Consider the following 144179-nt stretch of genomic DNA (forward strand, 5'->3'; position numbering starts at 1 on the left):
TGTCAATATATGAAACAACATTACTTACGAGTTGTATTTATACCAACCATACGTCTCACGTCGTCATGTAAGAGTTTTACTCTTATGTACCTGTACACAAGATGTAATAAAGTACAACCTTGAACCTTGAACCTCCGGCAATGGGTTCCACAACAGGTACTTTTACATGTTTATGGAAATATATTTCCACTCAGGGTGAAGGAAACAAAGTTTATGCAAAGATGATCATCACGTCAGAGCGTGCCGTTCTATTCCACGGCTATAGCAAGCCCTCTCTCGCCCTCTCTCGCCCTCACCTGACCCCAACAGGGCTAAGGCGCCCAGAGGACATTAATCTAAGACCCTTCTTATATATTAGTTGTCCATTAACACAGAGATGCCAGCCCTGAATAGTCATATTCTCATGTTTGAGTGGTCCTTGTACATGGGGGGGCAGCTGTTGACTGGACTATGGTTAGATGACAGCAGCGTGAGTTATTGGACCCCCGTGCTGTCACTGTGGAGCCATACAGTCTCTATTCAAAGTTTAAATAGAATTAATGGGCGTGTGTGTGTGTGTGTGTGTGTGTGTGTGTGTGTGTGTGTGTGTGTGTGTGTGTGTGTGTGTGTGTGTGTGCGTGCGTGCGTGCGTGCGTGCGTGCGTGCGTGCGTGCGTGCGTGCGTGCGTGCGTGCGTGCGTGCGATTGTTGTGGACCCCGATCTTTTGACTGCGTTGGTGTGATACATTGTTAACCCCAGGCCAAGCAAAGGCCCATAGCATTCTCTTCATTACAATCCAGAAAATGTATCCTGTGAAGTTGGAAGAAGGCTGTGCCACCTACTGTACCCAAACGATGGGTGGAGGTGGTGTTGACATACCTAAAAAGATTTGAAAGGTTCTGACAAATGGTTTTTTTCCTCATTTTTAATTCCGTGAATTATTAATCATGTATGTATGTTTATGTTTTTTTGTGGCTTTTGCCTTTATTTTATATGTTTTATGGAGGGACAGACAGTAGGCTGACAGGAAATGGGGAGAGAGATGGGGGGGGGGGAAGACATGCAGTAAAAGGCCGTCGGGTTCGGGAGTGGAACCCGCGGCACACTGCCAGACTGGATTACCAGCCAAGGTGCCTGGACCATTGAGCCATGGCCCAGGCCATGTTTTGTTTTTTTAATCGGTTTTCTACACCCCTGTTTCTTTTTATACCCCTGGACACAGTTGTTGCCTATGGGTGGTTTGTGTAGCTCTAGGGTGTGGAATTAGGGTGTGTAGGGTAGGAAATAGGAATGGGTTCATGCACTGTCAAAGAAAACTTGGAAAAATTCTATACAAATATTGACAAAACAGAATGAATGGACAGGTCAGAGATTCCAATACTGATCGGGAGCCACCCCGAAGGCTCTACAACAGAACAAATAATATGCACCATTTGGCATTCTGTACATTTCTGCCATGAGTACAACAAGTACAATAACTAAATAAAAGTACTGCAATAAATGGGGAATGCATTCCCAAGTTGCTTCGTTCACCGACATACGTACATCATTCCCGAGTAGACTCTATACATTCTGGATTCAAGAGTCAATCATGTTCGACCACTTCAGTGAAACATATTGATTGAAGTTTGTCTTGTGTGTGCTCGGAATAGACCAGTGGGTCTTATATAGAGTGCAGCAGTGTTGTTTTTGGTTAGGGGTCATATAGTCTCTTGAATAGTTTTCATTTAGTTTTAGTCACATTTTGGTCACCTGGAATGTCTTAGTGTTAGTCTAGTTTTAGTCGACTAAATATCATAGGATTTTAGTTGACTAAAACTACAGTTGATTTAGTCAACAGCATTTTTTGGCGGTTCTTGGTGCCGTCGTAATGACGCGTTGTGAGCATGTAGATTGGCTATTTTCAGCATGCAACCAATTGTAAAATGACTTATTATACTGGATCTCTTTCTCCACTAGTCCCTTCTTAACATTTTTGTCTAGTTTTTATTTGTTTGACGAAATTGTCAGTATATTTAGCCTTAGTTTTAGTCATCATAGCTTAGCTTTCCTTTAGTTTCCATTTAGTTTTCGTCAGTAAAAAAGGTAGTCGACGGACATTTGCTGCCTCAGAACATCCAAACGGGAAGCATGCACATCTCAAAAAATGTTGACGGGTGCAGGACCAAAATATAAATACAGAAAGAAGGTAGGAAGTCCGCACAGCGTTCTTAAGCTCCCCAGTTCAAAACACACCATTGTTTAAGGGATTTATTGACAGTAAAGAAATGGGGGGATGAATGGAATTGGGTGTGTAGGTTCCAGGGGGGGGGGGGGGGGGGGGGTCGCCGACCCTGGGGTCTTTGGGGAGGAGGTCGTATAGCGATCGTCGTAATTGGCGTTCGTCTTACGGTGCGCGAGGACGGTCACCCCCAGCAGGAACCTGAGGAGGAGAGAGAGTTTTGTTTTAATCGTTTGTTCCGCTTTGGTGAAGTGAATGCAGTATTCCTAGTGCCGATAAGCTCCTTTGAGGGGAGCGGGGAAAGGAGCTGCTATGGGGGTGAAGGGGTGGGGGTGGGATGCGAGAAGCCTGTAGGAAGGCGGCTAGTGTGCGACGCAGCGAGGCGGGCGAAACGTGGAGGATTCTGGGTGGTACTGGGCAGGTATATAAATAGGGACAGGTAGATTGGCGTGGAAGGCGGAGAGAGTGGCGTGAAGGGCAGGGTCGATGTGTGTTTCTCCACCTCCTGAACATTTGTTGTTCCAACTCCATTAGTTTATTAGGAATCAATGGTCAGGAATCAACGTTTCGACCCCTTCGGGTCTTCATCAGGAATGGTGAAGACCCTGATCAAAGCCAGCACAAGCAGACTGTTTTTTTGTTGTAGGCCTAATACGGCCTTGTACTGTAGATACGTTTAGTATTGCTATCTATGTACTGTTTGTATTTCTGTGTATTATGGAGCACCCCCAAGCTAGGTTTTGCACAGTGCATACATGTACTTGCATCCTTGTGATAATAAACATCTTGAATCTTGAGAAGCACGGGGTATAGACAAAACAATAAACAAATGCCTCGGGATGTGTGCAGTCATGAAAAAAAAGTAGTTCTGCTCTTTATACTTTGCAACACAAATTGCGCTGGCAGGATGAGAGGGACCCCTGATTATTGTTCTTAGAATTAAACCTCTGTTTAATGCTTAACTAAAAACATGCGCTATTATAGTACGAGGCTCGAGAGTAAAACCTATGGTGAAACGGAAACACTAATTTGATTCAGTAGTCCACTGTGTCAGATTCAGTTGTACAAACAAACATCCCTACATTTTTGTCTTGTCTCGTCTTTTTGATTTTACTTCATATTTTTGTCTATACAGTATCTGTCCATTTTCTTAGCAAGAAAGTCTTGCTTATTGTTGTTGTCATATTGTCTTGATCACTTTCACTTTCTCATGTCCTAAACAATTTCAATAAACCGATTGTGGAAACAAACTAACGGCTGTGTGGGGTGACGCCCTGTACATAGAAACACACACACACACACACACACACACACACACACACACACACACACACACACACACACACACACACACACATTAAAACCTGGGAGCTGACCAGTACAACCACAGTCTTATACTGTTGGCCACTAAGCAGCTCCAGGGGGAGCAGTTGGGGGTTCAGTGCCTTGCTCAAGGGCACTTCAGCCAGATTTTTCCTGCCCGTCCGGGGAATCGAACCGGCAACCTTTCGGCAACAAGGGCGCTCCTCTAACCTTAGGCCACCGCTGCCCCTCAAATAGTGCACATTGTTACCACGTCAAACCGGTGTTTTTTATCCCAACCCGCATCACAGACCAACCAGTTGCCCTGGGTTGATTTATACCTTTTACATGTCCCGCCTGTCATAGAGTATATATAAAAGGATAGAGACTGATCTTGCGCGAAGCTCCGCCCCCCCCCCCCCCGCTATTCATGTCAGTGGAAGTTGCTCAGTGGCGTTTTGAAGCACCCGGAAGGACCGTTTACTTCCGCCTTTTTTCGATTTGGGCACCAAAATTTGGTGCACAAAATGCGGAAGTGCAAACGCGCTCAACGTTAAAGCCCAGCTGCACGGGGTTTCCTCGTCATACTTCCACGGGTCCGCCTGCAGTCCCTCCTCTTACCGCTAGGGCCCAGTGCTTCAACGTTGGAAAGCCTCACTGGCCCCTTGCCCGCCTGTACCTTGGAGAAAGGACCCTTTACAGACGGAGTATAGCAAGTAGCAAAACAAATCACGGGACGCAGCGAATCAGGCTGGACACCAGGCTAATGCTGCAGCTTAACCCATTTAGACCTGACGTCGAAATTAAGAAAAACGTCTTCTGAAAGAATATATATTCAAAGACTTGTGCCACAATTTTTCAAAAATAGCAGACCTACAAGCTTGTAGCGCGCCACTCGGTGGCGCGCTATGAGCTTGTAGATCTGCTATTTTTCAATAGCTAAAGTATAACATAATGCTTAGTTAAAACACCAAATGGGTCTACATATGAGTATTATAAATAGTGATCAAAGTCAATCGTGTGAGCTTGTAACTCAGCTGTTTTTTGCTAAAGAAGTAAAAATCTTCTGATAACCAGCTCGTGGTGTTACAGGTAGGTTGTGTCCGCTCTGAGATCGGGAGGTCGGGGTTAGATTCCTAACTATATAAGAATATATAAGACTATATAAGAATGGGCCCTATTGCCTAACTGCTTGGCATCGATCAGCATTAAAGGGTTGATTGTTAGGTAGTACCTGGCTGTGACACACTAGCGTCATGTCCAGGGGTTGTACTTGTAAAGTTGTACATCATGGCTGGGGGATGTACAGTACTTGTACATTAAGCTGCCTCAGGCTACAGAAACAGGAGATAGGCTCCTACATGGACGGATTAACCCCCACAAGGGCCCCTGGGCCGGTAATTTTTTTGGGGCCCCCATAGCGTGCGTGCGCACGGAATGTTTGAGTTTTTTCGTGTTTTTATCAACTTTTTGACCTACATTTAACAAAATCAATGGCCAATGAAGGTCCCCAGGAGCTTTTTTCAGGGCCTCAAACCCAGTACAGAGCGGTCCAATATCCCCGAAGGGCCCCTGAGAGCCAAGGGCCCCTGGGCCACGGCCCCATTGGCCCAATGACTAATTTGGCCCTGGGCTCCTACCCTATATGGACCACATGGCACACGGCTTGGTAAAGCTTACATATATAATATTACTTCTTCTTCTGATAGCCTGAGTTATGATTAAATACAAACAGACTCTGCTCTTTAACCTCTCGTGGTGTGATATGGACTAACATTAGCCATCTGGGGTGCTACTGTAAGTGGATACGGCTGATTCGCAAGCTGTGCTGCATGCCGACTATAGCTCTCACTCTTCGTTTGTCAGTGACAGTCAAGTCATTTATTTCTACTGTTCCTTTTTGTGCAGTACGTGTCTTGCACAGCAGAGACAGCAAACAGAACGGTGACAGGGCTGCCAACGTGGATCCACCAGGGACGAGTTTGCATTAAACTTCGATCCTTAACCTTCCTTCTGTGATTATTTACTGTATTTCTAGGATTTCTGGCAAGCACCCACTATTGACACAAACGCGCACCTCTGACACAAGCAAGCACACACGCACGCACGCACGCACACACGCACGCAGTATTGATTGAGGAGTGTGTTTGGTTTGTTAGTTTTCCATCAGGCGTGCTCAGACAAGCATTGTACGTGTAAGAAAGGGGGTAATGGACGAAGGGTGAGAATTGCAATGAGAGAAGGAAAGAGCAGACTTGATGGCAAATGGTGCATTTAAAGAGTGAACTTTATCTAAATTGCTTTCCAATGTGCATTACGTACATTCACCCGTACAGATGGCGGAGGCAACCATGCAAGGCACCCAAACCTGCTCTGCTCTTTGCGAGCAGTTGGGTTCAGTGGGGACACTTCGACACTAACACAGAGGCAGGATCAAACCGGGAAGAAAGCGGCTGTACTTTGCTTGAGTATTTTTGACACTAATGACTTCATTTCAAAGACAAATATTGTACTTTTGACTCCACTACATTTCTAGGAAGAGGAGAAGTACCGCTTAACCCCTATTTTGATCCTTTACCTGCCCTAATAGCCTCACTAGTCACTTCTGTGACTGTTTCTTGGATTATTGGCAAACAGCCAAACATGCACTCTGTGACAAACGCTCTCGTCTCCGCCAGCCCAAAAGTGTGGCCGAGACTATGTTTTGCACCCTGTCTGTCCCACTGTTTGTGAACAGCTAATCTCTGGAACCATTGGTCTGATCGACCATCGATTTTTGCAAAACAATTTTTTTGACATTTTGCAAATTTCAAAATTTCAAAAACAAAATAAATTGCAAAAGATTTTTTGATATAGGCTACTCCTACATATTTAGCAAATTTCCAAATTCCAAATTTCCAAACATCACGTAACTATACACTGACACCACGGCGCGTAAACAGCGCCTCAAACTGTGACTCCGCCCACAAACGGGGGAAGTTGTGATTTGCGCTCGTTCACTGCAATGCAATTTGCGGCATTTTCAAAACAATATTGAGCAGAGTAGCGATTATTATGCAATGCCATACGTTAAAAGATCTGTTGCCCGTGGACAAGGCACGCTACCTCCACAAGTTAGATAGCATCGGCATAGATGTTTGTCCGTATGTGATTAAGGATTGGACCAAGTTGCATTGGCAGCCATAGAAAATTCCGGGGTAAATTCTTACCCCGGATGTGACGTTTTTGGGCGTTCCTGTGGTGTCAGTGTATAGCTACACAGTATCTCTATAGTCAGGTGATCTGTCCAATTTTTCATACTCCATCCCAATTGGCTAAGTTTGCAGGAGTGGCTCATTTTGAACAAATAAATAATCATTCCAATTGCCGTGACATTTTTTACACACATTCCCACTAGGCCAAGGGCCCCCCCTTTTCACATTGGCTATTGTCTGTGTACAACTTTGTATGCGCACTCCCTGGCCTAGACTCTAGGCCCTAGAGGACAAGGAAAAACCTTTGCCCTGCATTTTCCACATCTGCTTGTTATAGCGCCATCATGACGCCAATTTTTGCTAAACACATTTGTTTATATTACTCTACATATTTTATCCATACATCATGCAAATCGGTATACACACTATCTCTATAGTGATGTGTTCAACACAGATCTGTTAGATTTTTCATATATTAGCCTATACTCACATTTTGTCCAATGGAGACCTGTGCCCATGTTCAACTGTTTTTATTGTATTTTGACACTTGCTTTGGCAATGTAAACGTCTCATGGCATGCGCCAATAAAGCTCATTTGAATTGAAAATTGTTGAGTGAGTGGGGAAGAGGGAGAGAGAGAGAGAGAGCGAGAGAGAGAGGCAGGCAGAGCAGTCCCCCCCCACCCCTCTCTCTCATAATATGAGAGTAGAATGGCAGTGTGGACCGGCGGGGTCTCAGTCATTCAGTGATGTTGTGCCAGTATAGGACTGACTGAGGCAGAGACGGGCTACTCTGCTCTGCCTGCCCAGCAGCGGTGCTTCATCATCTCTGTCTCCTCCACGTCTCACTCTCTCCGTCCACTTAACACTTCAACCAGCACTTCTCTCCATTCCTCCGTCTGTATCTCTTCTCTTGTACTTTCTTTCCCCTGCCGCCTCCTCCTCCGTCGTCCTCCTCCTCCTCCTCACTATGGACTCTCGCCTGCTGATCGGCCAGCAGGGCACCATCACCACCATCATCCCGACGCCGGATCATCATCCGAGCATCTCTGCCGGCGGGACCGCCGCCGGGGTGGCTGTGAGTGTGGTGACGCCGCGGGAGGCGCCGTGGAACATCAGCGGCTCCGTGACCGGCGCGCATCACCGGCTGATGACCGAGCTGCGGCCACATGTGGCGGGGGCGACATCTGTAAGTGACCTGTCCACGCTTCCATTCATGCTCCGTAGCCTATATACTCTTATAACGAGAGTAGCAGCTCTGCTCGCCGTGCGGCGATCAACATGACGAATTCAGGCTCTCTTTTAGCTGCTGCCGGGGGAACTGTCTCTGGTCTGGACTGGATCAGTCGTCGGGTTGCCTAAACATCAACCATGCGGTGCGTAAAAACGCTGCTAGTTTAGGGAGTTTAGCCGAAACTCACATATGGCAATTAACACTTGCAACAGCACCACATAATAAGATTTTTTTTTAGCAATTGGTGTTGTTGTCCTTTTCCTTTGCGGAATGTGTGTGACGGATCGGGACCCGCCGGGTCATCAGTTCACTTATAGCCTATGTGACTGAATGTTCAGTCCAGTGGCGTATCCATATAATAATTATAGGCTGCCTCCTGTACCAGAGAGAGACTGAACTTCAGTCTCTCTCTGGTACAGGAGGCAGCATATAATTATTATAGGCTACTGTAACTGCAGGACATCTTGCGCTTGTGGGCGTAAATTATGATGCCGGGCCGGGCCGCCGGGGACACGGCATATAGGAAACGGATAAATTATGATAATAGCCTGCTACAACTGTCAGTATATCTGTCCAATTATGGAAGTATTGGCGGAAGAAAAGGACTGTGCGTGCGTCTGTGTGCGCGCACAGACGCAGTTTGTGTGTGTGTGTGTGTGTGTGTGTGTGTGTGTGTGTGTGTGCGTGTGTGTGTGAGTGTGTGTGCGCGCGTGCGTGCACCGTAGGCTAATTCGTCTTCTTCGTACACGTATGGTCGTAGGCTATCCATCATCCAGGGACAACTTTTCCCCATACAGGGCTGTGCACACGCACGCACGCACACGTATACGTGGTGTCACATCCTCCGGCAGGGAACATAATACAGTTTCCGGGGCTATTTAACAGTAGCCAAATTGCAATAATGGAAAGGTCCAATCAGTCACCGCCGGCGAACGGCGACATTAACAAGTCCGTAAGTCCGAGAGAAAAATGTTAATTATCGGAATTGAGCTCTCTCCGGCTTACAGCCCCACCGCCACCCGCCCGCCCCACAGCTTTCTCTTTCTGTCTTTGCGCACACGACACACGCGCGAATGCATGTGTCCTACACACACGTACCTGCGGCCAGATCAGTTTTTATGGATATGGACGTGTGTGTGCGTGCGTGCGTGTGCGTGCGCGTGTGCGTGCGTGCAGCTACACACGCACGCACATGTAGCTATACTACTAAAGCACTGTGCAGTAGGGGGGGCACCAGCACTAGTGCAATTTGAAGCATACATCATTATAGGTATGAATTAAAGGGGCACTCCACCTCACCCCCTATAGAACATTTTATAGGCTACTTAATCCGTCTTGTCACTTTGTTCTTTTTTTTGAGGGCCGCTATAGCCCCTCCAATTGCATGGCTTTTGAAGATTACGGCATGTGTTTATTTAGAGCACTTACAGTGTAAATCGTTTGCCAGCCAAGTCTATGGACTTTATTAAAGCTGCTATATTTTTTTCTTTTTGGTATTCAGGCAGCCAGCAATGGGTAGAATGCTCCCCCAAAAAAGGTAGTCTCTGTGACACATCAAATCGACCAATGACAAAGCTTCCAAGAAAATCTTTGAATGCAGATTGTGGCCCCTAGATGTGGGAGTGTTTTACCAATTACTGGCTGTCTACTCTGAATACAAAATTTAAAAAAAGGTCATTCAAATTGTGACATATTATTGTTTATAGCAGCTTTAATGTTTGTTTAGGGCCCTAAATGACGACGTATACATGCAGTAAGAAGTCGTGTGGCCAATATAAATACATGTTGCGAGTCACTGATTCTGTTTTATAACAGACAGCATAACACACAGCATTCATGTCTCGTGGAGGACGATGACATAATGAGGACGTTGGTGTCAGACTGTTAGCCACACCACTAAAGCACGAGAAGGAAAGTGACTTTTTAGACCGTAATGACAATGGAAAAGATCGGGGACGATGACGAGTTTGAGCAATGGTACGATCCGGTCCGCTCGCTTCCTCTCCCCCGACGTGCCTGCCCCGCGGGGTGTATATATATACCTTCCTCTCCGGAAGTTTGCACTGTTACCTATACCTATACCGCACCGTTGAGCCTGCGGGATCCCCCACTGCTTCGACGCCGTGTGGAGAATCTGTCTCCTGGAACTCCGGGTGAGTGAGCAATCGATGATCTGATCTGTAACAGCCGTGTGCCTGTCATACGTGTGTGTGTGTGTGTGTGTGTACTGGAGGCTGTGTGTAGCCTTAAAGAAGAGGAAAATACTCAAACTAAGAAGACTAAAGAGGCTAAAACTGCAAAAAACTAGAGCGTATACAAACAGCTGCAGCCGTACGCCGGCGCCGCCATGCAGCACTTCCGCATATCCTGTCACACATCTCTCCTACTAAAAGTAGTTAGTTTAGTTAGTTTAGTACTCCTAACTAAAAGACGACAAGCAAATTGACTATTTAGAAGAGATGATGTGGCAGCCACAGCGGGCGCCCCTCACTTCACACAAGTGTGATTGGTTCATTCATTCATTGGTACTCATTGGTTCTCATGTTTTTTTGTTGCTTAGATTCCTTTTTTCTTTTTCTGATGACGACGGCTAAGGGCCGATTCATACTCCTATTTTAGAGCCGAATACAAGTCTGTTTGGCGCTGTAGAGCCTACAATGGGATGTCATTTGAGGTTCGGGGGGGGGGAGGGTACCGTCCTAAAGTCGGCTCTTCGGTGCTACTGAAAATTTCTGACGAGCCGAAATCATTTCGGCACTACAGCGCCGAAACAGCGGGAAAATAGGAGCATGAATCGGCCCTAAGAATGTTGTTTAAAGGTATCATGTTGTATAGAGTATTGGTTCATTGTGTACCTGGAATTATCCTATAGTTTCGTTGAGGCAATACATTGTTCTCTCTGCACGCTACATTACGTGACATATACCTGTCACGTGTATGTATAGGTGAGGTAAGAAGAACCCAAACGCAGGTCAGCTAAGGCATGGGTAGTGTTCAAATGTTCTGATTTGAACACCTTTGTTTGAGTTCCTGCACGCCTTTGTTTGAGTTCCTGCACTATGGGTCCAAACCGTGGGAATACCTATGAACTGGAGTTCACGCTTTATTCCGATATCACCCCTTGTACAGTCACTGTGGATATAAGCGCTCCTGCTAAATGCCAATACGTTGCAACTGTATAACAAAGTAGTAGACCTACATTTGAACCATATAACTCAAGTTCAAATATCACTTACACGTTACTGCACGGCGAGCGACATGAAAGGTGGGTTTAGTTGGCTATACGATGGTTCAGCTATATAGTGTGAACTGTGAGTGGTTCTGATCTCACTCTGGCCCGCTGGCTTTGAGGCTTACGGGGATGAGGAGAGGGCCTGTGCTGTGATGATGTGGTTTCTCCTCTCCTATATACTGCATGGCGGGGTTGTTCAGAAGTGGGGAAAGTTGATACTGATTCAGTGCCTGGCATGGCCCTGGGGGCAGCTTCCGCATGGGAGTCAATGTTCCGCTGCTGCGGTGAGAGTGGTTTTCATTTAGAGGTTCCCCCTGGATCTCTCTCTCTCTCTCTCTCTCTCTCTCTCTCTTTGTGTCAGTTTCTGTCAATCCGTCTGTTTGTCTGTCTCCCTCTCCTTGTGTGGCTCTGTGTGCATGTCTCTCTCTCTGTCTCTCATTCTCTCTTATCTGCTGTGTGCGTGCGTGCGTGCGTGCGTGCGTGCGTGCGTGCGTGCGTGCGTGCGTGCGTGCTTTCCTTATAAAACAAGTAAAATACAAACCATTATAGTACAAGCCATTGTACATCTAGGCCAGGGGTTCCCAAACTGTGGTGCGTGCACCCTCTAGGGGGTGCACGACACGAAAAGGGTATAAATGGCGGTTTTATGGCGTTATCTATAGCAAAACACTGTTGCTGGAGATGAATAGAGAAGCCGTGGGAGTATATACAGCAGCTGCATGTCTCTCAGTGCAGTGACATTCTGTGATTATTTGCCATGATCCTATTAAAAAAAAGTAAAATTTCCGGCCAAATTCAACAAGACTTGGCATTGGGGGATGCATCAGCTATAGCTCGGGAGGTAACAGGGGGGTATACAGTATACACGGCCAAAAAGGTTTGGCCGTGGCTTTTGTTTTCACCTGCCAGGTAGGGCATATGCATACAGTACTGTACTCTGCTTAGGCTATATTTGTTCACAATGAAACCACCACCAGCGTAGAACACCCTGGCTGGCAACAGCGATGCCAAAGCCTATGACGATTATACAAAATATTTCGTCTCTGCCACTGATCTAGGCTATAAGTGTCAGCTCATTGTTTTTATATTTGGCAGCTTGGGCCAATATGTCCACATGCCGGGGGGGTCAGAGGCTTGAGGATTATGTGGTTGGAAAGCAAAGCAGCATTGCAACATATTGTTGTTCAATCTCCTACATTATGTAGGCAGTTGATGCCTCCCCCTGGCCAGCCGGAGCGCCTGATGGAGGGGAAAGGAACTGGTTGGAATAACGTGTTCCTTCCACGCGCTACGTCCAACCAGGGAAACTCCCCCCTGTCAGGTGTAAAGGAGCAACTTGGACACTCAGGCATGAAGGAAGCATGAGTTCAAGTCCGTTGCTCTCCCCATGTCCCCCATATATGGGGACTAGGTTGGCGGAGGGTGTGTAGAGCCCAGGATCACATTAGATAATTGACACAAGTAAAACAAAATATAGGCAGTTGATCTATTTGGAGGAGAAGGTGCTTTCTGTACCCATCATTTGTCTCCTGTGTTGTTGGTAATATGGCAGACTGAAGTGTATGAGCAATGTTGACTGTGAATACGTTCATGTTCATGTGTAGTTTTACACTCTGCACACTCTGGACCTGTTTGGATTCAAGCACTGAGGTACATGTTGTTTCGAGTGTGTGTCTGTGTGTGTGCGCGCACACGTGCGTATCTCCAGGACCTTGTGTGTGAAACCGGAATGCCGCATTTGTTCACCTTTGACATGACATCGGTTTCACATGTACCGTACGATCAGTTTGGAAATTCACTCATCAAACTGAAGCGCAGTCCGCAGTGGGAGTCCCAACCTTGGTCAGAGAGAGAGAGAGAGAGCTCAGAGAGAGAGAGAGAGAGAGAGAGAGAGAGAGAGAGAGAGAGACCTAGGGGGAAACCTAGGGAGGGAGGATGGTGAAAATATGTAGATATTGTTGCTGTCAGATAACAACCTCATATGTGACCACATTTGACTGAGGGACTGCCATTGGATTATTTTGATTTTCTTTGTTTTTTCATGTCATATGAAAGCAGGGAGATAAAGCAGGAAAGGGCGCACACCAGTGTTGGTGAGGTGCTGGCCTAAGGCAGTAAATAAGTAAAAATGAGAAAAGGCCGCACACACGTAGCCACGATGCTGTATATTTATTGAGAAGAATCCAACGTTTGGACCTTTCGGCCTTCTTCAGGGAATGTTCCCTGAAGAAGGCCGACGTTTCGACCAACGTTTCGACCTTTCGGCCTTCTTCAGGGAACATTCCCTGAAGAAGGCCGAAAGGTCGAAACGTTGGATTCTTCTCAATAAATATACAGCATCGTGGCTACGTGTGTGCGGCCTTTTCTCATTTTTACATATGAAAGCAGGGAATCATAGCTTCAAATTGACATAGTGGTTAATCAGATTGACCCACCAGTTTTGGAGATATATGATTTATAGAGTAATGTCTTGCAGAGAAACAGCGAGTTGAGAAAACAGGCTTGAAAGGTTCACTTTTCTGTGGACTCTAACATTACACCTATAGCTACATGTTTAAGCATTTATTTCATATTTACATGTCGATTTCAGTTCTGATATTTATTTCAGACATGTTCTAGTATGTGAAGAGTCCGCCTGTGCTATATTAACCCATTTTGGGCGGGAACCCCTTTTGGTGTTAGCATTATGTTATGCTTTAGCTATTGAAAAATAGCAGATCTACAAGCTCATAGCGCGCCACCGAGTGGCGCGCTATGAACTTGTAGGTCTGCTATTTTTGAAAAATCGAAGAACGACCGAAGAACGAACGATAGAAACATAGCTTTTTCAGAAAACTGTCAGGATGTAGAAGACATTTTTAGAATAAAAAATAAATCAGTTTTTCTCCTCTGGTGAGAAAAGCAGGAGGCTGCTCGATGGCAGCCCCTCAGTCAAATCTGGTCACTTATGTCCAAAAACGGTTTTCAGAAAAAAAAAGCAGATCTACAAGTAGATCTACAAATAGCAGATCTACAAGCCCAAACGTGTTTGTGTGCCATTGTGGTATGACGAAGTAGGATAAACGTTTCTATACTTGACAGCGATGCTATCGTCTCTGTCGGGTAGAAACCACATCCAACACTGTTGCTTTCTGCTATACTTTGTTTTTTTTTAAAGATATTTTGGGGGGCTTTTTTGCCTTTATTGATAGATGTACAGTATAGGTGGACAGGAGATGGGGGAGAGAGATGGGGGGGGAGACACACAGCAAAGGTCGTCGGGATCAGGACTCGAACCCGCGGCGTGCTGTCAGGCTGGATTACCAGCCTATAGGTGCCCGGACCGCTAGGCCAGCCCGGGCCTAGATCTGATACTTTAACCCATTCTGGGCGGGAACCCCTTTTGGTGTTAGCATTATGTTATGCTTTAGCTATTTTTGAAAAATCGAAGAGCGACTGACATAGAAACATGGCTTTTTCAGAAAACTGTCATTATGTAGAAGACATTTTTAGAATCTGATCTCAGGTCAAAATGGGTTAAATGCTTTCACATGACGCTGCAGTATATGATCAAGTATCGGGCGCCAATTTACCAAAAAACACAAAAGGTATGGAGATAAGAGGTTTCTGCCCAACAGTGACGATATGTAGATACTTAGGTGTTACAACAACATCCAGTCAAAGTGTTTGAAATGTTCAACATTTGGTCTCATTTAAGAACTGTCAGGAGACAGCTTGGTCGTATGACGTTGTGTTGAAGCTCTCTCGCAACGTGTGTCGGTACTCCGTAGGTGTGTGTGTGTGTGTGCGTGTGTGCGCGAGTGTGTGCATGCGTGCGTGTGAGCATGCAGATATGTGCAGATTGCAGATAGCTAGATGTTTTGACAGGTCCACACAAACTTGGCTGTGTGTGTGCACTTAAGTGTATGCACTTGAGCGCAGGCGAGAGATCGTATGTGAGATTGCGTGCGTGCATGCGTGCGTGCGTGCGAGAGAGAGAATGCATAAAGGTGTGTATAGGATGACGATGAGTAAACGTATGGTGAGTGACCCTATAGGTCGTGTTGCTGTTGTGATACATGCAAGTGTGTATCCATGCAAATACATGTAGTTTGAGTGCATTTGAGCATGCAGTTGCGCACGCAAAAGGGCCTGCGTGCGTGCGCGTGTATGTGCGTGTGCATGCGCGTGTCCGTTCATCTTCAGGTTCAGATCTAAGTGCGTCACACATTTAACTGATGACCTATAGCTTGCAGAAAAGTCCCATCAGGGAGGTGATTTATAGGCTGAGTAATGACTGGTCCAGCATGGGTGGCAGATCCAGGGGACCTGTAATCCGTTATGTGCTTACCGAGGTGTTCGGTAGCTCCATCCAATGCTACCTATAAGGACCCCTACATTCTGCATTAGACACGCTGTAGCATGGGCTTTGGGTTGGTCACTTGCAGCACTTGGCCATAATGGTATAGTAAGCCTGTTTCAGTCAGGACAACTCATTAATGGATAGAATAGATTTTTTATATTGAATATGAAATGAGAAATATATTTATTGTGATTTTGGCGATGAATTGGATCTGCTTTTACGTACTCCGATAAAGAGCATCTCCCGACCATATAGGCACTCTGAATCAACCCTGTACATAAACAGCAGAACAACAAGTGGTAGCTGGGGTGGTGGAGGATGATCAGCAGTGTTTGAGCAAGACAGCGGTGGCGGGCGCAGCAGCAGCAGCAGCAGCAGCAGCAGCAGCAGCAGCAGCAGCAGCAGCATGACAGCAGCAAATGCAAGCAGGAACGAGCAGTGCAAACTTCCAGATTAAACAGAGCGGTCTGAGAATGAAATGGATTGGTTTCCTGACTGCGCCAGCCGATTCGACTGGTATCACCCCATATAATCGGCGAAATCATCTGTTATCGTTTGAATGGTGCCAAAATGTCCATACTGGCATCCTCACCACATAGCCTGGTCAAGGTTTCCCCCTGGTGGACGTGTCATTTTGGTGCATGGAACTAGGAGCTACTAATATATACTATTCTCTGTCTATCAGGACGTAACTCGAACGGCGCTGAGTCGGGTCTGGTGGCCTTCGCAACGCTCGGCACGGCGACTCGCTCGGCGGTGCCTCACGTAGCTCATGGCCACCAGACACGGCGCGCCTCCGTCAGGACATCAGTGATAATGACAATCGCTACAATCGCTGATAATGACATACTGAACAGTGAGGATGCCAGTATGGACATTTTGGCACCATTCAAACGTGCTGATAACGGATGATTTCGCCGATTATATGGGGTGATACCAGTCGAATGGGGTGACGGCGCATGTCTGTGACAGGCGTGACGATCACCGCGGCTCAGTGACGTCATGTTGTATTCTCCCAACCACGGGGTTGGGGGGGCGAGACCTCAGGTGCCTCAACCCGTCTTGAGGGGATGCAGGCAGTGCCAGATTATACTGTATATTGCTGGCGCCGCATTTCAAGTGAGGTAGACCTTCACCTATGCTTTTTATGGCATAGGCAGCTCCCAGCAGGATCCGCCAAGATGAACTATAGGCACCACTGCTGGACATGAGACTAATTGATTAGAGCGACAGAGAGAGAGAGAGAGAGGAGTGTGTGTGTTTACGTGTGTGTGCGTCAATTTAACAAAGGTGCAGACGATCAGAAATCAGCAGAGAGCGAGCGACGTTTGCGCTACTCTATGCCGAATTGAAGTGGACTCGGCCCCAGACTTTTTTCTCCCTGGAAATAAAAATGTCTGGGTTTCCGAGGCTACTAGTGAGGTGTCTCTGTGTGATTGCCCCCCAACTGTGGCACTAAAGGAAAGGCCATGCTCCTTCATGCTCCAGGAGGCCTGGAGGAACACAGCAAATTCCATGGAAATCCACCCATTACTTTTAAGCTTTTTGAATACATCATTAGAGCCATAGCATCCGTACCATATGTTTCTTGTTCAATATTTGGAAACTTAACCTTTGAACTAAAGTTTGAACTTCATACATTACTTGACATAATTATTCTGAATTAGCATCAACTATAATGAAAAATCCAAAACCTTTATAACCTTCACGGAAAAATCCAAAACCCACTTTGAGAACCCCTTGCCGTGCAGTATTATTGAAGTGGTTAAAGATGCCGTTTATATTGGAGACTTCTTCCAACTTCTCTAATTCCCCCGACAGTAAATGTGAGCCGCTCCACGGATAATTAGTGCCTTAATGTTGTGGTCATTAGGAGAGTATGGAGATGAATTAACGTCACAGCAGTGGGAAAAAAAATAAAATAAACCTATTATAATGAGATCTTTTCCAGTACGCCTCTGGAAAACTCAATTTTTTACCCCGTCAAGAGTTTCAATGAACACTTTTACTGTGTGATAATAATGGGATATTTTCCTCGTTAAAACGCCGTCCCCTTCTCATTCAAAGCAGATCATTTCTTGTTAAAACGATATCCGTTTCTTGCTATAGATAGCAACGCTCCTATATAGACCACGTTATTAATCTAAGTTTCATATAAATGTATCATTATAATGAGATATCTCTCTTTGTTACAGGCCTAATGAGAAAGCACACAAATGGACTTGGTGAATGTGTTCCCCGTGGGGAGGAGGTGAAAATGGGGGGGGGGGGGGGGGGGGGGGGGGGAGTATAGTGTGTGGCGTAAGATTCCCGGGTGTTACTTATGCATAATATGCAGTCCTTACCGTGGGAAAGTGGACAGTAATTCTCTAATAAATTCATTATACATTTATAATTTGTTAAATTGGAAAAAGGGCTTCGTTAAGACCTCCATATTATTATGGTCAATGCCTGTGTGAAAAGTTTGATTGGTGCAGGCAGTGAGGAGCTAAGTACGGCAGTCACAGTGACAGACATTCAGACAGACATTGTCAGAATTATAGTATGATGATGATGATTAAAAACACAAAAAACAAAAACAAATGATAAAGACAACATAGGACAACAAGAACAACGTATAAAAGTTACCTCGGTGCTATACGTCTGTTTCCACTCCCTCATCGGCCCTCCACTTGATCTGCCCAGCTGCACACATAGCCTGACACGTCTATAGAAAGTGTTTGTTTTTTGGAGCGACAGAGTGCTTCTGATATCATGTCCAAAGAGCGCTACACACACACACATGCATTGAGCGAGACACCTCTGCCATGAGGGCAGAGGTGTCTCATGCTTGTGGGCTTATCTCTCCGAGCCGAAGTGAGATTGATGACAAGCGAGGGGTATTTGCTCCCCTCCAAAAAGTTGGAACTGTTTTGTGATTGAGGCGCCTATATATGAGCACAATTCCGAGGTGGATGCCAGGCACACAAAATGCTGGATGCCAATAGCGCTGGCGTGATGCTCGATCAGCACGTCTTTGCCATAGAAACACATGGCAGAAAAGCACTGGCATCGCAAACGAGGCTTCTCGTGGGCTCATTCCCCTCTGCCGGTTCATAAAAGCCTGTCGTGGTGGGGGACAATCTTTGTTAGTTTAAATGTCTTTTTTTTGTTGAACTATCTTGCCTCCAGTTGTATGCATTTGGGTCCTGCACGTTCACCACAACTCGCTTGACAACTGACAATTATAGGCTCTCCATTGTTCATAGCATAATCATGACATTCCTGAATGTATACCAATAGCAGCAAAACATCAACCATCACCCTGGGCCAAAAGGAGTACTTTTCTCTTGTGTACGGAAGTTAAGTTACGAAAGTTTATCTTCATAACACAACCTCTCCCTGTTTAAATCACGCCCTCTCTTTATAATGACTGACATTATGAGAGTGTCTCATTAGTACAACAGCTTGTGGCTTCATGGGATGTGTAATTGATTGATAGAATGTGTGGGAGCCGTAATGTGTTTGCATTCTAATGTGTTCTATTATGATTGACGTAAGGTATGTCACTTTAACCCATTTTAGCATTATGTTATGCTTTAGCTATTGAAAAATAGCAGATCTACAAGCTCATAGCGAGTGGCACGCTACGAGCTTGTAGGTCTGCTATTTTTGAAAAATCGAAGACAGAAAACTGTCAGGATGTAGAAGACATTTTTAGAATCTGATCTCAGGTCAAAATGGGTTAATGGGCACTGCACAGGTAGTGGGCGTGTCACTGGGGCTGGGGGCGCTGCCACTCTAACTATCATGGCGTTTACCTGTCACTCGGGTGAGGGAAGTTGGACAGAGAGAGGAGGTTAGCGTGGGAGAAGACATTTTCTGTTGAACGTATCTAACGCACCTTATCATCTTAACATCCACGTTTAGATATAGCTACAAGCCTGGGAACAGTTGTATCGTTGATGTGTGGTGACTGAATAAATGGTCAAACTGACAGCTGGAATGGACCTGAATTAAAGCGTCTCTTTACTCTCATGTTTAGCTCCTCGCGGCGGCCTTTAAACCGCCGCAACAGAATCTTTTGCCAATGATTTGGGGGCCCACGTGCAATATCCCATCCTCGTGTCCCTCCCAGTGGTCTCCAGCCCATATATAGGTTGCAGATCGCTGAGTGACATCATAAGATGACTAATGGTCCCATGGAGTCACAGATCCTAATGGAGACGTTCCCGAGTGGATCATTCCGAGATCCCCAGATTTCCGTCATTTTATTTGATTGTTATTATCAGCGTAATCGTCTCTGTCGGATGGAAACCGCATATACGTCCAAAACGGTTCACTTTTCAGGATTCTAATTCAAAGACCTCAAAAAGTAGAGCAGCTCTACAAGCTCGAAATGTGGTGGATGTGTCAGTGTGGTTTTCGTCGACTAAAACTATGACGAAAAATGTTCGTCCACTATACCTTTTATCACTGACGAAAACTATATGGAAACTAAATGGAAACTAAATGGAAACTAAGCTACGATGACTAAAACTATGACTAAATATACTGTCGATTCTGTCAACAAATAAAAACTAGACTAAAATGTTAGGAAGGGACTAGTGGACAAGAGATCCAGTACAAGTCATTTTACACTTGGTTGCATGCTGAAAATAGCAGATCTACAAGCTCACAAACAATTTTGAGGTATTCTTACTTTACTGGCATAATACCAACTTTCTGTACTTTTACTTCTACTCCACTACATCTCAGAGGAAAATATTGTACTTTTACTCTACTGCAATTACCGTATTGTGCCAAATATAAGACAACTGATTATAAGACGACCCCCATTTTTCAAGAATAATTTGTGGGAAAATAATATTGAATGTCAAATAGTCTAGTCCCCGGTTATAATACGACCCAGTTTTTTATGCTATTCCTTTTTATAGTCTTATATTCAGTACAATATGGGTATTTGAAAACTTTAGTCAGTTACTTTGTAGATTTTGATTATTATTACAAAACATACATTACTCACTTCAACCCTATATACATTTCGGTTTCAGCCATTTGAAAATATAGCCAATCTACAAGCTCACAATGCGTTGCAATGCAAAGCATTGTGAGCTTGTAGATCGGCTATTTTCAAAAGATTTGTATACGTGAGTACTTTCTACTTTTGGTACTTTAAGTACATTTTGATGCCAATACTTTTGTACTTTTGTACTCAAGTCAAATGCATACAGTTATAGATAGATACTTTTACTCAAGTAAGAAATGTGAGTACTCTTTTCCCCGGGCCACCACCAGTTAAGCGGTTTCTGCCCCGAAAGCAACAATATATCTACCGTATACCCGTCTCGTTATCTTGTTTTTAAACTTTGCAACTCCCTCCTTGCAACTCCCTCCTTACTGGCCTACCGGCATGTGCACTTAAGCCCCTCCAACTGATCCAAAATGCCGCAGCTCGCTTGGTCTTCAACCAGCCAAAATTCTCACACGTCTCCCCCCTTCTCCGCTCCCTCCATTGGCTCCCGGTCGCTGCCCGCACAGAATACAAAACTCTGATGCTGGTATTCAAAGCAACCAAAGGCATGGCTCCCCCATATCTCACAAGTATGATCGTACCATACAAACCCTCCCGCGCACTCAGATCAGCCAACGCAGGGAAGCTGGAGGTACCTTCACTAAAAACGCCGGGACAACGCTCCACACGTCCCAAACTTTTCTCCCTTCTGGCTCCAAAACTATGGAATGCACTTCCCATCACAGTCAGAACTGCAGCCTCACTCCCAATCTTCCGCCGTAGTCTGAAAACCCACCTCTTCAGACTCCACCATGGCCTGTAGCACTTGCCCTAGCCTAGCCCCCTTAGATAGCACTTTATGTATACTTAGTAGTATTTTTAAACAGACGTATAGCTTGTTACGTAGACAGCACTAGAATTGCATTTTTATGTAGTCATAGCACTTTATAGTACACATGTATAATATATAATATAGTATAGTATGTATAGTTTACATAGATACTCCACTGTTACGTTCTTAGTTTACGCTTGAGTCATGATAACTACTTTTTGTCTCCACCAGGCCGAAGGCATGGGGAGAGAGTATGTTTTGCACTCCGTCCGTCCGTCCGTGTGTCCGTCCGTCCGTCCGTCCGTGTGTGTCCGTCCGTCTGTGAACAGCTAATCTCCGGCACCGCTAACCCGGTCGATATCAAATTTTGCACACACACCCCCTGGATGCCAACAATGAACCTCTGCCCCAGAATTTCCAGAACGGCCTGTTATAGCGCCACCAGGAGGCCGCTTTGTGCAAAACAAGTTTTTGGACAGTACACCTACAGATTTTGTCCAAACATCACACAAATTGGTACACAGTCTCTCTAGAGCCATTGAACGAAACGCGTCTTTCAGATTTCTCAGACTCCATCCTGATTGGCTTCCAAAGTTTGCAGGAGTGCTCAGTTTCAAACAAAATGCTGCAAATCATGGACACATCGTGTGATTTCCGTGAAATTGTGCACGCACATTCCCACTAGGCCGAGGAAGAAATGCCACATGAACATTTTCAACTCAGCCTGCTCATCTGCTCTTTATAGCGCCACCAGGAGGCCGACATATGTAAAACACATTTTCTAATATTACTCCTTCAGATTTTATCCAAATTTCACGCAAATCGGTACACATGCTCTCCATGGTCATGTGATTAGGGCTGACCTTCGATCACGCTTTTGATGATCGACGCTTCGAAACGAATAGCGATCGATCGTCGACGCTTCGTCATCCGACGGGGGGGGGGGGGGGGGGGGGGGCTGCGCGGCGAGCAGTGACGCACAATGAATTAACGCCAGGGCTCCACCGGACGCGGTGCGTCTCCGTCGCGTAGGTCAAAAAAGCACCGGTTCAATTGTAATGCACGCGTTAATGTCACGCAACGCGGGCAGTGGAGCCACCCTTCATTGATTAAAAAGGGAACATTCCCTGACGGTGACGGAGACGCGACGCTGACGCGCCCGGTGGAGCCCCGGTGTAAAATAAATAAAACAACGATATAGCAGAGAGAAACGCATGCTTGGATTGGTCTCAATTATTTTATTTAACAATAAGCAACAATTGTTGCTTTGACCCAATAAACATCCGACCGTAACAAGTCAACATTAAATAAAACTGCCTGACACAGGCATTACCTCTCAAATAAAAAATATATAATCCAAAGCAGCACAGGACGAACAGCATTTTGCATTTATAATTGAAATAAACTCAGAGGCTTCGTGGAAACAGCACACGCAAGTGTAAAGGAAAGGCATTTTCCTGATCTTGCCGTAAAATTAAGTGAAATAAAACGTCATTTAATCGAGGCTTTATGACAGCAGCGAGGTGCTGCCAAATGCCACTCAGTTGCGCAAATATAGGTCAGATCAATTAGCCGAGCGGAGCAGCTTCTCACTGACCAGCTCTTCTTAAAGTTTACTTAGCCTACTTTAATAATATGACATAGTGTTGGATCTCCATCCTCCAGACAAACAAACCTTGGATTATAATTGGATTATGCCTATAATTCTTCTTTTTTCAAACCAGCACGAGCCACAACAAGGTAAGAAACTATATAATGATTCACTGTTCGCACAGCACCCAGGCAGGTATTCTTAATCGCGTCGCATTCCCATCAAAGTAGCACACTAACTTTGTGATCAACCTTCTTCATTTGCTTATTGTATTTGTAAAAAGCAACACTGTATTAAGACATGGCAGTATAATATTGGTAGAGAGAGAGAGGAGCCGTTCCTTTTCAACTAATAAAAAAATGCCGTCTGCGACTCCGTGAGGCCCTGTGCGGCCGCAACTAACAAACAAACTTCGGGAGAGAACGCACTTTTCATGGCCACGGACAATAAAACTAACGAGAGCACTCAGCACAGAGCAGCAGTCTACTGCGGAGAGAGGAAAATTACAAAACCAAATGAGAGCTGTTTCGGTTTGTGACATGACGTGCTGCGAGCTCGCAGATCTACGCTTCATGCAACAAATGCACCGTACGTTCGTTCTATTAAAGGGTAGATCGCTACCGTTTAGGGGCTGGGAGCAGCCCCCAAACGGGAGCGGATCTACCGTTTATAGAACGAACGTACCGATATGCTGTGAGCTTAGCCTGTTGCTAACGTGACCCCCCTCCTCTCTCTCTCTCTCTCTCTCTCTCTCTCTCTGCATCTCTCTCTCTCTGCCTCTCTCTCTCTAACGCGACTCTCTCTCTCTCTCTCTCTCTCTCTCTCTCTCTCTCTCTCTCTCTCTCTCTCTCTCCCCCGTTGAAGTTGCAATAGTTGGATCACTGCAGTGCATTTAGCTCCCCTCTTGTATTTTAAAATGTAACCAAACGTTCCACCCACGGCGCAAATTTATGTTAGTCGCAAACTACAGCAAGCCGCCTTTGTTTTAAATTGTCCCCCATTCGCACGTCGGCAAAGCCGTTCACACCTATGGCTGGAGATGCGCGTTTTCAATACCGGCGGCCTCGTCTCACCGTGCTGCGCGCATCACGTGATTAAATAAAATGTGGTATCGGATTGGTGCGGGGCGTACTTGAGTGAGGGGGGAGAGGGGAGGAGGCGTTGCGAGGTCTGCGAGGCGCCAGCATGCAGTATGGCTCGCGGACCAAATGGGGCCGGCTCGCGGACCAAAAGCGGCCGCTTTTTTTTTTTAATGACTATTCGATTTTTTATTTCAAGATCGATTCCCGTGCATATCGATCGATCGTCGATTAATCGATTTTTTTGGGTCAGCCCTACATGTGATCAAGACGCGTTTGTTTGATTTCTCATAATCCACCTTCATTGCCTATGATTGGCTTCTAAACCTTTCAGGAGTAGCCTGCTTTGTACCCGTTTTGTACAAATTGCCACAATTACTCAACGCAGCGTCCGATTGCGGTGAAACTGTGCATGCATATTCCCACTAGGCTGAGGAAGAAATGCCACTTGACAGTTTTCAAATCAACCTCATGGTGGCGCTACAACAGGCCAAGCCGCGTCACACACACACACACACACACACACACAAAACATCCTCCTGGTGGAGACCTGTGCCCAGAAGGGCACTTTTTCTAGTTATATATGTGATGTATGCCATGCTTTTGTTATTTCTTTTTGTTATTGCTTAATGTAAGTCGCTCTGGATTAAGAGCGTCTGCTAAATGCCTAAATTGTAAATTGTAAATTGAAGAGAACGGTCCTGCTATAACAAGATCCCGGGTGGATGTCATTCTTCTACTGTGGCATTAATATCACAGGGGAATGGAGCAAGTCGGCAGCGGTGCATGGACCCAAACGCAGACCTCAGAGGCCCGAGCGGTGTGCAATCCAATATGTTTCCTGAACCACTTAAAGGTGCTCTACAGTATATACTGATATAGTGAGTGTTTGTTCAGTAAAACCGTGGTCTGGCTCCTCGTCTCTCCGTGCAGCTCTTTTGTAAACAGGAAATTCATTGGGTAAATGATAAGTGGAGCGGACTGCTTTTATGCCTTTCTATACCAAAGGCGCTTTGCAAATATGTACGTACTTCACATTCACTGCATACATTCATACAGCGATGGCGGAGGAAACCAATTAGTCAGGGAATATTATCAGTATTACCTGCAGTCAAATCAGGGAATACATTTCTTACCAAGAATTTTCTTCACCACATATCCCACATTGGTTTATATTCAACCACCCTAGGGGAAGTTTTGACAGCTGCTGAAAGTTGGGGTACCATCAACAGCCAATATATGGCAAAATGTTCTAAATTTCATTATGCTTTAAATAGCATGTGGCGTGTCAAACTAGGGGGTTTTCATCAAAGTGTTTTTCGTGCAAAACTAATGCTTGGAATGGATTCAGAATCATGAAAACCCCCTAGTTTGACCCCTAGTTTGGCCATAGACCCCCTAGTTTGGCCATAGCCGCTTGCCCAAATATGCCCAAATGTGCGGACTTCATCACATTTGTGATGACGGCTATGGCCATTTTTAGCCCAAGGAGTGTTTTTCGTGCAAAACTAATGCTTGGAATGGATTCAGAATGATGAAAACCCCCTAGTTTGACATGTCACATGCTACTTAAAAAGCATAATAGAAAATTCTTGGTAAGAAATGTATTCCCAGGTTTTATTAATATCCCCTGACTAAATGCAAGGCGGCAACCTGCTCATCGGGGACAGTTAGGGGGTTCAGCGCGGTCTTGCTCAAGGACACCGATCTACACATCGCTTTCTGAGCATGTAGATTGGAAAAAAGCGATCAAAGTACATACTAGAGCCAACTTACATTCAGTTAAGTCTATAGAGCGTTAAATTGGTTAAAACAACATAAGGTACTCATACGGAATGGTACGGTACTGTACAGCAGGCAAAGGTACAAAGAAACACAAAATGGAACAGGCAGGAATCCCAAAACCCAAGAACAAACGAATAATTATTGCAGCTCCGAGTTAGTTTTGGCCTTGGTACAGTGATATGTATGGGATTATGTGGTGTGTGTGTGTGTGTGTGTGTGTGTGTGTGTGTGTGTGTGTGTGTGTGTGTGTGTGTGTGTGTGTGTGTGTGTGTGTGTGTGTGTGTGTGTGTGTGTGTGTGTGTGTGTGTGTGTGCACGAGTGTGCGCGCGCGCGCGCGTGTGCGTGCGTGCGTGCGTGCATGCTTCGGTCATTGAGTCATTGAGTTTGTTGCCTTTTTTAGGTCTTCTCTCTCTCTCGTCTGGAACATCTTCACATCTCTTCTGATTACTGTCACCCCCCCCCCCCCCCCTCTCTCTCTCTCTCTCTCTCTCTCTCTGCCTTTGGTCTGACTCTCATCCCCTTCCTTTCATCTTGGTTAATTCTCATCTATGCGCTTAACACTAGCATGTCTGAGAGGTCATTTTGTCGGGTTTTTTTTAGATTTTGAAGTTGATTATCTTTGCCCATGAAGCTTTCAGAAGGATCCCCTTCCATGGCCATCATCATCCATCATCATCCATCATCATCCATCATCATCCATCATCTCAGAAATCTTTGACATCTAAAACATTTTCTAAATATGAATTTAAGCACATGCTACTTGTGTCCCTTTTTTCGGGCATAGATGAGAATTAACCAAGGGACACTTCACCCCTTTTTGCAAAAATAATAATATGTTAATGACGTGTGTAATATGTGGTTTTAGATACTTCACATTTTAGCAGTGTCCTGATGGCTAGTTTTTTATTCCTAGGGTGGCTCAGGTTTAGGAGCGCTCGTTTTACCGCTCCGCCACATCTTTTACTACCGCGGATTTTTTAATAGTTTTTGGATTAAGGTTGGTGAGGGGTACGTTAATAGTTTTTGGATTAAGGTTGGTGAGGGATGCGTTGCTCCCCTGCTTGCGGTTATGTTTAGGTTAGAGTTAGAGATAGGGTTAGTACTAGTCATAGAGTACTAGTAGGCATAAACACTTGTGTGCGGTCCAAAACACAGACCCAGCGCTTCCTACTCCACTGACAACCAATCACAGCGCTCCAAATTCCCTCCCATCATAGGAATAAAAAACTCGCGTCCTGATGTCATGGACACTGGGCTCACTTCCTTCCTGGACTACATGTTGTCTCAGTAAGACAGCCCTCCCCCTATCCACAAGGAGGAGCAGTGCACCAAAGCATTATGGGAATTGTAGTGTAGATATGCCATGTTACAAGTAGAAATCCCATATTCAAAATGTACTTGAGTAAAAGTGCAAAAGTATCAGCATCATCATCTATCATATACTTAAAGAACCAAAAGTTAAAAGTATAGGCTACTTATTGTGCAGAATGTCCCATTTCAAAAAGTCTTTTGAAAATGGCCAATCTACAAGCTCACAATGTACAATGCGACACATTGTGAGCTTTTAGATCTGCTATTGTCAAATGGCGAAAATATATATGGGACTGAAGTTGTCAATTCTAATGGAGTAAAAGTATAATATTATTTGCCTCTGAGATGAAGAAGAAGTATTGAATTTACGCTGTACAAAAACAAACTAGAAGACGTTGCTGCTGTGTGTGAACTTTGGAGCAGAGGTCTCCGCCAGGCCGGGTTGTACTTATACCATGCTGCAGTGCCCCAAACATTTGTTTGGAAACTTTGGAACTTTGGTCATATAAGCCACTTGGGATGGGATCTAAACAATCTAACATCTTGATCACATAAACATGCAGGGCGGCACGCACGCTGCAGCCCACCCGGCAGCCTTCCGTCCTTCATTCCTTCCTTCCTTCCTTCCGGTCAGATGTGCATGGGCATCTTTTCAAGTGGGCTCTGATCCAGAAGAGGTCGAGGTTGTTGTGTGCTCCGCATCGTGAGACCGCGTCGTGTTTGTATACGTTCACGCCGCGTGACTGTCTGTCCTTTCTCTGACTGACGGCCAAGCTACACCAGGCTTTTCTCGCGCGTTTACCCTAAACGCGCGGCCCGCACGTGCATTTTTTAAAATAGGACTGGACCTAAATTAAACGCACGCACGGGGGTAAACGTGCGCATTTTGTGTGCGAAAAGCCTGGTGTAGCTTGGCCGTCAGACAATGGATGACTTCACGGCCACTCATGTGCCACCTGTGCACGCACGCACGCACGCACGCACGCACGCACGCACGCACGCACGCACGCACGCACCAAGGTGGCCGTTTCAGATTTATAACAGAGGAGTGCATGGGCCCTGCTGGGCCATGCTGAGCCCAGACATCTGTGTGACATATAGTGGCATTAATCCATTAATACCAGAGACCCTTTCTACAAAATAATGCCTTCCAGTTCCAAATGAGTAGTTCTCAAACATTTGTGTGCCACGGACCGCCAAATCTAACCCATATACAGTATATATATATATATATATATATATATATATATATATATACTGTATACTGTATATGGGTTAGACGGTAGACCGGCCAATCAAACTGATGGAGGAGAGACAGACAGAGACAGAGTGAGATGGAAGCGGGCTTTAGAAAATGGAGAGAGAGCACAAAGGGGCTGAAGGACGGTATTCATGATTATTGCGCGGGCAGGATGGGACGGGGACGGGGACGGGGGCATGTTAATTAAGGAAAATCATTACGGAGAGAGTGTGTGCATGGGCCTTCATTCCACGCAGAGAGAGAGAGAGAGAGAGAGAGAGAGAGAGAGAGAGAGAGAGAGAGAGAGATGGATGAGAAGGAGAGTATAGGAGGCAGTCAGACAGCCAGTGTGGCGAGCATGACGAGATGAGAAAAAGCGATTGAGTGTCGGAGTGACAGAAGAAAGAGAGAGAGAGAGAGAGAGAACGAGGCAGGGAGAGAGACCTTCATGGACCGTGTGATTTTACCACATCAGTGGAGACGGCGGCAAAGGGAACTTCTTGTTTACATTACATCAGGCCGAAGTGCCCTTGGAGGTCACACACACACACACACACACACACACACACACACACACACACACACACACACACACACACACACGTGCGCGCACGCATGCACGCACACATGCACGCACACACGTGCACAGGCACACTGCACAGAGGGACGCCCATGCACACGCTCACACACACACGCACACACACACACACACACACACACACACACACACAGCGCATTCCAACACGCGCATTGTCCCCCCTCTTATCTCTCCATCTGGGAGACCCTCGCCCACCACGGACTCCCTTTCACTCTCACTTACATAATCACTCCATCAGTCTGGGGGGCTTCAGTGCTGCTGCAGATATCTGTCTGTCTCTGCTTTCTCCTTAGTGGTGGTAAAAAACAAAAGTACTCACATTTTTTTTTCTCCTTTACTTAAATGAAAGTATCATTGCCTGTAGCCTGCAGCATGCCACGACCCTCTGACCGCCTCTCGGGACGGAAACACATGGGTCGCATCGCACAGTTCCTTAAGGCCTATTCATACTACTAGTTTTAGGTGATAAGGTGACTCACCGCTCACCCAAACATCTCTGTTTTGACTAATAATTACCGTTTTGGTGGTCACCCTATGACCTAAAACTGGAGTATGAATAGTCCTTTAGACTCTATATAGCATTCGGAGCAATGTTATAATAGTTTGGGATTTTTCATTATAGTTTAGTTTTAGTTAGTTTTGACTTTTATTCAGTTAATTTTAGTTCGTTTTTCAGTTAGTTAGTTAGTTTTGTAAACACACAATACAGTTTCAGTTATAGTTATCATTTTTCGTTTCCTTTTCTAGTTTTGATTTAGTTAACAATTTTTATTTTTTATTTTAGTTGTAGTTGATTCGGAGATTGTGGAATATAGTTGTCTGGCTTACATGAGACTATACATGATTATAGGTTCCTGACATTAATTCTCCCCACAGTCCTCAAATGACCTGATAATCTACAACAAACCGGCTGAAACTGGTTGCCTAGGTTATTAATACGCACGCACGCACGCACGCACGCACGTTTTTCCATCCCTGATTGGAGGATAAAAAGTGAGGACGCCAATTGTGATTGGCCGGAATGTTATCAATGATGTATGATGATAAGAGCGCTCCTCACTTCACATAAGTGTGATTTTTTATTATTATTAACCATGCACTTGAACTCTCACATACTTATTCTGGGGGGGGGGGGGGGGGAGGGGGGGACACAATGTTTGAAAGAGTTTTAAATATGTTTATATTTGTATTCATCGACACTGAAGTTGAATTATGTTTGTATTGTCTCTCCTCTGCACTGCTGGCACTCCTCTCTAGATTGGAGGGTGCCAAGTACTGCAGAGGAGGAGGGGTGTTCATTTGTTCATGTCTGTATTATTATGTTTGGTCTTATTTATGTTAGGTTCTCTAAATGAACTGGGCCCTGTGAAATATAGTTGAGTGAATTTGTATATTTAATATTCCTTTAAAATATAGTATTGTGGAAGAATTACTCGTAGGCCTTAGTTAGCCGTGTGGTTGAGTTAATTATTTACCACTTACTGATTATAGGGGATGGTTTGCCCCACCTGTATAAAAGCAGGATTGCTGCAGGTGAAGGGAGTTCAGTATAGGTGCTGCCACACTATCTACACTATCTACACTATCTAAAGAGCTGCGCACTTCTTAAGCTGTGCGCATCTTATTTTCAGAGTTTTTAGACAGCTGGTGGATGGAAATTAAGCTCCACCTCCGCGGAAGACTTGCGCGACGGCCAGATTCCCGGAAACGCTCTCCTCCGCGCAAGTCTTCCGCGGAGGTGGAGCTTAATTTCCATCCACCAGCTGTCTAAAAACTCTGAAAATAAGCTGCGCACAGCTTAAGATTTTGCGCTTAGGTGTGGAAACAGTGTATGACTTGAGGCTAGTAGAGACATCAGGCGAGAGCTGCGAGCCAGGGCCTCATTGAAGGTGAAAAAGCCTTTTTAACAGTCTTCAAGTGTTCATTTTGTTTTTTTGGAATGTTTTCTTTTGGCCAGCATTATTTATTTTTGTACTTTGTCCCTGGCCTTGCACTGTGAAGGCACTTTTGAAGGAAAATAAAAGGCCTAAAATGTACTTGTGGACCTTGTCTACTTCCTGGATAAACTCTGACCATCGGCTGGCATTATCACAAACATTACAATTTACAATTTAGGCATTTAGCAGACGCTCTTAATCCAGAGCGACTTACATTAAGCAAGAACAAAAAGCATGGGAATACATCACATATATAAACAGCATTTATCAAGAAACATGCGTAAGCTAAGAACGTAACTAGAACATATCTATATATAATGACACTATACATATAAGCTAAACATATATACTATGCTGTACTGTTATTGTGCTGTCTACATGACATGCTATAAGTCTATTTCAAATGCTATCTAAGTCTAAAAAAGTGCTGTCTAAGGGGGTAGGGTAAGTGCTATGGGCCATGGTAGAGTCTGAAAAGGTGGGTTTTCAAACTACGGCGGAAGATCGGGAGTGATGCTGCAGTTCTGATTGCAACGGGAAGTGCGTTCCACAGTTTTGGGGCCAGAAGGGAGAAGAGTTTGGGACGTGTGGAGCGTTGTCCCGGCGATTTTAGTGAGGGTACTTCCAGCTTCCCTGCGTTGGCTGATCTGAGTGCTCGGGAGGGTTTGTAGGGTTCAATCATGCTTGCAAGATATGGGGGAGCCATACCTTTGGTTGCTTTAAATGCCAGCATCAGAGTTTTGTATTCTGTGCGGGCAGCGACCGGGAGCCAGTGCAGGGAGCGGAGCAGGGGGGAGACATGTGAGAATTTTGGCTGGTTGAAGACCAAGCGAAAATTCTGAATCTAACATGAATCTAATATGTAGTGGGGGTCGTCCCTGCTTCAGCTCTCTCACATTTAACATGGATCTAATAGTGGGGGGGTCCCTATTTCAGCTCTCTCCTTTAACATGAATAATAGTGGGGGGGTCCCTGCTTCAGCTCTCTCCTTTAACATGAATCTAATAGTGGGGGGTCCCTGCTTCAGCTCTCTCATTTAACATGAATCTAATAGTGGGGGGGTCCCTGCTTCAGCTCTCTCATTTAACATGAATCTAATAGTGGGGGGTCCCTGCTTCAGCTCTCTCATTTAACATGAATCTAATAGTGGGGGGTCCCTGCTTCAGCTCTCTCATTTAACATGAATCTAATAGTGGGGGGTCCCTGCTTCAGCTCTCTCATTTAACATGAATCTAATAGTGGGGGGTCCCTGCTTCAGCTCTCTCATTTAACATGAATCTAATAGTGGGGGGTTCCTGCTTCAGCTCTCTCATTTAACATGAATCTAATAGTGGGGGGTTCCTGCTTCAGCTCTCTAATTTAACATGAATCTAATAGTGGGGGGTCCCTGCTTCAGCTCTCTAATTTAACATGAATCTAATAGTGGGGGGTTCCTGCTTCAGCTCTCTAATTTAACATGAATCTAATAGTGGGGGGTTCCTGCTTCAGCTCTCTAATTTAACATGAATCTAATAGTGGGGGGTCCCTGCTTCAGCTCTCTAATTTAACATGAATCTAATAGTGGGGGGTTCCTGCTTCAGCTCTCTCATTTAACATGAATCTAATAGTGGGGGGTTCCTGCTTCAGCTCTCTCATTTAACATGAATCTAATAGTGGGGGGTTCCTGCTTCAGCTCTCTAATTTAACATGAATCTAATAGTGGGGGGTCCCTGCTTCAGCTCTCTCATTTAACATGAATCTAATAGTGGGGGGTCCCTGCTTCAGCGCTCTCATTTAACATTGAATCTACTGTAATAGCTCTCTCAGAGAGATGAAGCACACAGTGTGTGCTCATGTGGCCTATAGTCGCTTCTTTTGGGCTTGTTTTCGTAGAACCGACCACTTGCTTCTCTTGCTAAATCTGGCAAAACACTGGTCATGTGTTTTCATTTGTACCCTCTCAGATTTACAGTAAATTAACGCACGCACACACGCACGCACGCATGCACAGAACACAGAACACAGAACACAGAACACAGAACACAGAACACATTTACATCTGATAACAGTTATTTAACATAAGGTGTTTTTGTTTTTATTCAAACAGAAATGTGCAAGGAGGAGAGGAGAGGAGAGGAGAGCGGGAAACAGCTTTGATGCATGGTGTCTAGACCAGAAAATTGAGACATTCTGAGAAGTATTTCACACATGAATCCCATTAAGATGACGCACGCACGCCAGCTGTGTCGACGCGGCACACACACACACACACACACACACACACACACACACACACACACACACACACACACACACACACACACACACACACACAGGCAGGGGTGGGAAGTAACTATATTTACTCAAGTAATGTACTTTTAATTTAATTTTTTACCTTACTCGAAGCTCTGAAAATGATAAAGCGGATGTGACGCCTCCTCGGCTTCTCCCCACTTCTGTTCCGTCTTTACAGTCGCGCACATTTGCCCTAATCTAAGCATAATATTATTCAGTATATATAAAATATGCCTATTCATACTACTAGTTTTAGGTGATAAGGTGACTCACCGCTCACCCAAACATCTCTGTTTTGACTAATAATTACCGTTTTGGTGGTCACCCTATGACCTAAAACTGGAGTATGAATAGTCTATATAGCATTCGGAGCAATGTTATAATAGTTTGGGATTTTTCATTATAGTTTAGTTTTAGTTCGTTTTGACTTTTATTCAGTTAATTTGAGTTCGTTTTTCAGTTTCAGTTAGTTAGTTAGTTTTGTAAACACACAATACAGTTTCAGATATAGTTATAATTTTTCGTTTCCTTTTCTAGTTTTTATTTAGTTAACAAAAAGGTTTTTCTTTTCTTTTAGTTGTAGTTGATTTGGAGATTGTGGAATATAGTTAGTCTGGGTTACGTGAGACTATACATGATTATAGGTTCCGGACATAAATTCTCCCCACAGTCCTCAAATGACCTGATAATCTACAACAAACCGGCTGAAACTGGTTGCCTAGGTTATTAATACCTTCTCGTCTCGTCTCACCTGGGTGACAGGAACACCGGTAGAGTCGGACAGAACATCGGCAGAATCGGCCAAAACAAACCTATAGAGCACAGTTAACCCATTCTGGGCGGGAACCCCTTTTGGTGTTTTAACTATAAAGCATTATGTTATACTTTAGCTATTGAAAAATAGCAGATCTACAAGCTCATAGCGCGCCACCGAGTGGCGCGCTACGAGCTTGTAGGTCTGCTATTTTTAGAAAAATCGTGAAAATGCGGCACAAATCTTTGAATATATATTATTTCAGAAGACTTTTTTTAATTTCTACGTCAGGTCTGACTCTGAATGGGTTAATTCAGGGATGTACACCGTATGTATATGGTAGATCTGAACTGTGTTTTTTTGTGTGATCTGCAACGGGGTTTGTGCACGAGACAGAGACGAGACAGACACGAGACAGAGACGAGACAGACATGAGACAGAGACGAGACAGACACGAGACAGAGACGAGACAGACATGAGACAGAGACGAGACAGACACGAGACAGAGACGAGACAGACACGAGACAGAGACGAGACAGAGACGAGAGCCGAAACCTCCCAGACGGGCCGATATCACCTCAGAGCAGTGGTGGAAAAAGTACCCAATTGTTGTACTTAAGTAAAAGTACCAATACTGCAATTTAGAACTACTACGTTACAAGTAAAAGTATACGGAAAAGTATACGGAAGCTTGTAGATCGGCTATTTTCAAATGGCCGAAATGTATAGGGTTGAAGTGGTTAATGTATATGTTTTCTAATAAAAATTTAAATCTCCAAAGTGACTATAGTAACTAAAGTTTTCAAATAATTGTAGTGGAGTAAAAGTACAAATTTTGGCTCTGAGATGTAGTGGAGTAGAAGTAAAAGTATTGGAAATTGGAAATGCTCAAGTAAAGTACAAATACCTCAAAATTGTACTTAAGTACAGTACTTAAGTAAAAGTACTTAGTTACTTTCCACCACGGCCTCAGAGCAATTGACCTTTCTTTTTCCCCTCATCTGGACACGGGACGTCAAACTAATGAAGTGTTTTCTGTCTAATGTAGTGTATGCTGTCACTTGGGGACGACTGGGGGAAATAGACAAATGATAGATACAAACGGTAGACAAAACGATAGGCCTACACAAGATGAGAGCCTGTGAGGGTTCCCTTTTTGGACGTCTGCTACTGCTAATGCACCGCGTTCTCCCTCTCTGTATCGCCATGCTATCTTCAATGTGTCTCGACCAAGCCCCCGGTTTAATAAGGCTATCCAAAGTTTGAAGCTGCCACTACCTACTGGCGAAAAGTGGAACTGCAGCACTTTCAGGACGTTCATGACGTCATGTGCGTCGGCCCGAACCTCAAATTTGAGGTCCGGGGCTGCTCTTCCGCTCGCTCGTGCCATTGAGTTATAACGGTACTTCCGGCAGCCTACCGCTGTAGCTCCCTCTATCCTTTTATACCTCTATGGTCTGGACTTGTCTGGTCCAAGCTGTACCCAATTAACCTGAATCCGCCAGTACCCAATATCATGCAGCAGAAACCAACCACATACCGCTATACTACTAAAACTATACCACCAGAAGTTACAGATCGAAAGTCACAAATGATGCTAAATGATGACAACAACAAATACTTTTATTTTGTATACTTTCATGATCCACGAGCACTGCACCAGATATAATGGAGCCTATACTGCATGCCTACAATGCAAAGTTGCAATGCAAAAGTTGAAGCCATCGTTCTCACGATAATACAAATCTAAATATATTTTAAAACAAATCTTGTTTAAAAAAAATCTGCCTAATGATGATGTCACTGGTGAACGGGTGTCCGAACTGCCCAAAGCCCTCCTATGAGACACAGACTGAGTAGGAAAAAATGGTGGTGTTTTATCATGAACATTAGTGAGAATTATATGAAGAGATGTTGAAAAGTGGTGAAGTGGTCCTTTAAGTACCCAAAAATGTGGAGACCAGACTTGAGACGAGTCAAGGACTCGAGTACTACAACCAGAGTGAAATCAATAAAAACTGTGAAACAGTACAACAGGGGGGTGCCGTTAGCTGGGGATCAGGGGGGGGGGGGGGGGGGGGGGGGGGAGGAGCATGCAATATTGAGGAGGGGGGTTTTGACTAGTGGTTTAAAGGGGTGAATACATTAATGCATTACTAATAATGATAATGATTGTGAAACAGACCATTCACTGTGGAATTGCTATAATTTTACTTAAGTAAAAGAAAAATCGGAGTACGTTCTTCCACCACTGCACTGTACACATGGCCTCGCACACATACGTCACATACATAATAAATATGCAGTACACACATATACACAAACTCCTGCACAGCACACATAGCCTATATAATATATATACACAAACACATATGCACGCGAGTGCACAGAGACGTACACGCTCGTACACGCTGAGGGATTAATGGAAGGAAATGGGTGAGTTCCGGCTGAACCCTGAGATAACCAACAAAGATTTCCTTCGCTGGAGGGAAGTACCATAGCGTGGTGGGAGTATAAGGGGAAGTGTGTGTGTGTGTGCGTGCGTGTGCGTGCGTGCGTGCGTGCGTGCGTGCGTGCGTGCGTGCGTGCCCTAGAGAAACAAAGCGGACCCACAGTGTTTATGTGTTTGCTAAAGTCGAACCAGGGTCTTTTTTTTATTATTAAACACTTGAACCCCAGCATGCCTGATATCATTCTGGGGGGGGAACATTCGCCAAAAATAGCCGCTAAAAACACGACGTGTTGTTGGGACACGCTTTGAGCCTGCAGATTGGCTATTTTTGGGGGCGAAGAGATTTGGCATAGACTGAAAAGAGCGTTCAGAGTACGTAATGTAACTCAAGTCTCATATCTCTAAAACCAGAGGGATTAAGTGATTAGGTGATTAAAGACGTGACTGTCCGTCCCGCCATCATGCGCTGTGTGTTCCGCAGATATTATTAGAGGGTGTTTATTGGTGGAGAGACTAGAGTGGACACACCACACACACACAGCGGGGAGATTCCACATCAGAGCTTTGGGCTCAGGTAATCCTGGGCTAAGTCGGTTCCTACTGTACTCACCGTTTGGGCATGCTTTCAACTCTCAATGGTTGTATAACTTGGCAAGCGTAAGTAGGGCTGGCACGGTTGCAAACTGTAAGTTGACGATTAACTGGATTTAAGTGTGTTTTTGACATTGAACATTGGAACATGTAGGCCTTTTATGTAAACAAACTTCACTAGTTGGAGAAAAAGGATTAAGGATTTATTGACAGTAAGGAAATGGAGGGAGGAATGAAGGAGTTCGGGTGTGTAGGTTCCAAGGGGGGGGGGGGGGGGGGGGGTCGCCGACCCTGGAGTCTTTGAGGGGGAGGTCGTATGGCACTCGTCGTATGGCGTTCGTCGTAAGGCGTTCGTCTTACGGTGCGCATGGACGATAACCCCCAGCAGGAACCTGAGAAGGAGAGAAGAGAGTTTTGTTTTAATCTTTTGATCCACTTTTGGCGAAGTGAATGTACTAGTTCTAGTGCAGAAAAAGCTCCTTTGGGGGGAGCGGGGAAAGGAGCTGCTATGGGGGTGAAGGGGTGGGGGTGGGTTGCGAGAAGCCTGTAGGAAGGCGGCTAGTGTGCGACGCAGCGAGGCGGGTGAAACGTGGAGGATTCTGGGGGGTACTGGGCAGGTATAAATGGGGACAGGTAGATTGGCGTGGAGGGCGGAGAGTGGCGTGAAGGGCAGGGTCGATGTGTGTTTCTCCGCCTCCTGAACATCTGTTGTTCCAACTCCATTAAAATTGCACGTATGGCAGATATGGCAAATAAAGCCTCACTATGTAACTTTCTTAATGAATATAAAGTAATTTGTATCTGTAATGGTAGAGTATGTTAATACAATAAAACTTATACAACTGAGCTGCAGTGTTGTTTTTGGTAGCAAATTTTGATTTTAGTTTTAGTCATATAGTCTCTTGAATAGTTTTCGTTTGGTTTTAGTCACATTTTAGTCACCTGGAATATCTTTGTGTTATGTGTCATATTATTTAGGTCGACTAAATCTAAAGTTGATTTAGTCGACTAAATTGTATTTTGGCTGGCCTTGATGCCGTCGTAATGACAGTTTTTACACCTGCTGAAAATAGCCGATCTACAAGCTGCTACGTGTTGTGTGCTTGTAGATCGGCTATTTTCAGAATGCAACCAAGTGTAAAATGACTTATACTGGATCTCTTGTCCACTAGTCCCTTCCTAAAATGTTAGTGTAGTTTTTATTTGTTGACGAAATTGTCAATTTAGTCATCATAGCTTAGTTTTAATGTAGTTTCCATTTAGTTTTCGTCAGTGAAAAAAAGGTAGTCGACTATGGAAAAATAACTGTGACTATATCTCAAATAATTGGAATTACCGGTATGTAATAAGTGCGACAGGCCTAGATGTATAAGGCAGATTGTTGTTCCTCCATGCCAAAAAATCTTTACCGGTCTGTTGAACTTAAAAGGGAAACGTTGCTGCATCCTATAAATCCTATGTTCATGTGTGAGAAGATAATATATGGAGTGTGGGACGAAGTCCGCTGGCTGGCTGCTTGCCCAAATCACTCACTCATTCCACATTCCCTATACTCCTCTGTATAGGGAGCTCTGTAAGTTTTTTTTTAAGTTAAGTTTTTTTAAAGTTTTTCCTTTTAAAGTTTTTCCTTTTTAAGTTTTTTTTTAAGTTAAGTTTTTTTTTGTGTGTGTGTGTGTGTGTGTGTGTGCGTGCGTGCGTGCGTGCGTGCGTGCGTGAGTGCGTGTGTGTGTGTGTGTGTGTGCGTGCATGTGTGTGTGTGTTTGTGTGTGATACAGCTGCGCCCTCTGGTGGTGGGCGGGTGGTGTTACAGCGTGACAGACACACACACACACACACAGACAGACAGACATGATCTGCTGGGTCTCATAGTAAATGCTCACTGCGTTCGCAATCACTGCGTTCGCAATAATGAACTCATCCACGGAATAAGAAAACACATTTCGGACACTACGGTATCTCTAAATACTAAGTGCGCCTTAACTCTAGATACCCTCTTAGACATACTCAACAACTTTACTTTTCTGTACCCACAACATCAAATAAAATTGGGAGACGTGCTTTTCAGTTTAAAGCTTCATCTGATTGGAACAACTTGTCTGTTTCTTTGAGATCAATTACATCATTTAACATTTTCAAGGCCTCTTTGCTTGTAGACCTGAAGCCCATTTGTACTTGTTTTTGATTTTTGGAGAGAGGTGTGTACTTTAATGCTTGATTATTCTTTTTATCTTTATCTTTATCTTTATCTTTATCTTTATTTTAATTTAATTTTTATTATTTCATTATTAGTATCACTATTATTAGTATTTTGTTAGGTGTTTCAGTGCAGTTGTTTCTGGTCTTGATGTAGTGTTTGAGTGGTTTGGAGAGCATCTAATGTTTTGTTGATGTAAGTGTATTGTGCTGTGTCGACATGTTTAATGTATTGTTTTGTTTACCTGTATGTACTGTATTCATTGTGTTGTGCCCGAGGACCCCCTCTAAAACGAGTTGATACAACTCAAGGGGCTATCCTCTAAAGAAATAACATTTCAATATATAACTGACGAAGTAAAGCACAACTCCTCTTAACGGGAATGGGGGATTGACGCTGTGATTGGTTTTATTAATGCAACGCCCCAAATCCCACCCACGACTAATTCAGAGCCTTAATACCACTGATCAGCGACGCTCGCCCGCGTTTGCTCGAATAACGCGTCGCCTGACTGACACCCCCATCGTCACATCAAACGGGGGTTCTAGGGTAGGTAGCCTGATGGAGGGGAAAGGAACTGGTTGGAATAACGTGTTCCTTCCATGCGCTACGTCCAACCAGGGAAACTCCCCCCTGTCACGTGTAAAGGAGCAACTTGGACACTCAGGCAGGAAGGAAGCATGAGTTCATGTCCGTTGCTCTCCCCATGTCCCCCATATATGGGGACTAGGTTGGCGGAGGGTGTGTAGAGAGCCCAGGATCACATTAGATAATTGGCACAGGAGTGAAAAAATGGGTTACAAAATCGAGGGATAAAAATTTAGCAAAAAAAAAAAACGGGGGTTCTTGTCTTTAAATGAAAAAGATTGACTTCATAATGTTTACAGCAAAAGGCAAGTTGGCGAGGCTATACTTCCACACTGCTGTACGGAAGCTTTTTTGTGCGAGTGCTTCAGCACGCTATACAGGATGTGCGTGTCTTCATGTGTGTGCTCGTGTGTTCAGGTGTGTGCGTCACACGGCAGCGCTTGACTTGAGCTTTGTTGAAGGTCAACTCCCTTGACCACGGCACGGACCACAAAGCCTCTCATTGTGTGTGTGTGTGTGTGTGTGTGTGTGTGTGTGTGTGTGTGTGTGTGTGTGTGTGTGTGTGTGTGTGTGTGTGTGTGTGTGTGTGTGTGTGTTGCTTTCCCTGTGTGTGTGTAATTTATGTACATGTGTCACACAAGTCAAACATGTGAGAGATTGCATAAAGCCAGGTCTGTATGCCTTGAGAATAACAATGCGTTCTGGCTATAGTGCAGGAGAGGTGTTGCCTCGCTGGCCATCAGCTTACGTTTGGCTCCACTATGGCCACAATTTGTGTGGACTGACTGGACTGGACTCAAGGTTTCAAGGTTCAAGGTTGTCTTTATTTGTCTCCCTTGGGAGAAATTTGTCTTGGAGACAGAGTCACAGCTGCATACAAATAACAGACACGTTCACATACGAAAAGGAAAAACACCATGAAACACCCAACATACACAAAACAGAGATATTGCACACATTCCCTTGATAAAGTGCAACTAGTCAGAAAAGTGCTTTTGGCAATCCCTGAATCTCTGAGTCAGTAAAGTGCATTCGGCAATCTCTGATTGAGCATTTTGATTGACAGGGGAACAAAAGAGTGTTTAAATCTATTATACACATACCGTGGAGTTCTATACCTCCTACCGGATGGCATTAGCTCGTACTCCCGGTACAACACATGCAAGGGGTCAGATACAATATTCCGAGCTTGTCTCAACACTGCTTGTTCAAAGATGGCCTGGGGACTCCTAAACTAGCCTGGCTAATAAGCCAGACCGAATCAGCCGTTGGCAAAAGAAAATTGCCTGCTGGCGGATTACGGTCTGGAGAGGCTCAATTGTACGCCCATTTCCTACACCAGAGAACTGGTGTGGCCAATCGGGACACGGTATGCAATATGGGCGGGCTTTGGTACAGTGACATTCAATGCTTGAGACCTTTGACTGACAGTAGCTCTAACCAATTGCGTCAAAGAGAAAAGGTTTGAACCCACCCCCCGGGAAACAAGATCCATACACAGCATCTCCAGACTCAAATACCACACGACAGTGTGATTTGAGTCTGGCTTATTAGCCAGGCTACTCCTAAACCAGCTGGTTCAGTCAGTGCTCAGGCACTTTCATCAGGACTAACCATTTATTGCAATGCTGCATTCAGTTCTGCCGGTGTGACTCTGCTCCTGCATGTGATACTACAGATTATCTGTGCAAGCACGGCACAGAATCCGAGATCACAAAGCCCCCAGAGCCAGACCAGATACAGCGGTGGTTTTCAACCCTTTTCACATTCAAGGTTTATTATGTATTCGGCATTTATTGAGCCATTTGATGAGATTTTAGCCTCTCATAACCAAGACTTTTGTTGTCGTTGATGTCGTACCATTGTAGGAGAGATAACAGGCAAACGATCAAAATAACATTTATTCTACACTCTCTAATTTTGTAGAGTTCTTGTAAATTGACTAAGGTCACATTCCCACCTAATACTTCGGTAGACTCGATGCGAATGGGCGGAGAAGTTGGGATTCTTGCATATTTAATTTGGTGCGGATTGCATTCCCACCTGCACCGAATCGTAATCAAGTGCGATTGGAAGCGCTGCGAAACCCCCGTTTTTGCTTAAAGTGTGGTTCTTTGATGTGCATTAGCATTCGAATGAAGCTTCACATCTGCCAAACGAAGTGCACTTTCTGATTTGTTTTATTCGCAGGAAAGCTTTCTGGTGTGAATGTCACCTAATGCAGATGTTTAACAATACTTGTTACTCTCTTGAGAGAGTAAAATGAAACCAAATGAACCCTTACTGGTCCATTTGGTTTCATTTTCTAATGATCTAATAAGGTCCATTTGGTTACCAACTCTCCATCATTTAGCTGGGGACCACCTGGAATCCCTTCAAGGACCACTGGTGGTCCCCAGACCACTGGTTGAGAACCACTGCCATAGAGCACCGAAGTCTGACGTCATTTACACATTCTACAGGTTTTTCCACCATTCTGAATGCCCATATAATTATAGACTTTTGTTATATTGCGTCAAATAAGAACTGTGTTCCAAAAATAAACAAATGATCCCGTCGGTTTCATTCATATGGATATGAAGAATCAACTGACAGCATGAAATCACCAATGTTACTGCCACCGCATTAGTTAAAATGTTCGCCAGAAACATCAAATATGAGTTGCTGACTATCGTCACTACGATACAGACACCGCTCTGACAATAGCGCCGAGACAGTTGGATTACACAATGCCCCCATGGACCACAATGCTTATATGAGGCGATTTTAAGATGACCCCAATGTTATTCTCCATAGAAAAAAAAAGTGTTAGCATTATGTTATGCTTTAGCTATTGAAAAATAGCAGATCTACAAGCTCATAGCGCGCCACCAAGTGGCGCGCTACAAACTTGTAGGTCTGCTATTTTTGAAAAATCGAAGAACGACTGACATAGAAACATAGCTTTTTCAGAAAACTGTCAGGATGTAGAAGACATTTTTAGAATCTGATCTCAGGTCAAAATGGGTTAATACCACTGATTAGCGACACTCGCCCGTGTTTTCTCGAATAATGCCTGACTGACACACCCATCGTCACATCAAACGGGGGTTGAAAAAAAACGATACAGACACCGCTCTGACAATAGCGCCGAGACAGTTGGATTACACAATGCCTCCATGGACCACAATGCTTATATGAGGCGATTTTAAGATGACCCCAATGTTATTCTCCATAGAACAAAAAACGTCCAGGGCACAGGGCCAGGGGGGATGAACGAGTGACGTCAAGGACTTCTGTACTCTATTGTCTTGATTTGTTTGTGTAAAACCATGTTTTTCATTGAGTCCTTGACAGTCCTTGACATGATGTGAGCACTTTTGAATAGCGTCCTCGATACTATTATCTAAGTAGGGGTGAAATACTCCAAATACACCAAATAATATATAAAACATAAAACATAAAAGTAATGAATCGTATGTGACTGAATGCAGTAACTTCTGGTGTCATGGCAAATATTTACCGTTTCATTTGACTTGCCACTTTCCTTTGACTGCTGCATAAACATGTACAATGTAACATCGATTCTGTATTACCTTATTGTCTTATATTATGCCTTATTATCATTTTATAGCCTGTCTACATTCATTGCAAAGATGAATTGACTAATTGATTTTGAAAATATTCAATTATATATTATATTCAAAATACATTCCGGAAGTGGTTGGAATATGTGTCTTTCATTTCAACGTTTGTGTTATTTGAAAGTGAAGAGAGACAAAAAGTAATTGAAAAATGCTTTTCAATTGCTTTTTTTGTCCTTCGTACCAACCAGTTAGGACAATATCAGTCACCACCAGAACCAGCCTGGGACGTGTTTCAAACGTGTCCGCCAGTGTCTTGGAGATTGAAGTTGAAAGGGCTTTAATATATACTGTACAGTAGGAGGGGGCGTGTCTGCTCTGGTTTATCACATATCTAAATTAAATATTGAATAAAGCAACTTGAAAACAGTTTGGGGGCATCTGTGAAGATAAAAAAAATTAAAAAGCCAGAGTAGACATAAGCTTATTTGCCCAGAAGTGTTTTAAAGTGAAATTCTCCTTGTAACTGTTACATCAGGCGGCTTCACATCCTCAACATGTTTGATAAAGCTGTTATCGAGAGATGAAATATGAAGGACATATACAGCAGACAAAAGACAAAAGTCTTTTGATGTGTGTGCGTGTGCGTTGTGCACACGCCCCCTCCAGAAGCAAAGATTTGAATTAAAATGTTCACTCTGTAATAATATATATTCAAAGATTTGAGGCACAATTTCACGATTTTTCAAAAATAGCAGATCTACAAGCTCATAGCGCGCCACCGAGTGGCGCGCTATGAGCTTGTAGATCTGCTATTTTTCAATAGCTAAAGTATAACATAATGCTTTAAAACACCAAAAGGGGGTTCCCGCCCAAAATGGGTTAAAACAATACTGGTATACAGTATGTACAGTATGGTACCATGGTGCTCACAGACAAGACAACTTACCTGCATAATTGGCATACAGTAGTTCTGCAGTTACACATTAAGCCATTGAGACCTGAGACCGATAATAAAAAATGTCTTCTAGCAGTTTTCTGCTAAACCCTTTTCATGTCAACGACCCTCAAACATATGTAGCCTATTTGTCCCTGGCCAATCAGCGGCAGCTAGAGGCGGGATCAAGGCATACACAGTGCTGCCTTGATCCCGCCTCTAGCTGCCGCTGATTGGCCAGGCAGTTTTGTGGCCGGGCATCAAGTCTGCCTGAGAGTTCCCAGATGGGAGCAGGAGGGGGGAACCCAGTGTACTCTCTGCTGCCCCATCTGGCGGAGTCAGGTTAGGGGACCCCTGCCCCGGAAGCAAAGAAATGTTAGTTAAATGTTTGCTTATATTCAAAGATTTGCAAAAAAAAAACGATAAAAAGAAAAAAAAGAAAACCGCAGATCTACAAGCTCATAGCACGGCACGAAGTGAAGCGCTGTGAGCTTGTTTATTTGCTTTCCATGCCTTCCATTCTCGTCAAATGATTTAGCTACAACATCTAAAAGAACACAGATTCTTTCCCGGTTTTAATGCGTTAACACACTGCACTGCCTCACAGTGATAAGGCAGCCGTTTGTTAATTATGACAGCTTGTAATTAATGACACCATTAATAATAACATAGAATAATCTTAATTTGCATACGGCACATCTCATACAGATTGCTGCTCTACGGTAATGAGAACATGCGACATGGAACTGTGTCTTTCTACGCAAATCTATTGTAATGAGGCTATCCGTATGTGTATAAGGTAGACCAAATGTACTTTTCATGAAAATGTTCAATGGACTTGTATAGATATCATTCACAGCCACAAGCTATGGTTAATACCATTCATTGGTTAGGTATAAACCTACACTTTTAAAGGACCACTTCACCACTTTTCAACATCTCTTCATATAATTGGTCCTCACTAATGTTCATGATAAAACACCACCATTTTTTTCTACTCAGTCTGTGTCTCATAGGAGGGCTGTGGGCAGTTCGGACACCCGTCCACCAGTGACATCATCATTAGGCAGATTTTTTTTTAAACAAGATTTGTTTTAAAATATATTTAGATTTGTATTATCGTGAGAACGATGGCTTCAACTTTTGCATTGCAACTTTTCAGGAAAAGAAAGCCTGCCGTTTCTATTAGCTTGGATTCACCATCGATGATGTCACTGGTGGACGGGTTTCTGAACTGCCCACAGCCTTCCTATGAGACACAGACTGAGTAGGAAAAAATGGTGGTATTTTATCATGAACATTAGTTAGGACCAATTATAGGAAGAGAAGTTGAAAAGTGGTGACGTGGTCCTTTAATGAATTATTTAAAAAAATAGCTGATTTGTAAGCTTTAACTTATTTATTTTATTATTCTCAAAAATATCCAAAATAGCTGATTTGCAAGCTCACAGTATGACGTGATGCGACGTGTTGTTGGCTTGTAGATCTGCTGTGTTCCCTACTTTTGCATGTCGTTAAAATATTGAAATAATGGAGATGCAAAGTTTCTGTCCGGCAGCAATGACATACTGCAGTGATTTTGTTCACGTTTATGTCCAGCAGAGGGTGCTGAAACTGCCAAAACAAACAAACAAACAAACAAACAAACAAACAAACAGCTAAGGCTAAGTAAAACTCTAAATAAGTGTGTTGTGCTGCAGGGGATATTGGTAATCAGCACAGGTGCAAATAATATTCCTAATCAGTAGCTGTTCTTTCACATAAAAGACACTATTACGAGAGACTATTACCAGAACCAGGCCTGGGGCCCGTTCCACGAAACTTGGATTAGAGATTAAGCCGGGATTTAACAGATATCCTGGCTTAATATATCCTGGATCAGCGATTAACCGGTTTCATGAAAGCTGGTTAATCTTGCCAGATTAATTTAACCAGTTAACCTGGATATGTTGAGGCTTGATTCGGTTTCATGAAAGTGATGCTACATTAGTTACCATGGAAACTAATGCTTTGGATTTAGCCTGCTCCGGACCAGGCTAACAGCCAGGTTTAACCTAATCCTGATGTCTTTACTGTTCATTAAGCAGTCAAACTGATTACAAACCAATGATGTTTTCCACACTTATTCAATTATTATAGGTTTATGTTGCCTTATTTTTATCGGTCTGCATTAAAGGACTAATTTAAGCACTATATAAAATAAAAAAAAACAAATATATAGGCTGCACAACATCATGACAGCTTGTGAGCTTGTAGATCAGCTGCTTTTGGTGAATGTTCCCCAGAATAGGTGCACGGTTAAGAAGAATTATTATATTATATTATATTATATTATATTATATTATATTATATTATATTATATTATATTATATTATATTATATTATATTATATTATATTATATATTTTTTTTGTAAAAGTGAAAACCACAAAATATTACCATTACTCATTGTTTTACAACATATTACCATTGTAACGTTTCACCCACTATTGAACCCATGACCCACAGTTCACCAGTCTGGCCCCTGTCTGGACAACAACCCCCTTCCCCAAAGGTAGCTCCCTCAGAGGAGGGAGTTATGGCCAAATATCACAATGCGACAATATCATTATGCTTACAATATTAAGAATTCTGTTTTAAGTTAATAGTAGTGGTAAAATGTAAACTACATTTTTGGGGTAATCATTCAGTCTATCCACTGTTGAGAGTATGTTCTCTCTTTAATTACAGCAGCAGTATTTATTTTAGAAGCTTAAGTCCTTGTATCAGTAAGTCTTGAATAGATTAGTAATGATACTGAGATATACAGAAGGGGGCAGTAATGCAACTATTAATGATGCAAACTGCCATAATACCCCATGAAGAAGAAGGATCAGTAAATCTGTGTTCCACCAAATAGGTCTAGAAACAAAAAGCCAGGCTCTGCATTCAGCCAGGCTTTATGATCCTGGCTCGATAAATCCGCCCATTCTAAGCCTCGCTTGGCTTTAGTGGAACAGAATAAACCAGGCTGTAAAGACCAGGATTTAAAAAGCCTGGTTTTGTCCTAAATCCTGGATTAGTTAATCAAGTTTCGTGGAACAGGCCCCTGGACGGTCTGGCCACTTGACGAGCTGACCAGTGAATGTGCATGGTTGCAATTTTCTTTTCATCTAAAGAAAATATTTTCGCGACCCAATTGAAACCTCCCGCGACCCACCCGTGGCCGGGTCACGGCCCACTGTTTGGGAACCGCAGTGCCCTATTCTAGTGAGAGAGCTCAGGTGTTCCAAGCAGATCAAAGCCAGCAGCAGCTGTGTCTGGCTGGCATCACAGGCGGGAAGGAGGAGAACAGGCAGTCCTGCTCCTCTCTGCCAGCTTGCGAAGGATTTATACAGATTTAGAAATATAGGCCATGCAGTGTAGTTGCTCAATCTTAATTCCACAGCTAATACTAGTTTAAAACTTAGTATTGTTATTTCTTCCATAACTGGGGTGTTTTTCTTACGTGGTACATTAAGGCCTATAATACTCCACACCTAGTTCAGAGCACATGCAGCAGCGTGCTTCGGATTGGCTTATCGCTGTGTGTCTCAAAGCATCAAAGTTGAGCTTATCCAGAGTTGAGCTTGACCAGACAGTGGCCTTGTGGTTAGAGTGTCTGCCCTGAAACTGGGAGGTTGGGGGTTCGATCCCCGGCCGGGTCATACCAAAAGACTGTAAAAATGGGACCCAATGCCTCCCTGCTTGGCACTCAGCATCAAAGGGTTGGATTGAGGGCGTCAAATCTACTAATCAAATGGTTCCCGAGCGCGGCACGGCTGCAACTCACCGCTCCAAGAGATGGGGTCAAATGCGGAGAACAAATTTCACTGTCGTAACGTGTGTGACAAATCGTATGACTTTGACCTTTGACTATCAACCTGTAGAAGTTGCAGTCGCTCCTCTTCATAGACGATGCATTGAAACTCGGTGCTTTCTCAGAGCACTGCTGGTGTTAATTCAGCATAAGACACGTCCCAAATGAAAGGCAACATGGTTCGACTATATTTCCTCGGTCGTCCAAAGCCTCGTCTCAAGATGTCGCTTTCTTTCAGTGTGATCAGTGCAGTCCGTCTGTGTCTTTATCTCTGGTGGTCTTATGGCCCTATGTGGCCTCATATGGTAAAGACAGAGTTACGCAAACTCTGTTCACTTCATGGGGCCAGTCCAATGGCGGCTCTCCTACATAGACTTCTATTGAGAATGGGGACAACACATAGGGCGAAGTCCTGGACCCGGAAGTAGGCAGAAATGCATTGGACCCAGGCCCAGCTTTTATGATCTTAAATCCCTTTATTTTAGATTGTTTTTTAGTAATAGTAGACTACAACATAAACTTGCTTTGGCCATGTCTCGGGACCCCGAGGGGTCGCGACCCACAGGTTGAGATGTTAATCCTCTGAGTGATTTCAGTGCCCTATATGGTGATTGGTGGAATGTAGATTGGAGGAGTGGCTTAGTGTCTGGAGACACCTGGGCCTCAATCCTCAATCAGCCAGCCTGGGAGAAGCTCCTCGTCAGCCCATTTGCCACCTCCATTTGCTTGACTTCGTTTAGTTAGGGAGCTTAGATTGTAATTTTTGTTTTGGACGGCTTAACTCTTTTCCTTTTCAGGTAGGGTGGAGTTTTGTTTGTTGCGTTTGGCCTTGGCCTCCCCGACGATATACACTTTACCTATACTTACAGTATATTGACATTTCTCATTTCTATGAAGTTTCTGTAAACCTCAACTTGTCAGTAATAATAAATGTACACCTTTTTTGGTTACCTGTCTACTGTATGTATTACTCCTTAGCCTCTATATGGTTGTAACAGGTGGTCTAATGTCACTGTCACACTTAGGGCTTAGCATGGCTTGCAGGGCCTACTCCTCTTTTATAAAAATGGACACCTTGGTCTGTGTATGTGCGCGTGCATTTGTGCGTGCGTACTTTCAACTTTGTGTGTGTGTGTGTGCGCGCGTGCCTACGTTTGTGCGTATCTACAGTACGTGTGTGTGAGTGTGTTAAGCTTAATTACTAATTATTCGGGTCTATACCTTTCCCGCGGCGACGCTAGCTCCATGACAATCAATTTACACTTCACTAAGCATCACAAGAACTCATCTAAATGACTTCTCTGCTGCTCAGTGCTCACTCACGCTCCTTCTTCTCCCCCCCCCCCCCCCCCCCCCCTCAGGTTCCCATGGTACCCAGGCACCCCTTCCCCACGGTGGACGTCCCGGCCCACGCCCACTACACCATCGGCGTCGTCATCCTGGTGGTGGGCATCACCGGCATGGTGGGCAACTTCCTGGTCATGTATGCCTTCTGCAGGTAGGCTATATACTGTACCACATGAAGCTTGTGTTCCTATAGGCTGCACCAGAGTAGTCTATAGTAAGGTACCTGTATATGCTATACTGTACCACATGAAGCTTGTGTTCCTATAGGCTGCACCAGAGTAGTCTATAGTAAGGTACCTGTATATGCTATACTGTACCACATGAAGCTTGTGTTCCTATAGGCTGCACCAGAGTAGTCTATAGTAAGGTACCTGTATATGCTATACTGTACCACATGAAGCTTGTGTTCCTATATAGGCTGTACCAGAGTAGTCTATAGTAAGAGAGTGGTGATACGCTTTGATCTCGTCGCAAAGCGGGTGCTTATGGGCTATATAATAGTTCCATACATTTGGAACTATCCCATAATGAGCACTTCCGCGTTCCATTGTTACGATGGGAGTCAACGCTTCCGCGTTCCATTGTTACGATGGGAGTCAACGCTTCCGCGTTCCATTGTTACGATGGGAGTCAACGCTTCCGCGTTCCATTGTTACGATGGGAGTCAACGCTTCCGCGTTCCATTGTTACGATGGGAGTCAACGCTGGTGTCGCCACTCTCTTACTAGATTACTCTGGGCTGTACCACATCAGGGAGAAGGTTTTTTTTTCTTACCATATATTTCTATGGTAAAGAAGCCGTGTTAATTTTGTCGACTTAACTTTTTTCACAGATGAAAACGAAACAAAACCAAGCCTAAAAAGTAAACTAAGACTAAATTGGCAATTTCGACAACAAATAAAAACTGTGTGTGTGTGTGTGTGTGTGTGTGTGTGTGTGTGTGTGTGTGTGTGTGTGTGTGTGTGTGTGTGTGTGTGTGTGTGTGTGTGTGTGTGTGTGTGTGTCATGCGTGCGCGTGTGCATGCCGTGCACAGGAGCCGGACCCTGCGCACCCCGGCCAACATGTTCATCATCAACCTGGCCATCACAGACTTCCTGATGTGTGTGACCCAGGCTCCCATCTTCTTCACCACCAGCATGCACAAGAGGTGGATCTTCGGAGAGAAAGGTCAGGTCAGACGCACGCACGTGTCGCGCAGGGACGTGCACACATAGATATCAAAGGGGGGCCTTCAGCCCCTGCCCTTTTACCCTGGGGGTAAAGAGAGGGCAGCTGTAAAACAACTGCCCTCTCCAGACCACGAATGCAGCGTTTACTGATGGTGAAAGAAATGCAAAATGCCACTCCTCTCCTTTCCATGCCATATACTGGAAGGCAGCATTCAGGAGAATTAGCCCTTCACTAAATCCCACCCCAAAAATCGATTGTCCAATGCCAATCCAAATAGTGTAGCAATGGTTGCTATGCAGGTCAAGCTTTCTTCACTGCTAACGTGCCTATTGGACAAGGATGGGTTGGGGAGGGACTTAGTGAAGGGCTAATTCAGTCTCCTGAACTAATTTGTTCCATGTCGTTACACCACATCTCCAGTAGATAAATAATGCTGGGTTGCGCCCCAGAAATAGCGGATCTGCGACGCATTGTGAGCTTGTATAGATCTGCTATTTTCGCTATTTTGGGCTAAAAGTGCTCTCTTACGGGATTTCAGCCCCTGCCTCTCTAACACTGTCTGCACGTGCCTGTACGCGCGCACACGGCAGCACACACGCCGCCCACGCACCAGTGCCGTAAAGCAGGGGGTCCTCAACCATTTTTTGGGGGGCACCCCCGGAAATGCTTTGGGTCATGTCTCACTTTACCACAGTATTTCCAGTTTTCTGCACTTCGACTTATTATTATTTCAAAACATACATTAACCACTTCAACTATACATTTCGACCAATACATTTCGATACTATATACATTTCGACCAATTGAATATAGCAAATCTACAATTCTGCATAATGAGCACTTTCTACTTTTGGTACTTTAAGTACATTTTGATACTTTTGTACTTTTACTCAAGATTTGTTTGAATTCCAGACTTTTACTTGTAACAGAGGACTTCTACATTGCAATATTGATACTTTTACTTAAACCTAGAACACTAAACATTTGTTTTGTTACACCATCACTAAACACGGGTATATTTTACCCAATGTAAAGTATTCAGACATCAGCAACATTATGATGTCACTGAGCATCATGAAGGTACTGAAAGACCCGCCCACCTCAGACATCAGCAACATTATGATGTCACTGAGCATCATGAAGGTACTGAAAGACCCGCCCACCTCAGACATCAGCAACATTATGATGTCACTGAGCATCATGAAGGTACTGAAAGACCCGCCCACCTCAGACATCAGCAACATGATGTCACTGAGCATCATGAAGCTACTGAAAGACCCGCCCACCTCAGACATCAGCAACATGATGTCACTGAGCATCATGAAGGTACTGAAAGACCCGCCCACCTCAGACATCAGCAACATTATGATGTCACTGAGCATCATGAAGGTACTGAAAGACCCGCCCACCTCAGACATCAGCAACATGATGTCACTGAGCATCATGAACGTACTGAAAGACCCGCCCACCTCAGACATCAGCAACATTATGAAAATTGCAAAAATATAATCGTTCGGGTGAAAATCACTGCATGTTTAGTGTTTTAGGGTTAAGTAAAACATGCCAGTACCTCTTCCATCACTGATACACACGTGCACGCGCGCACGCGCGCACGCGCGCACGCACGCACGCACGCACGCACGCACGCACGCACGCACGCACGCACGCACGCACGCACACACACACACACACACACACACACACAGAGAGAGAGGAGCCATTTACCATGTCTCCAGATGAGCAAACACAGATAAAAACAGGACCTCAGAGGAACACATACCGACAAACACTATATTGACTGATTCCTATCGTGTCCCGCATGGAACATATTAAAGCCTACAGTAGATCTACAAGCTCACAACGCTTTGCCCTGATGTTGCTTTTTGGGCTTGTAGATCGGCTGTACACACACCGGCACGTAAATACGTGTAAATTAGGCCTGGGGCCTGGCTTCAAAGCTTATCAACACACGTCCTCTTAACAGACACACACGCACACGCACACGGACACGCACACACACACACACACACACACACACACACACACACACACACACACACACACACACACACACACACACACACACACACACACACACACACACGTTAGTAGTTAGACAACGAAGCGCTGTTATGGCTACCACATTACGTATACACACATTCACAGTTTGGTTTCTTCTCAGCCAACCCTAGTCCTTCAAACACTTAAACCCTCAAGAGCTATGGGAAACGGGGTTGGCTCCGCACATGGACCTCTCTTTCTTTTCTGTCTATACACCAAAATCTCTGCCCAAAAACAAGCTCACGACACATTGTTTTCACCTCCTCCTCGGAGCAGTGCATGCGGGCACCGTTCATAGATACAGCCTCTGTGGAGCAGTGCAGGGTTCAGGGACGTGCAGAGAGTGTTAGAGAGGCAGGGGCTGAAATCCCGTAAGAGGGCACGTTTGGACGCGTTGAGAGCTTGTAGATCTGCTATTTTCGGGGCGCAACCCAGCACTCTTAACACTTAGCCCGCTAGCATTTATTGAAAAATTAGGATCTAATTCACGACAGCATTTTTTTAATTTGAGCTCTTATTTTCAAAAGCCGCCATTTCCGGTCCGTGAGCAGTAGTCATAACCTTGGGATTTACACGGAGCTGGGCAGGCCTTGTTTACAATCTGAATCCAGACCGGCGCTCTGGAGAGCTCTACATCGTCAGCTCTGTGCCGTCAAAGAAACGTTGTTTTGACCAAAAATGCCATCTGGGACAAGGAATAGGAGATACAGGCGATTGAAAGAAAGGGATAGAATGGATTCTTATGGTGCCGATGATCTAAGATGGGCGACAGAGTCTTGTGACAACAACAGCTAGCTACCCGATGCTAACGTAAGTAGCATTATAGCTTGATCGAATTAATGCACTATAAAAGGGCAATTGACAAAGGTAATGGCGGTAAGCGTTAGTATCAAAATTAGGCTTCAATTGAAAAATGACTTTGGCAATGGCGCGGAGGGTGTTAAGCTAGTGGAGATGCGGCGTGTACGACATGGATTTCGACACAAATTTGTTCAATGCAAAAATACTGTGTTCAAAGTTCAGGAGACTTCAGGGAAAAAAAGCAATTATCCTGGAAAGGAGTGGCATTTGTATTTCTTTCACCATGTAGTAAATGCTGCATTCGTGGTCTGGAGAAGGGCAGTTGTTCTACAGACGGGGTAAAAGGGCAGGGGCTGAAGCCCCCCTTTCATGTCTATCTGTGCACGTCCCTGGAATAGGGTTCATGTTTCTTGGTCAGGGACACAGACTGGACACACCAGTGGGCTAACCAGAGACCTAATGATTCCCAGATGGCCTCTCTCTCTCTCTCTCAGCCTCAGCCCACTCAGCTATATACATAGCTACTGCTGATGTTTGTTTATGTACATTTCTTGAATCCGATACCTAAAAATACTGCCTTAAAATCCCATTAGGCCTGCAGGGTCTCTGTAATAGACTGAAGTCAAATGAAATAATCAATCAATCAATCATCAAATTAATCACGCTGCCTCAGGCAAATCCTCCCAGCCCCCAGCTGCACTATTCAGCACTAGCTGGAGTCCCACAACGATGCACCATCAATCCACTACACGCTTCTCACCCTATAAGGCAACAGCTGCACGTTAAGTAGGCTACTGTATAGGGCTGTGAATCTTCTGCTACAGTATGTCATGTTTACTGTGATTATGGTAAGTTTACATTTCATAGCATATACTTAATTACACACACCTCGACAGTGCAGGTTGCAGGGCCAATGAAACACCTCCTTCCAAGCTTACATTTCATATCACAAACACCATAGTAAAAAAAAAAACCTTTTTTTTCTTCTTTTTTTCAAATTTAATTTTGATTTTCAATTGTTTATAATGAAAATCGCGATTTTGAATTTGAATCGACACCCCTGACATTAAGACGTCAACATTAGCTTGGTAGACTTGTTTGACAACACTGTCATGAGTGTTGCGTCAATCAATGTATTTTTGTTATGCATGTCAATGCATATTTTCAGACGTTTAACCACTTCAACCCTCAATAATTAAACTCAAACTTGTAGATCGTCTGTTTTGACTAATATTCCCTTCAGAATAGGGATGCTATATAGTTGAAGAGGTCAAAGTCAAAGTCGTACGATTAGTCACACGTTACCGCACGTTGAAATTTGTTCTCCGTATTTGACCCCATCTCTTGGAGCGGTGAGCCGCAGCATGCGCCGCGCTCAGGAATCATTAGTTGATTTGACCCCCAATCCAACCCATTGATGCTGAGTGCCAAGGAGGGAGGCATTGGGTCCCATTTTTACAGTCTTTTGTGTGATGACCCGGCCGGGGATCGAACCCCCGACCTCCCAGTTTCGGGGCGGACACTCAACCAGACAGCAGGCCACTGTCTGGTTGAGGACAGGTTAATGTAAAAAGACAACAACAAAAACAACAACAACAAAATGAGTTGACGTCCCCCAATAGCAACTCTGAGCACAGCATGTGTATTTTGGAATTCGGAGAATGGTGGCACAAATCATTATCTTCTTTGAATAGACTCATCTTATAGAAACACAATAATAATATAACAAACACACACACAACACACTCGCATCGGCTGAAGAAAACACTGAGAACGTAGGAGTGAGGAGGGAGACGCTCTGAATGCTGTGCGCCCGGCTCCCGACTCCCAAGGCGCGCTCCACCAAACAGACTTGACATTTTCTAATCCGCTCTGCACTTTCCCAAGCGTGTGTGGCCATGAAAGATAGCAATTTTAGGGATATAGCGGGCAAGAACATGCCAGGTACAAATGACGGGAGTTGGCATAATGTACAGCAGGTAGTGCGGCCGTAAGATACCGTTTGGGGACAGCGCCAGCTGCCTTTGTGCATAATTAACGGTAGTGCCAGGGGAAGCATGCATGAAATGTATTGTGCTACTATACTGTATAGGCTCATCATGAGCCCTGCTCTGGCTGCTCACTATTTCTCAGTGGGAGAAAGTAAGTTGGCACATTCAGTACTTTCTTTTACTCTTATTGTCTCCACCAGGCCGAAGGCATGGGGGGAGATTTATTTTTTGCACTCCGTCCGTCTGTGTGTGTGTGTGTGTGTGTGTGTGTGTGTGTGTGTGTGTGTGTGTGTGTGTGTGTGTGTGTGTGTGTGTGTGTGTGTGTGTGTGTGTGTGTGTGTGTGTGTGTGTGTGTGTGTGAACGCTGTCCCTGAACATTCGGGTTTCAAACATTTGCTCGTTAGGGTTGGCACTCGAATCTTAACCCGGTCGATGCCAAATTTTGCACATACACTTCCTATAGCGAACGATGAACCTCTGCCCCAAAATGTCCTGAACGGCCTGTTATAGCGCCACCAAGAGGCTGACTTTTGTAAAACACATTTTTGGATATTACTCCTCCAGATTCTGTCCAAAAATCCCGCAAATCGTTACACAGTATCTCTATAGTCATGTGTTCAAGGCGGATCTGTCCAATATTTCATATTCCATCCTAATTGGCTAACATTGGCTTGGCCTCAAATCATGAACGCAGCGTGCAATTTACGTGAAATCGTTCACAGACTGTCCTAGGCTGAGGAATATATCCCACCCTTTTCACTTTGGCCTGCTATAGCGCCACCAACAGGTGGACTTTTGCAAAACACATTTTTGGAACAAAATGCATCCAATTGCGTAAGATCATCCAAATCTTCGTAAGAAGAAATGGCACCCCTTTCACAATTGCCTATTATAGCGCCACCAGGAGGCCACAACCTGACCTGCCTTGGTGGAGACCTGTGTGCCCCGAGAGGCACTTTATCTAGTTATTATTATTATTATTATTATTATTATTATTAAACACACTATCCACTTCAGCCATAAATACATTGCAACCATTTGAAAATAGCTGATCCCAAAGCTCGGCTTGTATAGACAGGGCAAAAGCTTTTTTTTCTTTTTTTTGCCCTGTCTAGTAGATCTGCTATTTTGCTGCTCAGTAAAAAATGTAATAATAATAATTATACAGCACTTTTCAAGGTACTCAAAGACGCTTCCACTGCACTTTCTGCTGCTGCCCCTGAGACGGCTGCCATGGCTGGCTGGCTATGCTCTCTCTCAAGACTCTCAGACTAACCAGGAGATTCTTTCCAAGACTCGACCCACATGTGCTGAAAGCAGCCCGACCACACTGTGTGTGTGTGTGTGTGTGTGTGTGTGTGTGTGTGTGTGTGTGTGTGTGTGTGTGTGTGTGTGTGTGTGTGTGTGTGTGTGTGTGTGTGTGAGAGAGAGAGAGACATGAAGTATGTCATGACATCACAGGTCCTCTCAAAGTTTGGGCGACTGGCTCCCCGCGGGCTAATAATGTTCACTGTGATTTTGGTAAGCCTACTGTACATTTCACATGATATCACACCATATAGTAAAAACTCCTGTAACTGTTCTTTCTTCTTTTTTTGCGAAAATAATTTTTTGAAAATTATGAATCGATTTTGAATCGATTTTAACACAGTTTTACACAACTAGTAGTCATTAGCTTGATAGACTTGTTTGACAACACTTTACATTCGTGTTGTGTCACGTGCGTGCGTGCGTGCGTGCGTGCGTGCGTGCGTGCGCACACATGTTTCCCTGTGTGAGACATAGTGATGAGGTCCAGGGGGTCTCCACACCTCGCTGACCAAACAGCTGATAGCCATGACTCAGGGATGGTCCTCAGGGACAATGTTCACCCTATACCTTTGAACTGTCAACCAGACACCTATATACTGTACCTCCTCCTCCCCCTTAAGTAACACTGCAGGAGAACTGTTGAGTGAGTAATTGAAAATGGAATAGAAATGATGTGTACAGTACACAGAGGTATTGACATTGCAACTGAGGGATATTGCAAAACCATACGAATTGTGCATTTGCTGTCAGAAATCGTTGGCCTATATACATCCAGGATATAGGTTAGCTTGGAGCTTTTGTAAGGTTGTGCACAGATAGCAGTTGTTTTTCAAAAGTGTTTAAAGTTAATTGCTCTGTTTGTATGTACACATGCTCTGTTTGTATGTACTGTACACATTTTCTGCAATTTACACATCGGCTATAATTTGTTTTTATTTTTTTCGAAAGTGTCTAAAATGTATACAGTGTATAGCCTATATGTACAGTGTTTCTACAATTACGCTCCAAAGCGTGGCTTTGTGTGTGTGTGCCCCCCGTAGTGGGAGACACAGTACGCTATGACGTAGTGGCAGCCAAGTCTATGGACTATTTTTACGGAACTTCGATGACACTTGACGACTTCATCATCGTGACTAAAACCCTAACCACACCAAAGGGTCAAGACGGATTTAGCGTTGTCCCTGCGTTGTGATATGTCTTGTTGCACGTTGACCCACGTTGACCCTAGTGATGGCCCCAAACCACACCAAAGGGTCGAGGCGGTTTTAGTGTTAACTAGTTGCAACCGTTTGGACCCAAGGAGTTGCATGGTGACCCTTTATGGTGTGGTTAGGGCTTAAAGGCGCCGCTAACTTCACACAAGTGTGATTTTCTTATTATTTTTTTCTTCAAACGTGTTTAAAAGTAATTCCTCTGTATGTGTTTCTACAAATTACAATTACGAATTAATTCAGAGTGATTTACAGTAAGCGAGAAAAGGGTAATACTCCTCTCTCTCTCACTCACTCACTCACTCACTCACTCACTCACTCACTCACACACACAATCACACTCTCTCTCTCTCTCTCTCTCTCTCTCTCAGCAGCTTGTTAGTTCTCCAGTGCTGTGTGTTTTGGGTCATACGTCCAGCCCTATAATGAGCTGTATTGATCGTCGCTCCCTAAACAAAAGCAAATCCAACACTACAGAATCTTATTAGACAAATAAACCCTGCCCACTCCTCTGCCCCGGGGCCTTTCAGACACCCACTTAGAGCAGTGGTTCTCACCTGGGGCACATGCACTGATGAGGGTGTTGCATCTTTTTAACAAGGTATTTGCCTATAGATTTAGTTCTTAATGCCTTGTGTGTTTCCAAACTTGAACTTTTTCTTAGCTGTGTATCCCTAGGGACCCCGCCTGGGTGTTGCCAAACACTGGGTGTTGCCAGACCCTGGGTGTTGCCAGACCCCACGCTGAGAACCAGTGCCATATATACTGTATGCAAAACAATTATGCAAACCATTCCAATGCGTGACATGCAACACACAAAGGAGCTTGATGCACACTCCCATACACAAACGCACACGCACACGCACCCCCCCCCCCCACACACACACACACACACACACAAGTCATTATTGTCTTTTTTTGCTTGAAAACTGATACAAGGTCGTTCATGCAACCTCGTTATTGTGACTCAGTTCTACAGCAACTGTAACACACAACTTGAGAGTTAAGGGATATTTTTTTCTCTAGAGACGACCTCATCATGTCAAGGACCCCCGGAATTAAAATGTATTTGGCCGCGGACCCTCATCTGAAAATATTTTCTGCCAGGGACCAGATTTGTGTATATAGTTAATATTTTTTCAAAATAAATATGACACATTCTAAAGCCTGTAGATCAAATTGACATTATCGCGTGAAAGTGGTTAAAACGGCTATTCCCGCAAATTTTGAAATGTAATTTTATAAAATAAAAATAAAATGTACTCACTAGTGTGACTTTCTACCATGCAGCCCTGGTAGAACGTGGTCAACACCACGGCACCATGTTAAGCACTGAGTACTTTCAGACAGGCATCGATCCCCATTCTACAAAATGTCTTCTAAATCCTGACAGTTTTTTGAAAAACCCATGTTTCTATGTCAGTAGTTCTCAAACTATTTCCTGTCAAGGACCCCTAGAATTATATGTAATTGGCCGCCGACCCCCATCTGAAAATATGTTGTTCCAGGGACCCCCCCCCCCCCAGAAGCAAAGATATGAGTTCAAAACGTTCGCTCTGAAAGAATATATACATTCAAAGATGTGCGCCACATTTTCACTATTTTTCAATAGCTAAAGTCTAACATAATGCTTAAAACACCAAAAGGGGTTCCCGTCCATGAATGGGTTAATGCAGACATCGTCGCCTGGATCAACGGCAGGTCTGCTCGAGAGGGGCGCGACAACGCAAGCGTAAAAAAAAAGAAAAAACCTCAACAGAATCCAGGTCTGGTCAGTCGCGGGCGTGTGCACGAAACTATAGCACGCGTGCAACACTTTCACGGGACCGGGCCCGCGTAAATACGCTTCCCTTATTGCCCCTCGACTTCTCCACGCATTTCAGGGGAAAAAAACGCAGGTCTGATTGAAAATGAATTAACTAGGCCATGCAGGGGTTCTCAACGTTTTTGGCCGGGGACCCCCGGAAATGCTTTGGCAACGTCTCGGGACCCCCGCCCCGCCCCCTCCCGACCCCCAATATAAATTGACTGCTACAATAACCTTAAACCATTTTGGGCGGGAACCCCTTTTGGTGTTTTAAGCATTGTTATAATTTAGCTATTGAAAAATAGCAGATCTACAAGCTCATAGCGCGCCACCGAGTGGCGCGCTACGAGCTTGTAGGTCTGCTATTTTTAAAAAATCGTGAAAAAAAAAATTAAAAAAAAAATCATTTATTATTTATTTTTTTTTGAAAATAATTTGGGGACCCCTAAAATAATTTGGCGACCCCCCGAGGGGTCGCGACCCACGGGTTGAGAACCCCTGTGATAGAAAATGAATTAACTAGGCGTGTTAATCGCTGCCCGTTTGAAAGGACCTTTAGGGGTTTTTAACCCATTTAGACCTGAGGACGATTCCACAAATGTCTTCTAAATCCTGACCGTTTTCTGAAAAACCTGTTTCTATGTCAGTAGCCTGCGTCTAGATTAAAGCGACAGAGAGAGAGAGGAGTGTCCGAGTGTGTCTGTGTGTGTGTGTGTGTGTGTGTGTGTGTGTGTGTGTGTGTGTGTGTGTGTGTGTGTGTGTGTGTGTGTGTGTGTGTGTGTGTGTGTGTGTGTGTGTGTGTGTGTGTGTGTGTGTGTGCGTGCGTGTGTGCGTCAATTTAACAAAGGTCAGAAATCAGTAGAGAGTGATTGACGTTTGCGCTACTCTATGCCGAATTGAAGTGGACTCGGTCCCAGACTTTTTTAGTTCTCCCTGGAAATAAAAACGTCTGGGTTTCCGAGGCTACTACTCAGTGGTGCTCAACCTTTTTCATGTCAAGGACCCCCATAATTATCTGTATTTGGCCGTGGACTCCCAACTGAAAATATGTAGTTCCAGGCACCCCCCAGAAGCAAAGATTTGAGTTAAAAACTTTCCTTGTGAAAGAAATTCAAAGATTTGGCCACATTTTCACGATTATTCAAAAACAGCAGATCTACAAGCTTGTATTTTGCTATTTTTCAATGGTGTTTTAAAAACACCAAACGGGGTTCCCGCCCAGAATGGGTTAAGTATCTTGCTCAAGGACCCTTCGACACCGACACCGGTGACATTCCGAATCCCGTGTGGCGCCTCTCTCCGCCGACTCCATCCCTAAAGAGCTATTATCAGCTGCATCGCATTAAGTTAATTAAGTGGCCTGACAAGGGCCGGGGCCAACCACAACCATATTGCATGCCACGGTCCAGAGGATCCGACGACAGGCGTGCCGATGAATATTTCATCGTTTGATTGATACTCGTTAGGATGTACAGTACACGTGCATGAATGAATGAAATGCAAAGCATCCGAGGGGTTTTTGCTGCATCGTCGACTGTACTGTGATGTGTGTGATGTCGATGTGTGACAGATTATTGGTAATTACCGCATACCATCACAGCCTGGGGGCAAGAGCCGCCGCTGCTACGAGTGATTATGTGTGTGTGTGTGTGTGTGTGTGTGTGTGTGTGAGTGTGTGAGTGTGTGAGTGTGTGAGTGTGTGCGTGCGTGCGGGCGTGCGTGCGTGCGTGCGTGCGTGCGTGCGTGCGCTCTTACATTCCAATTGCTTGTCAGGGTGGGGGAATCCCCAGTTCAAATAATATGATTCTTTTGACGGGTCAAAAGGGGCCTGAAAAGGTTGAGAACCACCAGTGTATATAGACCAGTGTTTCCCAAACAGTCGGTTGAGAACCATGTTGTGCGTGCGAGTGTTGTGTGTGCGTGTTTGAGCTGTCATTCTCAACAAAAAAAAAATACTTTTTATCCCACAATTTTGCAACCCATTTTTTTCCCCACCCAGTGTCAATTATCTATGTAATCCTGGGCACTACTACTCTATACTACACTCCCTCTGCCCACCTGGGGAGAGCAACGGACTGACCTCATGCATCAGGTTTAGCCGCCATTCATTCTGTGCATGCATTAGACTAGGCCGGGATTGACCAGAGTGTCCGTGGGGAGAGGACAGGGTCAGCGTGTGGATCACAGTGAGCCGCATGCCAGCATTCACGTGCTAATGAAAGGCTAACTCACTGCGACCTGGTTGAGAAAAGAGGTTGCACATCAGCCATGGTTTTCAGTAGAATACTAGACCCAAACTCCAGCATACAAAAAGTAGGCATTGAAAAATAAATCCCCAAAAAGTTATAGCACGTCTAAAAATTATTCCCACTTTTTTTTTCACACACCAACAAAATGAACACTTGCGTGTTTACGGTCTGGCTTCAGACTCCATTACAAGCCCCTGATGTCTCCATCTGCCTCGGTGTCATGTGTATGATGAGTCAGCTGTTGATAGCGACGCAACGCTGTCTCTAGTCAGAGACCACATTGTCATATGCATATACAGTCATTATGATAATGCCGATGTCACGCGCCACAGTGCCATATGAGTCAGACACATCATTTTACTTTTCATTGATGATGACAGCGCTATACGGAAACGCATGACTTAATTTCGATGTCGTATATATTACACACATGCAAATAAGGAGATTTTCACTTTTGTTTACAATAGAGAGTATGCGTGTGACATCATCATCATCATACCTGGAAGTTATGCGGGAACGCCTACCGAGTGGCAAAAAAACTACTTTCTGGCCTCGACAGCCCCTACATCCAAACAGAAAAGTCATATTTGATTGCATTAAATGACTTTAAACAACATTAAATTCACTTTGCCACTCGATTTGCCACTCGATCTGCCATTCACTTTATGCATGCGCATACCCTCTATTGGGCGAGTGTGTAATTTTTATAAATCTTTCCGCATTATCCTAAACCTCCAGGTGACAGTAATGTGACAATTTAAGGACTTTTAATAACCAATATAGGGGAAAAAGTAGGGGAAAAAAAGACAGCATAACATTTAACCAACAAACTATACTATAAAAACTGGTCAAACATTGGCCAAAATTGTCAAATAATATAAGAAAGAAAGGGGAACAAAATTGTGAAAATAGCTGATCTACAACCTCCAGCTATTTCCACAATATGTATCTGTGGAACCAAGTCAAACTAAATGTATACTTCCTCAACTCCTAGATAACCTTTCCAGTGACGCTCTGACTCATGGTGCGTTACCCATTCAAATCATATTATAGAAATACAGGTACACCAAGACTATGCGTTTCAGTTTTTATTCTTGCATGATGGAATGACAGACGTTTCGGCTATCCAGCCTTCATCAGTGTTCATCAACTCCTACAATTCCATGTGCTTGTCTGGGTGTGTGGGGCTTTTACCCGTCTGTGAAACAACTGCCCTTTCCAGACCACGAATGCAGGATTTACGCAATTTACGCAATTTAAGCAATTCAGATTTACAATGATTCTACCCATCCTCTTCACTCTGAATTTGACTTGTTGCCATCTGGCAGGAGGCTTAGCGCAAAATTAGCAAAAAAGAAGGGTTACAAAACTTTGTTTGTGCCAACTGCTGTGGACATTTTAAATAAGAAAATGTTTAAATAGTCTAATCACCACTGCTCATCACTGTTGTTGTGTTAATGTGAATGCATTTTATATAGTATTTTAATGCATCTGTGTATTTTTTGTAATGTTTTATTGTTGTAACTGACTGCCGGTGTGCCAAAGACGAATTTCCATTTTATGTCAATTTAATGGACAATGAAGTTTTCTTTATCTTTATCTTTATCTTACTATGGTGAAAGAAATGCACATGCCCCTCCTTTCCTTTCCTTTCCATGCCATACCCAAAGTCTGCATTCAGGATAATTGTGTTGAACAAATTTGTTTCGAAATCCATGTCGTACACCACATCTCCACTAGCTAAAGAGTGCTGGGTTGCGCCCTGAAAATAGCTGATCTACAAGCTCTCAACTGCTTGTTGGGTTTCCTCCCAACAGCAGAGATATAATAATAGACTGTAGCGCTGCACGCTATGCCAAGATGGCAGCTCACTGATGTCGGTGGCCATGATTAAATGCCACTGCTGCTAGACTATTACTGTAACGATTACTGTCCGTGTCCCAACGCAGGCCACGTGTCTTTGTGTCAAGCAGATATATTACACTACTAGGCTCATGGGACTTTTTAATAATTCAAGCACCAATACTGTATTCTAATTCTGGATTCCACACTTGTTCTGTCCCCTCTCTCTCTCTCTCTTTCTCTCTCTCTCTCTCTCTCTCTCTCTCCCATCCCCCCCTCGCTGCCCTGCTGATAGCCCAACTGTTCTCCTCATCATTCTTCCTTCACTACACTAGGATAAGGGGATCTGTCCTCTTCCCTGTTTTTTTTTTTTCCTGCATAGTGCAGACTATAGTTGTCAGTGGCTATTTTATAGGGGGGGCCGGGCAAGGGCATTTGATTGGCTAGCCCAGTTATGATCGATTGATTAATAAGGGAAAAAATACATTATATATAATGTATTTCTTTCGATTAATCTACCGTAGATGTGTACTGAGTTCTCATACGGATTTGTCATTTGCATGCATGCAAGTATCATTACTGTGCATAGATTAGATTGTGTATGAAATTAACCCATTTTGACCTGAGATCAGATTCTAAAAATGTCTTCTACATCCAGACAGTTTTCTGAAAAAGCTATGTTTCTATGTCAGTCGTTCTTCGATTTTTCAAAAATAGCAGACCTACAAGCTCGTAGCGCGCCACTCGGTGGCGCGCTATGAGCTTGTAGATCTGCTATTTTTCAATAGCTAAAGCATAACATAATGCTAACACCAAAAGGGGTTCCCGCCCAAAATTGGTTAAAGCCTGCCAGGTATACTTATAACGAGTCGTTAATTAATTAGTCATGGGCGGAGCTCTCTCCCTTTGATCTCTGCTCTGCCTTGCAGGAGTTAAACAGCATAGTTTATTTTAACGAGCATAGCTTATTTATTTTCCTCTGAAAATCGATCAAACTACAATAAAAAGCAATGCCAGCTCAGTGGCCTTGTGGTGTGAGTGTCCGCCCTACTTGGCACTCAGCATCAAGGGTTGGATTGGGGGTAAGACCCTGCGACATACTATATGTCATGTCCAGGGGGTGTACTTGTACATCAAGCAAACAGGAAATAGGCTCCTGCCCCTATGGGCCTCAGGCCCTCATGGCTCAGCAAGGCTTATATTATTTTCCTCTGAAAATCGATCAAACTACAATAAAAAGGACAGTCTATCTATCAGCATGACATGTGCATATTACCTAGAGGCTAGAGCAAGCTGCGGCACTTACATGAAATGTTACATCAGTCACATTGTGTATTTTGCTGACCAGACAGTGGCCTTGTGGTTAGAGTGTCCTCCCTGAAACTGGGAGGTGAAATGATTCCCGAGCGCGGCACGGCTGCAGCTCACCGCTACTTGGCTGCGGCTCACCGCTCCAAGAGATGGGGTCAAATGCGGAGAACAAATTTCACTGCGGTGACGTGTGTGACAAATCGTACGACTTTGACTTTGACTTTACTTTGAAACTGTCTACTAGTTTAATTGTTTTATTGGCTTATTTAGGCTACTTTGCAGAACGGTGCCGTTTTTATTTGGTGTTCATTTGTATATGGGATGATGTACATGTATTTGTACTGTGTCAGCCATACTGGTGATGACAGTAGATTTGTCTCGTCTCGACAGTTGTATTAGGGTATACTAGTATATTGTATATTTGTTGTTCATTTTGACGGTGCCTCTTCTCACTTTTGTATTGTTGCGTGCAACAGTTTCTTACTCTGTTTCTGTAACTCTACTGCTGTGCTGCCTCTTGGGTGGGATCATTCATTAACCCATTGAAACCAGGAAAGCAGCTGTTTAATTTTAGATTTAACTATACAGTATTCGTTGCTGTCGGGAGGAAACCTCATAACTCCATTTCTGAGGTTTTAGATTTTTGTTTTTGGCATAAATCAGTGCAATTGAACACCCTTTACGTCTGTGTGTTGTTTCATAAATCAGTGCTATTGAACACCCTTTATGTCTGTGTGTTGTTTCATAAATCAGTGCTATTGAACACCCTTTATGTCTGTGTGTTGTTTCATAAATCAGTGCTATTGAACACCCTTTATGTCTGTGTGTTGTTTCGAAAATATTGAACCAATGGAAAGTAGTAAAAAGTGCTTGGGAAACCCTCTTAACTCCATTGGACCCTCAAAATGTCTACTAAAGCAACTAACTCCACCACCTCTCCCCCTCTCATGGAAGTAATTGACAATATATAAAGTTACAACACCAACTTCGATGAGGCTGTATTATTGCTTTGTTTTAAAAATATAAGGTAGACCGTAGCAAGAAAACAAATCTATCTATCTATCTATCTATCTATCTATCTATCTATCTATCTATCTATCTATCTATCTATCTATCTATCTATCTATCTATCTATCTATCTATCTATCTATCTATCTATCTATCTATCTAAAACGGTTAGTCCCAATACTTGATTCTGATTGGCTGGTCACGTGACCGTTTCACCGATAACCCACAACTTCAATCACTTTATATCATTCGCAGCTGATTCTGCATCTCTGTAGCTGTACTGGGGAAGGGGAGCGCTTGATTGCCTTACGAACCCATGCCGTGCGGGCGTCTATAAGCACCGCCCGGCTCATATGACTGTGAATGTGTGGCTCCAGGCAGCCCCGTAAAGACATCAAGTGCTATTCTCCCGTCACATAGCCTACTTGCCGAGCATGGCTGGGGGGTAGAAGACCCTCCGCTCCGCGTCGGGTATGCCTACGCCCCCAGCCATTGTAAAATACCCGGTAACCTGACACCTCTCGTGGCTTATTGCTTAAATCTAACCTATCTATCTATGGGCCCCCACCATGCAGGCTGTGAGCTGTATGCATTCTGCGGCGCTCTGACCGGCATCTGCAGCATGATGACCCTGATGGTGATCGCCGTGGACCGCTATGTGGTCATCACGCGGCCCCTGGCCTCGCTGGGGGCCCTGTCCCGCAGGAAGGCCCTGTGCATCCTGGCGGCCGCCTGGGTCTACTCCATGGGCTGGAGCCTGCCGCCCTTCTTCGGCTGGAGTGAGTATTCAGTATTCAAGTCCGACGTCATTTTGTAGTGCTACGTTACGTCCGGGTCCAAGTGGCACCAGCTCCCGTCCGCATCTCATTGTAAATAGAATATCTAAACGCGTGAATCTTTTTACAATGACGTTATTTTTCAGAAAGGAAGCCATTGAGGGTTAAAATGGGTCTTAATGCTTCCAACTCGAGTAGAATTATTAATGTTTTGTACAAGTGTCCATGACAAAAAAAAGATATGATGTGGAGACAATAAAGACTATTATTATCATTGAAGGTGGTAACAGTCCATTTACTCAGTAAAATATTTCGGGGGCATATTTAGAATGTTTGCAGGCTTGAGTATGTTGAATCTAGTTTGCATTAATGAGGATTTAGTTGACACAATGAAATAAAATGGCGATAGTATTCAGTGTGGGGCAGACGTAGCCTGGCTAATAAGCCAGACTAATATCACACAACACTGTCGCGGTATATCAGTCTGGGCTGGCTCCACTTGGATTTCATTTCCCGGGGAACATTTTCTCTTTGACGCAATTGGTCAGAGCTACTGTCAGTCAAAGGTCTCAAGCATTGAACGTCACTGTACCAAAGCCCGCCCATATTGCATACCGTGTCCCGATTGGTCCGACCTGTTCTCGATTGTAGGAAAGAGGCGTGCTACTGAGCCTCGCCAGACCGAAATCCGCTGGTAGGCAACTTTTTTTTGCCAACGGCTGATTCGGTCTGGTTTATTAACCAGGCTAGGGCAGACGGCCTGTCACAGCCAGATTTGGGAGAGCAGCGCAGCTTTGTTGTTGCGAGGAAAGCGGTAAAATTAGACTTTCGTGGTTGTTTTCGTCTCAGATTTAGTCCGACGGAGCGTCACAGTATAACTCTATGGGGACACAAAAGCGACACAAAAGTAGGACCCGGAAGTATCTCAGGAGGGGGCGCTCACGTCACGGCTAAAATACTGAATTACAGTACGCTGTGTGTGCATGTGCGTCAGTCGTTGTTTTCGTCGACTGCAACTTAACCCATTTTGGGCGGGAACACCTTTCTGGTGTTTTAAAACATTATGTTATACTTTAGCTATTGAAAAATAGCAGACCTACAAGCTCATAGCACGGCACCGAGTGCCGCGCTATGAACTTGTAGGTCTGCTATTTTTGAAAAAAAGTGAAAATGTGGCACAAATCTTTGAATATATATTATTTCAGAGTGAACGTTTTTAGCTCAAATCTTTGCTTCTGGGGGGGGGGGGGGGGGGGGGTCCCTGGAACAACATATTTTCAGATGGTGGTCGATGGCCCAATTACATATAGTTTCTGGGGTCCTTGACATGAAATATTGAGCACCACTGACATAGAGACATACTGTAGGTATTTCAGAAAAAGGTTTAGATTTAGAAGACATGTAATTCAATTTCGAGTTTCGACATCAGGCCTAAATTAGCCTCAGAAACCCAGACGTTTTTTTTTCCAGGGAGAAAAAAAAAGTCTGGGTCCGAGTCCACTTCAATTCGGCATAGAGTAGCGCAAACATCTCTCACTCTCTGCTGATTTCTGATCGTCTGCACCTTTGTTAAATTGACGCACACACGCACACATGTACACACACACACTCCTCTCTCTCTCTGTCGCTCTAAGTAATTAGTCTCATGTCCAGCAGCTGCGCATAGTTTCGCCTATGCCATAAAAAGCATAGGTGAGTTCCAGGCTAGGCCTAAATGGGTTAAGACGAAAAATGTCTTAGTTGTTGACTACCTTTTTCCACTGACGAAAACTAAATGGAAACTATACCGTAAATGAAAACTAAGCTATGATGACTAAAACTATAAGACTAAATATATTGACGTACATGCACAACTGTCTGTAGCACAGACTACACTACGAGCACAGAGCGTGCAGTAAAAAACGTCTCACCTAGTGTAGAAGCAGGCGTCTTTTTTTGCGTCCATCATAATTAGAATCCAACGTTTCGACCTTTCGGCCTTCTTCAGGGAATATTCCCTCATTCCCTGAAGAAGGCCGAAAGGTCGAAAACGTTGGATTCTTGTTCAATAAATATACAGCATCGTGGCTACCTGTGTGCAGCCTTTTCTCATTTTTACTGTAACAACTATGGTCCACAATCTTTTCAGGTGACAGAATGTCCTCCGAGGAAAACATTGTATATCTTCCATTGTTTACCGCAGCCAATTTCGAATTCTTCCACTCACTTCCACTTGCGTCGGAAGTCATTATTATAAAATAAAATAACGTATTATGTCTGTGAATCATCAGGCCATGAATGACTCGGCTTAATATAACTTCCAAAAGTTCCAAACTCACAGAGTATTACAACAAGCAACAAGATAACCACAACATAAGACTGAAGTAATGGATTCCCGAAAATCCCCCGAATCAACACGCAACGAGCGCAGCACAATCAAACCAAACAGCTGTCAGTGAGACATGACAACATGACTGTTATGTTATAATCATGAGTTGCCCATTTCTGTGTACTCCAACTTGAGATACAGTGTACTTGATATGTATTGTGTACGGCCTGTACTGTAGCATACGTTATAGATAGGCTACGAGAGACATATCAGCGGCAGCCTTGCTGCAGTAGGCACGTTATTCTGTCTCATATCTTATTGTCACGTCATTATGATCCAGCACTATAGAGCGTCGCAGTCCCGCCCCCTACCCTGGACCAGGAAATGATTCTCCGTTCATTTTCCTCATAGACATTTCAGAAAGTATTTATTTAAAGACGTTTACGCCGCGGACAAAGCCAACTCGAGTCGACTCGTGACAAATCATGACAACAAACAAAATGTTTTGGGCCGAACAAATAATTAGAAAGAAGACAAAAACGGCAGGTTACAACACTTTTTTTGTTGTTTTTCTTCTTTGTAATTATTTGTTTGGTCCAAAATATTGTTTGTGTTGTCATGAGTTGTCACGACTCGAGTTGGCTTTGTCCGCGGCGTAACCGTCTTTAAATAAATACTTTAAGAAATGTCTATGGGAAAAATGCATTGGGTTTCATTTCCTGGTCCAGGGTAGGAGGCGGGACTGCGACGCTCTATATATGTTCCTGTTTGTGTAATAAACTTTGTGAACCTTAGCGCGATACTGTCTCGTGTCTCGTTAATTTGTTCTCCCGGGCTGCCGCCGCAGTCGTCGTACCAAAGGAATAGTTCAACCGGATTAGCACACACCACCCAGCCTGCACACACTACCTGTCTGTCAGAACCAGACGAGGGTCCAGTACTTAGAGAGATTTTACAACAATGACTACACATTACTATGCTATTAATTCATTGCAAAACAAAACATAATCTCACAACTAAGTTTTATTTCATTGGCATGCAAGAAATATTTGATTTAACAAGCGAGCTTACAGAAAAAAACGGAAGTCCAAAGCCGCTTATAATAAGCTTATAATGACCCGTTAACTTATTAATAATGTCTTGAATAAATTGCCGTGTAAAAAAACCAAACAGCCACTAATGCGATCATCGCATGTTTATGTTCTGGTGCGTGAAAATGTACTCTTGACAATCCCCCCGATACCGCAAGCAGGATCCGAGAGGACTGACTTTCATCTGCCTAAAGCAGATCTGAAGGGTGCTTTTTTTTCCTTTTTCACGTCGAAGCAAATTATTTCCGTAACTATGGGTGAGATCATACGCGAATTTAACCCATTTAGACCTGAGGACGATTCTACAAATGTCTTCTAAATCCTAAAACCCATGTTTCTATATATCAGTGGTTCTCAAAGTTTTTCATGTCAAGGACCCGCAAAATTATATGTACTTAGCCGCCGATCCCCATCTGAAAATATGTTGTACCAGGGACACCCCCAGAAGCAAAGATTTGAGTTAAAAACGTTCGCTCGGAAAGAATATATATTCAAAGATTTGCGCCACATTTTCACGATTTTTCAAAAAATAGCAGATCTACAAGCTCATAGCGCGGCACTCGGTGCCGCGCTATGAGCTTGTAGATCTGCTATTTTTCAATAGCTAAAGTACCCTATTAACATAAGGCTTAAAACACCAAAAGGGGTTCCCGTTCTGAATGTGCTAAAACATCCCCCTTTGGGAGGATAGGCCCGGAGATCATTTAAAATCTAGTCCTGTAGTGTTTAGAAAACATAACAGGAAGGAAAAAGGAGTTATGATCTTATCGCAAACCTCCCTCAAATGTCTCCCACTCGCTCTGTGTTTTCCTTTTGTGCATGCACGTCAAATGGATGTCGATGTATAGGTTGCAACACCACGCATGCATGCGGCTATAAATGTCCCTACACTGTTTTCAATCAGGGCCGGGGTATACAGTCCATTAACCACATTGTCTAATATATGATGCCATTGGTGTAAAGTACATTGATTGATTGATTGATTGATTGATTGATTGATTGATTGATTGATTGATTGATTGATTGATTGATTGATTGATTGATTGAAATATTTATTAACAGTTTGCATAATTACAGTACATTTCAAACTCAATACAAAGACGGTTAACTGTGAGTGGACGACCCAATAAAGCATTACACTTTACAAGAGGGTCCACCTTGTTCAATTCGGGTGCAGTACTTAGTTTAGACAGTACTTAGTTTAGACAGTACTTACTACTTAGTTTAGACTAGTCATTTGGTTAGACCAGTCATTAGTCCTACAACTACAACAGAACAGTAATTCATCAGGAGGTCAAATGCACTCAATGGTTACTATTTGAAATACATGTATTTGAAATTCACATTTTCTGTATATTTTAGAATACAGAAAATACATTTACAATGTATTTACAATACAAAAAAAGTATTTTCAAATACGTGTATTCCAAATTGTGCCCAATCAAGTACTGTACTTAAAGGACCTACAGTAGCCTATAACATGAATTTCAACTTTTTTTGTGTTTTTTTAGCTCCCCTGTGCATTTTCTATCCCCACAAATATGCAATTTTGAACAATCAGGATTTCTCATCATATAGGGGCTTTTATGGAAATTGCTCTCAGGAACAGCTCAACTGATTTGGTCGTATTTGTGATGTCATCAATGTCACCCTACTTTGTATAATTCCTCCCTCTCTTCAGTCTTCAGTTCCAAATTTGCATTTCCACTTTGTTTACAATGTCCGCCATTGTTGATTTTCCAAGCTGGCATGGGATGGAAACAAGCCTGCGTTAATCTATAGCATCAGTATTATTATGACTCAAATATTAAATAAGTTGCATATCAGCGCCCCCACCACCTCAGGACATTGTGGTACTGCAGCTAAAACAGCTTCAGAAGCAAAAAAAGAAATGCCATGGACTGGTTATATCAGAGTGGTGATTGAGGCTCAACCCATTAGAAATAAGTTTGAGTTTTAAAATTCATGTTATAGCTGCTTTAAAAGTATATTCAGTGATTTCACTTAATTCAAATATTACTTTTCTTTTTTTGTGATAATCCTCCCTACAATAGAGCCCCCTTTCATGACGACGCCAGGCCCAGGAAATGAATCCCAATGCATTTTTCATTTCAAAAAGTATTTATTTAAAGACCTTTTAAGCGCCGTACGAAGCCAACTCGAGTCGTGACAAATCATGACAACAAGCACAATATTTTGGACCAAACAAATAATTACAAAGACGAAAAACAACAAAAAAAGTGTTGTAACCTGCCGTTTTTTTCTACTTTCTAATTCTTTGTTTGGCCCAAAACATTGTGTTTATTGTCATGTCCATTAACCACATTGTCTAATATATGATGCCATTGGTGTAAAGTACATTGATTGATTGATTGATTGATTGATTGATTGATTGATTGATTGATTGATTGATTGATTGATTGAAATATGTATTAACAGTTTGCAGAATTACAGTACATTTCAAACTCAATTCAAAGACTGTTAACTGTGCGTGGACGACCCAATAAAGCATTACACTTGTTTACAAGAGGGTCCATCATATAGGAGGAAAAATGTACTCAATGGTTACTATTTGAAATACATGTATTTGAAATTCGCATTTTCTGTATATTTTAAAATACAGAAAATACATTTACAATGTATTTACAATACAAAAAAAGTATTTTCAAATACGTGTATTCCAAATTGTGCCCAATCAAGTACTGTACTTAAAGGACCTACAGTAGCCTATAACATGAATTTCAATTTTAATTTTAAAATTAATTAATTTGTTTGTGTTTTTTTTAGCTCCCCTGTGCATTTTCTATCCCCACAAATATGCAATTTTGAACAATCAGGATTTCTCATCATATAGGGGCTTTTATGGAAATTGCTCTCAGGAACAGCTCAACTGATTTGGTCGTATTTGTGATGTCATCAATGTCACCCTACTTTGTATAATTCCTCCCTCTCTTCAGTCTTCAGTTCCAAATTTGCATTTCCACTTTGTTTACAATGTCCGCCATTGTTGATTTTCCAAGCTGGCATGGGATGGAAACAATCCTGCGTTAATCTATAGCATCAGTATTATTATGACTCAAATATTAAATAAGTTGCATATCAGCGCCCCACCACCTCAGGACATTGTGGTACTGCAGCTAAAACAGCTTCAGAAGCAAAAAAAGAAATGCCATGGACTGGTTATATCAGAGTGGTGATTGAGGCTCAACCCATTAGAAATAAGTTTGAGTTGTATATGTTATAGCTGCTTTAAAAGTATATTCAGTGATTTCACTTAATTCAAATATCACTTTTCTTTTTTTGTGATAATCCTCCCTACAATAGAGCCCCCTTTCATGACGACGCCAGGCCCAGGAAATGAATCCCAATGCATTTTTCATTTCAAAAAGTATTTGTTTAAAGACCTTTTAAGCGTCGTACGAAGCCAACTCGAGTCGTGACAAATCATGACAACAAGCACAATATTTTGGACCAAACAAATAATTACAAAGACGAAAAACAACAAAAAAAGTGTTGTAACCTGCCGTTTTTTTCTACTTTCTAATTCTTTGTTTGGCCCAAAACATTGTGTTTATTGTCATGATTTGTCACGACAAGAGTTTGCTTTGTCCGCGGCGTAAATGTCTTTAAATAAATACTTTTTGAAAAGTCTATGAGGAAAATTAACGGGGAATTCTTTTCCTGGTCTCTCGAGGGGGCGGGACTGCGACGCTCTATAGAGTGTGCTGCTGACCATAAGGAGTTCCTCCCTGTCCCCAGTTCACCCCTGAGGTCAAAAAAGGTTTAGGTTTTGTTTTTGGCTAGAGGGCCCATCCTTCATCCAATCAGGATAGAGAGGGGCCTTCCTCCAATCATGATCGAGCGGAGGCGGGCCTTGGTACACCTGCTGTTGGCCTGTTGCGTGTCCCCCCCCCCCCCCCCACTGTAGAGTGGGTGCATGTGCACATCTTGTTACCAGTGTTGTTTTTGTCGACTAAAACTAAGACGAAAAATGTTCATCGACTACCTTTTTTCACTGACGAAAACTAAATTGAAACTAAATGAAAACTAAGCTATTATGACTAAAACTATAAGCTAAATGTATTGACAATTTCGTCAACAGATAGAAACTAGACTAAAATGTTAGGAAGGGACTAGTGGACAAGATCCAGTATAAGTCATTTTACACTTGGTTGGATGCTGAAAATAGCCGATCTACAAGCTTGTGAGCTTGTAGATCGGCTATTTTCAGCAAGTGTAAAATGAGCCATTACGACGGCATCAAGGCCCGCCAAAATACATTTTAGTCGACTAAATGAACTGTAGATTTAGTCGACTAAAGTCTTATGACATTTAAACTAAACACTAAAACACTAAAACATTCCAAGTGACTAGAATATGACTAAACTAAAATAGAAATTTTCTGCCAAAAACAACACTGCTTGTTACTGGGGCGGACGGGGTTTTTTTTTTTCCAAAATCACCCAAATCACTGAATGCTCCTTTAACAGTTCTACTGCGTAAGCCGCGTTCCTCGCTATTTAATCCATGTGTCGGTGCTGCGTAATATGCTAAACCCGCTATTTGTTTAATGTGTTTAATTCGCCGTTTTTTAATAATTAAAAAGGATTTGTCGCGGACCTGCTGACGAGGCCGTCGCGTTATGATGACGAAACCGGAAATCTAGCCATGCTCTGGGCTGCTAGGGCTTCTGGGAAAATTAGTTCAATGTTTGTAAATAGTATTTACAAACATTGAACTAATTTTCCCAGAAGCCCTAGCAGTGGATGGATGTTTCGCATCGTAGTGGCGGCATGTTTTTCTCTTCAACAACAACAAACCATGGGACTATTTTACGCCGGATATTTTCGTCGATCAAAGCTGCAAATACTTTGGCGTTATGCTCCAAAGGTAATAGATCAATCCGGGCAAACACAATCTGTGCTGAAACGAGAAAATCTGGCGAATAGCTACTGTACCCCGCTGTGCCTGTTCTGGCATCACAACGGGGGCAACGCTCTAGTTTACACAATTTGGCAATACTTTTACTCCTACCCCACTATACATCTCAGAGGAAAATATTGTCCTTTTGCTCCACTACATGAAAACTAGGGGTGTCAAAAAAAATCGATTCGAATTAGAATCGCGATTCCGTTATGAACGATTCAAAATCGATTCATAATTTCCAAAAATCGATTATTATTTGTTTTAATTATTTTTGTATTATTTTTTATTTTTTTATTTTTTAGATTTCTTTACAGGAGTTTTCACTACATGGTGTTTGTGATATAAAATGTAAGCTCACCCTAATCACAGTAAACATCATGTCTTCTTCAGTCATTTTCAAGTTACTGTAGTCACTTCAGTTCAAGACTGGAGTAGATTGTGATGAAATCCTATGTATTGAATCGAGAATCATTTTGAATAGAAAATTGTTTTGAATCTGGAATTTTTTATTTTAAATCGAATCGTGACCCCAAGAATCGGAATCGAATCGAATCGTGGGAGACCCAAAGATTCACAGCCCTAATGAAAACTGTATAGTTACTTTATAGATGTTGTTCATTATTACAAAACACAGTCACAGACCACTTAAGGCTGTGTATACATTCTGGCCATTTTAATTTTAATAGCAAGATCTACTGTACAAGTTCACAATGTGTGAGCAGCTCGTGAGCATTTTCAAAAGATTCTATAGACATTTTGACCTTGTGAACTGGGACATTCTGCACAATTTGGGTACTTGTAAGTATATTTTGATGTCTATAATTTTGTACTTTTCACGCGGGTACATTTTAAATACAGGACTTTGACAGAGTATTGCAGTATTGATATTTTTACTTAAGTAAAACACGTGAGTAGCCTATACTTCATCCACCATCACTGATAAGACGCGCGAACGCGGGAAGCGAACGCAGCTTGTAAATTGTGTGTGTGTGGTTTTTTTTTTACGTTTTTAGTGTGTGTGTGTGTGTGTGTGTGTGTGTGTGTGTGTGTGTGTGTGTATGTGTGTGTGTGTGTGTGTGTGTGTGTGTGTGTGTGTGTGTTACAGCTGCGCCCTCTGGTGGCGGGCCGTTGGTGTTACAGCGTGACACACACACACACACACACACACACACAGACACACAGACAGACAGACAGACAGACAGACAGTTTAGGCCAGCTTCTATAGTTATTGCTCACTGCATTCGCAACAACGTTTAACACAGAGGAAGGCGATACAGACTAAGGGCTCCATTTCCGTCACCGCTAAACCCCTTATCCCTAAACTTCTTTGCCTTTTTTATTTTACTATTTTGAAAAACATTTTTGAATAGTTCAACTAGCCAATCTACATTGACACGTTGTGAGCTTGTAGACTGGCCGTTTTAACTATTCAAAAATGTTTTGCAAAATAGTAAAAAAAGGCAAAGAAGTTTAGGGATAAGGGGTTTAGCGGTGACGAAAATGGAGCCCTAAGTGTCTGAATATTGGTCTTCCTCGGGTTGAGGTGTGGAGAGGTTTTTAACACCATAAAGCTATAGCCTCGGAGGGGCGCCTGTTTACACTTAGATAAGAGGGAAGGAAAAGTAACACCTTGTGTCGAAACGTGAACCAACCAAATAGTCGCTCCACTTTCTCGCATGTTTATCTTCACATCTTTAAATTCATTGTTTCCCCGTTGTTTGTGTGCAAATTGAATATGAGCGATAATGCTGGCGTTTCCTGTTGGCCGACATCGTGGCCGTTTGGGTTGTATAGTTACCCCACGCCCTGTGCTGTATATTTCCTGTATTAACCTCTTAAACGCTGTGTATGAATTACTTGCTTACAGTGGCGTGCACAGACATTTAGAGGGGCAGGTGCTCTAGCACCCCCTAGTGTGTATCTGTGCACGCCACTGCTTACTTACAGAGTCCTCCTGGGTTCAGTCACTCGAGCTTCGGCTTCAGCCCTAACCTTTTCGGCCAAATATAGTCACCTTGTTGACTTAGTTGTAGGCTACTGTATGCCTATCAACTGTATTGTTTTTAAAAAAATAACTGAAATAAAAATAAACTAACTAACTAACTAACTAACTAACTAACTAACTAACTCTAATTTTAGTTGATTCATGTATCATAAGATTTTTGTCGACTAAATCTACAGTTGATTTTGTCGAACGAATATGTACTTTGGCAGCCTGGCCTTAATGGCGTCGTAATGCCTGATTTCACACTTGGTTGACCACCGAGAATAGCCGATCTACAAGCTCACAACGTGTCGCATGCAGTGTGTTGTGAGCTTGTGGAACCTTTCAGAGAACAACCAATCATAAAATGACTTGTCTTTAAATTCTATTGGATCTCTTCTCCACTAGTCCATCCCTAACATTTTAGTCTATTTTGTTAAAAAAAACAAATACATTGGTTATTATTATTTAGTCTTAGTTTTAGAAATCATAGCTTAGTTTTTATTTAGTTTTCATCAGTGATATTCATCAGTGATTCTGATACTCAAAATAGGGATATTGCGGTGAGGTGACCACCGCTCCGGTGGTGGTGAGGTGACCACCTCTCCGGTGGTGGTGAGGTGAGCACCGCTCCGGTGGTGAGGTGACACCGCTCCGGTGGTGAGGTGAAATAACGTTGAGCGGTGGTGAGTAAAAACAGAGAGAAGGGCTGGGGCGGTGACGGTGGTTTGCTCTTCACCGCGGCTCAGTGACGTCATGTTGTAGTTCGGTGGTCACCTCACCACCGTGACGTCATGTTGTAGTTCGGTGGTCACCTCACCACCGTGACGTCATGTTGTAGTTCGGTGGTCACCTCACCACCGGAAATCCAGACTATGAATGAGCCTTAACTCTGAGGACCCCCTGTTTAGGACCCCTGCATTAGGCAATTTCAATATAGGATAGTTTCATGAACGGAAATGACAAAGAGGTGACGGCTTCCGTTCGCAATTTTTATGAGGCACAGTTGCGAAGAGCTGTCAGGCTTGAGAAAACCGAGAGTCTATATTTAATCCCCCCCCCCACATACCTCTACTACACCAAAATAAATCTACTTCACCCAAAAATAGCCCATCGACAAGCTCATGCACAACACGTCACGCCACACTGCTTTGTGAGATTGAGATTGTAGATACGGGCAATTTCCGCCCCAAAAAGTTCCCCCAAGACATATAGTTGTAACGCTCTGGTTCACATGGTTTTTTAATTGCAGTGTTTGGGGGGGGCTGAAGTTCATTCACAGGGCAGCCATGTATCATCTGTCAGAAGGTAGACTGATGAACTGTGGCTTCCTTCCACGTCTCCACCAGAAGGGAGAGCGTGTTTGTCTGAGTGGTAATCCAGGGAACCATCCTGAAACGGCATATATAGGGAATGCTGTGATTTCTATGTGCAGTGCAGTGCAGTGCAGTGCAGTGCAGTGCAGTGCAGTGCAGTGCAGTGCTGTGTGCGTGTTCTACGGCCTCATTCACACCTAAAAGACACCTGGTCTTGTCCGTGTCTTGTCCGTGTTTAATGGCCGCCCCAATGCATTTCCAATGGAAGTCACATGGTTTGACCAAACATTTTTGTTTGATGGCTGTGTTGAGAACGCCTGCAATCCCTGAATCCATGGTTCCCAAAATGATTTTGGAGGGTCCACGGATGATTCGCTTGATGTGCAACATTGTTTTCTCACTCAACAGTAACCACAGTAATGTATATACAGGGTATATGCACATTTCTAAAGTGACAATTTGAGTTCACCCAAAAAAATCACTTATTTTCCACCAATTACACACCCCATGAAGCCTTTAATTCACAGCCTTTTTTTTGGTTTGTTTTTGTTTTTGTCGCATTCCTAAAAGCCAATAATTGAATGACCGGTGGAGTCTCAATTGACCTGCATTTGAGTCTTGTACGTGAGTGCACACACGCGCATGCACACACACGCGCATGCACACACACGCACGCACACGCGCGTGTGAACCGGGGATTCTTCTGATTCCCAAGCACCGTCTGCTTGCCGTGTGCTGTCACCTGTGTCTTCACCGGTTAAACTTCAAGGCTAAACTTCAGTGGGTGGAATTCCACCTGCAGCCAATAAGAAAAAGCCCCTTTGATCTTTCCACATGTATAGTTTAATGTACAGCATACTTTACTTTGATCCTTACAACACGCCGTACAACAAAAGTGACACATTCTCAGTTGTCGGGCTTGTTTTCGTGTGATCAAGTACTACAGCTACCTCCTGCTGAGTGCTGACATATACAGCAGGTTCACTCTGGACGTGGAAGCACTGCCAATTACTGCCAAACTGGCAACCTGGCTGCACTGTTGATATTTTGTCGATTTAAACTATGACGAAATGTTTTCGTCGACTATAGCTTTTTTCAGTGGAAACTAGATAAAAACTATAAGCTATGATGACTAAAACTAAGTATTAAATATATTGACAAGTTCATCAACAAATAAAAACTAGACTAAGAGACTAAGAGACTAGTGGACAAGAGATCCAGTATAAGTAAAATACACTTTTTTTTTACACTTGGTTGCATGCTGAAAAGTTTTTGCACCACGGAACAAGCTGATCAAGTACTACAGCTACCTCCTGCTGAGCAGGTTCACTCTGGACGTGGAAGCACTGCCAATTACTGCCAACCTGGCAACCTGGCTGCACTGTTGATATTATGACGAAATGTTTTCGTCGACTATAGCTTTTTTCACTGACGGAACCTAAGTGGAAACTAGATAAAAACCATAAGCTATGATGACTAAAACTAAGTATTAAATATATTGACAATGTCATCAACAAAAAAAAAACTAGACTGAAATGTTAGGAAGAGACTAGTGGACACGAGATCCAGTATAAGTAAAATACACTTTTTTTACACTTGGTTGCATGCTGAAAATCGACTATAGTTTTTGCACCACAGAACCACTTTCTCACTGGACGAATTTCAGGCGTACCGAACATACGGGTGCACGCAATGGGAGAATAAGCCAATTGGAGCGCTTTGAACATAGTTTAAAGGGGCCTTCAACAGGGGGTCCAGGATAACTTAAAGGAGAGTTTCGCACAAGCTGTTTTATTACCGTATATGAAGACACATATCCATTCGTCATTGAAAAAAAAACTAAAAACAAAAATACCAAAAACAAAAAACCATACCAAACTAGAGAAAGTGCCCTTCTGGGCACAGGTCTCCACCAGGAGGATAGGAGTGTGTGTGTGATGTTTGGCAAAATGTTTAGGAGCAATATAAACGTGTGTGTGTGTGTGTGTGTGTGTGTGTGTGTGTGTGTGTGTGTGTGTGTGTGTGTGTGTGTGTGTGTGTGTGTGTGTGTGTGTCGCGGCTTGGCCTGTTGTAGCGCCACCATGAGGCTGATTTGAAAACGGTCAAGTGGCATTTCTTCCAAAGCCTAGTGGGAATATGCATGCACAGTTTCACCACAATCGGACGCTGCGTTGAGTAGTTGTGGCGATTTGTACAAAACGGGTACAAAGCGGGCTACTCCTGAAAAGTTTAGTAGCCAATCGTAGCCAATGAGGGTGGATTATGAGAAATCAAACAAACCCGTCTTGATCACATGACTATGGAGAGCATGTGTACCGATTTGCGTGAAATTTGGATAAAATCTGAAGGAGTAATATTAGTGTATATGTGTTTTACATATTTCGGCCTCCTGGTGGCGCTATAAAGAGCAGATGTGAAAAATTCCAGGCAAACCCAAAGAGAGGGACGAAATGAGCAGACTAAGTGAAAGGTCAACTAAATACTGAGCAATCAGAAAATACACATTAATATGAATCCAACACTGATGACAATCTTACAGCGCTGACAGCGCCAATAAAAAAAAGCCCCTTTGATCTTTCCACATGTATAGTTTAATGTACAGCATACTTTACTTTGATCCTTACAACACGGCATACAACAAAAGTGACACATTCTCAGTTGTCGGGCTTGTTTTCGTGTGATCAAGTACTACAGCTACCTCCTGCTGAGCAGGTTCACTCTGGACGTGGAAGCACTGCCAATTACTGCCAACCTGGCAACCTGGCTGCAGTGTTGATATTTTAGCAGACTAAGTGAAAGGTCAACTAAATACTGATGCAATCAGAAAATACTCATTAACATGAATCCAACACTGATGACAATCTAACAGCGCTGATGATAGTTTATGTCAAACAAGTATGAAGCTATATGAAATCTATGAAAAAGTTTACTCTGCAACAATATTATACGATATAGTGGTGCCCCACCTGTGTCATCTCTCTCTCTCTCTCTCAGATAGGCGGTCCTTGGTCTGAAAAACTTTGAACACCCCTGCTCTACACCAAATATCGTCGCTTACTGATGGAGAGCCATGATTTATTTTCCACCCTAAAACATGATCATCAGGTCTTATTGTTACATAAGGACGTATCATTTTTTCAAAAAAGTGTACAGTGTTTGTCAAAATGTTGTTTTTATGTGGGCACGCCCACCAGTTCATTAAGTATGCCTGGTTTGCCTAGTGGGTGGTGATGGGTGGTGATCCACCTGAACTGAAGCCGCACCCACAGCTGTAGTTGTATGATAAAGGGGGAGGGGTTAGGGTGATAGTGTGATGTCACTATATTACTGTTTATTTCATTGGCCCCGTTTGACTGTCAAGGGTTCAGCCTCCAGGAAGAAACCCTAAATACAAAGTTAATACACCATTGCACGTAAAAAACGACTCCAGGGTGTCTAATGAAGTATACTGTCACCTCATAGACACATGAAAAACTGGAAAAATACAAACATTGTGGCACTCCCTCTTTAAAAGCAGCCAAGGGTATAGTCGCAACGACTTAAGGGCCGAGCATTGCGGATGTTAGCGAGAATGTTGCAGGACCTTTGGCCTTTGACCTTTGACCTTGATGGTTAACATGCTAAGCACGCGTTATGCTTGGCCGTGCCCCCCAGGTGCGTACGTGCCAGAGGGCCTGCTGACGTCGTGCTCCTGGGACTACGTGACGTTCACGCCGGCCGTGCGCTCCTACACCATGCTGCTCTTCACCTTCGTCTTCTTCATCCCCCTGGGCATCATCATCTTCTGCTACTGCAACATCTTCAGAGCCATCCGGTGCACCACCCGGTGAGGAGGCACGGCACGCACACACACACACACACGCACACACACACACACACAGACACACACACATACACACACACACACACACACGCACACGATGTGTATGTGATCTACAAGCTGAGCTTCACGTCTTCAGACTCCACTTTAGCCCGTAGCACTTGCCGTAGCACTTGCCGTGGATTAAGAGCATCTGCTAAATTGTAAATTGCAGTTCACTACTTGGTTAGACTATAGCGCTTGCCGGCATCAACTTGTCATGGCAGCTTGGCTGTACCTTAGAGCACCGGATTTCTCCTCCCATTCACTCAAAAGCGCATGAGGCGATTTCACTCCCCCTTCCGGGTATAGGAACAGAGTGCATTCTGGGATGGTTTGGGCTAAATCGTGAACGCGCTGGGCCGTTGACTGTCAATGCACGCGTTCACGTATGAAACAGCGTTCCCGCGTCATCATGAACGTGCGCAATGATAGTCAACGGACCAGCTTTGGCCCCAAGCTGCAATACCAAATTCGGCCACTATGTCCATTTCGCCTCATGGTTTCCTCCGGGTGCCGTCTCTATATTAATATACTCTAAGGGCTGTACAACCAAAACGGACTTCCTCTTCCTCCTGAAAAATAAGAGCCACTTGAAATGATTGCTCAATACTAGTTTTATTTCTAAGTCTACCCGGTAGATAGACATCTGTGGCACCCTGAGATAATGCCTTGAACAGGCCTCTTGCTGCTCGTAGCAAGAGGCAGGGCTTGCAAAGTGCGACCAAGTAAAGGTCTGTGACTGTGTGATAGTGGTGTGTGTCAGTGTGTGTGTGTGTGTGTGTGTGTGTGTGTGTGTGTGTGTGTGTGTGTGTGTGTGTGTGTGTGTGTGTGCGTGTGCGAGAGAGAGAGAGAGAGAGAGAGAGAGAGTGTGTGTGTGTGTGTGTGTGAGAGTGTGTGTGTGCATGCATGTCTCTTTTGATGTGCTGTTGATTTATGAGGTGTTAGCAGGTGTGCATCGATTGTCTGTCTGCCCTGATGTCTCACTCTACCATGATCCTGACACTGTCCCCTGCTCCCCCTCCCCCACCAAACACACGCACGCACGCACGCACGCACGCACGCACGCACGCGTTCCCCCTCATATCCCGTCCTACCGATTGACTCTAGAATCGGTGTGTGTAGGACATGAGCGAGTGATGACGTCTGTCTGTCTGTCTGTCTGTCTTGCCTGCCCAAAACGTAATTCCTGGATACGCCACTGATCAATATGTACTTAAAGTACTAAAAGTAAAAGTGATAATTATGAAGAATATGCCATTGCAAGGTTTCAAATGTATATAAACATCTTTTGAAAATAGCTGATGCGTCGCGATGCGACACATTGTGAGTGTGCCGCCCTCGTTATAGAGTGTATCATTTGGCGGTGAGCATAAACGCCTTCCCTTCATCAAGACTCTGGAGACGTTCTCTCTTTGTCCACAGGTTTAATAATGAATAGAAGGGTAAAACTGAAAGCAGATAAAACATAACAAAACTATGCTTACTGCAAAGTGTAAACATATAGCATATAAACTGCAAACTGCACATGTAAAGTAAACTGTAGACTGCATGTACTGTATTAAATTACTAATGCAACCGTCACATTAATGTCGCATTACAATAATTACTTAACAGGCCTTTAAATCAAACTTCACAAAACAAACTTTCCATACAAAAATAATGAGCTCCAATCATAGACTAGAACAAAATATGACAGTACATACCAACGATGCAACTATTGAGAAAGTAAGAGCAGATGATTGCAGATACAATAGACAGGAGTTCTAGTCTGCTTGTGTCATGAATTGTTTGTCAGGAAACTCTAGAGCACTTCCTGGTTGTAGTCACATGACGTGAGTGTCACATGGTAAACCTGACCCACTTCCTGTGTTCCTTAAAGAGACACTACGCCATAGAAAATAATGAATTCACATATTTTTTAAAACAAACACAACTTAAAATAAACAACCGTAACAGAACACTCCCCGTCTGGCGTGATTTAAACGCCACTACCCAAAGTCAGTTACTAAGACTTCCTCTCAGGAGGGAGCAGTGGGATTGTCTTTAGTGTCACGTTGTGGTGACCTTGACTTCCACTTGCGTGTATGTCTATTTTTAAGTCATGAATGTTCTTGACAGAGCCTTCCCTGTATCTGCGGGCAGATCTCCTAAGGGCTCCTTGCAGTAGGCCCGTGAGACTGCTGATGCATTGGGGGTCCGGATTAGCTTCTGCGGTGACAGAGCTCTGTTTCCTTTGAGAGCGCTGGTGTTGGTGGTAGTAGTACGCCTGGAGGTGCCAAGGGGTTTTGATGCAGTTTGGTTGGCAGTAGGATGAGTGTTGCCGTTGTGTCTATCTGGACGTGCTAAAGGGGTAAAGGCTGGATGCTTGTTAGCAATAGTAGCTCTGCTGATCTCGCTGGTGCTGTTTCTCAGTGATGATTTGTTGAGGTTTAGTGTGGGAGCTGTCTTTGCTCCCGTCTTGACTAGTTCACGTGAAGTAGAGGCAGTGTTGGTAGCTGAGTTGCACATGGTGGTGTGGTGGACCACACTGTTGGGAACGAGCTGTGAGACAGAGGCTGCCTGACCCATGCTGCCTGGATCAGGTCGGACTGGACGGTATCCTTCTGAGATGCTTTTAGTCGGCATAGCGGATGGTTGGATACATTGCTGATGTATTGTTTTTGTTTCTGTTCTGGTGTAAAACGCATTCACTGTGGTGGGCTTGGGAACCTCTTCCCTGCAGACGTTACCAACTATAACCCACCCCAGGTCAAGTTTCTGGCCGTAGGGGGCATCGTCAGGGCCATTGAGCTGTTGGCGCACTTTATGGACTCTGATGATGTCGCGCCCGATGAGGATCATGATCTGAGCATGTGGATCGAGCGGTGGGATGAGGTGGGCTACTGACCTCAGGTGAGAGTGGTGAGACGCAGCATTGGGTGTTGGAATCTCCGATCTGCTGTTAGGGATGTCGTTACACTCCAAGAGGCTTGGTAGGGGAAGGCTGACTTCTCCATCCAAAGATTCAATTCGGTAGCCTGATGCTGTTCTCCCCCTTGTCTCTGTCACTCCAGAGCAGGTTCGGAGAGAATATGGAGAGGAAGGGCCTTGGATATTGAAGGCATCGAAGAGCTCAGAACGAGCTAAAGATCTATTGCTATGCTCGTCGATGATCGCGTAGGCCTTCAGTGCTCTGTCACGATGGTTGACAGGATAGATCTTAATGAGACAGATCTTCGAGCATGACCTGTTGCTCTGATCGGCACCACAGACTTGGGTGCAGTGAGTTGTGACTTCTGGAGATGGCGTAGTGTTCTGCTCCCCGCCGTGCTCTGAAGGGACGCATGGTTCCTGAGTCCACGGTGCTGGTCCAGGGTGGAGGGCAGACACATGCCTCTCACTCCCACACTCCCCACACGGCGCCGAGTAATTACAGTTCTTAGCCATGTGTTGTGTAGATGTGCAACATTTATAGCAAATCCCGTTCTCGCGCAGGAATGCTTTACGTTCCTCAAGAGGTTTCTCACGGAAAGCCCGGCACTTCCGGAGTAGGTGGGGCATTTTGTGGATTGGGCACTCTCTATCCGAATCCACAGGTTGCCTGTCTGAGGCAACTGGGGATGTAGGACGTATATCCGTCTTGTGGGCTGAGATTTCCTTCTGTCTGCTACTCCAAGGGGTCCTGTCTGCTTTTGGGGGGACATCCGCTTGGCCAATGAAGCTAAAACTTGGATCGTTCCTGATCCTGGCTTGTTCGCTTACAAAGTCGACAAAAACTACAAAAGGAGGGAAAGAGACGTTGTGCTTTCGTTTGTAGTTGGATCCAAAGGACAGCCATTTTTCTTGCAGATTAGAGGGCAACTTTAGTACCAAGGGATTTACTCCCCGTGGTGTATCTAGGTACTGAAGGCCTGGCAGGTCTCCGTCTTCCTTTGCTGCTTCCATTTCCATAAGGAGATCGCTTAACTCGTGGAGTTTTGAATAGTCTCGATTGGAGATTTTTGGGAAGTTGTCCATCCGTTGGAAGAGTGCGTCCTCAATTACTTCAGGCGCACCGTAACATGTATCCAGTCTATCCCATATCCTCTTGAGTCCCGTGTCTGGGAAGTTAACATGGACAGCTCTGATCCGTTTAGCATGTTCAGCGGACTCTTTTCCCAGCCACTTGACCAGCATGTCTGTCTCCTCACTGGACGTCAAGTCTAGGCCTCTGATTGCATTCAGAAAGGACCGTTGCCAAGCTCTGTAGCTTTGTGGTTGATCATTGAATTGAGTCAAGCCAGTGGTGACCAGCTCACGGCGAGCAAAATATCTGATAAAGTCAGACATACCTGATTGGTCGTGGTGGGTGCGTTGTGAAGTGTGGCTGGGAATGGAGGGGCGAGGGGGACTGTGATGAGTGTGATCCTGATGGCGGTATTGAGGTTCAAGCTTGGGCATAGAGGGGCAAGGGGCACTATGATCTCTGTCCGTTGCTCCATATGTGCGATGATGATCCTGCATATTTCTTGATGGGAGAGGGGTATCTGGAGTGTGCTTGGACTGCTGAGCTGATGTCCTGTCTGTGACTGTAGGGCGAATGTCAGCGCTGTCCTGGTTACTCTCTATATTGAGATGCAGGGTTTTGGAAGGGGCTGCTATTTCCGGATTTCCATGTTCCATTTTTGTGTCATCTTGTGAAGGTTGGTGCGTTTCTGGTGCTGACTGCATTACAATTCGCTCCGTGGCCTGATCAGTGACGTATTCTCTGACACGCTGTGCAGTGTCATGTGGAGTGGGGTCAGCACCAAGGCTGCAATAATCTTGACTTTCTGCGTCAGCAGCTGCTTCTAGGGCCTCTGCTTCGGCCGTGGCAGCAGCAGTCTCCTTCTCATGAGCCAACATGTCCATAGAAGCTTCAAACTTTGCTTTCTCTATTCCCATAGAAGCCTCCATCTTAGCCTTTTCTATTTTCATTTGTGATTCTTTTTCTGCAAATCTTTGGCGTACTTTTGCTGCTTCAGTTTTTGCTCGGGCCTTAGCAGCAGCTGTGGATAAATTACATGAGCCTGATGTGCAGGACCTCGTTTTGAGTGAACCCTTTGATGCCATGGCGTAATGGGAAGAGGCTACCTGTAGGCTCTACTGTAGCTGTCGTTAGCTCCACGTGCTGTTGTGACGTAGTAGCAGTGTCTGTAGTTTGCATAAACTGCCTTATCTCCTCTTCGAAGCCGTTGTTTTACTGTGCCGCCCTCGTTATAGAGTGTATCATTTGGCGGTGAGCATAAACGCCTTCCCTTCATCAAGACTCTGGAGACGTTCTCTCTTTGTCCACAGGTTTAATAATGAATAGAAGGGTAAAACTGAAAGCAGATAAAACATAACAAAACTATGCTTACTGCAAAGTGTAAACATATAGCATATAAACTGCAAACTGCACATGTAAAGTAAACTGTAGACTGCATGTACTGTATTAAATTACTAATGCAACCGTCACATTAATGTTGCATTACAATAATTACTTAACAGGCCTTTAAATCAAACTTCACAAAACAAACTTTCCATACAAAAATAATGAGCTCCAATCATAGACTAGAACAAAATATGACAGTACATACCAACGATGCAACTATTGAGAAAGTATAAGAGCAGATGATTGCAGATACAATAGACAGGAGTTCTAGTCTGCTTGTGTCATGAATTGTTTGTCAGGAAACTCTAGAGCACTTCCTGGTTGTAGTCACATGACGTGAGTGTCACATGGTAAACCTGACCCACTTCCTGTGTTCCTTAAAGAGACACTACCTGCCATAGAAAATAATGAATTCACATATTTTTTAAAACAAACACAACTTAAAATAAACAACCGTAACAGAACAGTGAGCTTGCAGTTTTTTCAAATGGCCGACATGTATACAGGCCTGAAGTGGTCAGTGTATGTTTTGTCATAATAATCTATAAAGTAACTAGTAACTAAAGTTTTCAAATAAATGTAGTGGAGTAAAAGTGCAATATTTGCCTCTGAGATGTAGTGGAGTAGAAGTAAAAGTACTGGAAATTGGAAAGTAGAGACACACAGACGTAGAGGGTGTTCAATAGCACTGATTTATGCAACAACAAAAAAACAACTAAAAAATTGAGTTATGAGGTTTCCTCCCGACCGCAACGATATCAAATACATATATATTTTTGAAAGTGAAATATGATATCTCTTTCAGTTCAGAGTCACTGGGGAATGTGCAGTACAAGCAGTTCCGTATATAGTAGATGATATCACACACCGCCCTGCCCTCTCTCCCACCTGGAGAGTAACAAACTCCCTTAGAGTATGAATAGAGACGGCACCCGGAGGAAACCCTGAGGCGCAATGAACATAGTGGCCGAATTTGGTATTGCTGCCTGGATACACATGAACGCGCTGGTCCGTTGACTATCATTGCGCACGTTCATGATGACACGTGAACGCGGTTTCAGTACAATGGCAGCGCGTTCATGTGTTTGGCCCAATCAATCCCAGAATGCACTCTGTTCCTACAAGGAAGGAGGAGTGAAATCGCCTCATGCGCTTTTGAGCAACTTAATGCAAGTGGATGGGAGGAGAACCCGGGTGACGTCTCTATTCATATATACTCTAAGCAAACTCCTCACAGTGTGAGCATGCTGTTCATATAGACCCCATCAGCTCAGTGTTCAACACAACACACTTCACAGTGAGCTCAGGATAACCATGTCTTAACACCATGCCTGTGCAGCAGCAGCAGCATGGATCCTGGACCTTCTGTCTGAACCATGACGAGTGGCAGGGGATGGGATGTTAAAAAACCCTCTGCCTCTTAAAGATGGAGTGCCACAACTTTTGTATTTTTCCAGTTTTTCATGTGTCTATGAGGTGACAGTACTTCATTAGACACCCTGGAGTATTGGTGTATTAACTTTGTATTTAGGGTTTCTTCCGGATCACCACCCATCACCACCCACCAGGCAAACCAGGCATACTTATGAACTGGTGGGCGTGTCCACATAAAAGCATGATTTTAACAAATACTGTACACATTTTGGAACAAGTTCTTCCTCCTTATATTATAAGGAAAAAAATCGTGGCACTCCATCTTTAATTGCCTATACAGTATAAATTATCCTGAATAAAAAATCATAACTCTAAAAAGAAAAAGTAAAGAGAGGCAGAGAGCACGTACAGCACCATGACTACATCTACCATGTGAACTCACTGCCCCTCTCGGCTGACCCCTCCCTCTCGGCTGACTTACGAGTCACCGATCCATCGTCTGACTTCAGAGCAGCAGTGGAGGAGACGGGTCAGCCGGTTCAGATTCGCAGGGAATTGCACATCACTGAGAAACTCACCTGGGGGACGTGCACACTGAACGAGAAGGCACGAAAAGGCACATTAAAGCCTCGACTTTACCACTTAACACACATCAAAGGTCCACATCGCTTGCCTGCTATACGGGATAGCACTGCGCAAAAAAGCATGGAATACGAATTTGTATATTGCAGGAAACTCCCGTTAAACTTTCCAACAAACTCTGGTAAGCTCCCGAATTGTACCATCACACCTATATTATCGTATATTAACCGTATATGCGTAAACTTGAGGTTTTACGGGCAAAATACAGTGCCCATAATTGCCCGTGAACTCCTCTTTTCACGCAGTGTAGGCTCTATGCACGCAGAATAACTCTTCCTATACTTCCGGGGATCCTTCCCGTTATACTTCCCTCAGGTGTTTTCCGATGATAATACTAATTAATGTTCCCTTCCGGGTCAAACAGAGTCAGGGTGCTGCTATATTGTGCACGTTGGCTGGCTCACTGGAAACACGCTTGCTACACCAGTGACCAAAAGAATAGCCCAGTATGGGTGTGTAACTCTTGAGTCCATTTTTGGTTCCATTTGTACAGAATCATGGGGCTTGAGAACCATTGTAGACTAAATGGAACAGAGCCTTAGTATCAGCGGTAACACGTAGTACACATATGGTAGTATACCATATTGGCCTGAATATAACACTCTTTTTCTTTCTTTTTTCAATGGAAATATCCTAAAGAAAACAGGGTCGTATTATAATCAGGGACTAGACTATTATTTTGACATTCAATGTTCTTTTTCCACAAATGAGTCTTGAAAAATGGGGGTCGTCTTATAATCAGAGTCGTCTTATATTTGGGACAATATATAGGTATATACAAAGTGTAGGGAATTATTTGGGGCCAGAAGTGGGAAGAGTTATTCAGTGTGCAGTGAGTTTCCACGAAGTAGGCTTGAGCCAACTCAGTGCCATTCCAGTCAATAGAATCGTAACTCATAGCCCCCTATAGTCAACAACATGTGCAATACTAACTTAGCATATGCGGCCATATATTATCCAGCTCATTACTACTGTTCACACATGTATAAATCTTCACAAAATGCACACGCACGCACGCACGCACGCACGCACGCACGCACGCACGCACGCACACACACACACACACACACACACACACACGCGGACGCGCACGCACACGCACACGCACACGCACGCACGCACGCACGCACGCACGCACGCATACACACACAGTCATTCTACATTTGTGGTGTATACCCTCAGGCTATCCCTGTCACAATGTACATATTTACCATATATCCACTAACCACAACTTGCTATAATAAAACATCACATTCATCCCCTGAATCCAAGTCCTGCATATTGGCAACGAGCGCTAGTGTTTCAGCGGAGCTGGCAGAATGTTCACAGATCGTATACAGTCAACGCCATCGTCTTTCAGACGATGCCACTCCGCAGTCTCAAATGCCAAGGCAACATGGCAGTAGATCGTTAAAGAGCTATTTTTGACAATCAAACACGTGAAAGTAAAGCTTGAGAAATGCTAATATATATATATATATATACTGTACTGTTTTATATACCTCTGCGTGCATGTGTGCGTGCGTGATGTGCGTGCACATCAACCATCAGGTTCCATAATTAAAGTGGCTTGCACTTTCATTCCAGCTTAGAGGAAGCTTTTATGACAAAAGTCATTAAATACCAGCCGCTGCTTTATAGGTACGATATCAGGTATTATAAGTATTAAGTATTATAGGTACCATATCAGGTATAGGTATGGTATTAGGTACCTATAGGTATTAGGTATGTGTGGGTATTTTGTCCAGGATTTGCCGACTGTACGGTGTTGTACAAGGTGCTTCTTTACAGCACCTTGTAAATATGCGTGTCCTTGTATTGTATCTCTTGTGTCACTGGTTTTCAACGCTTTTCATATCAAGGTCCATTATTTATTCGTCATTTGAGTCACGGACCACCATTTGATGAGATTTAGCCTCTCAGAACCAAAACTTTGGTTCTGAGAGGCTGGTTCTAGTTTTGTTATCGTTGGATATGATTTTGTCCACAATTCCATGCTGTATTGATGTGGTATACTGTACCATTAGGTGAGATAACTTGATCAAAATAACTATTATTACTACCGTATTCAAATTATTATTCTACAATTTCAAATTGTGTAGACTTATTATATATTAAGTAATGCAGATGTGTTACAATAACTTAACTCTATAGCTAAACAAAATATGGACCCTTATGGGTGCATTTTGTATAATCTCAGGAGTTAAAGACCAAATATATATGCATGTCAAACTGGGGGTCCTTGAAATTAAACGGGGTGAGAATCAGTGCTAGAGCCGTAAAAATCTTCTCTTATGGGGGTCCCTGGCATATATTTTCAAATGGGGGGTCCGCGGGGCTAATTAGTGTAAATTTGGGGGTCCTTGACGTAAAAAGGTTTGGGAACTGCTGATTTACAGCACCTTGTAAATATGTGTGTCCTTCATTATGTGGTTGTGGATATTAATTTAAAAGTGTGCGTGCATGCGTGCGTGCGTGCGTGCGTGCGTGCGTGCGTGCGTGCGTGCGTGCGTGCGTGCGTGCGTGCGTGCGTGCGTGCGCATATCAGGGCGGTGGGCAAGATCAACGGCGAGGGCAGCAGGAGCTCCGTGAAGAAGATGCACAAGATGAAGAGCGAGTGGAAGATGGCCAAGATCGCTCTCATCGTCATCTTCCTCTACGTCATCTCCTGGGCTCCCTACTCCTGTGTGGCTCTCACCGCCTTTGCAGGGTATGTGTGTGTGCGTGTGTGTGCGTGTGCGTGTGCGTGTGTGTGTGTGTGTGTGTGTGTGCACGTATGTGTGCGTGCGTGCGCGTGTGTTAGGGCTTTAAGCAACTATTCGACTATTCAAATAGTCGACTAGTAAATCCACTAGTCGACCATGCTTGTACTAGTTCACTAGTTGATAAGAACAAAATAAAGGTGGGTTTTTTCCCCGTTTCTGTAGGCCTCAAGATCAGCTAGAATGCTAGATTATAGTCACCAATGTACACCGTTTTTAAATGTACAAATATCATTAAGTTTTTTGTTTTTTTTTACATAATTAGGTAGTTGCCTAGTCCTTGTCGACTAGTCGACTAGTAAACTAGGCAAAAATCACTAGAAGTGAAAGCCCTTGCGAGTCACATGTTTTGACCAAACATTTTGTGTTTGATGGGCAGAACACCACGCCATCACACAACACAAAATGTTGGCCACACCATGTTGACTTCCGTTGGAAAAAGCATTGAACACAGACAGAACATGTGTTTGATATGTGTGTATGAGGTCTAATGTTTATGATCATGCATGACAAGGTGTGTGTGTGTGTGTGTGTGTGTGTGTGTGTGTGTGTGTGTGTGTGTGTGTGTGTGTGTGTGTGTGTGTGTGTGTGTGTGTGTGTGTGTGTGTGTGTGTGTGTGCGCGTCCTCCATCAGATATGCTGACCTGCTGAATCCGTATATGAACTCTGTTCCCGCTGTGATCGCCAAGGCCTCTGCCATTCACAACCCCATTATCTACGCCATAACACACCCCAAATACAGGTACAAACGGATTAGATGGATTAGATGGATTACCACTATGCTCGTAAAAAACATTATAATAAAAAGTTTAAACCCATCTAAAATAGGCCTCTATTAAGCATATAGTTATTTCCTATAAGGTGCATTTGGTAAATGGTGCATTTATATGATATAGCACCTTTAATCCAATTAAGGTGCTTTACAATGATTGTGCATTACATTCACCCATTGTCTGTCTGTCTGTCTGTCTGTCTGTCTGTCTGTCTGTCTGTCTGTCTGTCTGTCTGTCTGTCTGCCTGCCTGCCTGCCTGCCTGCCTGCCTGCCTGCCTGCCTGCCTGCCTGCGTTGCCAGGTCAGCCATCAGCAGGTACATTCCGTGTCTGGGCGTGCTGCTGCGTGTTCCTCCTCGAAGCCGCTTCGCCAGCAACAGCAGCTTCCAGTCCACGCGCCGATCCACGCTCACCAGCCAATCGTCCGAGTACAGCCGGCCCACCCTGATGCCCCGCCTCTCCTCCGAGTCCGACAGCGAATCGGTGAGTGCGGCCCGTCTGTCCCGTCGCACGCTATATACACGCTTCTGTCTCTTGGCCGATTCATCGCGGTTCGTCGAGCGACGTAGAGCTGCAGTTGAAAAAGATTAGAATAAGTAACATATTCCGATTGGGGTTAGGATTAAACGTTTAGAGATTTGGTTTAGGGATTATAGGGGGCATGGTGGTAGCCTGGCTAATAAGACAGACTCAAATCACACTGTCGTGTGGTATTTGAGTCTGGAGATGCTGTGTATGGATCTTGTTTCCCGGGGGGTGGGTTCAAACATTTTCTCTTTGACGCAATTGGTTAGAGGTACTGTCAGTCAAAGGTCTCAAGCATTGAATGTCACTGTACCAAAGCCCGCCCATATTGCATACCGTGTCCCGATTGGCCACACCAGTTCTCTGGTGTAGGAAATGGGCGTACAATTGAGCCTCTCCAGACCGTAATCCGCCGGCAGTCAATTTTTTTTTTGCCAACGGCTGATTCGGTCTGGCTTATTAGCCAGGCTAGCATGGTGGCGCAGTCGGTAGCGCTGTCGCTTCACAGTTATAGGTCCTGGGTCCCCGTGTCCCCTAGGGTCCACTGATGGAAGCGGCTTGGGACTCCTCATGCACAGGAGGAAGCATGAGGTCAGTCCTCTCGCCAGGTTGCAGGTAGAGGGAGTGTAGCGCCCAGCATTACAGTAGACAATTGACACATGGGTGGAGAAAAAAAGGGTTACAAAAACTGTGGGATAACTTTTTTTATAGAAAGAAATCAAATCAGATCTACAAGCTCCCACTGTGAGCTCGCAGATGGAAGATTGTTTTTTTTCTCTCGCTTTAGTCAAAGGGTTAAACATTGGTTACAAATGGCAAGCAAATGTGGCCAAATTTGACTGAGGGACTGGATTCTTTTTTCATGTCATATGAAAGCAGGGAATCATAGCTTCAAATTGACATACTGGTTGTTCAGTTTGACCCACCAGTTTTGGAGATATGGCTTATAGAGTAATGTCTTGCAAAGAAACAGCGAAAACAGGCTTGAAATGAAATGAAATGAAATGATTACTATATACAGGGTATCTGGGCTAAGCTCAAGAACTTGTTTCCAGCCAGGCCCTGCTCATAGAACATTACATCGTAGTGGTTCAATGCCTTGTTCAAGGGCACATCAGCGGTGGTAATTTTAACGTGTCGGACCGCTGATTCGAACTGGCGACCTTCCGGTATCAAGACCGCTCCGCAATCCGTTCGGCCACCGCTGCCGCTTAAAGGTTCACTTCTGTGGACTCTAACATTACACCTAGCTACATGTTTAAGCATTTATTTCATATTTACATGTCAGTTTCAGCTCTGACACTTTTTTCAGACATGCTCTAGTGAAGAGTCTGCCTGTGCAATTTTTTTTCTCCTCTGGTGAAAAGCTGGAGGTTGCGTGATGGCAGGCTCTCAGTCAAATCTGGTCACAAATTGCAAAGATTGCATTCATAAAATTGTTTAAAAAAGAAAAGTCATACATTTGTTGTTTTTGTTGTGTGTGCGTGTCTCAGGGGGGCGGGCTCTCAGACATAGAGGTGGACGGGCCGTCATCGTTTCATCGGAGGCCAGCGAGCCGTCAGTCCTCCAGTGATTCCAAACAGGTGCGGCGCGCCAGCCAGAGGTCGAAGTTGAGGGGTCGCGACTCCGGCGTGTTTGAGAGAGCCTCGACCCACAGCCTCTCACAGATCACAGTGAGTATAGCCTACTATAGTATAGTATATAGCCTATACTCTTCTCGTCTCCCATGTGTTGTTTTTGGCAGCAAATTTTGATTTTAGTATTAGTCATATAGTCTCTTGAATAGTTTTCCTTTAGTTTTAGTCACATTTTAGTCACCTGGAATGTTTTAGTGATGGTCTAGTTTTAGTCGACTAAATATCACAAGATGTTAGTCGACTAAATGTACAGTTGATTTAGTCGAACAAAATGTGTTTTGGCGGGCCTTGATGCCGTCGTAATGGCAGTTTTTTTCACTTTCACAACGCGCTGCGGCGCTGCGACGCTGCGACGCGTTGTGAGCTTGTAGATCGGCTATTTTCAGCATGCAACCAAGTGTAAAATGACTCATACCGGAGCTCTTGTCCCCTATAGTCCCTTCCTAACATTTTTGTCTAGTTTTTTATTTAGTTTTCATGTAATTTTCATCACTGGAAAAAGGTAGTCGACGAACATTTTTCGTCTTAGTTTTAGTCAAAGAAAACCACACCGATACTTGGGCGGACTGCCCCGCCCCCCTGCTATTCATTTGGATGGAAGATGGAAGTTGGCTCAGTGGCGTTTTGAAGCACCCGGAAGAACGCTCTCTACTTCCGCATTTCTTCGATTTGGACACTATAAATGTTGGTGTCCAAAACACGGAAGTGTTCAATATTAAACCCATGCAGCTGCACAGGGTTTCCTCGTGCGAAATGCACGCCTGCAGTCCATGCTCTGACCAGTAGGACCTCATCACATTTGTGATGACCTCATCACATTTTGTGATGACCTCATCACATTTGTAATGATGGCTAAAGCCTTTTTTTGATGTTTTTTGTTTTTCGTGCAAAACTAATGCTTGCAATGGATTCAGAGTCACATACAACCCCCTATAAAAGATTGCTCAATGCTGTTAGCTATGGTCAGCAGGTGGATTCATGGGCGTGTGCGTGTGCGCGTGTGGACAATATTTTAGGGCAATAAAAAAAAACGATATACCAATAGATGTCCCACTCCACGCCCCTGACTCTGGGTTTTCAGAGTCGGACCGTTTGGCCCATGCAGAACGGCCCCTGTCCGGAGCTGCATGTGGTGACAGTGACAGACGCATAATGTTTAGTCATTCTTGTCAGAAGCAATCCTGCGGCGTGCCGTGTGACGCGAGGTCAGGCCGCTCGCAGCCCTGTTAAGCCATTCTGGACGAGAACCCCCTTTTGGTGTTTTAAGCATTATGTTATGCTTCAGATCTACAAGCTCATAGCGCGGCACCGAGTGCCGCGCTATGAGCTTGTAAGTCTGCTATTTTTGAAAAATCGTAAAAAATCAAACAAATCTCTTTCAGAGCGAACGTATTTTCAGATGGGGGTCGTTGGTCAATTACATATATCTTGGTCCTTGACATGAAAAAGGTTGCGCACCTACATAGAAACATGGGTTTTTCAGAAAACTGTCATAATTTAGAAGACATTTGTAGGTCAAAATGGGTTAAACTGAATACTTGTCATGAATGGTATTCCACAGCACATGATACCTCATGTGAGGTCACTCCGGGAAAAACCCTATGCTTCCCTAACCTTTATTTGTTCTGTTCTTGGCAAAGTTTATGATGGGGATTCCTTAGTATTTCATCTTCATGTGTTACATTATTGTGAAAACATTTTTTTTTGTGTGTCAGCTGTTTCTTTTTTTAAGTCTGCCCTTTTGGTGTCTAATCGTGGTATTTTTTTAAATACCCAAATCAATGTTACAAGATTGACAAGATTGACCAGCTAAAATAATTCAAAATGGATAAAATAAGAAGGTGGGAAAAAAGTTACAGTCGACGAACATACAGTACATGTTTTCGTCTACAAAATCAACACCGACAGGAATAAAACAACCAAAATAAATGCAACATTTTGCCAGTCTAAATTCCACAGGCGGGGGTCATTCCAAAACGCACGGCCACCTGTGGTCCTACAGTATAATGTAGGACCCCTGTCGGGAGGGTCCTGACCTGTCTGTGGCCCTCAGGCTGCCTGCTGGCTCATATAGGTGTCCAAAAACCGGGGGGGCCAAGCAAAGACGTCAACGCAACCATTTTAGGCTCTATGTATTTCGGCAAACGACGGATAGTGAAAATAGCCTATAAGCTCACATTGCGTCATGATGCGTTCGGAGCTTGTAAATAGGCTACATTTAATCATTCTTTAGAGTTTGGACATTTTGGGAACGGACTTGCATAATGGAATACATTTTAGTGGCTGTTTGGAGTGTGTGAAGATTCAAGAACGCTTTCATTTCCAAAGCTGCTCAGTGAACTCACACTGCTACCCTAAAAACAGGACACTCACAGTCTCAACAACTAACGTTACTGTCATAATACAATGAAAAAAACAATAAAACATTATATATATAAATATAGTGGTGACGTCTTCCTCTAGTTGTGAATGCAGACAACATGCCAGCACAGACGAGCACCAGCAGGGGAGACGGACCAGAATAGATCCCACTTCAGAGGGGGTACATGTTGTCCCTGTGTGTGTGTGTGTGTGTGTGCGTGCGTGCGTGCGTGCGTGCGTGCGTGCGTGCGTGCGTGCGTGCGTGCGTGCGTGGGGTTCACCATTACGCCATCCCATATGAATGGTGTTTCTTTACACATGACATTAACACGTGCACCGTGAAATGTGAATACAATGTCATTTACATACATACATACATACATACATACATACATACACACACACACACACACACACACACACACACACACACACACACACACACACACACACACACACACACAAACTTTTTCCTGTTTTGTATGGAGTTAACCTTACTCTAATAGACCCCCATGTGTGGTTATAATATTCAAATATGTCTTCCCTGGGAATTTTTGGTTTCTTCCTGAAAGCTGATCGACTTCGAGTCAAAAGGCCCAATCGAAATACAGTGACATAATAATATCATCCCCTCCCCTAGCCCCTCCCCCATTATCATACAACGAGGCTTAAGTTCAGGTGGGTGGTGCTAAGGTGAAAACCAGGTATACTTAATGAACTGGTGGGTGCATCATTTCTGTACACTTCTTCCTCCTAGTATAATTGTGAAATAGTGAGCAATTACTATGTAACCTAGGCAGAACTGTCTGTCTGTCCGTCTGTCTGTCTGTGTGTCACCACCCGCCCGCCACCAGAGGGCGCAGCTGTATCACGCACGCACGCGCACGCACACGCGCACGCACGCACACGCGCACGCACGCACACGCGCACACACACACACACACACACACACACACACACACACACACACACACACACACACACACACACACAGTAGAAAACTTTAAAAAAATAGAAAAACAAAACTTAAAAAAAAGAAAACTTTAAAAAAAGAAGGAAAAAAAGTGCATCATTTATTCTAATTGTTGTTGCAATTTACGAGCTGCGTTCGCTTCCCGCGTCCGCGCGTCTTACTTGTCATATAGTAGCTGATGATCATGTTTCAGGGTGACGAGTCACTCCATCTTTAAGTTTAACGAGTTATTGAATGGTACTGAGATGAATGTGAAATAGTATGAGGACGAGGGCGAGATTCAGGGTGGGGGCGTATAGTCTCGAGAGCTGACGGCCATCGGTCGGCGATTTCATTAGATAATTGACACTGCATGGGTGAAAAAAATGGGTCACAAAATAAAAATGATTTAAAAAAAAAAAGAGAAACGGAGACAGCAGGAAGAAGGGCGAGAATCGAGGACATATCCATACATACAAATGGCAGCTTTAGTTTCATTCTGATTCTGTACAAAATGGATAAATAAAACTGGTGATTTTTGGCACACACGTTTCCATATAACAGCCTGACTTGAATCGGTATAAGCTCAAGGATTTTACAAAGACGTTGTGCTATGGTTCGGTCGGAAACGTCCATCAAGATAAACCATTTACATTGCAATGATATTGCATAAGGTTTGGCGGTGCGTGACTATGTGCTCCTGTGTCAATACAGATTTATCTGACTGTCTGAGATCAGTGAACTCAGTGAACTATAGCAGAGTCACTAAATGGTCATGACATCATTGTACCGTCCAAGGGCATGACTTAAAGATGGAGTGCCATGATTTATTTCCACCCTAAAACATGATCATCAGGTCTTATTGTTATATAAGGAGGAAGAATGTTTTTCAAAAAAGCGTACAGTATGTTAAAATGTCGTTTTTATGTGGGCACCCTCACCAGTTCATTACTCAACTCAACTTTAATTATTAATTATGGACATTAAGTATGCCTGGTTTGCCTGGTGAGTGATGATCCACCTGAACTGAAGCCGCACCCACAGCTGTAGTTGTATGATAATGGGGGAGGGGAGGGGCTGATAGTGGGATATCACTATATTACTGTTTTTTTCATTGGCACGTTTGACTCTCAAGGGTTCAGCCTCCAGGAAGAAACCCTAAATACAAAGGGAATACATCATTGCACATACAAAACGACTCCAGGGTGTCTAATGAAGTACTTTCACCTCATAGACACATGCAAAACTGGAAAAATACAAAAATGGTGGCACTCCATCTTTAAAACACAGAGATATCCATGCAGTTAACACATTTAACATACTGAGGAACTAGTAGTATGTCAGTATGGCCGGACGAGCCAGGCTGGGCACCCGTTTTGAATGCCATCAATGCATTGAAAGGGACAAAATGAGAGCATCCAATGCTCCAGTAGACGCGTCTACTGACCTATCAGATCTCAGTAGGCTGCATTCTGTGCGGTTGACGCGAGTTGTCAACGGACTACGTGGCCGGTTAAAACTGATATGAGGTTATATTAGCTTATAGATCGGCTATTTTCAGCATGCAACCAAGTGTAAAATGATTTATACTTTATCTCTTGTCCACTAGTCCCTTCCTAACATTTTAGTCTAGTTTTTGTTGACGAAATTGTCAATATATTTAGTATTTCTTAGTTTTAGTCATCGTAGCTTTAGTTTCCATTTAGTTTTCATCAGTGAAAAAACAAGGAACATTCATTTTTCGTCTTAGTTTTAGTCGACGAAATCAACACTGCTTATGTGGCCGGTTAATACTGAGGTTATGGGTTAGATTTAGTGTTAGGGTTAGTTATGTCGGACAACGCGTGTCGCCGCTATGTAGCTGGGATCAACGCAGAAATGCAACCCAATGAATTTCTCCAAAATGTCACAATATAAGGTTTGGCGCTGGAGACGGTTCTGGTATAGGTCAGTACTAGACGCGTGTACTGGAGCATTCAATGCTCTGATTAAACGTGAATCATTTTGCCTACAGGGTAAAAAAAAGTAGCAATACTAAAATATAGACTATTATAGTTGCAAGTAAAAATGTACTTGAGTAAAATAATACAAGTATTTGTCAAAGTAAAGTATTACATCTTTTTCAAAATGTCTCAAACATTTTCAAAATTGCAGATCTACAGGATAATATGTTACTCTATTTATTACATGTCTTAAATTGACTACGGCAATAAATAGGGATACAACTTTTTGTTAAATAATAATTTGACCTATTTTTAATAAACATTTTAATACCATTAAATGGTATAAAATAACTTATTAAAATGTTTATTTTTTGGGAACCGTTAGGAACCTGAATCGATAAGCAGAACCGGAATCGGTACCGGATTCACAAAAATCCCAACGATACCCATCCCTACTCACAACTGAATAGCTGAAGTCTAAAATAGGGCTTAATTGGTTAATATGTATTGGACTGGTGATTTTGCTTTGTAAGGCATGTCTGCATGCCATTGCGCACACACATTTTTCCATAAAAGCCTGACTTGAATCAGTAAGCTCAAGGATTATATACAAAGACTTTGCTATAGTTCAGTCGGAAACGTCGATCAAGATAAACCATTTGCATTGCAATGATATTGCATAAGGTTTGGCGGTGCGTGACTCATGTGCTCCTGTGTCAATACAGATTTATCTGTGAAAGACAGACTGTCTGACATCAGTGAACTCCCCCTAAAAGCAGAGCATGAGTAGCAGTCACTAAATGGAACATGACATGGTTGTGCCCTCCAAGGGCACTTAAAATACAGAGATATCCATGCAGTTAACAAACTTAACATACCGAGGAACTAGTATGTCAGTATGGACAAGCCAGGCTGGGCACCCCGTTTCGAATGCCATCAATGCATCGAAAGGGACAAAATCACAAAATCACATTTAATCAGAGCATTCAATGCTCAATAACGTTTTAATAATAATAATATCTCAAACTTATATATCGCTGTTCCGAGTACCTAAAGACGCTGGAGACGGTTGCGGTAGGTCAGTAGATCTGCGTCCACTGGAGCATTCAATGCTGACATGATTTATATTTGTCCCTTTCAATGCATTGATGGCATTCGAACACGCTAGGCTGGGGAGGTGGCGGAGGATTGATCACTGCAACTTTGGATGTATAGTTTTAGTCATAGTCTTTTGAATTAAATTCCATTTAGTTTTAGTCATATTTTAGTCATCTGACATGTTTTAGTTTGAGTCTAGTTTTAGTTGACTAAATATAATAAGATTTTAGTCGACTAAATATACAGTTGATTTAGTCGAATAAAATGTTGTGATGGCGCTGCAATGCTTGATTTACACTCAGCTGTGTGCCCAAATCTAGCAGATCTAGAAGCTCACGGCGCGTCGACACGTACTGTGCTTGTGAGCGTGTAGATCGGCTATTTTCAGAGAGTGACACAATCCTGACACAATCGAGCACAAAATGACTTGTCTTAGTTCTATTGGATCTCTTCTCCACTACTCCCTAGTTTTTATTTGTCGACGAAATTGTTAGTTTTAGTCATCACTTAGTTTTTATTTAGTTCTTATTTAGTTTTCGCCAGTGAAAAAAAAGGTATCGACGGCCAGGATACTATTTATACTTTGAATATATTTTCAAATGTCTCAGTGAACAACAAGGAAATTCTTAAATGACTTATCTTCTCACTCCTCCTCACATCTCATTACTTCTTCTTACTACTTCTAACCAAAACGATTCCTTCACTATTTATTGCATAACTCCCATTAAGTCTAAAACACACACACAGAGTAAAGCCGCTCGCAGGTCAACGGAAGGTGACCGGCAGATGTAGGTCTTTGCGGCAGGACTTACTTAATTCTCACAAAAACATGACTACATGAGCGCACACACAAACCAAACACGTGCATGCAACACGCGTGCGCACTCACACACACACACACACACACACACACACACACACACACACACACACACACACACACACACGCACTCTCTCTCTCTCACACACACACACACACACGCACACGCACACACAAATCTCGTCACACGCATTGGAGAGTCGATAGTCCAATCCAGTAATCCTGGGGGCTTTTCGTACATTTTCACAGTTGCCATGCAAATTGCATGACAATGGCACTGTGTCGTGTTCTCTCATGCAGTCAGCCTGTCCAATCTGGTTATACCCATCGTCAAAAAAAAACAAAGGAAAAACAGTATTCAAAATCGTGTTTTTTTTCTCAATCCAAAAACCTTTTTTTAAGTGGTGCAACCACTTCCTTAAGTGACTATGTGTGTGGGTGGGTGGCTGGGTGGCTGGCTGGCTGGCTGGGTGCGTCTGAGCACGAAAACAGCATGGTTGTTTTTCACCACCTGTGCGCAACCTAACACACACAAACACACACGCACATATTAACTGTATATATGGTGATCTTGGGTGTGCCAGTACAGTACAGTACAGTACAGTACAGTACAGTACAGTACAGTACAGTACAGTACAGTACAGTACAGTACAGTACAGTACAGTACAGTACAGTTCTTAAAAAAGCTTATTGTAAAGGTTTAATCAACTGAATGATGTGACCATACAAAGGTAAATCCATTAAGACATAACATGTACAAAACGTTTTAAGTCTGACACTCAGTTACTTTTTCTCACTCCGTTTCAAGAACAATACATTCAAGTAAAAACTGCTGTAAAGTGAATACAATTGGTATGCTTAGGCTAGCTGGTAGTACAAATGCACACATGCAAAGTATGCAGAAACCCATAATGTATTACACAGGTTGAACCCAATCACTTGTGTTATGGCTCGTACACACTGCCCGATATTTGCTCCGATTATGCTGTCGGGAGCATTTTTGGCGCTCGCCGACAAAACCCCCCGATCTGACGTAAAATCGTACAGTATGAAATGGGTTGCGATCACGTCCCGAGAAGTCCTGTATTACAGCCAATGAGAGCACAGGACAGCTGTGCTCACTGCTCACCGCACTGCTGTCTGTCTGTCTGTCTGTCTGTCTGTCTGTCTGTCTGTCTGTCTGTCTGTCTGTCTGTCTGTCTGTCTGTCTGTCGTGTCGACTGTATCGATAGATGATCAGATGATAATATATAACCATTATTCCTTGGGTAAATCCCTGTCTTGTGTCGTACATGGTAGCATTAGCCCAATGTTGCTGTTAAATAAACCATAACCAAATCATTTCACTTGAATAATGTTGATAAAAACCGCATCGGAGCAACTTTTGGACCTCGTAAGCTCTCTCTCTCTCTGTGTGTGTGTCAGTGTGTGTGCGTGCGTGCGTGCGTGCGTGCGTGCGTGCGTGCGTGCGTGCGTGCGCGCGAGCGGAGAGAGACGGAGAGTTATTTCATGAAAATCAATATTTAACGTCCTGTCTCACTGCAGCCCACGTAGGCTACACTACACGCTGTCATTTGTGACTGATTGCACACAGAGAGAGAGAGAGAGAGAGAGAGAGGGGCGTCCTCTGTGTCGGTCTCGCACTCATATCACGGCATCATGCACGTGCGTGAGATGTAAAAATGATAAAATAAAAACAAATGAATATCGGGTCTAGATATCATCTTGGTGAACTCTTGCAGTGTGTAATGCCTAGTCTGCGACCAATCGTTTAGTGTGAAAGCAACAACGATATAATGACAGACGATTTAAAAAAAAGACTCCTGCAGTGTGAAATACATGACGATCTGATGACTCGCCGACAACTGTACAACTCCTACAGTGTGTAGGGGCCATTAGGCACAGAGACACACATACTCACACTAATGAGTTGCCTTGATGCCTGTTGCCTGTCAACGAGGGTCAGCTGGCTCCTCGTTGACAGACACACCTCAGCTGTGCTGAACTGAAGTGACTGCAGTAACTTGAAAATGACTGAAGACATGATGTTTACTGTGATTAGGGTAAGCTTACATTTCATATCACAAACACCATGTAGTGAAAACTCCTGTGTAACTGTAACCAGAAAAACAAAAATCTAAAAAACAAAACAAAAAAAACAGGAATCGCGATTCTAATTCGAATAGATTTGTTTTGACACCCCTAAAAAACAGCGCCCTCTTTTCCTTTGATGCTCGAGTCAGCAGTCTGTCTTGAGAGAGACTACTGTCTGTCTGTGTGACAATCAGTGGTGGAAAAAGTACTCAATTGTTTTTACTTAAATAAAAGTACCAATACTGCAATTTAGAACTACTTCGTTACAAGTACGGAATTGAAAATGTACTTGAGTAGAAGTACAAAAGTAGCGGCATCAAAATGTATTTAAATTACTAAAAGTAAAAGTACTCATATTGCAGAATGTCCCATTTCACAAGTTCAAAATGTGTACAAAATCTATTGAAAATAGCCGATCTATGCATTGTGAGCTTGTAGATTGGCTATTTTCAAATTGCCAAAATGTATAGCGTTGAAGTGCTTAATGTATGTTTTCTAATCAAAATTAAAATCTCCAAAGTAACTATAGTAACTAAAATGTTCAAATAATTGTAGTGAAGTAGAAGTAAAAGTACTGGAAATTGGAAATACTTGAGTAAAGTACAAATACCTCAACAAGTACAGTACTTAAGTAAAAGTACTTAGCTACTTTCCACCCCTGGTGACAATAATGATCTATGTGCTCCGTTCTGCACGTGGCCCGACTCACACAAGAGGGAATCAATAACGATGATTAAAGACAGCAACAGCAGGATAAAATAAGATGGCAAACATCACAATGTGTCACTAATAAAAGGTCATCAGGAGTATATCTAGGCCTACACATCATTAAATGTGTGGATGCCAAAACATAATACATATTCTATAATGATGACCTCGGGATACATCACTGAGGATACGTCCCAGGTGCATCCATGCAATGTATTTTTGTTTTAGTTATTCTATTTATAGTGACTCATAGGAATAGACTGCGTGACAACCAGGAATAGTCTGGTGACCACCGGATAGACAGGTGGCAGCCGGACTATAGACAGTACCCGGGAGCAGTTTGGGTTGGCGCCCCAGCCTGTGTCTTCCGTGAGGAGGAAGCCCAACAAACCCACGGTGAGGCCTTTAGGAGGGCCATTTCAAGCCACAAGCGGAGCCTGTAGCACCACCATGGGCTAGGTGGAGTGCCTGTCTAGGTGGAGTCTGGTGCAACGCACAGTGGCTGGTCCTGGTGAGAGCAGGAGTGGACCTGGTGAGACGTATAGGAGGGGCCCAGACAGGAGTCAACCCACAAAGCCTAGTCCTACCACGCGCCAGAATGGTACCTCCCAGTCCCGGCAGAGTAGTTCCGGAGCATCGGATTGTGTGGCCCTGGTTTTTCCCTAATGGGACTGATCGAGGGTAGCTACTGGGAGGTAGGACTTGATCACCCCCGGCTGGTTCACCTGAGTGAGGGGTATGATGTTGGGAGACCCGAAACCCCGATGACCTTGGGATACATCACTGAGGATACGTCCCAGTTGCATCCATGCGATGTATTTTTGTTTTATAACAGTGGTTCCCAAACTTTTTCATGTCAAGGACCCCCAAATTGACACTAATTAGCCTGCGGACCCCCATTTGAAGAGATATACCAGGGACCCACATAAGAGAAGATTTTTACGCAGTGATTGTCTACCCGTTTAATTTCAAGAACCCCCAATTTTTTTTTTTTTCGGAAGACATGCAGTAAAGGCTGTGTCGGGCTCGGGAGTCGAACCCGCGGCACACTGCGACTGGATTACCAGTCGGGTGCCCAGACGGTTACGCCACCGCCTGGGCCAAGAACCCCCAATTTGACATGCATTAGTCTATACGGACCCCAATTTAATCGCATTTCGATCTGGGATAGATTTTTCAGAACAGAAGATAAGAGCTGATCGAGCATGAACTACATGCTACAAATAAGCAAGAAAAGAAACGCACATAAAATCCCCGGGGACTGGCCTATACACAGCCAAACCCAAAAGACCACTCGAAACTCCAATATACTATGCAGTGCAATGTGTAGGTGAACATAAAACTGTCATCCACACCAAAAACCTTGACTATCATTATTATGCCGTGTTTCCAGGCACTGTGGCCATTTCAACCACGTTTCCCCAGATATCCTTTGATTCTGAAATTGAAAGAATTACTGTTTCATCACACGAGGGGTGATCCAGTAATATAAAGAACCTGCTTTGAAGAAAAGCCTGTTGGATCCATACACTTGACAATCTAGAGCCCCTGTATGGCCTAAATGAAGAATTGAGCTTATCCTGCTTTTTATAGACGGTCTCTGAGGTATTAAGGCATACTGTATTGTATTCCGGGCTGGGTCCCTTAATGTTATCATTTCCTAGGGGTTTTGCGTGCGTGCGTGCGCGTGTGTGTGTGTGTGTGTGTGTGTGTGTCTGTGTGCGTGCGTGCGTGCGTGCGTGCGTGCGTGCGTGCGTGCGGTCTTGATACTTAATTGGATTGACTGATTGCAGGGACGTGCACACATAGACATCAAAGGGGGTCTTCAGCCCCTGCCCCTTTTACCCGTAAAACAACTGCCCTTTCCAGACCACGAATGCAGCACTGTATGGTGAAAGAAATGCAAAATGCCACTCCAAAATAGCAGATCTACAAGCAGCTCTCAACCAGCGCGACGCGTTGAGAGCTTGTAGATCTGCTATTTTCACAATTTCTGTCCGAGATTTCAGCCCCTGCCTCTCTGACTACTCTCTGCACGCCCCTGACGGATTCTTCCGTGAAAGTGCCACGTGCAGAATAGTGCACATACCTCATTATACCGTAGCCTTTGTTTTGTCATCATCAGGAATACAGTATGTATACAGTATGACATTGAAATGTTAGTCTGGTGTATCGCAGTGTCTTCCTACATGCTTGCTGTGTGTGCACGGACCGCAATGGTGTAAAGTATAACTATTAGTAGTACATTAATTCATTTGGAGGTACTTTCATTTTACTGGACTGAATATTTCCACTTTTCTGTACTTTTTACTTCTACTCCACTACATTTCGGGGGCAAATATTGTACTTTTACTCCACTACAATATTATTTGAAAACTATAGAGTTTGATTATTATTACAAAACTATACATGAATCACTTCAACCCTATAATATATTTCGGGCCATTTGAAAATAGACGATTTTCAAAAGATTTGTATATACATTTGAAAACCTGAAATGGGACATTCTGCACAATGACTACTTTTTTCGTAACCAATACTTTTGTACTTTTACTCAAGTCAATTTTGAATTCCGGACTTTTACTTGTAACAGAGTACAATGCAGTAGGCTATAATGATACTTTTACTCAAGTAAAACATTTGAGTAAATCTGACGTGCGCCATTCGTAGCATTCTTGCCATCTAGGGCCTTTTTCCCTGTCGTATACTATGAGCGTCCGATCCGCCCATATGGCCTCACTCACACGGTCGCTGCAGACTGCTGTATGCTTGCTGTATACAAAGGGTGTGACACAGCTTGCCCCAATGCATTTCCAATGGGAGTCACATGGTCTGACACAACACTTGTGTTGTATGAGGGGGAGGGGTGCAGTCGAAACACAGCCGAAAGCCATACAACAGCTTGTAGTCCAAAATGTAGTCCTCAAACCATGTGACTTCCATTGGAAATGCATTGGGGCGGCCATGACACTCACAGCATTCATACAACAAGCATGCAGCAATGCTGCAAAGGTCTGAGTGAGGCCTTAGGGTGCACTCACACGGTTAATGCAATGCTCTGTGCTCGTTGGGTGTTGTGTCATGGCCGCCCAGCGGCCCAATGCATTTCCAATGGAGGTCACATGGTTTGACCCAACATTGTGTTGTGTGAGGGGGAGGGGCGGACGACTGCGCCCCTCCCCCTCACACAACACAATGTTGGGTCAAACCATGTGACCTCCATTGGAAATGCATTGGGCCGCTGGGCGGCCATGACACAACACCCAACGAGCACAGAGAATTGCATGAACCGTGTGAGTGCACCCTTAGTCTTATTGGCCTCACACAGCAGCGCTGACTCCACTGTATCAGCCTGCACTGTAACAGTCGTCCTCTTCAGCTCATCATCTCCCATGTATAGATTTCCACACTCTCCTCATCCCATATAAAGGCATTTCCCGGGCAAAGTGCCGTCAGGACTTTTCCCAGATCCTGTTCCATTGAGTCAATACAGGCGCCCGAATATTTTCAAAGTCACGCTTCTGGTTAATATGCACCCTCCCTGATCTTTCTGGTTATAAGCTCCTGTTGTTCCAGTTCCTCTTTCTTCCGCTTATACTGTCTCCCTCAAGTCCTTCTACTGTGTGCTGCTCTCTCAACTAATCCCGGGCCCCAATAACTCTAGGGTCTATATGGGCACCTCTCCCTTCCTTCCGCCCTTTACCTTGGGAACTTGCTGGAGGCACGTCTCTCTCTCTCTCTTTTTCTCAGCTGCTTGTTTGGTTTGCTTCCATTAACAACGTTTTGGTAGCGGGGGCTGTGTTGTTTTCTCCTCCGTGGAACATGTTTTTAATTTCCACCAAAGGGGTGGGCAACTTTGACGATGGAGAGGGCCACTATATTTCCACACTCACTCCCTAGGGCCATATATTACTGTCGTAGCAAAAATAGCCGATCTACAAGCTTGTAGATCGGCTATTTTTGCTATATTCCTGAATTGTTGCTATTTTTTAATTGGAATCCTGAACATTTTTATGTAATTTCAAATGCCTTTAATTATACTTGTGTTGAGCAATGAGCTACTAATTTAGACTGAAGTAATTAAAGCGGGTCATGTTTGCATGTTGTGGAATTGTAAACAGCTGAAACCAATATTATCTCAGTATTCTGACATTAACCTGAGGGCCACATTAAGTGAAGGTGGGGGCCGCATGTGGCCCCCGGGCCGCCAGTTGTCCACCCCTGACGTATAGCATCTGTGCAGCTCATGAGAGCCGGTTTGAGGCTCCATTCGTATATACTCGGTCTTCCTCACTCCCTCTATCCTCTGTGACCTCATAGCTCAGCTGTCGCTGTCGCACTGACGACAGTGTACGGTGGTCCGAGCAGCAGTGATGGGGAAAGTACTAACAATTGTTTAGTTAAAACCCATTTACACTAAAAAATTTCTTATAAATCCGGACAGTTTTCTGAAAAACCCTATGTTTCTATATCAGTTGTTCTCAAACATTTTCATGTCAAGGACTCAAGGAATATATGTAATAGGCCTGCCGACCCCCATCTGAAAATACAAAGATATGAGTTAAAAACGTTTGCTGTGAAAGAATATATGTAATAGGCCCGCCGACCCCCATCTGAAAATACGTTTGCTGTGAAAGAATATATTCAAATCTTTTTCTTTTTTTTTAAAGCAGACCTACAACATTTTTTAAAATAATAAAAAGCACCAATGCCACAATGTAGAAATACAAATACAAATAAAAGTCTGGTATTCAAAATGTACTTGAGTGAAAAAAGTACAAAAGTATTGGTATAAAAATTTACCCATTTAGGCCTGACGTCGAAATTAAAGAAATGTCTTTTAAATCATGACAGTTTTCTGAAATACCTCATGTTTCTGCATCAGTGGTGCTCAATATTTCATTTCATGTCAAGGACCCCAAAAACGATGTATTTGGCCACCGACCCCCATCTGAAAATATGCTATTTTCCAGGGTTTATAAAATATTCTTTAATCCATGTTTTGAACCGATCGAATCGTTAGCTGCCGCTCGTTAGCATAACAGTCAAAGTGGGACAGTGGCCAGCGGCCATTTTGAAGATGCGCTCTATGTGCTTTCAAAGGCCTGTATCTCCAAATCGGCGCAATGAATGTCGTTTCTGGTGAAAAGAAGGTTTTTCAACGGCTTACAGCAGGCGCTGTGTTACTCGCAGTCGGGTTTTTTTCACCACCGACCGAGAGAACAACAACCGGTCAAGACACCACACACAGCATTTTGTCATTGTAACATCCGGTTATGGATATTTGCCTCTTCAAAATAAGGGTCGCTCGCGATAAAACCATGGCAATAGATTAATTTATCCTGGCGGGCAGACGGTTAACATTGAGTGACTGCAGTTTCGCCACCGAGTGGCGCGCTACGAGCTTGTAGGTCTGCTATTTTTGAAAAATCGTGAAAATGTGGCACCAATCTTTGAATATATATTTCAGAGCGAACATTTTTAATTAAAATATTGGCTTCTGGGGGGTCCCTGGAACTACATATTTTGAGATGGGGGTCCGTGGCCCAATAGAGATAATTCTGGGGGTCCTTGACATGAAAAAGGTTGAGCACCACTTGACATAGAAACATGTTTTTTTCAGAAAAATGTTAGGATTTAGAAGCCTTTTTTTATCGACCTCAGTCCAAAATGGGTTAACACACAGTGTTGGATGTTGTTTTCTCTCTAGCATATGTTTTCCATTGGAAAACCATGAGTTGGATGTGAAACGAATGCTGGGGATTAACTCCAACGACCTGGTGAGAGACATGACGATAAAGCCCTTGATTGATTGATTGGCCAGCAGCTTGTTTGCGCAGAATGTGACATTTCACTTGAAGCGGTTCAATGGGTTCATTCCCTGCACACAGTTTCTGCCAAGACCCCAAAATACAACTTTGTTGTCTCGTTGGAACCCAAGCTTATACCAAGCAACTGATTATGAATATAGGAATACTACAGTATTTAATTGTGTCAATATATCAGCGTCTATACAAGCTCACAACGGTTGTATAGATCTGCTATATTTTCACTATTTCTTAATTGTGTTTTTATAGGTTTATGGACTTTGTTTGTTTTTTTTTTCAGAAATTCAGAAGTTTTTTTTATTATAATTTCTGAAACATTTAGACTTTAGACTTTTAGACAAATCTTTTGAAATAAAAAAATATGGGAACCACTGCTCTACATAGTATTACAAAAGTGTGTGTGTGTGTGTGTGTGTGTGTGTGTGTGTGTGTGTGTGTGTGTGTGTGTGTGTGTGTGTGCGTGTGCGCGTGCGCGTGCGTGTGTGCGTGCGTGCGTGCGTGCGTGGTGCAGACTCTAATAGAGGCTGAAGACATCTCCATGTCAAACATCAGCCTACAACCGTTCTGTCGTCTGCCTGCGGCGGTAAGAATGCACCAATCACATCCATCATAAGGATGCACCAATCACATCCATCATAAGGATGCACCAATCACATCCATCATAAGAATGCACCAATCACATCCATCATAAGGATGCACCAATCACATCCATCATAAGAATGCACCAATCACATCCATCATAAGAATGCACCAATCACATCCATCATAAGAATGCACCAAGCACATCCATCATAAGGATGCACCAATCACATCCATCATAAGAATGCACCAATCACATCCATCATAAGAATGCACCAATCACATCCATCATAAGGATGCACCAATCACATCCATCACAAGAATGCACCAATCACATCCATCGTAAGAATGCACCAATCACATCCATCATAAGAATGCACCAATCATATAAGAATGCACCAATCACATCCATCATAAGGATGCACCAATCACATCCATCATAAGGATGCACCAATCACATCCATCATAAGGATGCACCAATCACATCCATCGTAAGAATGCACCAATCACATCCATCATAAGAATGCACCAATCATATAAGAATGAACCAATCACATCCATCATAAGGATGCACCAATCACATCCATCATAAGGATGCACCAATCATATAAGAATGAACCAATCACATCCATCATAAGGATGCACCAATCACATCCATCACAAGAATGCACCAATCACATCCATCGTAAGAATGCACCAATCACATCCATCATAAGAATGCACCAATCATATAAGAATGCACCAATCACATCCATCATAAGGATGCACCAATCACATCCATCATAAGAATGCACCAATCATATAAGAATGCACCAATCACATCCATCATAAGAATGCACCAATCATATAAGAATGCACCAATCACATCCATCATAAGAATGCACCAATCATATAAGAATGCACCAATCACATCCATCATAAGGATGCACCAATCACATCCATCATAAGAATGCACCAATCATATAATAATGCACCAATCACATCCATCATAAGAATGCACCAATCATATAAGAATGCACCAATCACATCCATCATAAGAATGCACCAATCATATAAGAATGCACCAATCACATCCATCATAAGAATGCACCAATCGCATCCATCGTAAGAATGCACCAATCACATCCATCGTAAGAATGCACCAATCACATCCATCATAAGAATGCACCAATCATATAAGAATGCACCAATCACATCCATCATAAGAATGCACCAATCACATCCATCATAAGAATGCACCAATCATATAAGAATGCACCAATGACATCCATCATAAGGATGCACCAATCACATCCATCGTAACATGGTCTTAACCCATTTAGACCCATGAGGCCAATTCTACAAATGTCTTCTAAATCCTGACAGTTCTCCGAAAAACCCATGTTTCTCAAACTATTTCATGTCAAGGAGCCCCAGAATTATATGTTATTGGCTCATAGCGCGCCACTCGGTGGCGCGCTATGAGCTTGTAGGTCTGCTATTTTTGAAAAATCAAAGAACGACTGACATAGAAACATAGCTTTTTCAGAAAACTGTTTTTAGAATCTGATCTCAGGTCAAAATGGGTACAAAAAAAACACCCACACATACATTAACCACATAGTGTCGATGTGGGGGACCTTGACATGAAAAGGTTTGGGAACCACTGCTCTACACCACTGGGCAACAGTTCACCGTTACAAACACAGGTTGCGTATCCCTTTTTTTAAAAAATCTCTTCGCGTTTCTTTTGGATTTTCGGGCCTAATCCAGTTAATCCGAGCTGTCTTGATCATTCAGTCCTATAGTCCTATTTAGTATTCTCCCCCTGCTTCCGTTGTCTTCATGATCAACCCAGGCTTGTGAATATAACGGACGGCAGAGACAGGAGCAAGGAAACGCACAGCAGGCGGAGATAAAGTTCAAACTACAAACGATCTCCTTGCATGTGATTTATGTGATGATTACACGGGTCGTTTTTTTTTTTTTTGCCCATAGATAGATAGATTGATTGGTCATCAGGGGACGAGCCGAGTGTATTGAAACATATCAAGATAAAAAGATAAACAGATTTGAAGATTTGAGTTAAAAAACATTCGCTCTGAAAGAATATAATACTGTATTCAAAGATATCCATCACATATCCGGCGGCACTCGGCATTCTGTGCCGCGCTATGTGAGCTTGTAGATCTGCTATTTTTTTTCAATAGCTAAAGTATAACATATTGCTGAAAACACAAAAAAGGGTTCCCGTCCACGTCCTGAATGTTTTAAGGGCCCGATCACCGATATAAACAAAAACACATGGGTAGTATAGCTAGGGTATAGGGGGTCAAAGGAGACATATTTAGTACCGAAGTCCTGACGTCTTGTTATTCTCTATGGAGAATAACAGTGGGTCATCTTAGAACCGCTTAAAAACAAGACGGTTGCGCCGTTTTATTTATTCAAACACCGGCATAAAGTGACAACGTTTCGGCTATATGGCACCAGTGTTGATTCCGTCGACTAAAACTATGACAAAGAAATGTTCGTCGACTACCTTTTTTTGCTGAAAAAAAAAACGAAATGGAAACTAAATTAAAACTAAGCTATGATGACTAAAACTAAGGCTAAATATGTTAACAATTTAGACTAAATAGACTAAAATGACTAGTGTGGACAAGAGATCCAGTATAGGGCTAAGTCATTTTACACTTGGTTGCATGCTGAAAATAGCTGATCTACAAGGTTGCAGCTTGCAGATCGGCTATTTTCGACGTGTAAAGTCAGTCATTACGACGGCATCAAGGCCCGCCAAAATACATTTTAGTCGATTTTGTCGAGTAAAATCTTCTGATATTTTGTCGACTAAAACTAGAGTAACACTAAAACATTCCAGGTGACTAAAATGTGACTAAGACTAAATGAAAACGATTCAAGAGACTATCAGCCCTATTAAGCAAGACGAAAAACCCATGCGGTAATACAGATTTCGCCCTCGCTCTGCGCCTTTTCGTATTATGGAAGCCGTGGTGAGCGCTCACTCATATGGAATACCACGTTCCTGCATAATTTAGCATTGGGGGAGTGTCCATATGTTAATTATTTTCGCTTTGCGCTAATTTGCTATTAAGCCCCTTGACCTAAAAACACTCAGCGCATACCGATTCCGCCTGGGTCTGACCACGTCTTAAAAGCAAAAAGCACTGTTTCATTTTACACTTGAGCGGCTCTGGAGTGCTGCTGGAGTGTTGCCATGTCTGTTTATTATAAGCGGCTTCTTTTTCTGCAAAGATGCTTGTAAATATTGGTAGTTGTGGTTGCTTTTCTTGTTTCTAAAGTGCTTATTTGGGCTTTTCTCCTAATGTTGTTTAAACCAGTGATCCTCACACAGCGACATTCCCATGTCAAGGACCCCCAGATTAATGCATTTGCCCAACTAAGCCAGTGACCCCCATGACAGATTTGTGTTTTTAAATGTTTCAATAACATTTTTCAAAAATATTCCACAATTGTCACTTTTTTCAAAGATTACTTTTGAAAATAGCAGATCTACCAGCTCACAATGCATCACATTCATTCATTAAAACAATGAACTCTGACTGCAGGGGGATATATATTTATAATGATCATTCTAACAATGTGCAAGAAAATATGTAAAAAGAAGGAAGAACTTTATATTTGTGGACAATCAAAATATGCTGGAAATTTTAATGTGGTGTCATTAAAAGGAATCTTGATATGGCAGACTCACTATCTAGAAAATAAAAACATGGCACTTCATTTAAAATAGGTTGTAGACCCCTGTTATATGCGATTCTTTTGGGAGTATGTTTATAGACCTATTTACTTGTTTCTATGACACATGGCAACAGCGAGTTTTCTGGCTTTCTCGTTGAGATTATAAAGGGTCATATATCGCTCATTTCTCAACCTTTTTTAGAAATTAAAACATCTCCATACTCATTGGGAGGTTTGCTTTCATACGCTGTATCACACCCGACTCAATTCTTCTTCAATAATATGCTACGAGCGAAGACCATAACATTGGGGCCGCAGCAATACGCATGGCGCACGTATGGCATTTCAACTCATTCCTTCGTCGTGACTCGAATGAAATAAAATAAAATAAACGTTATTTTACTGGTGTTTTTCAATAGAAACAAATAAAGAGCGTGTGTGCAACAGTCAGTGCATATACGTGCATGCACTATAGGCTCCTTGTCGGGATGGTGAGCTGAGCTCTTCACAGCCCGTTTGTCTTTCATATTATTCTTATAATATTTGATATTATAAACACTCATGGTTCTCTCATTTCTCAACCGTTTTTTTAAATGTAAAAATCCCCATATTCCTTAGGAATCTTGCTTTCATTCGCTGTATGGTACATGGTTCTATTTTTATCGAATTAAACAATATCAAACGAACTTGTATGTTCGGGGGTTAGACGATTCTGGGAACATTACGCATGGATTGCCAATTTGCCAGCCAATGCTGCGTATCTACTCGCAGTTCCATTCCGATCTGAAAGGTATAGGTAGGTGCCATTTCAAAGTCTTAGTTATTCATTTATGAATCAAATGAACTAGAATAAAGATTTTTACAGCTGTTTTTCATGCTTAGAACAGAAACAAATTAAGTGACGATGTGCGTATATCTCCCTCCCTTAGCATATGGCTGCGCCGCTGTAATGACTTTCCAATGAAAACTGCAAGTTACTTAACAAAATAGAGACATAGGCCTACAAGCTATGCACATCATGGCTGTGACAGCTTGTGGATCTGTTCTTTGGAGGCATAAAGGTGACAGCATGCAGTGCAATATGAATAATTAACCCAAATGTGACAAAGTCATGTCATGTCTATGGTGCCAGTCTGCAGAAATGTAATACCACTTGCCGAAAAGGGCGCATCATCAGCTGGTGTCGTAAAGAGAATAGTACGGACATGTTCATTGGGTAAGCCTCAAAACTCCCTTAAACACTCCCATGACTAATTCAAGGCCGTTTTGCTCACACCACGGGGTGTCGAAAGCGCTTCTTACCTGGCCCATAATTGTAATATGACATTGCACCCGCCCCCACGTCTTAAAAACTGTAAAATTATATGTAATTAGATTCCACTTGCTTAATAGGGCCCTATGACTAATACTAAAATCAAAGTTTGCTGCCAAAATCCACACTGCATGGCACCTGATGAAGGCCAGTTATGGCCGAAACGTTGCCACTTTATGCCGGTATAAACAAAACAAAACCCTGACTGTGGAGCAGAGCTGTTGCATGTGCGGACTTCCTTTCATCTTAGAATCGTCTCGTACAAGAATTGTGGTCCACAAAAAGTAACAAACTGTCTCGCCAATATTGTCGGGGAGGTGTCTCTATCGTTTGTATACGATAGTCAGTCACTCGACATTTGATACAGTCGGTTTCTGGCGAAAATGTCGGGCGGCGGTAACATATATAAGCATCAGTCGATTCTTCATTATAATGTGTCAAACCATCCGGGATCGTTAGTTTATTTTTTGGAACACAGTTCTTATATTTGACACAATGTAAAAAGAAGAAAAGAATCAACTTTAAAAACATTGTTTTATTGATGGCCTTCCTGCAGCCCTCGCATTTGGCCCTCGGCTCGCATGTTTAGGTACAACCTAAAGTGATGAAATTCAGGCCTGATCCAAGATTATGAACCCCCGTTTATATTATTTTCAAAACGAAGCCCCCAGATTTTGGTCTTTTTTCCTTGCGGTGGATCTGTGTGGAGTCAAGGTTGTGTGTGTGTGTGTGTGTGTGTGTGTGCTATTGATCATTCATGCTGATCTTGCACATCAGCATCCCTTTGATCGGCCCCGCGTCTGTTTCATGTCTTGCGTTGGCGGGTTAAATGGAGAGGAATAGCCAGGGACGTACACACATAGACATCAAAGGGGGGGTTTGAGCCCCTATAGCTGCCCTTTTACCCCGTCTGTAAAACAACTGCCCTTTCCAGACCACGAATGCAGCATTTACTACATGGTGATTCAAAGAGATGCAAAAATGCCACTCCTATATCCATGCCATTCCGGAAGGCGTTCAGCATTAATGTTTTTTAAGTCTCACCTTAAGACTCATCTTTTCTCCCTGGCTTTTAATCCCTCTTGAGTCCATTTTATGTTTTATCTTAGCTCTTTTTTGTGTTGCTTATTTTAACCTTTCATGCTTTCTTACATGCATCATATGCTCCCTGCGTCATGTCATCATTTCTGATTGTGTTTCTTGTTTGCATTCTGTGTTCTCTCGCTTGTCTCTGTTTTTGCCACTGATCTGTACAGCACTTTGGTCAACCTTGTTTTTTTTAAAACGTGCTTTAGAAATAACGTTTGAGTTGATTTGATTTGATTCAGGAGAATTGCTTCTTTTCCCCGAAGTCTCCTGAACTTGGAACGTAGCATTTTGCGTTAAACAAAACGTTGTTTTTCGAAATCCATGTCGTCACACCGCATCTCCAGTAGATACAGAGTGCTGAAAATAGCTGATCTACAAGCTGCGACACGTTGTGAGCTTGTAGGTCTGCTATTTTTGCTATTTCTTACGGGATTTCAGCCCCTGCCTCTGTAACTCTTTCTGCACGTCCCTGCTAATAGCCTCCCCCCAGCTAATAGCCTCCCACCTGCTAATAGCCTCCCCCCAGCTAATAGCCTCCCACCTGCTAATAGCCTCCCCCCAGCTAATAGCCTCCCACCTGCTAATAGCCTCCCCCCAGCTAATAGCCTCCCCCTGTATCTGACCTTTATGCATATTTCATCTTTTTTATGCCATATTATGCTGTATTTACACTATAGCACAGTGGTTTTCAACCCTTTTCTTAGCGTACCAAGGCCCATTATTATTTGGCATTTGAGCCACGGACCTCCATTTGATGAGATTTAGCCTCTCAGACCCCAAACTTTAATATTTCCGTATTGTTGGATGAAGATTTTGTCCACAATTCCATGCTGTATATTGATGTTGGTATACTATAGGAGAGATAACAGGCAAACGCCGGTCAAAATAACAATTCTTACTACACATTCTTTAATTAGCCCTTCGCTAAAGGAAGCCCCAAGAAGAGATTGTCCAATGACAATCCAAGCTGGAAAACAAAACCTGTGTTCCAAATGATCAGTGTTGATTTTGTCGACTAAAACAATGACGAAAAATGTTCGTCGACTACCATTTTTCACTGACAAAAACTAAATGGAAACTAAATTAAATCTAAGCTATGATGACTAAAACTAAGGCTAAATATACTGACAATTTCGTCAACAAATAAAAACTAGACTATAATGTTAGGAAGTGACTAGTGTGGACAAGAGATCCAGTATAGGGCTAAGTCATTTTACACTTGGTTGCATGCTGAAAATAGCCGATCTACAAGCTCACAACGCAAGTAAAGTCAGTCATTACGACGGCATCAAGGCCAGCCAAAACACATTTTAGTCGATTTAGTCGAGTAAAATCTTCTGATATTTTGTCTAGACTAACACTAAAAACATTCCAGGTGACTAAAATGTGACTAAGATTAAATTAAAACTAATTATTCACGAGACCATGACTAAAACTATAATCAAAATTTGCTGCCAAAATCAGCACTGGTTCCAATGTGTTACTACCCCCCCCCCCCCCCCCCCCCTCTCTCTCTCTCTCTCTCTCGCCCCCACAGTTAGACAACGTGATGGAGGAGAAGGGGTCGGCGTCGACGGCGGCGTCGTCATCGTCCTCCTCCATCATCGTCACCACCGTGTCCAGCCCCTCCCCCACCACGCACCCGCAGCACTGTTTCTGAGACGACGTCATGGTGATGAAGGAACCTCTGGAGACGACATTCCACCAGCTGGGGGCGCCGTTGAGACACCTCATCATCGCTGAGACGCCGTGATTCTCCCAACCTCTCGTTGTCATTTCAAAGGACTCACCTCAGTTTGATTTAGGCCCACGGATGGAGACCCCATTGGACGGGAAAGAGTTTTGATCTCTTGCGGGACCACAATTTACACTGTAAAATACTTTATTTAACTCACAACCAAATGGACCTGTAAGGGTCACAGTAAGCTAGTGTTGACTGGAGAACGAACGCCTTTTGAGCTGACTGTACTCAAAAGTGATAACGAGGCACACTTAGAGTTAAGGTCCCTACACACCGGGCCCGATTTTGGATTTTTAACTGCGTTTTTCCGTCAGTTTTCCGAAAAACACGGCCAGTGTGCAACCACCTTTACAGCTTAGAGTATATATGAATAGAGACGTCACCCGAGTTCTCCTCCCATCCACTTGCATTAAGTTGCTCAAAAGCGCATGAGGCGATTTCACTCCTCCTTCCTTGTAGGAACAGAGTGCATTCTGGGATTGATTGGGCCAAACACATGAACGCGCTGCCATTGCACTGAAACCGCGTTCACGTGTCATCATGAACGTGCGCAATGATAGTCAACGGACCAGCCATGTGTTTGGCCCACGCTGCAATACCAAATTCGGCCACTATGTCCATTGCGCCTCAGGGTTTCCTCCGGGTGCCGTCTCTATTCATATATACTCTAAGCTTTACAGTCCCATAAGGGTCCATTTGGTTTCTTTTGTACACATTCAGAGTTACAGAGCCATAAGGGTCCATTTGGTTCCTTTTGTATACACTCAGAGTTACCGTGCCATAAGGGTCCATTTGGTTCCTTTTGTACAGTTGCAATCCCGTAAGGGTCCATTTGGTTCTCATGGCGGTCCCCGGACAAAACTGTGCGCCGTGCTCGTGTATGCATGCGTGCCCACGTGCGTATTCTCATGACCATATCTTTAACTCTGCAAACCTAGACTTTGCTCCTTTTTTGTCTTTATTTGTATACAACAACTGTGAACAGTGTGTGTGTGTGTGTGTGTGTGTGTGTGTGTGTGTGTGTGTGTGTGTGTGCGCGCGCGTGTGCGTGCACGTTTGTAAATATCTGTGCGAGTGTGCGCATGTGCAATGATGAATATGTGAGTCTTTAACATTTTCCAAAATTGCTATCGTGAGCGTGTAGATTGGCATTTTTTTTATTTATTTTTAGTTTTTTGCCATTGGAAACATTTCGAAAGTAATAAAGTATGGATTAAGTGGTTGACATTTTCCCAACCTGACAGAGGGATGTCGTTTTTCGGAAGGGCGATCGAGGTTGGACAGAACAAACGCAGCCTGTGAAACGGAACGATGGATGACATTATCTGTTCTGCAGATGGGCTGGTGGGCATCAGTGTTGATTTCGTCACCTAAAACTAAGACGGATATAATGTTCATCGACTACCTTTTTCCACTGACGAAAACTACATGGAAACGAAATGAAAACTTCAGCTATGATGACTAAAACTACAAGACTAAATATATTGACAATTCCTTCAACAAATAAAAAATAGACTAAAATGTTCGGAAGGGACTAGTGGACAAGAGATGCAGTATAATTGCTCATTATACCGGTAGTTGCATGCTGAAAATAGCCGATCTACAAGCTCACAACGCGTCGCGCTGCGACATGTTGTGAGCTTGTAGATCAGCTATTTTCTGATCTACAAGCTCTACAAGGCCTCGTCATTACGACGAGGCCCGACAAAATACATTTTGTTCGACTAAAATCTTATGATATTTAGTCGACTAAAACTAGACTAACACTAAAATGTGACTAAAATGTGACTGAAACTAAATGAAAACTATTCAAGATACTACGACTAAAACTAAAATCTAAATTTGCTGCCAAAAGCAACACTGGTGGGCACAGCGTTGGTCCGACGGCACAATAATCCGACAGCCATAAATCCGGCGACTATACCCAATATTCCGATCATAGAGCCCCATTTCCCCGGCCGGACGTAGCGCGTGGAAGGAACACGTTATTCCGACCAGTTCCTTTCCCCTATATCAGGTGCCCCGGCTGGCCAGGGGGAGGCAGTATAGAGACCAGGATTACTGCATGTTTTTTGTGAGGGTATACCTACCCTAGGGGACACGGGGAGAACATGAAAACTCCGCCAAAATACATTTTTGGTGGACGACAAAATTGATCCAAAAACTAGACTAAAGTACAACTTTTTTCAGATGACTAAATTGTGACTAAAACTAAATGAAACCAAAATAAATCAAAATTTGCTGTCAAAGTCAACAAGTACTGGTCCACAGCACACAGGACAGACCGGTCAAGACAGGTCCCAGGTCTGTGTTCCCTCTACTCATGGCTCAATGACTTTTCCATCCCTGGTCACACAGTGCAGGCTGGCTGTTAGACACATCAGCATACTTATATATTGTATACTGAAAAATGGGTCGCCTCACTCTTACCAACATGTGCGTGCGTGCGTGCGTGTGTTTATACAGGGGTCACTCACAGCAGGTTGTTTGATTAGTCCAAAGGGCAGTGTTAAGTGGTGTGAATGTGAAGTACATTATGTAAAGCGCTTTGGAGAAAAAAGCGCTAGGCTATATACTGTAAATGCAGTCCATTTGCCATTTAGACTGTGACTGGCAGAGAGCCAACCAGCTTCAGTTTGACTTTGAGACTTTGAGATTTTCCACACAAAACATAAAACGTTACTCGTTCACGACTCTTTCGTCTGAACACGCTACACATGTTTGAGGAGAAGCAGTGTTGATTCCGTCGACTAAAACTATGACGAGAAATGTTCGTCGACGTCGACTACCTTTTTTTCACTGACAAAAACTAAATGGAAACTAAATTAAAACTAAGCTACGATGACAATTTCGTAAAAAAAAATAAAAAACTAGACTAATATGTTAGGAAGGGACTAGTGGACAAGAGATCCAGTCATTTTACACTTGGTTGCATGCTGAAAATAGCCGATCTACAAGCTGCGACGCGTTGTGAGCTTGTAGATCGGCTATTTAGATCGGCTATTTTCAGCAAGTGTAAAATCAGTCATTACGACGGCATTAAGGCCTGCCAAAATACATTTTAGTCGACTAAATCAACTGTAGATTTTGGCGACAAAAATCTTGTGTTATTTAATCGACTGAAACTAGACATTCCAGGTGACTGTCGATCTGCTGCCATCAGCGAAGACCTTTAATGTAGAGTGAAAATGAAATCAGAAAAGTCAAAAGTGTAGGGCAGAGGTCATTGCCATGTGGTGGACTTTTTTTGTAAAAGAAAATCCATTTTTGCCACGGACATACAAAATTAGCAGGCAATAATATTACCGGTTAGAGATGTCCCGATACTGTATCGGTATCGGAAAAGTATCGGTGTCGGCCCTTATTTGTCATATCGGGTCATATCGGTATCGGGGGAATATGCCAGTCTAACCACCGATCCGACACAGGGGTTGACACTATGGCAGGTGAATAAAATGTTGGGAGCATGTGGAGTTTGCTTTGGAGTTGCCCAAACTGCAAGGGCACATTGGAGTGAGGAGTCTGCTATAAACACAACATGAGATATATAGCTAGATGGGTATAAACACAACACGAGATCACAACACTGGTATCGATATTCGGTATCGGTGTCGGCTAACACAGAAATTGTGGTATCGGGATCGGATCGGGAACGAAAAAAGTGTATCGGGAGTCGGGACATATCCCTAATTCCCGGAAACAAAGGGATAGACCTGAGAGTGTACAAATGGATACTACGGGTCCATTTGGTTCCATTTGTACACATTCCGAGTTATGGTGGGTCCTTGCAGGTGAAACATTTGAGAACCAGACTCCTGATTGTTTGATTGATTGATTGATTGATTGATTGATTGATTGATTGACAGTTTGCAGAATTACAGTACATTTCAAGTACAACTCAATACAACAACTGTTAACTGTGAGTGGACGACACCATAAAGCATTACACTTGTTTACAATAGGGCCCACCATTTTCAATTCATCAAAACGTGCCATCCATAGTGTTGCAGTAAATCAGTGTCATACATTATTCTGAAGACTTGGAGACTTGACGTTCAGTATTAGGGTCAAAATTAGAACATTTATAAGTGTGTAAAACAGAGAATCTAACATTTCCTATGACACATTTTGTCCGTGTATACCGACATATTGATGCTCCCTGGTATAGAGCCTTGAGAGACTCCACACTCCACAACGAATGGGGTTAGGCCTGACGTCAAAATAAAAAAAACGTTCGCTCTAAAAGAATATATATTCAAAGATTGTGCCGCATTTTCACGATTTTCCAAAAACAGCAGACCTACAAGCTCGTAGCGTGCCACTCGGTGGCGCGCTATGAGCTTGTAGATCTGCTATTTTTCAATAGCTAAAGTATAACATAATGCTTAGTTAAAACACCAAAAGGGGTTCCCGCCCAGAATGGGTTAAGTGGCAACAGACAGCTGCTGCGTCCTCGACTATGATTGTATTCAGACGTTGGAAGAATCAAAATGTGACTCTATACTGTATGTTTATGTTGTAAAAAAAAAAAAAAAGATGCACAAACTGATTTGAAGTCTTATATAAGCGAACCATCTGATGTTATACTTGCGTGTTGTTGTACGCAGTGTGCCGCACACCGGAAATAGCCGCTCTGCAAGTTCACAACGTGTCGTAGTAGTGTGACGCGTTGCGAGCTTGTAGATTTGGTATATTTTCGGCGCGCGACATTGGCGAGCAACCATGTACAAATCAGGCTGTCGCAGAGCCGCCGTGTTGCCCGCTGTCGTGCACTACTGTATACAATGATGAAGATTGTGTGTGAAGTCAAATCAATCAAATCAATGATAAATATAAGTGAATTATAACTAAATATATTTAAAAAAAACCAAATGATGGTATAATGATGCCAGAATGGCACAAGAAAGAAGAAGAAAAACTATTTCAAATAGACATGATGTTCTCATAAGATGCCTGGTTTAATGTTGATTTGTTATGGATGTTTCTTTGTTGTTTTTATTTATTTTTCTAAATAAAAGTATTAATGAATGCTCAAACGGGGAATGTCTCATTGTGTCTCTCTACAGAATATTAGTATGTTCTTGAAATATTTTGCCACTCAAATTTCTTCTAAATTACCCCATTTAGACCTGAGGACGATTCTACAAATGCCTTCTAAATCCTGACAGTTTTCTGAAAAAAAACATGTTTCTATGTCCATCGTTCTCAAACATTTTCATTTCAAGGACCCCCAAAAATATATGTAATTGGCCGCCGACTGAAAATATGTTGTTCCAGGGACCCCCCAGAAGCAAAGATTTGAGTTAAAAACGTTCGCTCTGAAAGAATATATATTTGCGCCACATTTTCACGATAAAAAAATAATATATATATATATATATATATATATATATATATCAAAATCGAGTACAGTAACACTCAGTCCAACAGAGTACAGTAACACTGTAGGGCTGGCCCGGTTAGGGACGGGCCTTCATTGTCAGGTTGAATGTCTTGTTTTCTCTCAGTTGGCTGACATGTTGTTTTTTGACGATGTTTTGGTCATGGCTGCCAGTTCCCACCTGATGCCGTGTGGGAGTTCTGATTGGTCCAGAGTGTACTGAATAACTTCTAGCATACATAATATCTTAAGACTAGGACTCAAGTCTAAGATGAACAGCTCATCAGGGATAGTGTGATTTCCTTTGAATCCTCCAAAGAGGATGATATGATCTCCCACAATGCAACAGCACATATTACGCATTGGGCATGGTCCTTTCCCCTTGGGCTTAACCTTCTTCCAGGAGAAGGTCTCTGGGCTGAATTTCCACACATCATTGAAGATCTGTTTAGCATTCCAGCCCCCAAATATGTACAGCTCTCCATTGTAGGTAAATGCTGAATGATAACAGCGTCGCTCTGGTAGAAGTTGTGCAGAAGGTGTGATCATCCACAGGTTTGTCTCTGTGTCAAACACTCTGATGCTGTTGTAGAACCCCTGCTGGCCCCCTTGGCCCCCAAATACAAACATCTTTGTCCCGATGATGGTGGCAGAGTGACTCAATGAATCAGGCGTTTGAGTTCCTCTGATGTTAATTAAAGACCAGACCATTGTGCTGGTGTCCAACTTGCACATGTCATTAGTCCATCCAGTCAGCTTGGATCCTCCATGGATAAACATGACCTTCCCCAACACACTGGCTGAGTGGCAGTACCTCTCCTCTGGAACAGTCCCAGAAACCCTGGGTTTGAACCATCTGTGGACGTCGACATCAAATGCATAAAGCACATTGTAGCACATTTGCCATGCCCCTCCCCAGATGTAGACTGTATCTTCAACCAACACAGCTGTGTGGCCGTAGCGCCTGGATGGAACCTCTAGGTGACCGTCTCCTCCTCCAGGACTCACGGGAGGTAACTTCTTCCAGCATGAAGACACTGTGTTGAAGACATGGACATCCATCTGTGCCATGTTGTCGTATCTCCATACATAACAGTAGCCTCCGAAGGAATACAGTTTGTTCCTCACTGCTACAGCAGCATGAAAGGCTCGCTCTGGTCCTCCTGCTTTGGGAACGGTCCAAGACAACATCGCTATGTCTGTATGTCTGTCTGTCTGTCTGTCTGTCGTTCTCTTCTCTCTCGACGTCTACAGTCATTTTCAACAATGTGCATCATCTTATATCTTATGCTGTGACATCATTCGCGACACAAACTGTTGCCATGCACGCCTTAATGACGCCAATTTGTGCAGCTGTTCTTCATCTGCACCCTTTGAGCTGTTTGAGCACGTATGCCTATCGTATGCCGTGCCTTACCCGCAAGCATTAACTATTATCCGTGAATTATGCATTTAGGAGCTTCCACTATGCGTAAACGATATCTTGCGGCCACTACACCCACTATACATTATGCCGACACCTTTATTTACGGGTGGAGGTGTGTCTGTAGGTGTGTTGATGCGCTTTCCCTATTATTGCTATTATCTTATGCACACAGGTTTAGGACAATGGAAAGTGCCTCTTCAAAGCACCCGCAATGCAGGCGCGTTAGATAAAAGAATGCGCTCCTGAGTTGGAGCTGCCTCGACGCAGCACAGTCACAGCTCAGAGGTCTCGTAGGTACAGTAGGTAGTATAGTTGATTGATTGATTGATTGATTGATTGATATTCCACCTGACCTACTGTGCCTGTGCTGGTCATGTATTGTACAGCCCTGGTTCCCAAACATTGGGTCGGCAGACCCAGTTTTTTATGAGTCCCTTTATTTATTTTTTGTTTCCTACATTTAGTTTTTAGTCATTATTGTTTCAAAACATTTTCAAAAAACATTCACAAAAAAAGATTTTCATGAATTAAAAACAAGATTCAATGATTTTTTCCCCCCAGTAATTTCATGAAGAAATCAAAGAAATTTCATAAATTAGACAAAACAAACAAATGTTTAAGAAGCAGTGAAAATAGTCAGCAGTATATCTGTTATTTTCACTAGTTTGGGTCCCCGGAAAACATCTCATTTTTCTTTTGGGTCACGGGCTAAAAAGGTTTGGAACCACTGATGGTGCAGTATATAGCGAATAGGAATAGGATTTTATTAGTTTGTACACTATACTCTAGAGACAAACCAATATAGTACAGATAATAAGTACAGATTCTCTAGTGACTAGAGAATCTGTACTTGGATCCATGTATATTGGTTTGTCCACCAGAGAGTCATGCTTGTAATAATCTATAGAATCTTAGAGTTGTGTGAAGACCAATATTCAATCTTCAAAATCAGGCTACTCCAGGACCTGGCTAAGATATGTTTACACTTCATTTGGCGGAGAATATCTCAACTGTTCTTAGCTAATATAGACCCCTGCGAACAACTCAGGAACTGTGAGAATTTCTCTATCCGGGGCGAAATACCCCCAAAATGACCACACCCTTTTTAAAATGACCGCAACTTAAAACATGCCTTTCTTCTAAACCGTTGGAGCTACAAATGTTCTGAGATGCTCGACAAACTCAAGTGTTTGAGTTTGGAAGCGCTCGTTGGATAATCACTCAACAGCCCTGCGTACCACCTGTTTTGAATTGGCACATAATGCAGGAGGCAGCAGGATGTTGCGTTACTGAAAGCGAGCGCTTCCAAACTTAGAAACACTTAGAAAAAGAATCACCCGCAAGGAATGTCTTGACATAAAGTAGCTCATATAAACATGTCTACGGTGGATTTTTATGAAACAAACACTTTGCAGATAGTAAGAGGATCATTCAAGCTTTTCGTACAGCTGCAATGTTGGTGAGTTTGACGTAATTTAATACAATTAGTTGTATGTATACCTGTAGGCGGTCAACGGCAAATTGCGGCTATATTCTGCACCCTTGTGGAAAGATGACCGCCGTGTGCATATGGTCTATTGAATATTCAAACATGAGTATTCTGAACATTTTGAGCACCTCAGGAAATATGTCGCACAAACAGTTTAGAAGATAGAGCCATGTTTGAAGTAGCGGTCATTTAAAAAAGGGTGTGATAATTTCCGGGTATAATTTTGCATCGGATCATAGAGAATTTCTCACAGTTCCTAAGTTGTTCGCAGCGGTCATATTATAAAGAACAGTTGAGATATGCTCTAAATGAAGTGCATGTACACATCTTAGCCAGCTTCCTGGAGTATATTATGCAATGCAGTGGAATCCCATTGTAGGCCTGTTATGCATTAACTTGATTGTGTGAACAGACCCCATGCAGGAAGATATAGCCTTCACTGCAGTGAGGACTATAATGGGCTAATTAGCCCATTAGCCTTGTCCTATTGTTTATTAATAAACAATAGGGCAACGGTGTATAGGCTAGGTGAAAATGGAGGCAAAGTTACCATTTGCATTCAGTAAACAACAAAAACGCCAACGACATATACAAAGAGAGAGAGAGAGAGAGAGAGAGAGAGAGAGACAGAGAGGGAGAGAAATGTTCCAGTGACAAGAAACCGCTTCTGCAGGAGTGTTTTGAAATGTGTTTCATCCATACATCCATCCATTCATTCATGCATCATGCATTCCTGGAATCTGCTGATTTACTAATCGGAAAAACCCCCGTAAACACAAACAATACGTTGTGCTGCATTGTATAAACCACTTACCATAAGCCCTGTATGCTTTGTTGTTGTGTGATAAAGTTCATGAGTCGCATGGCAACGCGTTGTGAGCTTCTAGATCTGCTCCCCCCCCCCCCCCCCCCCCCTGCCTGACAAAATATAGAGCAGCTTAAAATGACAGATGACAGCTATACTGTACAATAATAATACTGACATGACATGGTTGAAATTATATCATTCAGCAGCAAATTCAGATATGATGCAGGATAATTATGGATAATCGGGTGAAAAGTGAGCGACACCCACAGCCACAAGCCCCATCTTACCTCCTTACATCTTTTATATAGAAGTGTATATTTGTATGTCTCTAAATGTTCTGATGAATTGAAAATGGTGGACCCTGTTGTAAACAAGTGTAATGCTTTATCAGCATGTCGTCCACAGTAACATGCAGTCTTTGTATCGAGTTGTGCTGTCATGTGATAAATGTACCCATTCTGCAAACTGTTAATAAATACTTCAATCAATAAATCAATCAATCAGTCAATCAATCAATCAATCAATCAAACAAACAAACAAACAATCAATCAATCAAACAAACAAACATTATTTGATTTCTTTATTGATTGATGATTTTTTTTTGTTATTACCTGTGATGATATTGTTTTTTGTTGTCATGTCATGAATTGATTGCAGGGGAACAACTTCAAGACCGCAGGGACTTTTTTTTGGTGCTATCCCTTGTGTTTGACTGTTGCTGTTTATACATTCTAACTATTCATTCAATCAATACATAAATCAATCAATCAATCAATCAATCAATCAATGATGAATAATGTAGTGATGGAATCTGGTGATTGACTTGGTTAATGGCTATAGGCCTGATGGCTGCTGCCATATGGCCCCCTCTAGAGGCGAAAGGTCAGTATTGATGATGATGAAATTAAATGATGAAATGAAATGATTACTATATTTACCCAGGGTATCTGGGCTAAGCTCAAGAACTTGTTTCCAGCCAGGCCCTGCTCATAGAACACATTTCATCGTAGTGGTTCAATGCCTTGTTCAAGGGCACTTCAGCGGTGGTAATTTTAACGTGTCGGACCGCTGATTCGAACTGGCGACCTTCCGGTATCAAGACCGCTCCGCTATCCGTTCGGCCACCGCTGCCACTAGATGAATGATGATGATGATGATATGCCCGGTCAATGTGCGTGCATGGATGCGCGTGTCTCTCTCTGACACGCGCGCGTGTGTGTGTGTGCGCGCGTGCGCGTGCGTGCGTGCATGTTGTGCATGCATGATGCATGTGTTTGTGTGTGTGAGCGGACTCAGCGGTGAACTTTTATGTGAAATTGTGAATGAGTTTGTTATGATGATGTCTGTGTGAGGATTGAGGAAAAGAAAAGAGAGAGAGAGATCTTTTAATATGGACTTCCCACGGCCGATACCGATTATCCGGAGGTATAGTCACACTTTTTGATGTCTGTTGGTATGGTAGGCACTAGGCAGCATTCCACATTTAGATTTAGGTGGCAACAGTATGCAGCGTCGGCGTGCCTGTGTGTGTCTTTAATGTTATTGAAGTGATCTATGGAAGTGACTACAACAACATGACGTAACGATAGCATCCGCTCCAGACCACCGGGTTCACACGGCAACTTTGTAACACAGACCACTGAGACCAGGCTTTTTAGGTGTAAGGCCAAGTAGTAAGCTGAGCAGTTTGTTTTGAGATGTCTGAAGCCTTGTTTTTAATGCCTTTAATAAATAGTTAGGTAAAGTTAGCTTATGTTGTGGCAAATCTGCAAAAAAAAATGCTTACCACTAGCTTTCTTCACAGATGTGTTCATAAAGGTGTCTACAATCACATATACATTTGTTCCAACCCAACTCCCTTGGGAAACTTTGTGACAGCTGCTGAAAGTTGGGGTACCATTATCAACCAATATAAGGCAAAGAATTCCAAATTTCATTATACTTTAAATAGCATGTGACATGTCAAACTAGGGGGGTTTCATGATGCTGAATCCATTGCAAGCATTCGTTTTGCACGAAAATACTCCTTGGGCTATACTCCTTGGGCTAAATTCGGCCATAGCCAAATGTGCTGACAGCTATGGGCATTTTTAGGCAAAGGAGTGTTTTTTGTGCAAAACTAATGCTTGCAATGGATTCAGCATCATGAAAACCCCCTAGTTTGACATGTCACATGCTACTTAAAGTATAATGAAATTTAGATTTTTGCCTTATTGGTTGATAATGGTACCCCAACTTTCAGCAGCTGTCACAAAGTTTCCCAAGGGAGTTGGGTTGGAACAAATTTATATGTGATTGTAGACACCTTTATGAACACATCTGTGAAGAAAGCTAGTGGTAAGCATTTTTTTTCTCCAGATTTGCCACAACTTAAGCTAACTTTACCTAACTAAAAGTGTACCAGGGTGCATGCATAATATCTCATGGGGTCATGCCTATGTTCTCTTAGCCTCGGTTACCTTTTCCGTATTTTGGACGGACTAATGTTCCCTCAGCCCTAGCCCCTTTCGGAACCCTCGGTTACCGTTTCGGAAGTTTGGCCGACGGTACACTAGGGTCCCTGACAGCAGCAACCGCCTGGGTGACAGCAGACTATGAGCGAACACTGGTGCCTTGGAATGGGGAGTCAGATCAACATATCCGCCTGGGTGACAGCAGACTGCTGGGCGAGCGCTGGCGCTTTGGCATGGGGGGGTAAGATCAACATATGGAATGAATTCTGTACTGGCCATATATGGAGCGTGTCTTGAGTGTACAGGGTTTGATGAGGTCAGATCAACATATGGAATGTCAGGTCAGCTCCATATATGGAGATCTAAGGGTGGCAGCGGGGGGCAGTGTCTTGAGTGTACAGGGTTTGACGAGGACCCAGGTAGGGCCGGGCCTTAGTTTTCGCCGGCTGCCGGGCGCGGCTGCACTAATGACTTTATGAGTCCCGTCTAGAGTTTGAATGGACAGGTATCAGTCAAAAGGGAGACATCGAAGAGGAAGGATGGATGGGGAAGGATCAACATATGGAATGTAAGAACAGCTCAGCTCCATATATGGAGATCTAATTAAGGGTTTGAGGTTTGAGGTCAGTTGTAGAGTTGCAGGCCAATGTTGATGACATCAGGGATCTCCATATATGGGCATTCCCATAATAATATTGATGACATCAGGGTTGGGGTGACCAACCAACCAACCAACCAACCAACCAAACAACTGACTAACCGGGAAATGCGAGATTTCATAGTAAATGCGACATGCGTCGCAATAACTCAGAGTATGGTTCTGATTGTTATAAATATTTTGGATAAAATTAACATTCAATTGATTAACAGTGAATTGAGTGAATAGAATATCTCGCACAAACGTGGAGAAAGCTTTGAGTCTAAAGGCCTCGACATTGTTCCTTGCGTGGGGGAGTCAAACGGACACAAAAAACACAAGCTTATTTTATACATATATATAGTCCGCTCCGTTGCTTACGTGGTCTTACGTCCGTCTACCATCGCTGAAGTTTAAGAAAACAGCAGCAACTACAAAACCAACTAAATGTAACAATTTTCCAGTAAGAATAAGCTCTATTCTGATAGTAATCATTGCTATCTAGTGTTTGTTCATGATGTCTCTCCAGCTCTTTAATAAACAGAAAATGCATTTTCAGCGCAGCAGCTATATAGAGCGTCGCAGTCCCGCCCCCTACCATGGCCCAGGAAATGAATCCCAATGCATTTCTTAAAGTATTTATTTAAAGACGGTTACGCCGCGGACAAAGCCAACTCGAGTCGTGACAACTCATGACAACACAAACAATATTTTGGACCAAACAAATAATTACAAAGAAGAAAAACAACAAAAAAAGTGTTGTAACCTGCCGTTTTTTTTCTTCTTTCTAATTATTTGTTCGGCCCAAAAAATTGTGTTTGTTGTCATGATTTGTCACGACTCGAGTTGGCTTTGTCCGCGGCGTAAACGTCTTTAAATAAATACTTTCTGAAATGTCTATGAGGAAAATGAACGGAGAATCATTTCCTGGGCCATGGTAGGGGGCGGGACTGCGACGCTCTATAGGGATACCAATTGTATCCAATTAGGAGAGAGAATTCATACAGGAGGATACATCAGGCACATCCATTTCCAAATCCATCCGCTAATGTATGTCATTGAACACTATCGAATTGAAGCTGAGAAATCGGTGATAATTTGCCAATACACCGGAAAAACTATTTTCTGTTCAGGGCTGCATGGAGACCCCGGTCACTGAACAAACAGTCCACACACACAGCAATAATTACTACCAGGATATGGCTTTAACGTTTCCACCAAAACATATCACTTGCCCTACCTTTTTAATGCTCACATTTCCAGGGTTGAGATTGAGATTTGATGTCCTGACCTGGTGATTCTTAAGCCATTCTGCAGGACGGGAACCCCTATTGGTGTTTTGTAAGCATTATGTTATACTTTTAGCTCTACAAGCTCGTAGCACGGCGCCGAGTGCCGCGCTACGAGCTTGTAGGTCTGCTATTTTTGAAAAATCGTGAAAATGTGGCGCAAATCCTTGAATATATATATATATATCATTTCAGAGCGAACGTTTTTAACTCAAATCTTTGCTTCTGGGGAGTCCCTGGAACAACATATTTTTAGATGGGGGTCGGCGGCCAATTACATATACTTTTGGGGGTCCATGACATGAAAATGTTTGAGAACCACTGACATAGAAACATGAGGTTTTTCAGAAAATTGGCACGATTTAGAAGTCATTTTTTAAATGTCGACGTCATATCAGGCCTAAAGAACAAACGGGGACAACACATGTTCCAAGTATAACTCCAAGCACATTTCAAAGTGCTGTGTGGCTTTATCTGGATCCATGTGCATATAGCAACATGCAGACACTCAGACAAGACACCTACAAACACACACGCTATACGTAGCATGTGTGTCTGACTCTGTGCATACAGTATAGCACGTGCACTGTACAAACATGCACACAGTACACACACATCAACACCAGGGCTCGCACGTATACAGTACACTGTTGGCACCTGTGTGTGCGTGTGTGTGTGTGGGGGGGGGGGGGGAGGGGTCATCTTCTTACTAGAGGGTCAACTTACAGTAATGTGTTGTTTCCTCACCCATGGGATATGAGAGAGAGAGACAGAGAGAGAGAGATAAAGGGACTGAAGAATGGAAAGTGACGTGAACACTAGACTGATTAAGAAGAACATGGTGGTGACATAAACTGACCGCAGAGAGAGAGAGAGAGAGAGAGAGAGAGAGAGATAGGGAGAGAGAGAGACAGAATGTGTTGCAGTAAGAGGGGTCTATATTGGCGGCATGAATCGTCACCAAGGCATTCTGGGGGCCTCGTGTTACTGGCCTTATAAGGGCCAGGGTCCACAGGTCTCCACTCGCCACTCTGCTATTCTTAGTGCGTGTCCCTCACCCTCAGCGCCCTACACTAGCTAACACCGCTTCTGCTTATTCACTAGCAACGTTTTAAACTGCTGGTGCTTTTTTTCCCCCACCCGTTCGTTTGTTTGCGTGTGTGCTTGCTTGGTTTGCAAGACGACGACACACGGCTTTCTTGTATCCTCAGCTCACAGAAGTTCCGGCAGGAGTTCCTCAGGGGTAAGTGTTTGAGTTTAGAGGTTCTCGGAGGTCTGGGAGGGAGAATTGGGATGGATGGATATTTTAGGTTGTTTGGGACTGTGTGTGGTTTAGAACTCCCGACCGGCTATACTCTTTTTGTCCGGTTTGGTGCTGTGTGACGGCTCACTCAAGCTCTCTGTGTGTGTGTGTGCACCCGTGTGTGTGTGTGTGTGTGTGTGTGTGCGCGTGCGTGCGTGTATGTGTGTGTGTGTGTTGCAGCAAAGAGGTTCCACGGGCATCTGACCCACCCCCCCCCACCATCGCCACCCTATACCAAAGATACCCCCCACCCAACCAACCAACCCCACCCCAACCCCGGGTGTTTGTCCTGAGCTCTGCGAGAGAAGTCTGCACGCGGGACTGAGGAGGTCGAGAACTGCCGTTCGGGTCAAAGGGAACATCGCTTTGGGACAGGAGAACGGGCAGTATAGCAGCAGTAGCAGGAGAACAACATCGAATTTGGAAGGAATTTTCCGGAGGAATTGCCGGTCGGTTTGCTAGTATATACAGAAGATGGCCGCGTTCCCAGTGACTCTGAGCGGCGCCGCGCCATGGGGCTTCAGGCTACAGGGAGGGAAGGACTTTAACATGCCCCTCACCATCTCCAGGGTAAGGACCAACCACGCATACATTGTGTCTTGTCTAATATTTCACGTTTCGTACAATAGTCAAAACGTGTAGTCAGATAGTCAAATCATGTTTTGGACACACCTGGGATGTGTGTGTCTACTCCATAATGTATGTGTGAGGGCGTGTCTGCAGGAGGGTGTGTGTGTGCGTGTGTGTGCGTGTGTGTGTGCGTGTGTGCGGGCGGTTATGTAATGTTGTAATTCCTGACGAAGACACACGTCACATATGTAACCCCATAGGCTCTCCAGAATAGAGTTGACGTGGAAAGAATGCGGCCTCACTTTTAGTACAAAAACCCATTCTACTGTATATACACTATCCCTTGCAGTGGTGGGAAAATAATTTACATTTTTGATACATGTAAAAGTATCAATACTGCAAATATAGAAATACCGGCCTGTTACAAGTAGACGTCCCTTATTCAAAATGTACTTGAGTAAAAGTACAAAAGTATCACAAAGTACTTGAAGTATACCAAATGTAAAATTATACTCATCATGCAGTATATGTCCCATTTCAAGTTTTCATTATGTATCGGCTGTTTTAAAATTGACAAAAAGTATATAGGGCAGAGTGGTCAGTATATATTTTATAATACAAATCTAATAAATCTACAGAGTAACTAGTAACTAAAATAATTGTAGTGGACTAAAAGTATAGGCTATACAATATTTGCCTCTGAGATGTAGTGGAGTAGAAGTAAAAGTATACTGAGAATTGTTAATACTCCAATATAGTCAAATAAAAAAAATACCTCAAAACAAGTACAGTACTTGAGTAAATGTACTTAGTTACTTTAGACCACACTGTATATCCCTTGTTTCTTTTACTCAAGTCACAGAAAGAGTAGGAAATGTACTCATGTATGGAAACGTATGCTCATTGCTCACACACACACTGAGGTAAATCAAAGCTTGTTCAAATAAATACTTGTGTACTTTGAGGTATATTCTCTCCCACTTCCCTGTTTACCCTCCCATTCTCTCTCTCTCTCTCTCTCTCTCTCTCTCTCTCTCTCTCTCTCTCTCTCTCTCTCTCTCTCTCTCTCTCTCTCTCTCTCTCTCTCCTGGCTGGTCTGAGGGCAGATTTTCGGCATTTCCTTTAAATCAGTGGTTCCCAAACTTTTTCATGTCAAGGACCCCCAAATTGACACTAATTAGCCCTGCGGACCCCCATTTGAAAAGATATGCCAGGGACCCCCATAAGAGAAGATTTTGTTTGTTCTATCAGTGGATTCTCAACCCGTTTAATTTCAAGGACCCCCCAGTTTGACGTGCATTAGTCTACGGACCCCCCCATTTAATGGCATTTCTATCTCTGGGACCCCACTTTATATTGTAAAATCAATGTTAAATTTAACTCTGAGAGTGTACAAATGAAACCAAATACACTCAGAGTTACAGACCCATAAGGGTCCATTTGGTTCCAAACTATCATTTAGATGGGCCCCGGACCCCCACTTTGGGAACCACTGCTTTAAATAGCATGGGAGAAAGGCTAGACAGACAGACGGGCCATTGAGAGATGGAGAGAGGTGGGGTGACATGACAGCTTGTGTTACCTTTAGTAAGCTTTATTCCCTTCACGTTGTGCTCAGTTTCATCCTCTGGACATGAGGTCATGGGCGGCTAGCTACTTGACCACTTGAACCCCCCCCCTAATCCCCCCCCCCCCAGCGTGCCTTGTGTTCTGTGGGTAACATTCGCCAGAAATATCCGATCTATAAGCTCAGACAGAGCGCATTGAGCTTGTTAGATCGGCTATCTTTTGGCGAAGAGATTTGGTGACTGAAGTAAGCGGTCAAAATACAGTTACAACTCGAATCCGGGTTCTTACAGTAAGTCTTAGAGAGTTTAAGTGGTTAAAATTGATTAAAGCAATATAAGCCACAAGAGGTCTCAGGTTACCGGGTATTTTACAATGGCTGAGAGGCGTAGTGAGACCCGACGCGTAGCGGAGTGTCTCTGACCCTCTCAGCCATTATAAAATGCACGGTAACCTGAGACCTCGCGCGGCTTATTGCTTTTCTAAAACGGTTACAAACATATAGCAATATGAACCTCATAAAACTATTAAATTCACAAAAGTATAGCTACGCTTTGCGCCCACCAGAGCGAGCCACACACGTCCTTGTTGTTACTACAGTCTCTGTGACGGGGGGATAGGAGGCGCTTGATGTCTTTATACAAGGCCGCCCCGGAGCCACACATTCATTCACATTCATGAGCGCGGGCGGTGCTTAGAGACGCCCGCACGGCCAGGGTGTGTAAGGCAATCAAGTGCTCCTCTTCCCAAGGGGCCAGTGAGGCTATTCAACGTTGAAGCTCTGGGCCCTAGTGGTAGGAGGAGGGACTACAGGCGGACCCGTGGATTAATGACCGAGTAACCCCGTGCAGCTGGGCTTTAACATTGAGCGCTCGGTTGCACTTCCGCATTTGACCACCAAAATGTGGTGGTCAAATGCGGAAGTAGACGTTCTGAGACGGTACTTCCGGCAGTCTTCCGGGTGCTTCAAAACGCCACTGAGCAACTTCCACTGACATGAATAGCTGGGGGGGGGCGGAGCTTCGCGCCAGTTCAGTCTCTATCCTTTTATATACTCTATGTCCTCTTCCCCAGTTCAGCTATACAGAGCTGCGGGATCAGCTGGGAATGATATAAAGTGATTGAAGGCGTGGATTATTGTGAAACCAGCCAATCTCGGAATCGAGTATTGGGACTAACCGTTTTAGAAGCAGACAGACAGACAGACAGACAGACAGACATACATCTTTTCTTTACGTGGTCAGTCAGTGGTGCAGGTCTGTGTGTGTGTGTGTGTGTGTGTGTGTGTGTGTGTGTGTGTGTGCGCGTGTGCATGTGTGACATCATAATCCTGCCGGTATTTACTCTCCTGCACGGTAAAAAAAAAGAAAAAAAAGGGGTGTTGTTTATTCAACTCTGCGAGTCTGTGTTTCGTTTAATTAGTGTTCAATCGTTTCACCGTCCGCCGCACTGTCCACGCCGCTCTGCTGCTTCCACACGCCATGTTCACTGTTCATTCCATACTGTCCATACTGTATGTGTGACACAATGTTCATGCCTGCACATTTGCGTGTCTGTGTGTGTGTGGGGTGGGGGGGGTGCACAGTGGTGGGAAAAGTACTCAAATATTTTTACTAGAGTTGTTTTCCGATACAGATACTGCTATTGGTTGTACTCGGTGCCGATATAGCACCCTCAAGTACTCGTACTCGATACTCGGAAACCGGCCACGATACTCTGACCCGAGTATACCAAAACATCCAATTAGGACACTATAGGCTGAACGAATGCAACGGGAGCAAGTCTGACCCAACACTGCAGCCAAAAACAGCCAATCTACATATAAGGATAAATGACAAGTGTAGATCGGACATCCATCTGATCTGCATCTATGAGGAAAAAGGGGGTAAAATAAGTGGTTACTCAAGAATAATGAAGTACTCGTATTTATCGGTACTTGGTATCGCCAAGTACTAAAAAGTGCTTGTACTCGTACTCTATATTTTACTTCAAGGAAAAGTACACTGCAATATAGAAATACTAGCTGTTACAAGTGAAAGTTCAGATTGAATTCAAAATGTAATTAGTAAAAGTAAAAGTAAAAGCACACATATATATATATATATATATCAGATCTACAAGTACAAGCTCACAATGTGTCTCGATGTGACACATTGTGAGCTTATAGATTGTTCAAATGTATGCAGGGCTGTAGTGGTTTCTCGGCGGGAACCCCTTTTGGTGTTTTAACCATTATTTTAAACTTTATCTACTGAAAAATAGCAGATCTACAAGATCATAGCGCGGCACCGAGTGCCATACTACGAGCTTGTAGATCTGCTATTTTTTGAAAAATCGTGAAAATGTGGCGCAAGTCTTTGGATATATATTCTTTCAGAGCGAACGTTTTTAACTCAAATCTTTGCTTCTGGGGCGTCCCTGCCTGGAACAACATATTTTCAAATGGGGGTTCGTTGGCAGCCAATTTCATATAATTTTTGGGGTCCTTGAAATGAAATATTGAGCACCACTCATATAGAAACATAGGTATTTCAGAAAACTGTCAGGATTTAGAAGACATTTTTTTAAATTTCGACGTCAGGCCTAAATGGGTTTAACACTCCGAGCGGCATCCTATCAAATAGTCTACATGCTGGCAGCGTCGATTGAGCAACATTCGATGTCATTTCCGGTTGGGACGTCTTCCAAAGTGGTCCCCCTCCATTTTAGTGGATGGGAGGATCTTCAAACGTGAATAACTCTTGTATCTAAACCAATCCGTCCAATTCTAACCAAAGATTGTGTCTTTGACGGCCCATCGCGGTCCGGTCGCTTGTCGCGTTAGAAGTCATCATACTTCCCGTTGTTGTCGATCCCCTCGGGGGTGTTTTGGCTACATCTAGCTACTTCTAGCTACTTCCAAAAAAGGCACGGAGCAACCTTGAAATATAGGCTCTGAAGCAACAAATCGCTGGGCGTCCTGATTTAACGGTTAAAATACCCCCGGGCGTTCGGGGTGTTAATGTATGTTTTGTTTTGTAATAATAATAAAAATCTATAAAGTAACCAGTTTTCAAATAGATGTAGTGGAGTAAAAGTGTAATATTTGCCTCTGAGATGTAGTGGAGTAGAAGTAAAAGTACAGAAAATTGGAAATACTCCAGTAAAGTCAAAGTACCACAAAATTGTACTTAAGCGCAGTAAACGTACTAATTACTTTCCACTACTGTGTGCGTGCGTGCGTGCGTGCGTGCGTGCGTGCGTGCGTCTATGCATGCTTCAGTGTTTATCAGTGAGACAGCGTGTGTGACATTGGCGTCATGCCGGTCTGTCAGTTCGGGCCTCCCGACAATCTATCAGTTTATTGTTTTGTCATCCAAGCAAAGGCCCTCAGGGCTTTGTTCCGCGTCCAACAACATGACATCGTACTGTTGGACCTCTGTGTTTTATCCTTCTCGGGCTCTGACAGGCAGTCATAATAAAACACGGCCGCTTTAGATGTGACAATTCAGGGTGACATTACAGTTTGATGCTATGTGTATGCCCTGGCTGGCGTCGTTTTGGATTTCAACCTCAACTTCTTTCCCCCGGGTCCCAATTATGGACGTTGGAAAGAAGAGGAGTTGAAGCCACTGACTTCCTCACATCTTGTTAGCCCGACTCATCGATTATTGCGTCTGTGTGTTGGTTTTTCAGTGGCTTAAAACTATGACGAAGAATGTCCGTCCATTACCTTTTTTTCCACTGGCGAGAAACTCAACAAAAACTAAGCTATGACGACTAAAACGGAGACTAAATATATTGGCAATTTTGTCAACAAATAAAAACTGGACTAAAAGTAAAAGACTAAAAGAAGACATTCAAGGCTCACCAAAAATATTTTTTGTCGACAAAATCAACTGTAGATTTTGTCGGCTAAAACATGACTAAAACTTTTGAGATTTTATTCAATAGACTGTGACTAAACATAGTAGCCAGCTATGCTGGCTACTACGTAATGGATGGGTGTTGGGTGGATAAAAAAAATCAAATAAAAGCAGAGCTGTTCATTGGTGTCATTTTGGGTAAATGTCCCTACATTTAGGGTTGTTTTTGGCAGCACATTTTTAATTTAGTTTTAGTCATAGTCTCTTGAATAGTTTTCATTTAGTTTTAGTCACATTTTAGTCACCGGGAATGTTTTAGTGTTTCAGTCGACTAAATATCATAAGGTTTTAGTAGACTAAATCTACAGTTGATTTAGTCGACTAAAATGTATTTGGGCCGGCCTTGATGACGTCGTAATGACTGATTTTACACTTGCTGAAAATAGCAGTTCTACAAGCTCACAACGCGCCGCAGCTGGAGCTTGTAGATCTGCTATTTTCAGCATGCAACCAAGTGTAAAATGACTCATACTGGATCTCTTGTCCACTAGTCCCGTCCTAACATTTCGTTTCAATTTAGTTTTTGTCAGTGGGAAAAGGCAGTTGACGAACAGTACTTTTCGTCTTAGTTTTAGTCTACCAAATCAACACTGATGTACAGTATAGGGAATGAATTGGCTTGGATTAAATATTAGGCTCATTTGTTGAAGCTATAGCCATCAGGCAGATGTCAGGGGAAAATGTATACGAGTCGTGCAAATGATATGTTTGCCATTCGTCACGTTTTGCGGCACGTGCTCAACTGCTCATATAATAGCAATATGCAAAGATTAAGGTCTTGAAGTGTATGATTCATGTGAAAAGAATCAAGATGCGTTGTTGTGTGATGTGTGTGCGGTGGCGGAACGTAACTAAGTACATTTTGCTTAAGTACTGTACTTCAAGTAAGATTGTGAGTTATTTGTACTCTACTTACCGATTTCCAATGCTTTTTCTTCTACTAAACTACATTTTGCATCCAAATATTACTCAACTGCTATTTATTTAAAAACCTTTAGTTACTATAATTACTTTGGAGATTTTGATTATTACTACAAAACATACATTAACCACTTCAGCCCTATATACATTTTGTCCATTTGAAAATAGCCGATCTACAAGCTCACATCTTGTAGATATGCTATTACTGTAAGTATTTGTACTTTTACTCAAGTACATTTTTTATTCCGGACTTTTACTCGTAACGGAGTATTTCTACATTGCAGTATTGATACTTTTACTTATAACATTTGAGTACTTTTTCCACTGCGCCGTGCGTGCGTGCGCACGCGATGTGTGTGTGATTGAGTCGACAGCCTTGTGTCACACCCCCCCCGAAACGTCCGTCTCCACACTTCATTAGTACACAACCACGCATACACAATCACATGCGCGCTCAGCGCTCACCCCCCCCCCCCCCCCCCCCCCCACCCACACAAAGAAACTCATACATATTTGATGCACAAGAAAATAGTAATGAATGGACGAGCAAAACACCAATTAGAGGTGAGCAAAAAAGGGGGGGGAAAGCCTTTATGGCCCATGAAAATAACCAAGGAGAATGAGAGAGAGAGGAACATATTGGAGAGTGCTCAGGTGGCAGATAGCAGAGGCACTCTAGTGCATATGTGTATGTACTGTACTGTATATATATAAGCATTACATAAGTAGCACAGTACAGCCAGTACAATTATATACACTGTAGGTAAATAAAGTCAAGAGAGAGAGAGAGAGAGAGAGGGCTCTCAACTCAAGTGAGTGTCAGTAGCAGCTGACGGCATTGGGGGAAGGGGGGGCTATGGGGGGGCAGTGCAGGGTCAAACAGAGCGAGGTGGCAGGCATTTTGACGGTGACGCTTATTTTTAACTCCCTTTTAACGAGTTGCCTGTAAGCCTAGACTAAAGTATTGCTACCAGAGATGCCCTGTAATGCTGGCGCACTCCAAACCAAACGGGCTCGCTATAAAACGTGATTTATACTCCCTGCATCGATCGCACGTACGGCACAACCGTTGTTCGCAAGGAGAACAACTTGTTTTCGAGCTGCTATGACTTGAAAATCGGTTACTTTCGGCGGGTGCAGTACTTAGTTTAGACAGTTTTTGGTTTAGACTAGTCATTTGGGTAGACCATGCAGTCATTAGTCCTACAACTACAAACTATCTCAAACCCTCACCCTAACCCTAACCTCCCACAGGGCAGCGCACCTAAACCTAACCTTAACCCATGTCTAACCAATAACTAGTCTAAACTAAGTATGCACCCCCTTTCGGCTAAGCGACACTATCGTACTTTTGAACTATGAATTTGGCATAAGAGCCTTTACACACTGGGGGTGTGTTTTGCATTTTCATGCTGTTTATTCACGAATAAACAGCCTGAAAATACTAAATACTCGCTTCAAAACTTAATATAGCAGGTGAGTCATTCATTCGTACATGAATGACTCACCATGGTGCCTTCATTTGCGGTGTGGAAGCTTAAGGTCTTTGCTCACCGGGAACGCAAATGCTAAAGCAATCATATCACAATAGCAAATCGTTGGTAGTTCAAGTTTTTTTGTTTTTTGTGTGACTGGCACTATGTATGTAATAAGATAACATAGTTTCATGAGCTGCAGCATTTAACTCCAAATATCTGCTTTTGGAAATAAATGGACACTTTTGTGGCAGTTATGTTTAGAGGGCGAAGTATACATGTTCACTCGACATGACATATTTGTATTCGGTTCAGGCCACACTGGAACTTCAATCCAGGCAAAAGTCCACGATGAATATTAATAATGCGCCCTTGCCTGTTCTAAAAGAATATAGGGCTCATCTGTGAGTGGTCGATAGCAGGGTGGTGCTGCCAACAATGCCAATGCTGAAACTAAATATTTGCTTGGCCCATGGGGTTTCCCAAACCCCTGGGCTTTTCCATGCCAAGGAGACAGACAGACAGACAGACAGACAGACAGACAGACAGACAGACAGACAGACAGACAGACAGACAGACAGACAGACAGACAGACAGACAGACAGACAGACAGACAGACAGACAGACAGACAGACAGACACACACACACACACACACACACGCTCGCGTGTGGCGCGGCCCCCACTTGGAAAACCAGTGGCTTAGCCCTATTTTAGTGCTTACTGTTATAGCTACTTTAACTCATGCATATATAGCTTCCAAAGCCGTAACTGTCTTTATCGACTAGCGAACACATTGGGTCAGCGTTTCCGTATCAAAGTGTCCCTGTTTGCTGGCAGTGAGGCTTGATAAGAGACTTTGCGTATTAGCGACTGCTGCGCCTCCACTTAGCCTATTGGCTTATTCCAGAGATTTTTATCCAGCCCTCCGCGGGCCGGGTAGTGGCTTTCTTTTAATGATGCTGCCTCAGCCTTTCCGTTTTAAGGCGTGTATATATAATCTAATGCATCTTCATTATACCAAGTTGTACTTGTAACCTATTACATTTCGGAGAGAATGAAGGGTTCGGAGTGTTGATCTCACACAGGTCCGGTACGTGTCACACAAACAAAGGCCTGGGGAAGTGCAACTCCACAAAAGTGTTTTAATTTTTAACACATTTCCAACAACGTGGCATCCCTATATTTTGGGAATGTCATTATTATAGTTAGGTAG

The 144179-nt window shown here is 43.4% G+C and overlaps 2 protein-coding genes across 2 annotated transcripts in view; both read left to right on the forward strand.

Annotated features, from left to right (window-relative positions):
• Positions 1–49426: 49426 nt before the first annotated feature.
• Positions 49427–119840, forward strand: opn4b (opsin 4b; the record flags this gene model as incomplete). Its single annotated transcript, XM_079492122.1, has 10 exons — positions 49427–49557; positions 50442–50575; positions 66746–66949; positions 82226–82397; positions 92369–92530; positions 93217–93324; positions 93656–93836; positions 95372–95551; positions 111831–111902; positions 119539–119840. 10 exons carry the CDS (start codon positions 49427–49429, stop codon positions 119659–119661), a joined length of 1467 nt encoding a protein of 488 aa, XP_079348248.1. The 3' UTR covers positions 119662–119840.
• A 14454-nt stretch (positions 119841–134294) lies between these two features.
• Positions 134295–144179, forward strand: part of ldb3b (LIM domain binding 3b) — a 29102-nt gene continuing 19217 nt past the window's right edge. Inside the window, exons 1-2 of the mRNA XM_079492123.1 lie at positions 134295–134467; positions 134708–135097. Of these exons, the coding sequence (XP_079348249.1) occupies positions 135002–135097 (96 nt within the window). The 5' untranslated portion in view covers positions 134295–134467; positions 134708–135001. The remainder of the gene's footprint in view (positions 134468–134707; positions 135098–144179) is intronic.

Source organism: Electrona antarctica, assembly GCF_951216825.1.
Source record: "Electrona antarctica genome assembly, chromosome: 22".
In the NCBI taxonomy this organism is placed as follows: domain Eukaryota; kingdom Metazoa; phylum Chordata; class Actinopteri; order Myctophiformes; family Myctophidae; genus Electrona; species Electrona antarctica.